This window comes from Xiphias gladius, chromosome 19 (genome assembly GCF_016859285.1).
Source record: "Xiphias gladius isolate SHS-SW01 ecotype Sanya breed wild chromosome 19, ASM1685928v1, whole genome shotgun sequence".
Classification (NCBI taxonomy): domain Eukaryota; kingdom Metazoa; phylum Chordata; class Actinopteri; order Istiophoriformes; family Xiphiidae; genus Xiphias; species Xiphias gladius.
Window position 1 is genome coordinate 2,775,770 of NC_053418.1, and position 144,179 is coordinate 2,919,948.

The 144,179-nt window shown below is 45.0% G+C and overlaps 3 protein-coding genes across 4 annotated transcripts in view; 2 read left to right on the top strand and 1 right to left on the bottom strand.

The window, feature by feature from the left end:
• Positions 1-1,656: 1,656 nt before the first annotated feature.
• On the bottom strand, positions 1,657-80,336 carry antxr2a (ANTXR cell adhesion molecule 2a). Its single transcript, XM_040155567.1, has 17 exons — positions 79,794-80,336; positions 74,438-74,509; positions 71,239-71,310; positions 70,316-70,397; positions 70,095-70,199; positions 69,826-69,894; positions 68,575-68,655; positions 65,683-65,743; positions 64,451-64,546; positions 61,497-61,566; positions 52,615-52,693; positions 51,716-51,811; positions 46,199-46,249; positions 45,423-45,512; positions 43,267-43,437; positions 42,576-42,656; positions 1,657-3,817 (listed from the first exon to the last, which is right to left on the bottom strand). The coding sequence occupies exons 1-17, from the start codon at positions 79,964-79,966 to the stop codon at positions 3,779-3,781; spliced, it is 1,488 nt and encodes a 495-aa protein (XP_040011501.1). The 5' UTR covers positions 79,967-80,336; the 3' UTR covers positions 1,657-3,778.
• Positions 80,337-115,117: 34,781 nt separating this feature from the next.
• Positions 115,118-121,415, top strand: prdm8b (PR domain containing 8b). 2 transcript variants are annotated; one of them, XM_040154516.1, is made up of 4 exons: positions 115,118-115,179; positions 117,958-118,263; positions 118,925-119,156; positions 119,539-121,415. In XM_040154516.1, exons 2-4 carry the CDS (start codon positions 118,045-118,047, stop codon positions 120,798-120,800), a joined length of 1,713 nt encoding a protein of 570 aa, XP_040010450.1. In that variant the 5' UTR covers positions 115,118-115,179; positions 117,958-118,044; the 3' UTR covers positions 120,801-121,415. The 2 variants fall into 2 exon arrangements, with proteins under 2 accessions (XP_040010450.1, XP_040010449.1); XM_040154515.1 differs by lacking the exon at positions 115,118-115,179 and adding an exon at positions 117,601-117,622.
• Positions 121,416-139,726: 18,311 nt separating this feature from the next.
• Positions 139,727-144,179, top strand: part of fgf5 (fibroblast growth factor 5) — an 11,650-nt gene continuing 7,197 nt past the window's right edge. The window contains exons 1-2 of the mRNA XM_040156223.1: positions 139,727-139,934; positions 142,853-142,956. Coding sequence (XP_040012157.1) covers positions 139,727-139,934; positions 142,853-142,956 — 312 coding nt within the window. The remainder of the gene's footprint in view (positions 139,935-142,852; positions 142,957-144,179) is intronic.

Here is a 144,179-nt window from a genome sequence, read left to right on the forward strand (position 1 = left end):
TCTACAGTCCTCACTTTAACTTGTCCTTCAAAAGATTTTAAAATATGATACATTGGTGGAAATTAAACTGCCTTTCTGCATATACAGTAGATGAAGTTCTCTTCAGATCCTAAAGCCACATCGAAATCCTTACATCTTAATGCCTCTAAAACAGTGATCCACTAGTAATATCTATGATACAGAACTCTGAAAAGCAAGGGCCGTCCTGCAGGATGAGTACTTCTGCTCTCGTTACTTCTAAGTACGCTTTGCACCTCCTGTGCTTTTAGCCTCGGCCGACTTCTCAGTAGCCGGAATTTTATTACCGCTCAGTTTATTCAGCTCCACACGAATATATTCTGCGACACAACTGCGTGTCTGGACTACGCGAGGTGCGTGGTTGAGACTTTTAGTGACAGACATTAGATCAAAACCCTGATTCTGCTAAACAACCTCTGATGAGAGGAGAGTTGAAACTGTGAAAAAGTGCGATCTTTAAGACGTCAAACAAAGAGACATCACATTCTGTCTCACTTCCAACATGGAGGAGGGGTTATTGTATATGAAGACACGCACACACACACACACACACACACACACACACACACACACACACACACACACACACACACCTCAGCTGGCATCTTGTCACAGCATGCAAATGTGGATAAAGCAGAAGGTGTATGAGTGCATATTTTTTCTAAATACAAGACCTCATTTTTGGGGCGTTGAAAACCTTGGAGGGATTCTCTATGTGTGTGTGTGTGTGTGTGTGTGTGTGTGTGTGTGTTGCCTCCGGTTACTGACTTCACAGGGGGAGAGGCTGCACACTGTCCGCTCCTCTGTCCACACACACACACACACACACACACACACACACACTGTATAATCACGTTCCCTGTCGGGCCCTATAAATCTGTAAGGGCCCAATTAAAGATCGCCATCAGCATGTCCACCCCTACCAGCACACACACACACACACACACACACACACACACACACACACACACACACACACACACACACACACACGTGTTAAAACGAGAGAAAAAAAACAAAAAACAAAAACACTTCACTTTTCATTGAATGTATATTTGACACAACAGAGTGCAGTGTAAAACAGTAACATGAATCTTTTAAAAACAGTGTAAAAACTCATACAAAAAGCTTGAATACAGATGTTTTTTGTATTTTGGTTGCAACTCACACACATATGTGCAGCTTGTGTGACTTGAACCTGGTGTTAAAGGTGCTACGTGAATATAAAAAGAATTAAAAACTGTACATTCTTAAAGATAATAAAACGATAACTTACAGATTTGCAACGTAAAGGAGCTGATGGTAATGTACTGAGCAGGGAGTAGTGCATGCAAATCAAATTAAAGCTCTGACGGTGAAGCTGTGAAGATATATCAACAATTGTGAAAACAACTTTTTTGAACTAAAGTTGTATTTAAACCGTTTAAAGTTGAAAAAGATAAAATAAAAAATAAGCTCGGCCGAAGCGAATAAATGGCTCAAAATAAAAAATGTCAACATATTTTTTTTCCACTTTTGTAGTTTAAATGACATTCAAACAACTTCGTTTAACAAGTGCAGAAAAATAAAAAGACTTATCTTCATCAAAGGCATGAATTTACAAAAAGCTACCAAGAAATTCAGAAGTGATCTTTTTTATTTTATTTTATCTACGACAATGATTCGTGTTGGAGAACGAATACCAGGGTCTGTGAGGATGTGTGGGGAGGACACAGAGGGGGCATGTGACGTTTTATCAGCGGGGCGACTCGTGTTGTGACTGCTGCGTAAATATCTCATTAGTTCGGGTTAATAACATTCATGTGCTCCTGGTTGTGACCCACAGACGACAAGATCTAAACGCCAAAAATTCCTCCGACCGCCGTGCGTCCAGAAAGAGGCTGATGAGCCTATTAAACATCAGCCTGCAAAATTATGCAAGAGGCTAAAAGTGTTTAAGACGGACATAAATACCGGCGCAACCCCCCGGGGATTCGATCTGGAATTATTTCTGTCCCTCCGATCGGGAGGAAGAGGAAACAAAGGAATAATTAGACCGGCGTGTTGCGTGCCGCCCGCCTCGCCCGCGCTCATGCCCACCGAATGTGAGACGCTCACCCATTCCCCCTCAAACTTGATGGTTGTTGAACTTATTTTTAGTGTCATTTGATAAGCTTCCCTGCTTGCACAGAGACATCCCACTGACCCAGCCACTGGTCATTGTCTATACCGCTTCCCGTCAAAGCCGGCGCGCTTTGTCAGGTTTCGACTCGAATATCCATTTTGCATCTGAAGTACGGTATCCGAAGTGACTGGATCATTCGAGCCTTTTTCTTCAGCTGCTGCCCCCTTTCCTCCCCCACAGTGTTCCCGCTCACACTAACATCATTTGGGATTGGCGTCATGACGGCGCGCTTGAGAAATCCGCAATATATATAAATATATATTCCCTGCTTTTTGGGGTGAGGGAGTCGGGGGTTAAGCGGGGGACGACATAATTTCTGGAAATGAACAATACTTATCCGTCCATCGCATCCGTTGCTTTGGGTTTGCGTTTTGGACGCGGTGCAGCGTCAGCGCGGCGCGGTGTCCTCTTTTTTTCCTGAGAATAACGCGGTAATAGGTCATTCAATGTCAAAAGGCATAAAAAAGAGACAGCCAAGTCTTCACAGGCTGCTGCTTGCTGTTGCCTTTAATTATTTTAATTAAACTTTGATATTCTGGCGCCGAGAGAACTAGTGAGTTGTGACGCAGCTGGGGAGCCCTCAGAGGATTGAGACAGTGGGCAGCGGAGTGTTGGAGGCAGCTGTATCTATATCTTAAAAGTCTTAACCGATAGGCCTGTTTATGGGCAGTGATGCGCTACGCCTTGCTGAGCAGAGAGCAGACTGTGCTGAAAACAGGGGCAAAAAACACCAAGCGCCATGTCAAGGTCTTCAAGGCATCAATCCCTCAAACCTAGCTGGAGACGGTCCTGGTCAGGAGGCTGTCCTGCGGTCGAATAACGCTCTATTAATTTCCTCGTCCCGAGTGCATAATGAAAGGAAGGTGTCTCAAAAAAAAAAAAAAAAATTTACAAAACTAAAGGGCAAAGTCTTGATGCCTTCCAATACCTTGGGGCATCCTGTCTACAATTTGTCATGCGTGTGCACTTCTCAGTGTTAAAATGACAAGATAAGCCAGTCAAAGGGCAGCCGCCAGGCATCCAGCACTGCTGAAGTTGGAGAGGATCCGCGATGAGACATTGCCAAAAGGCAACGGACTTCTGCACTTGTGAGGCCCGATGGGATTATTCCGACTTCCACGCCAAAGGCAAACAGCCCCTTTTCTCTATGGGTTTTTTTTTTTTTTTTTTTTTTTTAGATGGCTTCCGTCTGTGTCCATGAAATTTGTTTTTTCACAGAAGGCACAATATGGTCAGAATATGTTAAGCTTTTGGTGCGCACGAAAAGCTAACCGAGTCCGAGCGCTGAGTTCTGGGGCGCTCTGTGCTTCTGCTTTTACTTTCCTCGTTAAAAAAAAAAGGGATGTGGTATGAAGAAAAAAGCAAATAACTTAATGATTAAGAGTTAATATTAACATTTCAGACTGTGTGCTTCAAAGGTCTGAGAGCAGAGAACCAGAAGGGAAACAATGTGCACGAAGTCATAGTGGTTTTAGCTGCAGGATTACGGATCTTCAAAGAAAAAACAAACCATAAAAAAAAAAACAACCTGAAATTCTTCTCTTGTCCACAGCAATCAGCACATGTTGGTTTTCACCCAGTAGTCCTTCTCCTCTTCTACTGATGCTGCACACGGTTAAAATTAATACACCGACCCTGAAAATGAGGGAGAGGAGAAAGAGAGAGTATTAAAACTTTCACGGTTAAAATCCACCTCACATCTCACTGCAGTTGTTGGGGATTGATTTTTTTGATATTTTCTAATATTTACTAACAGCATTTTAAAGTATTTCCTTTTAATCTAATGGACATCATTTTTTCAGTAACCATTATTTTATATTTGACTCCTCAATCAGATTATTTCTATCAAAATAATAAAAATTAAAAAAAAAAAAAAAAAGGCCATAATAAAGTTAAAATAAAAATAAAAGTAAAAAACTGAAAAAACTGAAGGAGGTAAGATTCACTGAATGTAGCATAAATGTAAAACACACACAAAACCAACTTTTCACAGATAAATTCATGGACACATTTTATCACAAAGTGAACGAATCCTACATTCAGCTGAAAATTTTGTCTCAGCCGAACAAAGCATCAACTGGTGAACCCGCAGCGGCGTTTCTGTTCCCTCCCGACCTTCCTGAGAATACCACCGAAAAAAAAAAAAAATTCCAACAAAAACCAAAACCCCCCATCTCAGTGAAGTCTCCCTGCGCACGGTCTCACCCGGCGTGTATTTGCCTGTGTGTTCGGGTGTGGAGGCGGCTGCCTGAGCCTCTCAGTACAGCAGCAGCCTGTTCGCCAACACTAGGCCGACTGGCACCAAGAGGGAGCTCTCGCACAGCGAATCCCCAGCAGCCAGCCGGGCCTCCAACCCCACAGTCACACACCGCTCTGCCTCTCTCCACCTCCTCATCTCTCTCTCTCTGTCTTTGTCAGCGTGTTTATATGTGCTTACTGTGACCTCTACTTCTTAGAACATCGTAAAAGGTAGTTAGTTCTCAATTTTTCAGGGAGCGGAGAGCGGTTTCAGTGCAGCCACTCCGGATCGGAGGACGGTGCCCTGCACAAGAGCAACGGCAGGAGTATTCCTGCAGGGTGGGTTCGCCCAAATCACAACAGAGAGACAACCACATTTTCTTACTTGCGTATAGTCATATCTATCCATGCAGATGACTAATGCGATGAAGGTCAACAGAATTTAACTGAAAATTGCTCAACAGCTAAATGTATTTACCACAATGCCTCTGCTATTACCAGGACACTTTCTTGGGTAGAAAGTAAGTCGTCAAACCTTTGTAACCACAATTTGGAAAATGACATGGCGTTTGGTTGCGATGTGGGTGAACTGATCCTTTAATGAGCAACACAAACATCCTTTGAGGTCCGAGGAAAAGCCACACGACCGTGGGCAGAAACTCCGAAACAGCAGCCGCCGACCGGCTTTGAACTCAGGACCTTGTGGCCGTGAGCCGACGGTGTGGATTTCGGAGTTTCGGCGCAGGGTGAAAGATTAAAGGCACTAGGTAAAGTTGGCGATGTGGAGGCATAACAGAAGTTCTCACTGGCGTTTTGCACGTGCGCGTGACAAACACCTCAAACAGATTTGCTGTGGCAGCACTCTGCCAGGACACGGGGAAGGATGACGACCCGCAGTGGTGCATCCTTGTGTCCTAAAGTGATTCAATCCAAAGTCCCAGCGAAACTGAAACGCACAACTCTAAATGAGTTGATTTCCACAGCAGAACACGTAGGAAACCATGCGCTGTCGTCACTTAGCCCGTCCTCTCACCGTGTCACCAACGTGATCTGACCAAGAAAAGGTCCCTTCAAGCTGCAGTGTCATATCACACAGGCAGGCTGGAGAGAAATCTGATCACCGACCAGCTGCACGTACAGAAAAATAAGGGTAAACTGCGCAAATCCAGCACGTGCAGATATGTTTTCCGATTTCCTGCCTGAACCTGATTTCTCCCAATAACCCGGCCTTTGTCTCTCCTCTCTGGCTCTCTGGGTTTTCACATTGCTTAGTTCCTGTTGTCCAGGCTTGATCTCTAGAGACCCACCGTCTCTGGACAAGTGTGGACAGTAACGATGCAGACCTTGATGCGATAAAAGGTATGTTTTCTGTCCTGCCTCCCCCGGCACAAAAACGCCGTCACAACATGTATGTTCTGCTGTTGCTTTATCATCACATCCCAGGGTTTGTTTGCAGAAGCCCTAAACCCTCTTACTGTGCATATACACTTACTGTTTTTACAGCAGTATGTACTGTATTTAAAAGCTGTGCCCCGCTCTTGGTCAACTATTCCACTACAGTATTCAGTTGTTGTGGTCTTGGTGCACTGGGAGATTTTTAATTTATTGGTCTTCTTGTGTTTTTTGGCGGGAAGTGAGTTTTCTGACAATAGTTGGAAAGTGCTACTGGAAAATAACAGTCACAGTTCTTGAGTCACAACAATATTCACAAGTACTGCTGCTTTTAAGCTCCTTCTGCATGTCTACATCCATCTGCAGAGGGAAAAGCTGATTTCCTATGATTGTTAGTTGATTAAAAATGTCTTTGATTGATCACAGTCTAAGCTGCATTAGTGTTGTTGGGAAAAACTGAAATTCGGACTTAAATTAAATTTCAGATGCGTGACAAGAAATTAGTGAGTGAAAAGTTTTAAATTAGCACCGAAGTTGATTTGAAAAGATCTGATCCACGTGCTGAACTCAGCGTGCGTTAAAATGCGCACATATTTGAGCTGCACTTGTTCCTGGGAAAACAAAAGCACATCCTTGCACATACAAGCCTCTCGCAACCCGGGCGGCAGCTTCCTGCGGAGGTATCGTGGAGAGAGATGGCCTGGTGAACGCAGAACCCGGCAGCCGGCTCCTCCGGTGCAGAAGCTCTTACAGTATCTGCACCACAGTCTGGCTCGAGAGCTCAAGTGTGCATGGACCGACTGCGACAAGGGCTTTAGACAAGCTGGAGAATCTTCCCTTTCTCATTATTTGGCAGGGCTGGCGGGTGTTTGGTGGAGGGGCGGGGGCCCTCGCTCCGTCTCTGCACGGTAAGCCCCCCGACGTGTACCCTCTGCAACTAATCTCGCACAGTCAACAAATAAGGCACATCAGATGCTGTTTTGGCCACGGCCATCGGAGCGGCTAAGTTCAGTGGATTTTATGGGTTTTACGGCGCGGGGGCTCGGTGAGGGAAGGAGTGCTCTCTGCAGCGGCAGAACGGCAGGCAAAAGCAGGGGGATCTGGTGCGAGGGCGAAGCAGGTGCAGCACAATACGGTCAAACCCATTCCAGCTCCCCCGTTCCCGGACGAGCGAGGCCTGACTTGGCAGGGAGCGCTGCCTTGTAACTGGGCCATGTTGGAGAGACGGAGGCCCACCTGTGCCACCCGGAGCGGCAGAACAATGGTCTGAATATGTCAGCATGGACCGTCAGTGAAATCTCATCAGACAAACGGGAGCATGACTGCAGATAGACGGGTGGATGAGTCAGGTGGTGAGACGGGGAGGTGAAGAGACAAGAGGAGGGGGCGAGGCGGGGGGGGGGTCAGAGGGAGGCATCGACTTGCTGACAAACCTGAGAGATCCGGCACGCAACTCAAACATTTAGGGTTGCAGCTGTATTGGTCTGTTGATTATTTTAATGATTCACAGTTCAGTCTAAACGCCCATTGCAAGTTCCAAGGTCCCAAGTTATTGTCTCCCAATTGCTTATTTTGTCCAAACAACGGAACCCAGAACGTTCCGGTTCTTACTGATGTAGGATGGAAAAAAGTCGCAATTCATCAAAACGAGATGGAACCTACAAATACTTGGCTTTTTTTAAAAAAATTGGATGAGGTCAAGAACAATGAAATCAGTTATTTAAATTGTTGATTAATTTTCCGTTCATCAACTGATCATTTCAGCAGTAAGTACGAAGAAATCACAACGAAACAGAGCTAAAATGGTGCCAAGCAGGATTCCTGCTCTGTTCACTCCAAATCCGGCTTTGCTTTTTGAAAAAGGAAGCACATTCACTGTGAACCGAAGGACTCCTGGTCTGAGATCCTGAAACAGTCCTTCTGTGACCCAGCACTGCATGTCGTTGAACACTTTCGCTCTCTGAGAATCGCGACTTAAGGTCGTGTTTTCGGGGCCTCGCTGTGCGTTGACAGGAGCTACAGACGTCCACATTTGCCCAGTCCTTCAGACAACATGTTTGTCGCTTGGACTGCTGGCTTCTGACTTGAGTCAGAGCTCCAGATGTGAAGTGGAGACTGTCTTGTCTGTGTGTGTGTGTGTGTGTTCGACTTTGATTATCATCTCTCGATCCATTTCGTGTGCTTTTTCTTACTATGACACACTGCAAGGTAAACCAAGACTGTACTAAATAATGACTGCAGTCTTTAAAATACTGTTTGCAGACTGGGAAAACTGCCTTTGTAAAAACTAATTACAATTGGGATTGGGTGGGATTTTAAAGCCTGTAACAAAATAAATTGAACATCTGGTTACACTCTAATACACTCTATTTTTTATATTCTGCATAACATTTTGGGTAGGGGACATTGTCCTCGCTCTTTGTCTAATGTCCAAAAAGTGGGATGTTTAAGTCGTGTAGGTCCACTCTCCTATGTCCTAACTTCAAATTAGGGCTTGGGAAAAGATCGCTTGAGTCAACAAAGCTGGAAAACTTGTGTAAACCTTTCAAAAAGATGTCATACAACCACAGCGTAGGCTGGCTAGCCTAGTTGCTTTCATTCTGTTTGTGCACACTGCAAATCTATTTCAAATTCACCAGTGCTCTTACAGCTGGTCGCACCTGTTTAAAAGTCACATCTGCAAACAGTCGTTCAGTTAACCAAGAAATTACCTAAAGGGCACAATGACCCTGCTATTGACATGGATATGCCTGAACGTGAAACGTGAAGCATTTTAAAATGTCTGCTCTCACATCTTCAGAGTACACGAAAAGCTTGGAAACGCCTCCATCAGATCCAAAGAAACCTCAAGGGAACTTTAGTCATGTTTTGTGTGCAGGTACTGCTCCTTCTCAGGGGTTTTAGTACAGCGGCTCCCTGGTGGATGGTTCCCAAACTGTCACGTCACCTCAACATCATAACATCAACACGTTTATAAAAACCTGTGGGTCATTTTGTTGGCCGACAGGATCTGATCCAGAGTCCGTGAGTCAAGCCCTGGAAGCCACACTCGTGTGTTTTAATGTCCATATATTCTTGACTTTCCTTCACTAATTTATCAAATAATCTAGCAAATGTCTCATGTATAAATGAAACAACACAACAGTTTAAAATTAGGTTGCCATGTGTTTGTCTCTTCACGACACCTGCTCAGAGCAAGTCTGAATCTCCACAACAATTTTTGGGAGACAAATTGCAGAAAACAAACACAGCTGATGATGAGTTAGCTCTCCTCCAAATGTTTGTATTGGCTTATCATATTAATCGATTGTATAGTTTGCCACATTTACAATATCAAAGACATAAAAAAGATGCATGAAAGAAGCATCCATTTAGGTTACAGAACGAATCTCCCATCTGGACTGTAGTGCGAAGACACTTGCGAGCATGAGAGTTGTAATCCAGTTGCAAGATGCTTATTTTGCAGTGATAAGCTACAGGCTTTGAAAGATTTTATCACCAGAACAAAGACTTTTTCCACATTACAGCTTTGCAGCTATTCAGTAGCTTAGTTAATCTAGGCTTTAGTTAATCCAACGGCAACAGGACGACTGCAACATTAATCGCATTTTTCCAAAACTTGTCTGTTGTTCTGACAAAACGTTAAAGAGCTGAACAGCAAATTCACACCGCAAAGTATCCATACACTGGTGTACACGTCCAGTTTTGTACTACAGTAACCACAGGCTGTTCCCTCTCTACTTTAACAGGTTTGAAAAAGTTTTGTTCTTTAACTTTTTTTTTTAAAAATGTTCTGGAATTCTTGTCTCAGTTTCACAACTAGCAGGCACTCAGGGAGCATATGCCTCTGTCAGCCCTCTTGCACACGTTTTTACAATACTGTGAACGTTTAGACTGTGCTTATAATCAGCATCTGGATCTCAAAACTGCACCAAAGTGTACGCGTATAGTGATAGATAATCATGGGATACCTATGCCAGATTTTTTTTTAAATCAAGTAAGTGTAGTTTGCTTATAAAGGGGGTAGAAAAAAATGTTCAAAAATGAGCTGGATCTCACAGTTTTTAGAAACCCTTACAAAAAAAAAAAAAGTTTAGCCCACGGCCAAACTTAACTCCAGTTATCAGCTGAAGCCATAAACCAACCTTTTTAGGCAAAGTTTAGCCAAACTGTTCTGGAAAATTTGTGACACTGGATTTTTACAGTTTTATAAAAAAAGAGTCTGAGTTTTACCCAAGCCGGTTTATCTAATTGGTGCATCACTTGATGGGCTGCTACAGTATTTTCTACTGCATCAACTTCAGAACTGTTCTCGGCACTAAAAGGTAAAAACTGCGGGATGAACACACACAGTCCTTTTGCACTTCTCTCCATTCCCAACAGCAAAGCAGTGAACTCTTTAGTGTTCAACCTTGAAGAACACACAGTCCTCGACACGGATCCCAAATCTCAGGTATGTTTTTGACTCTGGACAAATTAATCATATCATCCCTCACGCTCTCCCCGTATACAAAATCTGTCTGTCTCTCAAATGTATACACTATCGATTAAAGGCAGAAATGCCCAAACGGTGCCATTTATGGCTTTTTGTCAGTGATCATTTCGAGCTGGAACTCATTCTAGACTACATGGTAATTACTGTATGGCGGTTTTAACTTTAAACCCTTAGACAGAGTTTTACTAGTCCAGGGTTTAATCTAAACTGTTACTTCAAAATCTGGTTTAATCATTTAAAAAGAAGGATGTACCCTAATTTCAGTTTAACCTGATCCACGTTGGTGCAATCCACCAAAGTACCGTAAGTACCCTAAGTGTTAGAAATCAGACCCAGACAAAAAAAAAGTGTTAACTGTTCCTTTACACAGTCCTCCTCTCCGGTGGAGGCACCAGACTCTGAGAAGTTAAAAAAAACAAAAACAAAAACAACTCCACACGGCGTCATCCTCCCCTTCGAGCCCCTGCCCGTCGAGCCTCAGCCACCAGACATGTGTTCTGTTTTACTCTGCGTCCTCTGCCACATATTGAACAAATTAAAAGTTCAAGTTGGACGAAGAAGCACAGCTGCACGGGGACAGAGGAGAGAGCCAGAGTGTGAGCAATCCACCCTCCACGAGGCTGCTGGCCCTCTTCTCACAGCCCCTCGTCCACACACAAGCGCACAAAAACACACACACACACACACACACACACACACACACACACACACACACACACACTGCCCACATATCACTGCCATCTGGCCTGCTGGGAAATCAGAGCCACCTGAGACTCGGCCAAATACATGATGCTTGCTGACAACTCGGGCATTTCTTCTCATTGTAAAGAGATGAATAAAGATTATACAGGCACATAAGGAACATGGGAGGACAACATTTAAAAGAACAGTTACTCCTCCCACCGCTGCAGAGTTTAGCAGATATCCTCGAAGATGATGGAAAAGAAGTGACGTCGTCTTTGAGCTGAAATGCGTCTCCTGTTCCAAAATAGAAAAACTCTCTCCATAAATACACTAAATATCTACATTATAAACGCGTCCACATTTATATATGCACAAGGCAACACGGCTAGGTAACATTTCCAACTTTGAACCTCATTACAAGGTCAAAACTATGTGGGCAGCTGAACGTTACAACCATGTAATGATTTCTGACATTCCAATGCTGCTGTCACCGCCTCCGTTCTCCTGGGAAGGCCGTGTTTCTCGGTCTGCGTTCCCCGGTCATCCCGAAGGTGTTGGACGGGGTTGACGTCAGGGTTCTGTGCAGACCAGTCACGTTCTTCCACTCAAAAACTGGGGAAAACCATTTTCTTTACGGAGCTGGCTTTGTGCACGGGGTAATTTTTCATGTGGATGCAGGAAAGGGACGAACAAAAACCTTTGCCACAGAGTTGGGAGAAAACCATCGTCTGGAATGTCGTCGTATACTCAAGCGTCGAGAGCATCTCGCATTAATTGTTTTCCTTCATTGAAACCAAGGCACCTTGTGCAAACGAGGAAAAACAGCCCGGACCAAAAGGACACAAAACTTAGTTTCCACTTACTTCCTGCCTTATCTAACGGGTTGTCTACAGTTGTTAGTGCTGTCCAGACCAAAACTACATAAAACTGTACACATAACATTTGGACATATAATATGTTTTATGATACTTTACTGTGCTTTGTACAATGTCTTCTCTCTCAACGGGACTCTAGATACTGCTGCTGCAATGCCACAATGATGGCGGAATGGGAAATGATACGTCGACATAAATTTACGTAAATAAAACTAACATGGCTTGCGCAAAAGTCTACTTATATAAAAGTAAGAGGTGAAAGGAGTCAAGTCATCAAACTTCCCAAGATTCCTGTATTCCAATTCCCTCGGAAAATGTAAAGTAATAAAATCAATTAAATGATCATTTCAATCAGGTCATATCTGGTCAGTTACAGTAAAAGGTAAACAAGACTAAGGAGGTCAACCCGGGATCCAGTGCCGGGATCCAGTGCCAACTCTCAGTACTTGAGTTTAAACCAGTTCCACAGATATAGTCAGTCAGTTTGATGCTCGGCCCTACGTGTGGTTAAAAGTTTAACTAGACTTTGGTGAACAACTTCGAAGAGGAGCCTTCCATCCAGTTCCAGCATGGTCTTTCTAATAAAGTGGACACTGACTCCTATACCGTCGACTGTGCACTGCAGCTGCCTTTCATCAGTCAGAGTTGTTGTCATGCTGTGCCCAGGTCTGTGTAATACTAATGTATGTTAGCGCTGATTCAGACACAGCAGCGACAAATAGCAATAACGAAGCTTCGCCATCGAGATTTATGATGATAAAAAAATCCAACCTCCGGCACCGTACTTTCATCTGACGCCCTTCAAACCGCAACACTGCCTCCAATGGCGAGCCTCAATGTGAATAAAGCGGCGGATGATGGGCAACCAGACTGTGACGGCTACTTGACTGACCCTGGGAGCAGTGAGGGGGTGAGCGACAGCTTGCGGTAAAAAGTTAAGCTAGCAGGCAGCAGCATATGGTCTGCAGACTGTCAGAGAATCACTGGCTCCTATTTTCTGCAGACAGGAGAGTCTTTTTACCGAGTGGAGAAAAAGAGAAGCCGATGGTGACGATAAAAGGTCAGCGTTTTCGGTCCAAACCACCATGCATGTGTCAGCATTTCTGCTTTTTGGTATTTTTAATTTTCCACTGCCCTTTGGAAACAATGCTGATCACACTTGAGTCCACGTAACATTATGCTCCGGTTTTCAGGCAAGGAAAACTGCAGGACATTAGATGTCGAGATATCAGATCTTCATCTACAGCAAAGGTCATGATTAAGATAGTCGGATACTGCTCTGTTTCCTGTTTACTTATACAGTTTGACAACCAATACCTGTCCACTCACGCAGCCCGTCATTGTGCATAACACTGCCAGCTAAATGTCTCAAATGTAAACCACGAAACAGCTTTTGACACTGTATCAGCTGTCTGTTGTTAAAGGGATAAGTGGTATCTCCTGAAGCTTGAAGATGGACGCCACCGTACTGTAGGTGCAGCTGTTTCCTGCCTGGGCCTCCTGCTTGCTTCCACCCCCCACCCCTCTGTGGTTTTGTCGGGGTAAGTGCACATCATTGGCAGCTAAAAGCTCTGGGCACCGTCCCTCTGGTTGTTCCAGAGAAATGCCAATCGTTTTGGCGTCAACGGGGCCCTCACAGACGGTGCAGGAAGGCACAGATGGCACTAATGGACGCGCAGAATCCAACCGAGGGACCGGGACAGAGCCACGCCGGAGTGCTGTCCAAATAACTGTAGTGTGAATGTACTGTATGGCCAACGCGCCGCTCTGCTCTAGCGGGGCCGATGCCACGGCAATGCGGCATAAAGAATTTAAAATGATAAAATAATCATAAGAGCAGGAGATCGTGGGAGGATCGGCGTGGAGCGGTGCCAGGAGGATCAGACAGAGGAGAGATTGTTCTTGGGCTGATATGCGATGAAGTGATTTAGACAGGCCTCCTCCAAGTCAACCCACTCCAGTCAGACAACTGGGTTTACAGCTAATGAACTAAGATACTCAATCTGCCAAAGGAAGAGCCACTTCATAGACCGCACCTTCTCCCGGTACAATGATACTTCTGTACGACGTGCAAGCCAGCCGATAGCCTGTTCTATGACCTGCGAGGTGATAGACTTACATTGAGAGTTTTTTTTTGTTTTTTTTATCACCTAAATCTTCCCTCCATTTCTCAAGTGATGCCCACATGCTGCGGATTTTAACATTTGTTGTGAAATGCATTCACAAAAACACTCCTGTGTCCACCGGTCTCTTTTTAGTTCGTAGTGCTAAGCAGATGCTTGTAGGAAGAACTAGTCACAGCTTTTGGTGGTGCTAAGAGGCCACTGAAAACCTGTTTGGAGCTCCATGTTCTTTTAATAAAAGTTTAGATACTTCTAAAGGGTCATGACACCTTAAGTCTGAGCCTTTTTCAGCCTTCTGCGTGGTTTCTAAAAACGTAAGCGGCGTTCAGAGCTGAGCGGAAAAAGCAGATAGGTGGGCAGATTGGAATCCAAAAAAAATCATAGCGTGACATTTTAAAATTCTGTAAACAACCAAAACAGCATTATATAGATAAAAGTTTCTCAGGCGCCAGCCGGCAACAGGAAGTATAGGAATCTGCAATGTCTGCAATGTAGCGGCGAAATTCATCATAAAACTGCCTCGAACGCTTAAAGATTACACACGGAAGATACTCAGTTGAAGCGCACTCCGGGTGAAAACATGCAAACAGCGTGCAAGCAGCAGAACCCCCGGTCCACCAAGTCCACCAAGTCCACCAAGTCCACCAAAAAAAAAAAAAAAAAGTTCTGCAGTGGACACACAGATGTTCAGTTTCCCAAAACAACAAGGACAAGGACTCGAAGCAACAACAACAACAACAAAAAAAAAAAAAAATTAAAAAAATTAAAAAGGGGGCCATTTTTGAATTTTTCTGCCGGATGCCACAGTGCATCAGCGTCCACAAAGAGCCAGTGGGCTCATCTGTACTTTTAAATTAGGCGTCATCGCCACAGCCGTCCTCCCAGAGACGAGAGGAGAGACGCCACAAACACTCAGAGCTGCACCAAAACCATAAGCTCACATCGCGTCTCCAGGTCGCGGCCCCATCAACAAGCATCTTACGTTGCTTAAACAAAGTATGTGTGATATCTGCCTGTCAATACGTCACCATGAAATCCGTTTCTCTGTTTTATGCTGAGAGGAATGAAGCTCGCTGTTGCCCACGCCTCAGGGTTTTCAGTTACTCAAAGTACGCAGCACCACTGATGATTAAAATATGGATTAACGGCATCCGCGAAGCTGGGGAGGATTTCAGTGTTCTGCTCAAGGAGACCGCAGCGAACCTAAAATAGTGCAAAATGCGCCCCGTGGCAAACAATTTAATTTCTGACCACAATAAAAGACGTGCAGTGGGAAGGAAGACAAAAGGAAGAAGGAAGAAAGACAACAAAAAAAGAGAAAGAAAAGAAACTTCAGGCCAAAACTGGCACGTGCTCAGAAGTCACCTGTCACACTGGTTTTTTGTTCATTGTGCACATCGTCAACATCTTATTAAACTGTGATGCGGCGAACATGGCTGTCTGTGTCATTATCTGCGTGAATCAACTGGTGCAGCTTGAGAGTTTAGGTGCGAAGAGCAGGTCACGCGCAAGCTCGACCTTGTTACGAGAGCAGGTAACATGGAACTAATAGCTATTCTGAGATCAATCCATGAATCTCACCGCTGCAGGACTGATTCCTTCTGAAATGTGCATTAAGGTAAACGTGCGTTCATTTCTGTTGCATATTGAAACGTCAGCTTTTCACCCCTGGGGGGGTTCTATCAACAGCAACGTAGGTTTAAAAACATACGGAGGGGAGAAAAATTCATCAAGTAGAGAAAAACGAAATTTATAAGCAAGTAGAGTTGGTGACGCGTGTCTCCAGAGAGTTTGACCATTGCAGGGTTTTTATTTGTTTTCTGATCTCACAACGAACTTATGTCTGAGGACTCAACAATCCAGTTCAACTTTCTGCTTTCAAAGCCAATTTCTGATGTGACAAAACCAGTATGATTCTTCAGTAAAATGGAGCCCCCGGTTTGGCTCATCACTGCAACCAGGATGTAATTAGAATTTACATAATTAATACAGTGTTCTGTAACAGGACCTTTTATGTCAGGGGCTTCTGTCTACACCTTCTGACAACCAGTGTGATTTTTGTATTCTTTTCTAGTTTAAGTGTTAAAGGAAAAGCAGTTTCTTTCCAGACATAAATATGCTTAATGTCCATTTGGGCTAAACTTTGTTGCCTTAAATGAATCAGTCGATATTTTAAAAACACGGATGATTCAATCTTCACAAAACCTCTTTGTAAACAAAGGTCTTAAGATGACTCATTACCAGCAATGTGCTTTACTCTGATGCCAGTCGTGTTTCTGTCAGAGTAAGCAGATATATTTTCAAGTGCTGAAGATCTCATTTTGGGAAAAAGCTGGCCTCAATTTTTGGAGGGTGTCCCGTCAATGTGTGTAAATGTGTGTGTGTGTGTGTGTGTGTGGGTGTGTGTTACTACTCCTGTTCCCTGCATGGTTCCCCCTCTGCCCCCCTCCACCAGCGGCATGCCGGACAGGGATCACATGCGATCTGCTCCGAGCGGAGATGCAGGCCATGCGACGGGGAAGGGCCAATAATTGGAGTGAGCTGTCAAGACGGGGCGGTGTGTTTTCATGTGTGTGTGTGTGTTGTGCACGTGCCAGGGCGGTTCCTCTTCTGCAGGGTGGCACACATTAAAGCCCCCGATGAGACTAATGCAGGAGGAGATGGTTTTGGCATCGCGCCCGGCTGAGAGGTGAAAGGAAAGGCCGGTCTGGGTCGACCCTGACCTGAACTGAATGTGGAGGAAATACATGAAAGAAAAAAGAAAGGAGATAAAAAGGCAGATGATAAGGTTGATTTGTATGTGTTTCTCTTTCATGTGTGGAGCTCTGGACTCTTAAGTGTTCAAGTTTGATTTTCAATGAATATTCATATTTTTTCTAGTGATTCTGTAAAAAAAACAAAACAAAACAAACAAACAAAAAAAATTACATACTACCTGTGAAAATATGTCATCTTAAAATTTACACAATTTCTTAAAGATTCTTAAGATATTAAGTGTTTGACCCAAAAATGAGATCTCCATCATCTAAAAAAAAAAAAAAGCACAAAGTTTATAAAAGTTAAAAACTATTAACTCCATGTTGTTGTTGCTGTATATTCCAAAGGTGTTCTGCTTATTTAGCAGAGCTCACAGTTGATTTACGCTACAGGTTCCGGGTTCATAATTCACAACCAAAATCTGTCTTCGCGCTCAAAGTTAAATCTGATTTTACAGCAAAAACCCCAGCTTTAAATCTCGACTGGAGAAAAGTTGTTATTTACGAGGCTGTAAACCAACCGGCTGGAAATACGAGCGAGCGGTGGAGGCCTGCCACGGCGGGTGGAAAAGCGTGGCGATAAAGCATCTTGTTAGCTCTACTGAGGAAAATATGCTTATCAAGCCGCATGTTAATACGGGCAGTAAATAATGTGATCATCGGCCGCCGATGCTGGAAAAGGAGCCTGAAGCTATGCTGACTACAGGGAGGCGTTTATGTTTTGTTTTTGTTTTTTTAAAACATGGGCTACAAGATGTGAGAACTGGGCTAATGTGACCTGAGCATGGTAGACACGAGCTCTCACATACACTGGGTGGACCAACAACAGGCGTTTTACCAAGCACATCTGTGCGCAGACTCATAAAACCTGCAACACAGCTGTGTAAAAGCAGCATACGTGAATTAAAAATCAATGTAACATGATAAATCAACGAGTTTTTACTGGATGTCTGCTGCTGCATTATAATGTACAATTCAGGTTTCATGCTGTTTTCAGGTAAAGTGAACCTTGCGCAGTTGAATTAGCTTAAGTTCAGCTGTGGGACACATTTAGGATATATGCATGTTAGGGAGGGGCAATAATCAAATTAACTGTGTATCATCCTTCAGCAGAATCACATCAAAATGATACGATCTTCCCCTGTTATTGTTCCACAAATATATGTTATCCAAATTAATGATTGGGAAGAAGATGTACTGTAAAACTAGTTAGTTAGTATAATTATTTAGGTTTTTTGTTTTAAACACAGAGACACAGTTTGGTCTCATGTGACGCATGACTCTTTGTAAACACACGTTTCCTTGATTCAACAAGGTTATTTATGCCCCAAGAGAGCATCCTAGTGTGACTACCCACCCATGTTGACATGATGCATGAGATAAAGTAAACCTGCAGGAAACCCGGTGAGAACTATTTTCATTAAAAATTATTTAGTTTGCTTGTTTTTTCAAGTATGAGCACATGTACTGAACTCTGAAACTGTAATCCATGTATTTTTGACCACTGGGAGACAGAAAGACTCCAAAACGAACTCACAGACACACGAACCTGATACGTCACTTCCTTCTTAAGTTGTTATGGCTAACACGTCAGACAATAATTGCCTATTTAGACATCCAGAAGTCCATCATTCACTCTCCTTTTACCCCTGGTTTGTTCTTGTGGGAAACGTATCTGGCTCTTCGGCTGCTGGACGATCCCCTACGTCCACCAGCTAGTCTCTTACTTTTGTCGGTTCGCCGTTTGGTGCTTGGTTAGTGAGCGCCCGAGGAACTCAACCATACAGTCAAGGCGCAGCTGCAGAAACAAAACATCAAGGTGGAAGCAGCTGAATTCTCGCTGAGCTGCTGTCGGTGGCAGTTGGGCACTTCGAGCGGCTGTTACAGACTATCAAAGGAAGTGAATTTGGCCCGATTCCCCGATCTCTTCGACCACGTGTGCCTACTGGCATCGGATCAAATTCTCCCCGAAACATCTCCGTCCCATCGTTTCCATCACTCTACCTTCCCCTGAGCTTTCATAAAGTCACAACACGTAACACAAAGAATGACAGAATGGAAAGAATGGAAAAAAAAACAACACACGAACAGACTGGACTCGCTTCAGTTTTGATTAAAAATAACCCCACTTGTTCTCTTCTATCACCAGTAAGGCTCTTTTACTCATCGTTTCCTGCTCAGCATGTCTGCTACCCTGACACACTAACCCCCCATGTTCTCAGCTTATGGAGCCTTTCTCAATTCAGCTGCTGAGTCACCTTACTGCCTCTGAGCTGAGAGCGGGCCCATGACCTTTTATCATGTCATCAACTCTTAAATTCCGGAGGCACGGGCGCCAACGACGACACGAAGGTGATCAACAGGTCGAATACGGCAAGTAAACACACCGTGGGGAAAAGATCATCTTTCCTTGTTGGCACCTGGAAAAGTGTCTCAGACGTGCATCTGAAGTCACATCACTCGTCCATACCCTGTTCAAATGCATCCAGCATGCAGGAACACCCCGGGTGACAGATATGACCCTGCATGAGTGCAGGGAACTTTTCCTTTATAAGACCTCAGGAGCTGTACCTACAATCTTTCTTTCCATCTCTGCATGTCTCCTTTCCAACCACCATCTAACATCATCTCACAACATTTGTCCAATTATATGAATATTTACAGTTGTTGCAATGGAAAGGTAAACAGATAGAGTGTGTTAGACAGGATTTTGTAGACCCTCTTTCTGGAAACCTCCACAGGAATTCAGGAACATCTGCATTTTGTAGGAACAAACTTCTAGTTTTGGTTCCTGTGCGAAAATTTACATCCAAAATCAAGGGGTCACATTTTCATCTGTAATTGGTCTTATTTCCCTCATCTTTATGGTTACTCTCGCACTCCCCGCTTCCACTGTAGAGATTCTGGGAAACCAGGACTCGCACAAAACAGCGTTGTTCTGGGCCAACCGGCACGAGCGTCCTACAGCTTTCCAAATAAACGTTTCAAACGTTTGAGTCTGACTGAAAGTAAACACAGAATGAAGCCGCTAGGAACAGCTGTTATGGCTAACTTAAATGGATCTACATCCAGGAAAACTTGCCAGCTGACCTAATCACCCCATGGGGAGAGACTTCACATTCTTTTTATTCGTAAATGTTTTTTTTTTTTTTTCCCCTCACACAGCATTTTAAGTTGTAGAGCGGGCCTCTGTCTTCTGTCAATTTTGGGGAGGTGAAATAATAGTCTCCAGGAGGACATTGTTGATAAGTGCTGCAAAATAATTCCTCGTAGCCACAATGCTGGAATGAGTATGATCCGTGGAGGCATCTATTTTGTCAAGACTTGATTCTACAGCAAAAGGTTTTCTGCTCAGAGGGGCTGGTTCCCGAGGTGCGCTGTCTTTTGGGATGGTCCTCTTGCCTTTCTGCCCGTTTGTTTTAGCTCCTCGTCTGTTTACGGTGTTTCGGATAAATACACCACAGTGAAGAGTCGTCTTCATGATAGTCTACGGCAAAATTTGCCGTTGTATTTTTTTTTTTTGGTTTCCTCAGAAGACACCGTAACAGCAGTGAAAGTCGGCCTCACACATGTAAACAAACCTGCGTGTGTGGATGAATATGCAGGATGTTAGGGTCGGCCGGCAAGTTGCCCTGGATGTAGATCAGCATAATGACCATTCCAGGAGGCTAATTTCTCAGTTTATTTTCGGACAGACTCTGAGACAAGTGTTTGAAATGATTCATGCAAAAAAGGTGTCTTAAATGTAAAAAATCCTGCCCCGAACCTCAACACTGGAGGTGGCGAGTGCAGAGTTAGCGCGACCCATAGAGCCACAACAGCCACATTTATGGGGAAAACGGCAAAGTTGAAACAAACCGGAATGATCCTTTAACTTCCCCCAAGCCCGCTGTTCATGCTTTGAGACAAAACTGCGTTGACTTATGCTCCATTCAAAATCTGGGAGCGTATCTTTAACAAAGCCACAGGGCGCCATACTTAGCAGAGGTCTTGCGCTAAACCTGAACTAGTCCAGATAGAAACAACTTGTGTGTGCCTCTGCGGTACATCTGCTTTTTTAAGGGGCCGCCCTAATGGGCCGCACTGCAGTCCTTAGTCAACACTCTGGCTGAGGTTGCGGAAAAAACGACTGAACTTGAGTCAACTCTGGTTGACCTGGAGGTTGGTAGAAGAATGGGGGTGGGGGCCTCCATTTGCAGCGTGATGAATTGTCGCACAGCATGCTCAAACCTTCCCCAAGGCCCAGCAGTGAAATTAGCAAGTTTGGCAGGCCGGCGGTGGCTTCTCGGGCAGTCGCCGAGCGTCGCTTTGCGAGGGGAGGGCGGGCACTGCCTCTTTGTCTCAATGGAGACAAATCTTGGGCGGACTGTTTGTTTGGGGAAGGGGTGTGAAGAGCGCACAAGTCCGTCAAATCAATTAGAGTCTTATGCAGAGACGGCCTGGCTTGGCCTGGGCTGAAGGAGTTTGGCCCAATCTGTTGTGAGCGGCTATGTGAGTCAGAATGTTGCCACAGCCAACAGTCATGACTCGTGTACTCACAACACCAGTGCGAGCGGAGGGAGGAGGGGTGAAAAGCTTGCATATGGCCAGAGCCAGTGTGTCACATTTGGGCTAGAGTTCACATCGGGCTCAGACGCTCACAGCAGCGAACTCATGCGAGGATTGTCGGGCTGCAGCACTGCCGACGTGTTTGAGGGTGAGATTTAACAGCTTAGGACCAGTGGGTAGAAAACTGTACTGCATGTACACTGACGTCCCCCCTGTTTAGGTCCAGCTGCATACATTTATCCTCCATCTCATTCTTAACTAACCCCGCAGATGGTGTTTACGTTCCTCTTACACTGTAAAAGAAATTCAAATGCCTCGGAAGAAAGCGTGGAAAGTCCCCTTTCAAAATAAGTATACTGAGAAAAACTTGGATGAATGTGGGATAAATACATTTCCATTAATTTGCATGGTGAAAAAGGGAGGAGAGGAAGAAATGTAGGTGGTGAACTATCTATCTATCTATCTATATATATATATATATATATATATATATATATATATATATATATATATATATATATATATATACATATATACATATATACATACACATACATATACGGTACATATACACACACACAAGTACTCATAATAATGTAAATACATACATTGTATGCCTGCTACATTATAGGTTATCTAAGGTTGTTTAGGATTTTGCATGCAAAAACCAGCATAAATACAATATGTATTTAGCCTTTTGTACATATCTGCAAAAGGCTAAACATATCTGTACATATCTGCTTTTGAAAAGATTCATACTTTACTCACATTTTTTCACATTCTTTTTCTCTCTGTGGAATCAACAGACTGACAGAATGTCGCACTGCTACGGGGTTAATTACTGCCTTGATTGGGAGGGCGGCTGGCAGTGTGCGGTAAAGCAAAAGGAGGCAACTTTTCAGACGTAGAAATAGTACATGTTACTGTGATTGGCACATGGTGGGGTACGTTCAAAATATTTTCTCTTTCCTACAACCTCCCAGCAGAGCCTGGTAAAAAAAAAAAAAAAAAGATGCACAGGACGCTGTGGAGTTCGTCTCAGTGTGCAGCCAAACTGGGAATGTTTTCTGCTGCTACTAACGCTGGTCGCTACGCATCCCAGTCAGATAAACGTAAACACGGGTCATTTTTGGCACGTCAACAAACCAGCAATGTTGCGGTTTTTCCTTTGTGAGGGCAGTCTTGTTGTGCTTTTCATCAAAACCTATTTCGACAGTCGTTTTAATCACTCGCCGAGCAGAAACGCTAAACACGTGCTGGTTCCAAAATTCAAAAAAAATAGTGATTGATATTTTTTATTACTCTCCCCGATATTTTACAGAGAAAATGATGAATCAATTCATCACAAAAATAAATAAATAAATAGTCAAAGGATTCATTGATAAGGAAAACATGGCTTAGTTGCAGCCTAGGTTTGCTGGCAACGAAAATATTGGGCAAAACTTAAATAAGATGGAACTTTCGTCGGCGTATCTGCCAACATACCAGCTAATGGAGAGGAAAAGGGGAGACCTCCGACGGGGGGGGGGCTGGACAGTGCCAACAATAATGAGACATCTATTTAAAAATATCAGCTAATAACACTGGCCTGCTGATATATCAGTCAGTCTCTAGTTAGCAAGTCAAAATCTCCAAATGTCAGCGTCCACAGGCGAAGAAAGGAGTTTCCGTCACTGCTCTTTTCGAGACTTGAATCCTGCAGAAATACTGATCTCACTGTTTAATTGAGCAGGTTTTTCAGGCTCTGCAGTGGGTCAACACTCGTTTCAACTTCTGCCGCTGCCATCAGCGCAAATCTGAGTGCAATCCGCATTATGTTAATTTATTTGCATATGTTGGAGACTACAGACACTCACAGTTGCCCGAGGCCTCATCTCAAACACTCGGTATTGAGTGTAATTACTCAACAGTGTGGAGCAGCTCCATTCCTCTATTACATGCTATTAAAAAAGGCTATTACCTCTGCTGTTTTCCTAATGGCGAGGTTGGTGGCCACGTAATTTATTACTGCCTGCATACTGCGAGTCTCAAGAGGATGTTTCACCAGGAGGACCCACATATGACGTCACAGTCACCGGCCGAGACCAGGTTTTTCGGGGAGTCCAGCTGTGCTGTCAGGGCGACACGCATGCTAATCGGCGACGCCTCATCCCGTAGTCTTTTATTATGCGCGTCGGGACTGTTTCGATTGAGGGAAAACGCCAGCTATCATGTTTTATGCATTCGCTTTTCAGTTCAATTCCGTCTCTGCCGGAAGATGCAGCCTGACTTGGGCTTCGGCTTTTGTACTTTACAGCGTGAAGGTTTCATGCATTCACTACAGATGCTTGGGCAGTGATCCCGTGCCAGCAGACTAGACTCCGATGACACTGATGTAGCGTCTGGAGGGGATTGCGTTTGGATGCATCTTAATTTCATCTTTATCTAGTTGAAACATTTACGACTAAACGTCCATTTTCTCCTCAATGGGTGAACACAACAGGTGTGTCTCGTGTCCACACGTTTGTCTGTTGTTTTTCGAGTGGAAACAATCACCCCGAAGTCTCTCCGCTCTGTTCCGGCAGAGCACGAACTCACGTGACACCAACAGATCAACGTGCTGACACGGTGAACTTTCCAGAGTCACTGACACCGTAGTAATGCAGCGTCATACCTGGACAGGTTGAGCCGTCCGAGCAGACATTCAACTATTTTTGACGGACGATAAAAAATAATCTCGCAGACAGTTTTTTTGTACTATCTCTCAACATCTTTACCTGTGACTCTTCTAATGTTAAAACAAACCAAACACAGGGATAAATAGGGCAGGGCAACGGATATCAAAATTAATATCACAATTGGGGTTCGGTATCTTTTGAAGTTTGTGAATACAAGTGCCAATACAACACCTGAGTTTCGGTATCATCAGCAAAACACTTTAATACTGATTTCTATTAAATGCTTTGTCAGGTCTGTTTTCCAATTCAAGTCACAACTTTGCCAGTTTTCTATCATTTTATTTCAGTGAAAATAAAAACAAAAATGTGTTTATATTCTTTATATAGAGGTTATATTATGGTATAGGTGTTTTTTTTTCATGTGTTTTGATCTTAGATGTATAACATGTAGCTGCAGGGTTAGTGGAAATCAGCATCAGTAGAAAGAGTACTGCTGAACACTACGACTACGAACCACAAATATACATGTTTAAACAGACAAATGTTTCCATCCCTGTTGGCTCTTCGTCAGGTCGAAACGCGTTTCTTTCCAGAATAAAATGCACAACACTTCTCAATGCATCAGTGTTAAATAAAGAAGCCTGTTTAAATGTATCCTAAAGTGAGAAAAGTTTCCTGATTTAGATCTGGAATTAAAGTTAAACAAGCTTCGGACGAAAAACATTTCCATGCAAAGTGGTTCTTTTGACCAAATACCCAGCTCTAATCACAATATTGGTAAAAATATTTTAAGAATATTAATATAATATTCATAATATGCGCATAATATATGCAGTGATTCAGATTAAACTCTTCCCATGTGAACTTCGATAACTTTTTTTTTTCTCGGGCAAATTTACTTGGAATCGTGGACTTTAATAACTGAACTCAGTAAAATCTGATGACAGAACCGGATATTATTGCTCCGAAAATCAATACATGATAATATTGAATTATCATCCATCCATAGGGATGATCTTACATCATATGAGCAGCAGACAGCAGGACTTTCGGATATACTGTATGAGAAAAAAAAGGACTTATCAGTCTCAGTGCAGGGCAGCAACTCTCACGCACTCGATCTGTCTAATTGACTCAAATATTCTGCCCTGAAATCCCGAAGGCCTGTGGAGCAAACGCTGCGCACACGCACACACACACACACACACACACAAATGCAAATATTAAACCCACACACACACACACACATACACACAGACACACACAGAGGCCCCCTGTCCTCTCCACTTTCTCCTCCCTAGCCCTGGCTTCATTAGCAGTGGTTTGCATCATCCCCGGTGAAAACGTCACATGTCATCAGTGACTCCATTCTTTATCACTTCCTGCGGTATAGACAGTGTAACCTTCAGAAACCTGCTGCCCACAGTTTTACGTCTTAATTAGGAGCACTGTCAGAGGCACCCAGCGCCCCTCGTCCCGATGTGAACGGACAGAGAGCGATGGAGACGGAGAGGGAGTGTGAAAGACGCAGAGGAGGACAAAGTCACACACCGTGGCAGCAGACAAAGGCCGCGAGAGAGAGGGAAGGAAAAGATGTACAGTGGAGGAGAAAGAGAGGCCGGAGCAGGCAGGGAGGGGGGGTGGAGGATTCAGAGGGTGAGGAGACAAGACTGGAAGTTGATGGCCTGCAATAAACCAGATGAGAGAAAGCAGGTGAAGTATTTTGGGAAAAAAGCAAAGTTCGGTCATGATAAAGACACGAAAAAGCTCAGTTGGCTGTGATTTAAAAAAAAAAAAGTACACATCCCATTTCTGCATCTTGTGGTGCAGAAAAAGAAGAACCCACATCTATAGGTAGGACTAGGGATTTTTTGAAACGTTTTCATACTAGGTACTGGCACCAAAAGGACATTTTTTTAAACATTAGTTTGAGTATTTTAGTACAAACCCCTTCTGTTGTCAAATGCTCTAAAAAAAAAAAAAACTTACACATCAGAAAAATCAGTCTAAAACCGCCAGAATTTTGATTTAAATCGGGAACAATCTGATCTGTATTGAAGTTTGCTACCCAGCCACACATGCATATAAAAATATGAGGGGGAAAAATCTTCTGGAACATTTAAAAGCTAAAAACCTCGTCCTGATAAACACACAAAAATGCAGGGGCCAAGTGCTTCAGTTTCCCATGCAGAAGGTCTGGGAACCTCAAGTGGATCCTGAAGTTTGAAAAATTGGTGAAGAAGGCACGGTGAGGTCGAAATCAGTTGGTATTTTAAACCATGATGCCAATCTAGATACAGGCCTTTTTCTGTTTTCCTTACTCCGGTTAACGGCGCCCAGCAGACCTTTTGGCTTCCGTGACCGAAACCAAAATGTTTGAAATAAGGGGCAAAAACATCTGGAGTCCCTTCAAAAAATATTTTCATCTTGGTTTTGTGAAAGACAGCATTCAGTAGGAGCATAGAGAGAGAGAGAGAAAAGGAGGGGGAGGAGGATGACTTTCAGTGAAAGACAGGCAGAAGAGAGTGGAAATTGTGTTGGCTACTTGCTCGGCGAGAAAGAGTGAAAATCCGGCTTAGCGGCGAAAACACTGGAGATGCTTGTGTCCTCAGTTTGGGGACAGCTGACGAGTTAACACTATTAAGACTGCAGAGAACACAGGACTGAATGTGCATCTGTGCTCCCAAACAGTGCGATTGAGCGCCGCTTTCGAGGCATTCACTCTGAGACACAGATACACAGACAGACGGACCGCGGAGAAGCAATGGGACGACGCGGGAACACAGACTCTTTTTGTTTTTTGTTACTACACTTCTATGACAGCTTTATCTTTCTGGGAGTTCATCAGCAAACACAGCTTTAAGATGAATTAAATATGTCGTCTGATGAAAGTTTTCTCATCGCAGTTTGCTCTGGTTTAATTCACCTAATGTAGTGCTGGTTTGTTGATCTCCTATTTCCTCTTTTCCCATGTAATATACGGTATTTTGCCTAAATTTCATCCTAGTTTTGCTCTGTTTCACCTCTGTAACCTATATAAAAAAAAAAATCTCCCCGTTCTCGCGCCCTGCGGTTGTGGCTCCAGCTAACAGTAATATGAATAAAACACCAGAAAACAAACAAACAAAGGAAAATCCCACCGAAGCTGTTCTGGCGAGCTGCTGTACGGCCATGAAAAAGCCCATTACAGCACTTAAGCATTAATTAAATCTGTATCATCATTACTCAGTATAATTGAAGGTGAGACAACCTATCAATTGTAAAAGATCACACTGCCATTAAGGTTAATAAGCTGTTTCATAAACTATTGTCATTAACATCAGATACATCTATTATAATGATAAATGACATATTGATCAAATAGGCGGTAAGATCGTCGTTTTCTTCCGAGGTGGCGTAAAGTGGCGCGGACGAGTCGAGACAAATGAGACGGTGAAACGAGTGACTCACAAAGTCTTGTGAAGATGAATTCTTCATACTGCACTTTACTGTAGGAGAGGCCCAAAAAAAAAATAAGCGTGATGTGGATATTTCATGAGGTGGGACAGAAAAGAGAAACGACAACGACATCTGGAACCCCTTCAAGAATGTTTTCAATTAGCTTCTGTGCCGTTTTGCCAGCTATCGTCACATCTGCATCTTTTCTCTCAATAAATTATGAAACACTGTTATTTATTCATGGGATCCTCAGGCTCCAGTTGTGAGAATGTATGAAGAATTCAACCCCCGGACCGACAGGAGAAAAAAAAAAAAAAAAAAGGCAGCATCCTTAAAGAAGACATCTGTTTGAATCATAAGACAAACAGTGAAGAGTCGCACAGACTGTTTTCAGTAAATAAAACCCCTTCTAACTGATGCATTTCTAACATCTGCACAGGTGTCAGAAATGTCTGATTCCGAGTTCCTTTTCGTCCACAGGACGTCGTAAGAAAAATATTTTGGTACATTTTATTCATTCATTCATACATAGAATCTAGAAATAAAGACGTTCACACCTGCTGCCAGTTTGTGATGAGGAAAAAAAAAAAAAAACAGGTTTGAAGCAAGGTAATCTCGCAGAGGCTCTCTCTTCTCATCTGAGGTCACAAGCAGTAAAAAATTAATTAGTGTCGGACGCAAATTAAAACGTCTTTAAAGACCGGTTGAGCCCACAGTTTGGGATGAAAGAGCTCACGCTTAAGCTAATTAGTGTGATTAAGCTCATGCTAAAAAAATGGCAGAGGCCTGGCACTGAAGGAGTTAACGAGGTGGAGCCGGTAATTGGACGAGGACTGACCCTTTCACAGCCAGTGACGGCGACGCTGCTAATTCACTTAAATGGTGACTGGGGGCTGAAAGTTTAGATCCAGAGAGCTACAATTAGCGTCTCTCCGTCATAGCTTTGCCCGACTTCGCGCGGTATGTTGCTCCATGCGCGTGCATTTTTCAATCATCTTCGCCGTAACTCTTTATTTCTGTTCATAGTTGTCAGTCTGAAAAGACAGAGTCAATATGTAACTGTCACTGTGCTTTCCTCCCTCTAACACACTGCCTCACACAACGATGCGGTAAGAATCCCCACTCGTGAAGGTTATAATGTTCAGTTGCCGCTGAAGCCGTTTTAGAGAGGTGCTGATCCAACTGCACGCGGATTTTGGAGGACGTGGTCTGTGGCCTGGTGTCTGGTCTGCCTTGCGTTAAGACTCTACCGCCTCTCACGATGGCGGAAGGTGTCTCAGGGCTGTTGCCTTAGGCGGCGATAGTTTTCGCCAGGTGTAGCCGACGAACTGGAACTGAATCCAGCGGGGCCGGGAGCAGACCAGAGCTGAGGCGGTTAGCTGATTAACTGATTTGCCGAGTGACAGAAAATCAATCTGCAACATTTTTTAAAATCGGTTTAAAGTAAAAATGCACAAAATTCATCGGCTCCAATGTGAATATTCTCTGGTTTTCTAAGTGTTACATGATAGTAAACTGTATAGCTTTGTTTTCTGGACTGTTGTTTGGATGAAATAATCCAACCAAGGACTCCCCGAGTTCCCATATGGTTGTAATCTACACCTGGGTGACAATTCATGCATCAGACTGTTTTGAGTTGGGTTCTACAGTTTTATCCGACGCAAAGCTTCATGATAATCCTGCATACTTCGTTGCATCAGTTTGATTATTTCGTGCCAGATTCGCATACATCTGCCATACCGGGATATGCCAGTATATCAATATTGGTAAACTGGTCTAATTCATACAGCGATGCTGAAGTCAGCCATATATGCCAGACCATCTGTAATGTGGTTCTTCAAAAGGCAGTATGAAAAGTGAGTGACCTGTTTCTCCATCTTCCAGCTCTAGTGGAGCAACAGGACAACAGCGGCGCGAGGGACAGACGAGAAAGGAGGAGGTTGGTGGTGGAGGTGGTGGTGGTGGGGTGGGTGGGGTTTGTACTGAGCACGAGGCTCAGGCCTGCAAACCAGTGAATAGAGCCACATTAGTGACACTTCACTGATCTAGTCACAATGGCGTCGAGGGGCTCAGAGGGTGACATAATCAGGGGGGTTCCAGGAGGCCAATTAGTTTATTTTCTGACCAAAACAGATCAAAATAAAAAATAATAATGTCCATGGCAAGCCTGCATGAGACTGTTACTGATTCTGCTGGTGTAGAGAAGCAAAGATAATTCCATTTTAGGAGGAGAAAAGATAATTACAGACTTAATGACAAAGGTAACATCAGCCAAAACTAATACAACCTCATCAATGATGGTAAAGCTCGAGGATTAAACAAGTTAAAAAAAACAAACAAAAGACGTCAAAACCGTCATTTTTACATTCTGCATGAAAATGACCATCTGAGGTTAGGTAGCACAAACTTATATGTTTATTCATAACGTACGTCTTTTATCAAACGCAAACATCTCAGAGCAGATCGTATGACATGCAGCTTGATGCGAGGGCCCTTCACTACGCATTAGCCGGCACCGTCACACCGTTACATTTATGTATACAAAATACGAGCACGCTAATTGAATATTCACTGTGAACATATTCCCTGCATAACACGACTCCCCCCTTCCATCATTTTTAAAATTCAAATCAATGGGAGGAGAGGAGGGGAACATTAGAATACATTACTGCATATATGTGTGATCCTCCACCCTCCTCCTCCTCCCTCCTCTATATGTCTGACAGGAGGTGAGCTGAGAAGGAGGAGGAGGAGGAGGAGGAGGAGGAGGGCAGAGTGCACGCGACATAGCCGGCCTCGGCAAAGCTGACGTTAACAATAATGTAATTTAATTAAAGCCAAGATCCCAGCGGTCCTCGCCAAACGACGGGGCTTTGATTTTAATAGGTGATGAAGAAAAGGCTCGGCACACGGCGCCACCGCCACCGCTCCAACCAGTCTGAGGGATTCTGGGAAAAAAGGCACCGGCAGGACATCAGTTTAGATCGTATCAGGGAGGGGAGGGTGTGTGTGTGTGTGTGTGTGTGTGTGTGTGTGTGTATCGGGGGGGGGGGGGCTCAGTGGGTGCAGGTACCAGCCCCGGCCACCCAAATACAACAACACCGATCAGCTAATGGAGAGGAAAAGGGGAGACCTCCGACACAGGGGGGCTGGACAGTCATCGAAACAAGAGCAACAACACCGGAAAATATTTCCCTGAGTGGCGAAACACTTTTGTGAGCAAGCGTATAAAAGCTGCGTCGAGAGTGGATTTCTCCGCAGAATTAGATTTAAAGCGAGGAGAAAAACAAGGGCTAATCCAAAACTGACCGAGGAGAGATCAGACTCAGAATCTTCACATGCTGGTAAATGACATTAAATCTGAAAGGATAAATCACAAATGTCCAACAAGCAGCTTGATTTGTTTTTTTGGGATGGCGTGTTGCTTGAGAAACAGTTTTCCTTTGTTGCTTTTTTTGTTGTTGTTGTTGGAAAATCCATCACTAAAAACAATAATAAATTTGTCTCTACTTAATGACCTCACAAACACTTTAAGCCGGGGCTGGGAAGAGTGTGTGTATTTGTGTATTCGACGCGTACAGATGCAAAAAAGTCTCAAGAATTCTGAACAACATACACGTTAATGCAGGCTCAACAGACATGCATTAAAAAAATCATTTGCAATGCTCTCGGACACAAATAATAAGCTTCAAGAAATATATATATATAAACATATTACTATACATTGTGAAAAGAAATGTTTAAAACTTTCGTTAAAGGAGTTGTATGTTATTGAAAAAAAACCTTCAACAACACAAATCCAGGATTTAGATTCTGAGAAATTTGGGAAGAACTAGAAGGGATTTGGTCCTGATGTCTCACTGATCATCTCCTCATTATTTCTCTCTTTTTCCCACATTAGGCCACTTTTCATTTTACTCCTCCAACCAGCCACCACCAACAACAATTAGCTTTGTTTCTCCTGGTCCAAGAAACGCACACACAGTCTCTCTCACACACACACACACACACACACACACACACACACACACACACACACACGTACACGTGGGGAGGGTTCCCTCATGGTAATCCTGTTACCAGCCAGGTCCCAGGCTGGACTTGCCGTGCGGGGAACGTGGAGAAGGGGGGGGGGATTAACATTGTGGTCATTATCAAATTTACAACCAGTCATACAGACATCTGCCCTACTTTTCCTCTGTTAATGTAAAAAGAACTAATCTGGTTAAGAGAGCACGGGCGCGGCTCGTAAATCGGCGGCGCTCTCCGCCATAGTTAAAGCTGTCACTTCTCTTGTGGGGGAGCAGCGGCTGAATGGAGCTGTCAGCTGGCTACTTGTTAGGGCTAACAAGGCCGTCCACTGATAGGACTAATGAGGCCCAGGGCTCGCTGCTACCCCGCACAGCCCACCGCCGCCGCCGCCGCCACCGCTATTACTGCTGCTGCTGCTGCTGCTGCCGCCACGGTGTTCTCCGCTATGTAATGTCTGAAGAGCTCCGAGGTGCGAGAAAGAACACGGATCAATCTTGATTAATAAAAAAAAAAAATACATTTTTTTTTTACAGAAAAAAAAAGCATGTTTCCTCAGTATTAGGGATTTTCTACCGAAACATTTCAGTCTGTTGAAACAAGACAAGTAGGCACCAGCATCCAGATACTAGCACTTGACTTTTGAGTTTTTATTTTTTTTATTTTTATTTTTTATTAGGAACAGGTGAAATAATCTCACCCTACAGGCTTTTGTGTTTTGTAGACTAAATGACTTAGGACAGTTTTTTTTTTTTTTGCAGCACGTTCTCTCTTGCCAGCACGCAGCAGAAAACGTCCAAACGCATGACACTGAACGGCAGCAAAAAGCCAAAAACAAGAAGCCCAGATTAAAATTATTCAGCAGAGGAGAAAAGCATGAGTCTGATGGTGAGCACTTGAGACATTAGAAATGCATGGAATTTCTTGAGCACTATGCACCTTTATATGCAATGGATCATATTTTGAAAAACATTTTTACCCCGGCTATTTTCCATTCTTATAGCCTAAATGCAGACTCATTTCTGGGATTTTTTTTCTTTTAAACAAATTATCATTCTCATTCTCATTATTATCATTATTATTATTTTCACATCTCTGCAGCCGAGTGATCTGCAAAATGCCTGAAGGTGCAAGGTTTTATGTTTACAGTTCTAACCACAAAGTGCGTGTCCAGTCCTGTAAGAACAAAACTCAGGAATCGATGCATTTCATGTTATCAGCAACAGCACTAGGGATTTGTTTGGACAAACAGAAGAACTGGGCAGTTTTCCATTAGTGGTGACGGCGCACGGGACCAATGAGGCAAAACAGTCTCTACTAAAACTTCCAGAAATTCCATGGGTCAAATTACCACACTATTTAACTGAAATTGGTATTTTCTTGGAGGCCTGAGACAAAGCAATATATTTCTCGGGTTTAAATTATATGAAAGATCTTAAAGACTTCCCCTGCGGCTTCAGAGTGATGAATCCCTGCGCGTTTCCCCCAATTTTTGCATCTTACGGCAACTTTCACCTATTAATCCTGTTGTCCATTTCCTTCCTGGAGTAAAACCCACACAACACATACTCACTGAAACAAAGAACAAAGCACTGCTCCTCTCTCCGCAAGGAAAAAGCCACCGAGTAAATTCCTCCCTCTTCAAATGGAAGGATAAATTTGATGGTGGCTGGGGGTTAAATGTCAAGCGATGTCTGATTGTTACTCGGAGCTTTGTTCTTCAGAGTCAACTCCAGCCTTTTCCAGTGAAGCGTCATCTCTTCTCACAATGCTTCATTATTTGTGACGCTCCAGTTTAATTCCAATTACCCCTGTTAATTAGGAAATCTCATGCTCTCTGATCCAGGGGTTCATTTCAACTTAATGTCATTTGCCAGGTTGTTTACTTTCGATTAAAGCCTTTTATTGTGAAATTAAGTGTTACATTTGTTTCAGTGAGGTGTTTACCCGTGTGATGGTAAACATCCCGACCGATGTCAACACGTAGATCTGTGTTTATCCTGCAATAGTGCTGCTGTCGACTCCCTCTTTAGGCACACATTAGAGCCACATTAGCATAGTGTCTTATCAGATGTTGAGGTAACAAACAACGCTTTCCAACGGCTGTGGAGAGAGCGAGAGCAAAACGTGGGCCTTCTGCACTGCCCGAAAACCTTCGAGGAGGTGCCATCTTTTGTCTCTGCTCAGGCATTTATTCTAACACTGAACAAAACAGCTTGACAGCTTTTATTAGTTTCAAGAAAGATGTTCCCACCATATTCAGTGTGGCATTGTAAAAATAAAAGCAAAAAACGGGACGCGTTAAAGGACGAGTACGTGGGCATCTGTTTACGTTTTGTTTGTTTTCTTGTTCTTTTTTTTTTAACAATGCCAAGCAAATGTTTGCGCTGCTATACATATCAAGATCAAGTGACAAAAAAAAAAAATGCAAAGGAAGAAGCTGCCAAATACAACTTTTATGTTCAGTGTAAGGCCGAATAAACAATCTGTTGAATTAATTTATTGTCAGGCACCGTGTACATTTTTCCATATCGTTTTTTTCCTCACCACAAATAGTCTTTCAAGATTTTAAGCCCTTCGGAGCTTTTTTCACCTCTTGCAGTATCTAAATGGGTCATTGTGCTTCTCTCAGGCTATAATCAGCCGGTCTTATTTCCTGTGAGGCAGCCATTTCCTCTCTTGGATCATTTCCATGTGACTAGCCTGCCCAGTACATACTTATACACCAGTGCAGCCAGTATGGCAGCCGGTATGGCAGCCAGTTTACTGCTGATCCTATGGCATGGCTACTGTCCAATATTTAAATATGATTCAGTGGTGTGGCTGAGTTGGGTTTGTCTAATCTTCTTTTTCTACGTCAGCAGATCAATAAAACTATGGCATTTAAAGGGCACACATGTCATATTCTTGGTGAAATTTGGTGCAGTCCATCTGCTGCTTTCAGCGCCTTCATGTGTTAAACGGCAATACGCACTCAGCTGTCAGTTTATTAGGAACACCCGGCTAAGACTAAGGCAGTCTAATCCAACAGTCCTGCAATAAATCCTCCCTTCGCGAAGGTTAGCATGTTCGGTTGAACTGTACTGCATTGAACAGAGAGACATTTCTGTTATTTAGCGTACCCTCATCGATGTGAACGGTGCCGACAAAAGAACAGAAACACCTTTCAACATAGCGCGATACAATTCAACAGGACCGCAAGTTGCACCCTCCAAAATGATCGCAGAGTTGAATCAACACCTCTTTAACACAGTTTCAACAAAAAAACTGAACACGATAACCTTCATGAAGGGAGGATTAATTGCAGGACTGCTGGCTTAGACTGCATTAGTTTTAGCTGGGTTGTTCCTTACAAACTGAAAACTGAGCGCACATTGCCAAACAAAAATTGGGATATCTGGGTGACATTACCGTGGACTGACGACACCAAGCTCCCTCTCATACAGTATAACTGGTATTATCAGCATTCCTCTGAATTAAATACTCGGCCTGTGCAAAAATTGCTTAAACATCCAACTTGTTAGCGCTGTCAGCAACAAAGAGCAGCTTTCAGAAAATTAACTGCCAAATACCAAAGATGCAGTGACAACAATTACGTTGTCTCAGGCGTCTGAGCTTAATTGAAAACGCTCATGGGGAAGAGTTTCAAAACAGTCTGCTTTTGCAAATGCAGTACTGATAACATAATTTAGACAAAACCTTAAAACGAAACTAGTTGCTCAGTGAGGGATTACAAGTCTAAAGTAAAGTTGAAGAAATAGAAATCAATGGCTGCCTTGAAGGTAGGAAATCTCAAAATATGCCCTGCTTTGCAAAAATGGTAGACAATCATGTAAAAAAAAAAGAAAAAAGAGGGACTCCATTTCCCATAATCCATCTTGTTTCTCATTACAAAGATGATGTTTTGATCATAGCTTCTCTCTGTGGCTCCGTGGAAGATGATAAACATATTGGAAATGATTCCCCCCCCAATTAGTCGTTCACTCCTCTACCATCTGCCAATGAGGGAAAACTCTTGAGAAAAACTTGAGCTCCATTTGCGCCTGAAGAATATTTCCCACAAAATGTGACCCAGTGGCTCACAATGTAAAAATGCAGTGTAGAGGCCAGAGAAAGGCTGCCAATCCTCTCAGCAACGGCCTTGTTTGTTTACAGTAATTATACTCGTGTCTCAAAATGAATGCGGTAATTACTGATGACCTACTGATGTTAAAATGCTGCACGTAGCACCTTCATGCCAGTCAAATACTGAAACTGAAAAGCAAATATCTATGTCCAGTTTCCAGGCTGATGTTTCCTCGCGGCATCCTAGCCGAGCCCTGAGAAACCGGCAGGGCTGCCGAGGAGGGAGAAAAATAAACCCCAGCAAGTATTTCCGTGACCTCCGAGGACAGCTCTGCCAACGCCATGTCAGCCGGGCTACGGCAGGCGAGCAGACTGTCCCCTACACCCTCGGTGGCCTTCCGGCTTATGCCAGCCTTGTCCTCGTTTTTATTTTAATTTATTTATTTTATCTTTTTTCCACCTCCCTCTTACATCCATCCATCTCTCTCTCTCCTCCCTCCCTCCGACGGGACTCCTTCAGAGCAGGTCCGTGGAGTCCCTCTGCTCACAGTCACTTAATTAAAACGCTCCCACAGCACAGCCTACAACGTGACCGACGGCTGTTAAATTAAGACGCTGTCACAGCCAGGGGCACGGAGCCCTGGCGGGGTGGAAGAAAGATAAAACGGCCGAGGGAGGAGAGGGGAAAGAAGGGAGACAGGGAGATAGAAAGCTGCCTCTGCGACGACTGTGGTTTACTGCCTCATACGGTGTTCTTACAGGCGTTTCACGGGGAAAACCTCAGGCGTCTTACTCCGAAACCCAGTCTACCTCTCAGATTTTCTCCCGTTACGTTAAAAAAAAAGGGTCTTCCCATCCTTCATCACCTTGTATTTCCTTTTGTATCCTTTACCTTATAATTTTTTTGGTTACGGGATACTTTGTTGGCTCCAGAATCAAAAAAAAAAAAAAAAAAAAGCTTTAAAGTGGCTTTTTCATGATTGATTCATTTCTATCTAATTTTGTGTTTCGTTTAGTCTATAAAATGTCACAAAATAATGAAAAATCACCATCAATAGCGTCTAGAACCTGAAGTGACGTCTTCAAATTGATTGTCCAAAACCCAGAGGAATTCAAATTCCAATGATATAAGAAAAAAAATAGAAAAGCAGCAAACCCTCACATCTGAGAAGCTGCAAACACTAAATGTTTGGCAGTTTTACTTGAAAATTTACTTTTTTTTTCATAAACACAAGACTTTCCGTTTATCAACTAATCAGTAAATCAACTTATTGTCCTAGCAGTGTGTCAGAGGGCTGCAGATTTAAACCCTGGACTCTCCTCGACCGGTTATTTATAGAGTACAGTCCGGGGATTTACATTCTTTCTACTGATGCACTCACTTGTTACTTTTGTGCAAGAAGATCATGTTAATATGTCCTTGATAGACTTTAATTTTGTTGACACACTTTAATGTAAAGGAACTAATGGTGTGGTGCCACATATGACAGAGACAAGTTAGGACGAGATAAAGTAGAGTCACGCAGAGAGGCGGGAGGATGTTTATTCTGGATGAGGCTGAGTTTTTGCAGAGGCTGTGCTAAAATGACATTTGAGATCTTGAGCAACATTTGAGACGCTCGTAGGAGGTTCTGCTTCTCTTTCGCTCACGAGATAAGCGACTACTGCTTCATTTGTACTTTTAGTCTTAAATTTCAGAGATTCCAGAAGGAACTGTCCCCCCACAAAAACTGACAGAAACGTCTTTCATAAGCTCAACAGCAAATATGCTTCCGCAATAGTCCAGAGGCCGATGAGATAATACCGTTGACCTCCACGCACACCAGCACACTCGGCCCACACGTCCCCCCGGTGAGGAACAGATGAGAGTGAGAGGAACAAATGGAAATCCAACTCGAGATCCAAACGGACTCATACGAACTGGCTCGCCTACTCTTGTGTCTTTTATTGCAGGACTCGGGGGGGGGGGGGTTAAGTCATGGTGATATATCATTCATTGCGCACCTTGTTTGGACACTTTACGCACAGCTGCTTTTAGAAAACAATAACTAGAGTGTGAAGGTGGGGACGGCAAATGAGGAGAGAGAGAGAAAAAAAAAAAAAAAGAAAGAAAAAAAAGCACACATGCACCGCCTCTTCAAAAAGAGCCCGAGTGAGCATCAGAATAAGGCCAACCCCCCCCCGCCTCTCTCTGCCACCTTCCTCTACCTGCTGTCCCCAGTCGATCCCCGGCAAAACTTGGCGGCAGATGTTGCTGTGCTAAGTTGGCTCTGAAGTGCCTCCCCGGCTCCCCGGTCTCACCGACAACACAGTCAAACCACATTAGATCTCTTTATTTGTGCCTGGGGCAAGTTCGCCACTGCAGCTGTGTCCACCCCCGCTCTACCTTTGGTGTTGAAGGCCCTCAGGCGCTAAATGTGAGACCACAAAAAAGAGAAGAAAAAAAGGAAAGGAAAAAAAAAAAAAAAACTGTTTCACTCTCGTTTTCTGTCTCTCTGTCTCTCCTCTGCATCTGCTGACAATCCAGCAGTCTGGCTCCGGGCGGCGGCACTGAGGGGTAGAGGGAGGGGTCAAGGAGGGAGACTGCTGAGAGAGGGAGGAAGCTCGGCGAGGAGAGAGGGACGGCAAAGCACGAAGGGGTGTGGGCACCGAGGTCCCCCTGCTGAACAGATGTCTGTGACAACCTGCTGCCTTACACCTGTACAGGTCCTTGTAACCCCATGGATGCAGCCCGCAGAAAAATTCATGACCCTAGAGGTTTCCTGTCTGCCATCAAAGACCGCTGCCCTAGCTCCCCCCGTCCCCTCTTTCCTGCCTCCCCTCCCTCTGCTGCTCCTCTCCTCTCTCTTCTCAGCGTCGCCGCTGCCCACTCTGCCCACTCTGCCCACTCTGCCAGCTTCACCCAACCCGCAGCCGGCCGGTTCAGACTCTTCGCGTATTGATCTGGTGAAGTTGACTTGTAAAGCCCAAAATCACGCACATGTTGCAAAATAGAAGGCCAACAACGGTGACGGTTACTGACTCCACCTAATCTCTCCAAAAAGACAGGAAACCAAAAAAAGAAAAAACAGAAAGACATGTTAACACAGGAAATCCAAACACAGATTTCCCCCTCCTTGGACAGCTGAGGGTGCAACAGGAGCCGAAAGTGGAAAAATGAAAATTACCTAACAGAATGTTTTAGCAGCTTGAAGAAATCAAAAATAGGCAAGTGAAACAAATGTTGTCAATGTGATATTAAAAGTCGACTAAAACCGGAACCAAGGAAAGGTTCCAGTCTCTGGTTATTGCCAAAAGCCTTTCGTCACTCCACTGAAGAGAGGAAATGTGCTGACACAAATATCAGTCTTACATGTCTGGGTATAGGCGACGGTATGTCATTGGACAGTTCTTATTCATTTTAAGCTTCCACGGTTTAAAAATCCTCAGTTTGGACATGAAACATGAAACCACACGTCTGAATCAGACACGTTGGGGGGGGGGTGTTGCAACCGTAGCCAGGTTTCATACTCCGCTACTTAAACCACATGCCAACTTCACCGTGGAGTTGTGAATGACTGACATGGATTTTTAGTAGGGATGTACAAGTCATTAGTTTATCTGACTGTGCTCTTTTAAAAATGCATAATTGATTTTAATTTGTAAACTAAACTGGGTAGATTGATTTGCATAGACTGTTGCACCAAAGTGTCTTTTTTACTAACAAACACCTACAAACTGGCCGAGACTCAAGGTTCATTCTTCACCATCTTATCAGAAGTTGACAAAACCATTTTAGCTCAGATGGTTAGTGTTGTGCAGTGATATGATCAAAAGCTCCAGAACAACTACCGTTCTAAATGGACCTGGAGGTGAGTTTGTTTACCTGGGAACCAAGAATACCCTTTGAAGGTCAACTTCTAAGCCAACACGGACGAGAGGTCCCTTAAAGTGCTCAAAGAAAATGGAAATTTGAACATCAGCAATTCCACAGTCGTGTGGAAGATCATGCGATATGATCAAAAGCGCCAGAACAGCTGCTAAATCGAGCTTGAGGTGAGACTGTTTTGTCGGCACACAAACTACTTTCCCACGAAGACAGTCGGTGCTGTGAAAGGTCTAGTTTTAACCAGCAGACTTGGGGAAAGCGTGTGGAGTTCTGACCTGCGGAGCTTGAGGAGAATTTGTTGAAATTAACCTAAATATTGCTTTGAAAATAATTTTCATTCTGAAGCGGTGTCTGCAGTTAAAGTTTGCAAGTGTTTAACTACTGTTGACTGAATCAGCGTAGTAGCACTTTATAGTCTATATTTGTTGAGTTGTTACTCTTTTTTGGAAGCAGTGAAATTAACGGTGCGTTGAATCTCTGCTCAAAGAATCCAATGTCGAAACATACTTGGATTAAATTGTAACCCACATGTTTGTCTTTTAATAAAAAGCATTTGTTTTGTTCATTGAGATGCTGGGGCGCTGTGTTGAAATCAGACTGTAAGCCTGTGTGTGTGTGGAGGGGGGGGGCATCATAACACTAAAAACTAAAAATGTTTTCAGTTTCCATTCACTGTCCACCGCTGCTCAGTTAAGATGTCACTTCGAAAAAAATACATAGCATTCGTGGCCTCCTGTCTGATTCTCTCTGGTGTCTGACGTGTACAGTCTTGATCACGGACTTAAAAGTGGAGTCTGGCACAGTGATCGGCATGCGATTGAAGCGAGCCGGCGGTGGCAGGGACGCCACTGGCAGCCTTTCCCTGTTCTAGCCTAAGTGCTTTCACACAGCCGGTTTACTCACCGGTGGGCTTCATTCCCTCTTTTCTACTGCTTTAAACAGTTCGCTCAGAGCGACTGGAGTGACCTCGCGTGTGGGAACGTCTATCATCTTTTACACGGTGGGAGCTGCAGCCACGGTGTTTCCGCATTCTGCCCTTTTTCCGCTCAAAACTCAGACCGTCGGATGAATATCGGGCAGGGGAATTGTTGTCATTTCAAAATGGAAACGGGGCCCTTGACAATAAGCCTACTGCATGAAAATATGCATGCAAACAGCACCAGCCCATTTAACAAACTGTTGATAATCTATTATGGCAGTGAAACAAACTCACATTACACTTGAGTGCTTTTTGCCCTTACAGAGAGTGGTTACGTGCTAAAGGAGGCCGCAGCTGTAACGATCACTGTAACTGTTAAAGCAGGTCACTGGTTTTGAGACAGGCACTGACAACTGTCCAGCACCGGTAGTGGTTGACACCAACCAGCAAAGAGGGCAATGATTTGGTGATGTCTGGCTGACGTCTAGCCACGTTAAAATCTGGCCTAATTTGGTTAAAAGAAAGTCGTGGGTTTCCTTACATCTAGGTTACACGTAGCGGCTGTTGACAGCACTTGGGTCACTACAGTTTGACGAGGAGCTGGTCCTGACCACACGTTTAAACATAATCATTGAGATGTTCTGGCAATGGCTCAAAGCAACCGAGATGTCTGAAAACAGAAATTTAGCTCAGCGTTGGCCATGATATCTGAACAGCTTTCAACCTGCAAACTGCCACATTGAAGAGTTTTGATGATGATGTTCATTTTTAAATGGAGCATCCTCTGGCATTCTGGGTAACAGCACCGTGACACCCTGAGTAGCAACTTTCGCAGCTGGACAGCGGGCTCAGTTTTTTTCCGTGTTCTTCACGGCAGTGGACGTGACATAATTGTCTGAACCATTAAAAACTCTTACGGTTCCAGGTGTCAGACCTCTGTGAAAAGAGGAAGATGACCACAGTGGATAAAAGACACCAGGGACTAAATTTATACAGCAGGGGCATGTGGTGGACAGATGTCACTTTTTCCCATTGGCCTGTACAGTTGTGCAGTATTTTTACTTCAGCGACAAAAGAAAAAGGTTTGGAAAAGACAATTTGTGGTTTTCCCTTAAGCTTTATATTTGATGTTTTCCTTTAGTTGGCTAACGTGGTTCTACTTCGTAACATTCAAAAAAAAAAAAAAAAGAGCCGCATGCAGCATTAACGTGGGATAAAGGGGGGATTTCTACAGTTACTACCACTGTAGAAAGTTTGTAGGGGTGGCATGTGAAGAATAGGACAGGGAAACACCAAAAAGTAGCTGCAAGTGTCTCTGGACCCCAAATGTGGTCTGGAAATCAAATCTGAACGCTGCCTCCCTTTTCACCCGTCTGCAATATGATTCTAATCTACGGCATTCATTTAGAGATTAGGCATACATATAGCCCAGCGCCCACAGCAGATGGTGCGGTCGGCTGTTGGCTCGACTGCCGCCTCGGAAAGCCGAGAATATATCACAACATCTGGTTAACTCTGACTTGGTGGCGGTTGGTGAGCGGCGTGCTCTCCTGACCGCCTGCGGGGTGGTCGGGTTTCAGCGTGTCAGTCTGCAGGGCCGCTACGTTTCCTCTTCCTCGGTGGAGGCTGAGAAAAGCCCAGAGTTTGACCATATTAGGTTGTCCCTGTCATGCTTCCTTCCATGAGCCGTTGCAGCTGCAGCTCACGGTGGCCCGATTAGGTAACAACAACACAATGCAAAAACTTGTGCCTGCAGCTTCCTCTGCTGAGAACACAGGTTATTCTCAACACCACAGCTGTGATACAATACAGATATAAATTAAAAAGGTCTTTACTGTAATTGTGGTGACTCAAGAGCTTTGAAAGTACATAAATACCGGGGATTGAGGTTGTTTTTAGAAGAGTTACAAGAGCATTTAATGGTCATAAAAGGAAGAAGACCCTCCGCACTGCTGACGGATGCAAGATATTTTCTGTTTATATCCTTGAATACAATAAACCACAGCAATGACAACTGATGAGACTTTGACTCACAACCCCAGACAAACACACACACGCACACACACACACACACACACACACACACACACACACACACACACACACACACACCAAGACCGACTCAGACACCCACACAAACTTTGCCGTCTATTTTATCCACCACCAAAATCTTGCATGCCTCTGCATATTTTCTTCATCATTTTCTCAGGCCTTTTCGGTAAAGACATTTTCGACTGGGATCACTGGAGTTTCAAGCGGCAGAAATGTCAGGGGTGAATTTTAAGGTTCTTTTCACCGATTTTTACCTTGTCTGCAGTGGTGGGACGCATGAGGGAGACTCTGTCATACTGGCGCCGCAGCAAAGCCCACAAAGCATCGAGACGACCCTGATAAAACAGAAAAATTGCATCTCATTAAACATGGTAGTCGACCTCATTTGCAGAAACGGTTAGAAAAAAAAATTAGGTGGGGAGGAAAAACCAAATCAAGAAAACAAAAATCACGATATGAAACCGAATACTGAAGTTCACCTTTTTCTAACTAAATATTATAAGCTCAAAGGACCACCTGATGGCGTTTTCCAGGCTTTGAACTCTAATGGTCTTTATCCAGCTGGTCCCCGATGGAGTTGTCTCAGGCTTTATCATGTGACCTTTTGTTACCTCTGTCTCGTTTCAAGAATGACCTTCGAGGTTAAGATCCCCCTTCTTCATATAAGACCGCTTGTTGTCATTGGCGGCATTCTACACTTAAGTTACATGATGACACCTCAGCCCGCTTAATTTTTCTGGCTGACGACCATGAACGGCCGTTAAAAGCTTGGCAAAGCCAGATGCAGTAAGCGGGCCTTTGAGCTTAGATTACTTAGATACGTAAGCTGTCAAAAGCCAAACATCATCAGTTAGGAGGGGAGAGAACCGAAGTAGAGGGAACCAGAGAAGTTCCAGAGTAATTATTAAGTCAGGTTAGTTGCGGGTGGGCAGCGGGAGGACTCACCTTGATGGGAGTGTACCATTTGTTCTCTCTCTGGTGGTGGTTGGGAGCAGGCTTCGGGGTGGGACGTTTGATCATTGGCTCCTCTGCGTCCTCCGGTATGGACACTTTAGCGTTCTTGGCTTTCTCCAGCCTGGCCCCCTCCTCGGTTGAGCCCTTTTCACCCCAGCGCACCTGGACAGATAAACACAACCAAGAGCCCAGAAGAGGTCATTCTCTTCTTTTTACCACCATTAACGACGAACACAAATATTAACTTAGCGCTGAAATGATAGGTACAGTCACTGATTTGTCAATCTCGGGGTGGGGCATCATTTAAAATTTTTTGCTAGTAGTGACTGATACGACACCTGAATTAAATGACAAACTTAAGTATCCAAAACTCTTTTCTTCATGGAACAAAATAAGTTTTTGACTCATGGTTATTGTTATAAATTTGCAGCCTCGAAGCCCAAGATAAGATATGGATTTGGATTTTCTCAGCAACAGAAGACAATTGTACCGCTGTTCTTACAAGCCGAGTAGTCCTCACTCTTGAATTGACTTTTAAGGTGGAGTTTCCCTTTAATCAGTAATGAAAATAAGTGTTAACTGTGGCCCTTGATTAAAGACCAGTCATAACATCCAGTGTTTTCAAACGAACATCCGTAACGGCCATCAGGCAGAGGAGGCCGAAGCCACCCTTTGACCACGGAGGAGCTAACCAGTACAAGAATGATTAAGGATAAACGTGATGATTGTATCAAAGCAGTTGAACTGCTAACACTATATATCCATAAGAAACTGAAATGACCTGAAAACCTGGTTTTTCTTTCATTTATAAGCATATTTACATGCTGTATAATGTGTTATTGTGTGTGTGTGTGTGTGTGTGTGTGTGTGTTTGTGAGCGTTTGAATGAAGGCCTGTGTGTTAGTTAAGCTGTCCTGCCTTTTAATTGAATTCATCACATCTGTTGCAAGGAGGAGATAAAAAAAAAAAAAAAAAGGAGAGGTGATTAATTAGCGACACAGTTTTCAAGCTGTAGGTTAAGCCGTGACAATATAGAACAGCTTTTCAGAATCATCCCTGGGATACATCCCTGGCCCGCCACATCATCAAGGCAGGAGAGGGCTGCGATGAATAAAAGATACGTTGTCACCTCAGCCCGCTCAATACACGTCTGAAATATTGGCAGCGGCGAAGCGGCGGAGGTGGAGGCTGTTTTTCTCAGCGTGACGTCTCAAGCGTGGATGCGGAGGAGAGGACACGTTGATCTTAGCAACCACCTTGTTCTCCACCCGCAAAGGGGGGAAGCTTCAGAAGTGGAGACGGGCCTGTCGGCGGGAATCAACCTGCTACGGGGAGAAGAGAGAGGCGAGTTAGCCGGGCTCGCGTCTCGCCAGCGCTCCTGGGGATAAAGTCGAGGGGCTGGGAGCTCCCCGAGGATGCTGGGAAATCCCTGCAATGCCACCAACTTCCTCGGGGCTGGGAAGCGGTAGGGGGCACAACAAGCAAGGGGGCAGGAGGAGGAGGAGGGGAGCTCGCCTTTAAACCTGGATTCCCCCCCAGAGGAGGCGGATAACAAAGGGGCTGCCAAGGTTTGGGAGTTGAGAAGGGGGAGGTGGAGAGCAGAGGTGGGTGAGGTGGATATGTCAAGTTGACAGCAGCGCTCAATCCTTCATCCCGGCAACGACTTGATCCAATCAGGCCCGGACAGCCAAGGACGAGATGGCAGCGCCTGTCACGTCGGAGGCATCAGTGGACTGACGAGGACGGCGGCACGGCCGGTCAGTCAGTCCCTCCTCCTGCTGCCTGTGTAACTCAACAAACTTCCAGCTCCGGAGAAAAGACTGAACGTCAGCGGGTTTCTCTGACCACGGCGAGGGTTTACTGGATAACAGCTGTCAGGAAGGCGTCACTTCCTGCTGTCTGCAAATCTGATCTGGTCTCTGGTGAGATTCCAAGTCTTCTTTGCTGTTTAGGTTTTGTTCCCCCGTAAACAGAAGGTTTGACTGACCAGATGTTTTAAAATTTGCAGCTCAAATAATGTCACATCTAGACAGTGACGTCAAGGAGATTTCATGTGTCAAACATAATGGAGGAGGCTTGACTTTGCGATGAAAAGTGTTTCATCTGACTGATAACAACATGTTGGGGGATGATGTTTAGGCCCTGACCTCCATGCGTTTGATCCCTCCAGCTCCTCTTCCTCCGTAGTAGGACGCGTCCACAGTCGGCCACTTCTTCTTGGGCAGCTGCTCGGGCTCCTTAGGAAGACACGGAGGGAAATTTAGAGACCCATACTCATGCACAGCATAAATATGCACAGTGCAGTTGGAGCCGTATGCAAACTCTGATCCAATAAATGACTACATTTACGGATTCTACTACCTCGACAAAGGCAGGTAGTGGCAGGACTGTGCTTGCTATTGTTCTCTCTTTCGATCCGGTTAACCATTAACATTTGAATGCATTTCCTTCCTACAGGAAAAGACTGATTTACGTCATTTCGTCAGGAAGGAGGAGACACTTATGTCCTTACTTCTGCCACAGTCTTAGATTCTTGCTCCATGGTTCTAATTTGATCTCATACGGTTATTTCCTTCAAGATTTTTAATCCTATGGAAATGAATCCAGACTTAGGAGCAAAACCTGTTTTGTGCATACTGTGGTGACAGAGAAATGAGTCAGATTTGTTACGATGATACCGTTTTTCAGTCATTCAATTTGTTTTGGAAAGAACGCCAATAAGCATATTAATACAAATGTGGAAATTTTCCTTTAAATTTCAAAGCTCAGTTATTTTCAGTGTGGTTTGATATAATGAAATACAGCATTTCATCTGTGGCCCCGCTGGATTTTTATTTTACACTTTAGTGGTATCATTTTTTAAAAGTTCCCGGGCATCAATATAACTATACAAGTATTGTGACAGGATAATATTAGTACTCACAGGTGGTGGAGGACGGGAGGGTGGAGGAGGTGGCGGCGGGTCTTTGATGACCTGGATAAACAGAGAAAGCAAAAGAGCGTCAGCACAAAGTCCATCTAGGGACGTAGACAGAGACACACACAAACACACGTTCAAACCTTGTCAAGACGAGCACAGACAAGGCTGACGGGGGTGATTCGTGACAGGTGACTGAGACAAACAGAGACATCCCTGAGCTCGGTGCACGGCAGAGACGCCGCCGCTGCCAGGCTGCTTTGTAAATGCGACTGGCGCCCCGTCGCCTCGCTGACTACTGATTACAAGGATTCTGCTTGTAAACCAACATCAGGGGCCCCCCGTGCAAAATAAAGGAAAGCTGAAAATCAACTTGTTGACAGGGGAGTCTTTGGGGCGAGCGCTGCTGCCCGTTTAGCTCTTAATTAATTGGATGGGGTTCAGTGCTCCCAAGCAATCCCCCCAATCATAAAGTCCTAAGGAGTTAATTAGCTCCAATGAGATACAGAGGAGGCGGCTCAGGCTCTGCTCCAAGCCCTGTCTGGGTGGAAGATGACACACACACACACACACACACACACACACACACACACACAGAGAGAAAAAAAAAAGAAAACACACACACACTCATAGCCACGACACACCTCTCCCACAACAGAGTGACCAGCCCAGCGGCACTGTCCATGACAACACCGGATGACATGGCACCTGAGGAGCAGGTTGTCCACAATGTGATTCCACTCAAGGACAAGATGCCTCGACTGGGTTTTTTTTTCAGACGCGCATCGCAAAGCGAGGGGCGGCCCGACACCGGCATTTGTCAGGCGTCAGTCAGACGCCTCACAAACTGATGTCCCACTTTTTAAATGCGCGACTGCTGAAGACACCACTGCCACTCACTGCATCCGTGAGAGGGACCGCGCTGGGACAATGGGGCTTATTCTTCTGTGTCTTCAGGTTTCAGGGGTTGCAAGTCTTCGTCTGGCCACAACAGTCACAACAGAGAGCAGGGCTCCGGCTCCAAAGCACGGAGGTCCCGTCTTATGTTCTCTGAAAGTCGTTTGATTCGTGTCACCATGGATTCAGTTTACAGTCTATACATGGTGTTTTCTTAAAAATGGTGCCTTTTCAAACCTTTTACCAACATGTTTCTAGACTAAAAATCTATTTGAGAATTCCCCCATGAGAAGTTTTTGCAGGGAAACTCTGTAACTCATAACTTCCTTTAAAAAGGTATATTCAATTTCAAGAAAGTGCAAAAATAAATATGCCAAACAATATCTGGTTCAAAAATGTGAGGATTTTGGTCCAGTTTTCTGTTGGACATCATTTCAAACACAACATCTTTAGGTTTTTGACTGTTCGCTGATGAAAGCTGGTGTTTTGAAATCATCACATTGAGCTCTGACATCACGTAATGGTTTTTTTATTCCTTTTTTCGAGATTAAAAATGAAAATGAGGTGCAGTGCTTCACTCAAAGCTGAGCTTGGCACGTGGGGAAAGTGTTTTCACAGAAACTCCTTTTCACGGTCCCCCTCTTACACCACAGCGGACGTTACCACAGCACAGGGAGCAGCTGGCCTATAAACACTGCGCATGTAGTTTCAGGGAGGAAATATCTCAGCTTGAGGTGTGCGACTAAGCGGAAGGCAGACCTCTGTCCGTTGGTTCTCAGAGACGGGTACTGCACTGTCGTCGCCGCTTAGGCACTTGCTAAACTGGTTGCGGAGTAGGGGAAGAAAAGAGCAATGTAATTATGGCATATCATAGATGCTAACAGCTGTTTCATTCACCGCTTAGCGCAGGGATAGCATCACATTCGCCACATACTGTTGTCATTAGAATAATGAAAAATAATCAATTAGCGTTAATTAATTGCTCTCTGACACACAACTGGCTGTAAGCAAATCCAGTAGAGGTCTGCCAGTAGCCTCTCCATACGCTGATTACCATCGTTCCAGCCACACCTTACGTAGACAGGATTATCTCTTTTTATTAAGTGCAGCAGATTTCCTGGACATATTGTGGGGTAAATTAAGCATTATACAAATGACGGGGCTGCGCTGCTCTTTCCCAGCTACCTGATGGACAGATGTGAAGAGGAGCGCTCGGCGATGTTGCGGCGTAATTAAAAACTAAACCGCAGGACACTTAGCCATCTGACATCAGCCCCGGCAGCTCGCCACTGCAGCCGTGACACGGGGGGGGGGGGAAATCGGACCAATCGCAGAAGCCCGGGGCACGGGGCATCGTCCCCATATGGCTCTCTCCGTAACTGTCCAACTGGACCAGATAATCTGTTCCCAACCTTAGGCTCAAACCGTGCTGTGTCAAGCTGTTTCGGGAGGCTTATCGTGATGGATCAGTGGCAGGTAGCATATTTAAAATATGATTTGTGTCTTTAACTGTGGACAAACCTGTTTTCGGAAAATAAAAGTGATTCTGGGGGGAACAGAAACGAAAGAAGATAAAAGTTCTGCATCAGGGAGCAGCGCTGACAACTTCTAAAATGAAATAACATTAAATAGCCAGAGGTTATTTACATATTAAGCACCAACTGAGTTGAAAATGTGTCCAAAAGTGCATCCGATTTAGCAGGGATTCGTTTGTTATTCGGATAAACTGCCGATGTTATTCGAGCTGCGTCTCCAACCCTAAATCCATCGATTTGAACTCAAGGCTACACCATTCTGAGTTTAATTTCCAAACAAATCATAAACAAAGAAATTACCGCTCCACAGCTTGTATGACCTCTCTGCTGGCATCCAGCCATGTGGGAGAGAGACAGAGAGAGAGGGATTGTGGGAAAGAGGTTAGGCGTGTGTGCATGGCCTCATCCTGACTGCTGAAACCTGGCAGACTGGGGGTTTAAATATTAACAAGCCACACATGGCCCTCCTCTTCTGCCGCGTCCCTCGATGGAAGGCAACAGCAGCTCTCTCCACCAAGACAAACACGTCCGCGGCCAGACATGCTGCAGGGGGTTTACATTTTAATGCCTTTGTTGGTTTTCCAAAATATGCTTCCATCTCATCCTGGATGGGCTCCCTTCAGGTCCACAAAGCCAGGTGATGTCTATCATTTAAGGGGCGGCGTGGGTGAGCCGGAACGGAGGTGCGGCGGAGAGGAGGGGGGGTTGGATGTGGAGGGTAAATTTGCCTTTATCAGATCTCAGTAGAAAAAAAGCAGAGACACAGAAAAAGACCGGGGCGCACCATCTGTAGCCCCTCTCTCGTAGCCCCAAACGATAATCTGTTGTGGATTTTTGCAAATGGTTAAGTGGGTGAGACGGTTTTTCCAAAGGGAGGTGAGTTCACAGTAGCAGTTTTCATGAATATCCAGGACTGAACAAAAGTTGAAACCATGGATTAAATGGAAAAAAAAAAAAAAAATCCATCAAGTACAATTGGGTTGTTGAAGGGGAAACAGTAAAGGAGAGATCAGAATTTAATTGCAGATTCACGGCTTGTTAATTAAAAACAGCCTCGAGTTCCACCTTGACAAACACCCTGTTCACACAGGACCAGTAACATGTGGCCATCTGTGGAACTAATGAATAACCCTCCAACCTCCACATTCACAGAAACACATTTGCAATTACTGATCAATTTCTCTTTAATCACCAGAGCCTCTGAACTTGCAACTGCGTGAGTCAAGAATTTATATTCTGTCCTTCCAGGAACCCAACACGCGCCAGCAGTTTGGTCTCAGGCCCCTCATGAGCAGGGATGGGCGCCGTTACTGCTTCATCGACACCGACACTGGTGCCGCTCAATTGTATCGATGCCTACGGCCCGCTCTGCGAGACAGTTCAACGTGTCCACTGGAACTGCGGTTAGCGGGGTGAGAAACCGCGACGCAGTCACGCAACACTAACCAACGCGTCATCAGCAGAAGGCCGAGCGTACGGAAGAAGTTGTTAAAAACCCATCCCTGTTCCTGGGGTAGAATTAGTATAGTCAAAGGGCACTGGCACCACAGATACAGCAACAGCACTACTCTGCATTCATACACGTTTACGTCAGTGAGCTGCACAGTGAAATTTTTTGCCAATACTGGCCGGTTTTCACTATCTTTTTACACCTTAAAAGGCCCTGGAAACATATTTTCTCAATCAGCTTCTTACTCTGACTGATGCGGTCCTACGAGAACGCAGTATTTAGATTATTTTACGTGAGACATTTCTGTCTGTGCTGTTTGTCTCTGTGCTTTTTCCCGCTGGTTTGAAGCGGACGTAGCTTAGTTGGAAAGACAGATGTCATGTACCTCCATGCACCGAGAGGGGCTTCGTAATACTTGAATCAAAATGTGTCCAAGACCTTGCTGAAATCGTTGTATTTTGTCCTCCCCAATTTGCCCAATGCTGATTTAGAAAAGCAAAACAATGTATGGAGGTTAGCAATCACTTGAGAGAAATATAATAAAACCAATAAAGGGAGGTGTAAGAGGAAAAAGAAACCATGGGCCGGAAACAAAAGTGCAGCTGAAATTCTGACATCTGGTTGACAAGACTAGCATTAGTAAAAGAAGAATTCCTTTGTTACCAAAACAGACTTAAGTATTTCAAGCTGGAGTGTGGATCTGACAGATTCAAAGGTGATTAAACCACAAAAAATCTCTGTGATTATTATTAATCACCTCAGTCCCCAGGAAGGCCCAATATTAGTCCAGCATATATGCAGAGATTCTAGTAACTTTCATGCAATCTGTCACTCACATCCTCACATCCTCCTGCTAATCTCTGCCTTGTTTTGTTTTTAACATAGTTTGTTCGCATAAAACTACTTCATCTCCGTGAACTTGTCTGTGACCCCAGCCCGCGGATCTACAGGATGTGGGCTCTTGACTTCCTGTTAGAGGTTCTCCCTCTGCGGTGTTGCTACGCCGACGCGGGGGAACGAGGTAAAGGGGAGGAGACCCGGCTGAACAGATGTTTCGACACCATTTCCCCCTCACCGCCGGCCGATGAACTACGTTGAGCCTGCCGCGTGTGAGCGGCCTCGGACGCAGCCGAAGCTGCCCTGACCTGCAGGTTATCACCGGTTTACGGTTACAGCTATGGGCTTTCTAAGGGGGAATAAACGTCCAATGCATTGAGCCACCTCCCCGACTGCAATTTGACTTAAAAAAAAAAACCAAACAAACCACAGTTTCAGTTGAACTCTGCGCTTTCAGAACGGTTTCTTAAGACAGGCTACAGTTGCAACAACAGGATGTTTGCAAAAGTGTGAATTTAAAAAAAAAAAACATCCAGAGAACATATTTAGTTTTCTCACATCTAACTGCCCTTAACCCAACTGATTTTTTTTAATCAAGATAAGATATTAGGTAGTAGCGAGTGTTATTTTTATTATTTCTGACTGCAGGCAAAACAGGCAACATATAACTTATTTTGCATGTTTTGTCAGCACAGAACTTGCCGTTATCTCGGCGCAAAAACCCAGTGTAAACGAATCGTCAGCTCGGGCTGCCCTAAGTCCATCGCGTCCAGAGGTGGTTATGAGCACTGCGGCAATACTCACCACCGTGCAGCAGAGAGGCCAGAACCACCACATGAGGGCCAGGGCCACGAGGATCAGCAGCACCAGGAAGACTATCGCCACCGCCAAACCGTCCGACTGGAAGAAGACAATGAGGACAGGAATCAATTTAGACACCCTCATTATGAATTTTGGTACTGACTCCTGGGACAAACGGGTGACATCGGACAAATCAAATCGCCGCTATCCGGGACGGTTGAGCCCTTGGAGCCGATCACCTTTCCCTACATGTGGCAATTTCACATGCGGTTCTGTTGTGTGTTCTTGGGGATGGAGAATGGGTCAACCTTGAGACCAAAAAAAACCAACCCATATAGATATAACATGCCTACATGTAGGGGCAACTAGTTAACAAAAACGATTCAGTCATGATTTTCCAAGGGTTTGTTATTATTACATACGAAATATCAATGGTTTAAAAGTGTGTAAATTATTCCTATTCTAGATTTGTTTTTTTCCTTTGTATTAACAATGCGACTAATTTCAACTTCAACAAACGTTTCACTATTACCACCGAATGTTGCTGACATTCTATGTTAGTGCATTAAAATAAAAGACAAACACAGACAGCAGGATACGACGGGAACTGCGAACACTACTGAGGTCGATTCGGGGCAAAGACTGGCGTCGTCAAGGGACAATGACAACAACGGGAAAACTGACCATCACGTACTCGAACCACAATATCAGCAACGCTTACTGAAACTCTAAATGAGGAGGTCGGCCTCATGTCGTGAAAGAGGGGGTGCGCGGGAAAGTTTAAGCCAGAAGTGTGTCGTATAACATGTACGGGTAGAAAAAACGGGAAAGGCGATCAGAGCTCCGTGTCATTTCAGGCGCTTTCAATTTTTGTTGCAAACGCGACGGCGATTCAGACTCACACATGTGGAAGCGGTGATGGTGTAGCTGCTGGAGATGAAGGACTTGCCGCTGTTTAGGCTGATGAAAACATCCATAGTCCTGTAAGGAAAAAGTTGAATTAGTGCCGCGGTAATGTGCTCCATCGACCATCATCAGCAAATACAAGGTGAACTAATTGGACATCAGATAGACAGCCAGCGTTAAAGTCTCTTCTCGGCAGTTTATCCCACAGGCGTCCCGCATCAATCGTTCAAGAAATACTTCATAACACGACTTTCAACTCCAGCGAAGTTTCCTGTGTTAGAATTTACCGTCACATTTTTTTTTCCTGTCAACGTCTGTCGTCTTTGATAACAAAGGTCACTGTTCAACTGTAGATATCATGCCTCAGTCGATACGTTTATCAATCTCCAGGAGGGACATGCGCTCTCTTAATGGCGCACCGCTTTTTTTCTTTTGGATACACACAACATCGCTGTCCGACATCAGCGGACACAGAGCCATGGTCGACTGGTACTGGACAAAGAGCGTTGTCCAACATGTGGCTTTCAGCAGATTTCTTTGTCCCAACTCATTACTACTCAAATAGGGGGGATAATTACTAAAAATGTTTGTGTCTGTGTTCTCAAGTAATAAAAAGGAAACTAGCCACAAATGTTCAAGTGTTAGAGTAAAAAAAAGGAACACCAGCCGATGTATTGGCATTCGATTTACATTTTTTTTCGTTTTCAAGTATCAATATCCCCATGTGCCTCATAGGTCATACATGGGCAGGGTTTTACAAAACAACAGATGACCTTCCAGTGTTAGAATTAAGAGCTAAACTGTACTGTTTCACCAGCAAATCTTGCTTAAGAAGAAGTAACAAGTCCGGCGCTGACATTAGCGCGACGCTCACCAAAGAACACAATGGGTGCCAACTAAATGGTCCAACAGAGAGGGAGGAAATCCTCATTATCTCAGCCATCAGTGTGTGTGTGGATGAAGTAATGTGACTAGCAGTAACAGGGCTCGTGAACTCCTACGACTTATTTAGAGGGAAAAATGCGGAGGCCAAAACGGGTGCAATTAAAAACCCTAATGATGAACGGCACCGCAATTTCCATATGTCTATTATGCCCGATCCAATTACCACAGGTTTAATGAGAATTCAGGAAACGGAACAAGTGAAACGCCTGAAATCCTCCCTCCAACACAAAAACAGAGGAGAGAGAGAGAAGTACGCAGAGTGGTATTGTGTGTGAGGGGGCCAGCTGTGAGTGTGCGGTAGTGTACAGGGGAGGCCTGCATAAAAACTGGTGCTGCGGAATAATAACAGGAGTGCTCTCTTTGCTTTGGATTTGCCCGAGGCAGAGCCTTGGGCCGCCAATTCTCCCGTGGTTCAGAACAGATGAGCAACCAGACCATGTGTCCATTACTATGCAACGTATTCTGAATAGTCTAAACGGACTCCTTTGCACGTTTCCTGAACACAATTCACGCAACTTTAAAACCGGATGCACTTTGACACTTCAACTTGTTGATGCCGCCGATTACCTTTTTTATCCAAGTTTTAATTTTCTGATTTGTTTATTGTTTTATACAATTTTATTTTACTTTTTTTTTTTTAATCCCTTTATTCATTTGATACGTGACGCCGACTTGACTTCTTCAAATCGGGTATTTTCAGTTTTTCGGCGACATCGCAGATTACTCTGCGAGCACTACTCTAACACTCGGCTGCACTAGCAGCAAAAGCCTGACTTAGGTCGCGTATTAGGTCCTGGCCGGCAACCCCGACGCGTTGAAATAAACCCAGGAGCAAGAAACACGGGCGCAGTCTGACAGTAGCGCAACAAGCATACAAACGGACGACACAAATGTTAAGTCAGACGACCAACACCCCAGCGACAAAAAGAGACCTGAAATATATCACATCAAAAACCTTTGAAATCTCCGAGACGGACCAAAGAATCCAACCTGGGGGATATTTGCAGTTTACTCCCTTTAACTGGTGGAATGACTGAATCCAGCCAAGCTAAGATTAAGGCAAACGTGAGGTTAAGTGCTCACTGGAGTGTGTACAGTAGTTGAAGGATTTAAATGAGAGAAGAGAATCACTAAGCCTGCACAACGAGCAATGCATCACTTGAAACGTTTGTGCTCGTTATTCTTCTGCCTGAAAATTCACGAGGGCACCGCAAATGCCAGCTCTAAAAGAAGTTTTAAAAAAAACCCGTTTGCTTCTATCAGTAAAAAAATCATCTCTTTGTGTCTGCTGTAGATTACTGCAGCTCGGCAAAGCCATTCCAGGCCCTTGCATGTTAACTAAGTGCCTGTGCTGGATGGGTGAGGGGAGAGGCTAATTTAGTTGACAACCTCAATCCGTGATAATGGTGGGCAGGTTGTTAATCAAGCTGGAGGTGTGGACCCTGGCCTGTGAAGGAGGAAAGCTCCCAAGCGAGTTACACTGACGAATGCCCCCCCCCCACACACACACACACACACCTGACATCACTGGACATCCTTAACGCACCACAACCCAACCATAGTCAGCGAGGCCTTTTTTCCTTCCTCCCAGAGACACCGGCTGCTAATTTACCGGGTTACTGTTGAGTAGGCAGAATCTGCTCCGGCATAAGAGGCATAAGTCCTGTATCCTCTTCTCTTTTTCACCCTTCTATTTCCAGGAACTTCACCAAAAGAATGACAACATCTATTAATGCGGTCATGCTATGCCACTGTTGATGACCTCAGTCCGGCTATTTGTCGCTCAGCGGAAAATTTTATCTCCCACGATTCTGTCAATCGACAAACTGTTTGAGTCAGCTATTGAGCGAAATGCCAAAAAAAACAAAAAACAAAAAAAGGACTGGTAGTAAGAACTAACAAGACATCCCGGGTGCTGCAACTTTGTGAGGGTAATTTTTCTCTATTTCCTGACATTCTATAGACCTAGATCTGGGGAAAAAAAAAAAACTCAGACAGATTAAATGATAATGAAAAATGTTGCTTGCAGTCAGTTTTTTGTTCTGTGCATATCTGGTGATGGTGCACCAAAACTTTTTTGTGTTAAATTTCCCTGTTTTTTTTTTGTTGTTTTGTTTTGTTTTGTTTTTGTTTTTTGTTTTTGGCAAAGGTGTGGTATTGGCCATTACTGAATGTTACACAGGCTCTACTCTAAAAAGTGAGCAAAGGCAACTGAATGACTTTTAAAACAAAGCGGGGTGAATAATTTAAAACAACACTTCCCGTCATTTAACTTTTACGCAGTCAAAGCCAGTGAGCGACGCTGAGGAGAGAAGCTGCAGCTGCTCGGTGGGTCGACGGTTACTGTTGAGTGAATGGGAGATGAGAGGGCAGATTGTCACGGGGGGCCGCGGGATCGACACAGGCTCCCGGGGACACCAGTTGAATGGCAGAAGGCTTCTTCTCGCCGCAGATCTCTGGCACCCCGTCGGAAAAAAAACTTTGTCCCTGGGCTCGCTTCTAATCTGTCGCAGAGTAAGGCCCGCCGTGACGCTAAGCTTTGGTGATGCGATACAGCTGGAGCGGCTGACAATGGTGACGCTAATGGCTTTCAAACTTCCCTTAAAGACGTGAAAACTGAGAGGGCTGAATAATTCACAGCGGAGCATATGCGAGGCCTGTCGCTCGGCATCCAGGAGCCATCACTCTGCGTGAGTTTGTGTGGCAGAAATTCTGACGGGAGGGAAGGAAACTCGGCCGATTGGAGGGATGACCTCATGAGGCCCGGGACAGGACGAGAAGTTGTGCTCCAGAGTGAGACATCCACCATTTGGCGAGGGTGACATGCACTCTAAAAAACTGACTGGTGGAACACAATCAAACTGATTTTTCTGGCACAGCAGCTGGTAACTCCAAGGAGAATACCTGTGTGTCACATGACACAACTCCTCAACTTCACATCTTTACATTTTGTCTGACTATTTTCAAATACATGGAGTACAGTTTTTGATTCTTAGATCTCTTTCTCTTACCAATCCAAGTAGCCATTTATTTCTATCACGTTCTGTAAGAGCAGACTTTTTTCAGTTTTGATTTACTGGCTACTTCCAGGCCTTTAAAACCCCCTTTAAAAAAAAATGGGCAAACTGCACGCGTTTCACATTCACACTAAATGCACAACCTAGGATGAGGGGCCACGAGTAGACGCTGCATCATTGCGAGGGGTTACGAGCCAAAAATGTCGAGAACACGATTTGTAGTCAACGGGCTAAATCAAGCGAAAATGACTTACACGAGGGTAACCCTTTACAGGATACGGCACGTTTTTAGAAATGTCGCAAAGTGGTTGTCAGACGTATATGTTATGATTATTTTTCAGCTGAAACTGATTCTCAGTCCTGTGAAACTTTAGCTCTTCACTTGATCTACGCAAAAGTGTCGGACTTTTAAGAATGGTTGTCACTTGGATCGAGGGCAAGTTGAGAGTTTTCAGAATTTTCCGTTTCCGTTTAACCGCTTAACCGGGAGCAGCTTGAGTCACCCGATATTGCACATTTAAGATCCGAAGCTGGCGGGGCCGCTCACCGCATCCTTCAGTCAAGGAGAGCCGGTTCCAGCCGCATCATGCGACAACAAGTCAATGCACATCCAACGTGTCTCTGCCACATGGACGACAATCAAACAGCCGTTTCCATCATAAACATCTTCGTACCCCCACCGGAGCAGATGGAGTGATGGCGCTGCTAGCGGCAGCCCTGGGACGGCCTCCTTAATTATTGACGGGCATTAGCGCTAGCTGCTGTACCTGCTTTGTAAAGCAGGTGTTGGATCCGCACTCAGTTATTTTTTGCCCTCCACCATTTTTGTGAAAAACACCAGGTGAGGACATGCCGCTGCAAGAGCACAGCCACTTAACCTCTCGATCGGCGCCCCAGCAGGGTATCCTGGGTCTCCTAATGGGGATACCCACAGGGGAGGAGAGGGGGAGGGGTGGGGTGGGGAGGAAGGGCATCGGCAGATGCCAGTGTTTCAAGCCTGATGCCACAGCTGTCAGCGCAGATGATGCCTCTCCGTGAGTGCTCCTACACAGCTCAATGACCAACTGAGGACACTGTGATTCCTGGACATCGAGCCTGAACGTGGAGCCACCTGCTTCGAGTCCCTGGTGGGACAGGAAGCTGCAGCTTCCTCAACTCGAGTGACTGCTGTATTTCATAGTAAGTTACCCCAGCGATCCACATCTGTGAGGTCGGGAAATTCACGCGGGTAATTCAAGCGGCGTTCGTCGAGGAGAAGACTCCAAGTGTAACAGACATGGTCAAAAAAAGGGGGTAAAAGGAGAAGGAAATGTGCAATGAAAACGCGATTCTTCTTCGGCTGAGTAGAGCTGTGTTGTCGGAGCGCCCTGCGCGCCGGTAGCGGTGATGGAGCGGAGGCAGACAGATGGACGGGAGACGGAGGTTCCCGGGCACCGACATTCCATGCAGGTGGTCCGGGGTGCGGGGACTGTCAGCGCATGGTGAATTATTTAAATGGGGAGCGAGGAAAACGGAACGGCTGCATCTGTCACACATCCTTTTAAAGCCCCCTCGAACAGATGTGTTTACTCACCACCCGTACCAGCTAACTACTTAATGGGTCACGACTGGCAGCCAAGAGTTAATTAAGCAGGCATTTTGCAAATGGCGGGCACGTAGCATCGGCTCAGGTCCTATCAGTGCGTAGCAAGCGCCGTGGGCCCGTGGTTTACAGATGTAGTTGCTCGAGTTAATCTTTTCACTGAATCTTGGGCAAATTGGTGGAGAGAAACGAGATTATGTTTTGCTCCCCTGGTTTCTGTTTAAGAGAGGAAAACCTAGAAAATGGAGACGTCTGCAGTCGCTGCTTCTGTCACGCCAGTTGTAATTAATATTTAGCATTTTCTTGACATCGATAAGTGAGAAAAATCCGGTGACTGGAATCCCACTGCGTTGCCTTCATTTGAAGGAAAGTGACCAACTCTGGTAAAGGAATAAAAGATGGAGGCACTCGCCACAAGACACTAAAATTGTTATTCTAATAACAAAAACAGGTTTAGAAATTTTCAATTTTCTTCTAGATCCAGATCTTCATCATTAAAATACACATGATGATACGAAGACTTGGGACACACGCGAAATTTTTGTATAGAACTTCATTTAAAAAGATACTGTTTCTTTACCTGTGGCCTAATTTTCCATTTAGTTATTTTTATGCTGAAATGATGATCAATACATGGAAAATTCATCGCCAACTATTTTGATAATTGAAAAATGAATCAATTAATACAATTAACCACTCAAAAACATGCTGGTTCCAGCTTCTCAGATGTGAGGATATTTCAGGTTTTCCTTTGTTTTATAATCATTTTAAGCTGATGATCTATTATCTATATATTTGAAGTTAGTCAGACAAAACAAGAAATCTGGAGGTGTCATCCTGAACTTAATAGGAGTAAATGACTGATTCATCAAAAGTAATTTACACATTAGTCCATAATGAAAACTTGTAGCCCTGTTTTTCTGTTTGTTTGTTTTTTAACGGTGACTCCACGGGTAAAATGCGAGGTAAACTGCGCATAAATTCAAAGTAAAACAAATTGAATCGAACAAAACAAACGAATAAAACAGATTTCACTTTCAAAAAAAACAACCGAACAGACAAAACAGCCTGTGCACGAGTTTATATGCAGGTGTGCATACTGTACATGACTGTTTATCCAGTGACATACAGGTACAGAAGCGCACGTGCAGCGTGTGTGTGTTCGCACGTAGATGTACAGCGATCAGCTCGGTGTATGAGTCCCTGTGTGAATTGTGATTCTCTGCAAAATGTATTCAGTGTTCACATTTTCGTTGTTGTTTGAGCCATTGTTTCACTTTCTTCCCATCTTTTTGAGATATCCTGCTAAGCAGCAAACACGAAAACAAAAAACTGAAGGCACGAACACAGGTCTAACTGCACCTGTCACATGCCCGTCCGTCGGCTCTGGGCAGAACAACATGCCGTCTTGAGCAGTCTGGACTTTAAAGCTGAGCGGATTATCTGAGGTGAGGCTCAGGTCGATTTCGGAGTGGCTACAGCGTCAGCGTCATCGTATGATACGTAAGCTGTTTTAGAGGCTGAAAGACCTTCAGGAGCCGGCAGCGCTCGTAATCATACATTTTTGATTGGATTGCAGTCGGCCAGGACATGAAAATCTGTTGTTCCATCTAGAATGCCTTAGCGATCATCTGTTATGGTTTGGGATTAAATGAGATGACGTTAAAGTCAAACAATAGCTATGCAGCAGGGAATAAACGAATATTTACACTGTTTTCACTTAAATCTTTCTGGGATGTACGTACGGGTTGTTTTTCTGTCAAGCTACATCTACAATGTTTACTGCGTCTTTAGGCTCCACCAAACTCTTTATCCCCCCCAGCTACTGTTTTAACATAAAGCCGGTTTATAGGTTTAGGAATTGTTTATCTGCACAAGAAAGATTTTCCAAAAAGGAGCAGAATAAAATAAATACTGCACATGTAAGACGAAGCGAGACACCAAGAGAAGCGAAACATCTCAGCTGAATATAAGAGAGATGCAGGGGATATAAATAATAAGCAGGAACAAAACGACCCTACAACTGAACACAGAGGAGAGCAGCGGAAAAATAAAGAAAAGGGGAAACAGAACTGTTTTGCAAGAGTCCAAATGTTGAGAATATTTGTGTGTGGTTTTACAGAAGATGAAAGACATGAGTCACTCCGCCTATTTCTATTGAAATAAGCTTCTTGATTTCAAGATGCGGCTGAAAGCAGACACCACAACCTGACATTTCCCACACGCAATACTTCCGTCCTTTTCTTCGCCCTCTTAGTTTAGATTTTTTTTATGTAGACGGTCCCGTGTACGGACGCCGGTCTCACACAGCTCACAGCGAGACGCCCGTCGTTAAAATTTCCCACGTCTTCTTGCCGTCCCCGTGCCACGATCGGAACTTAAACGCACCTGCGGAAACACTGCCCTCGCATGAGCAGCGTATTAGTAAACTTACTTCATGGCTATATTACTATGTTCTCCACGCATGCTGTGCGTATTTCCAGCCATTTATTTATTCATTGGTGTCAAACTTGCTTCAGAGAAAGTTCACTACTGGTTAAGCCCACTTACTAACAACGTTTCCCTAATTTAAGACAAAAAAGGAAAGAAAAAAAAATTCAAAAAATTGGGCCTTTCCTGTCATATTTTAGGTTGAAAAACAAAACAAAACAAAAAAACCTTTACTCTTATTTTTACGTGCGATTACATAATTAGCAAAACCTTAACAGTTTTTACTAATGCTCGCCGATCCTGGCAGGATATCTGGTGATCGTTTGGGAAAACAAACGACTACTACACAGAACAATAACTGTAATTTATGATAAACTATCTGTTAATACTTCAATTATGTAAGTTGACGTGTTATTTCTGTATTAAAACTTTGAAATCCGCTTTATTTTGGATGTTTTCCCACCATTTCTTTCCACTGCCATGACAAAAACAAAATTGGGAACTTCAATCATGTCAGGGTCGGAAAACAGGACGCTACCGACATTTTCTCAGGCTCATAAAAACAGTGTGATGCACAGGATTTAACGAATTAATGGGGGAGAAACTTTGCATCACTGCGTTTAAACTAAGAATTGAAATAATGAACGCAACTGAATGTTGAATTTAATTATTTTGAAGAACAAACAAAACCTAAAACGGCATTTTCCTATTTTTAAGTTTTTTTTTTTCCCGTGGCTTGGTAACCGAGAGACTTGCATCATACCACCGGTAGAGACCACGTGATTGGCCAGTGCCTGAGATCCGTGATATACTGACACTCAGTGAAAAGTCAACGTTCGCCCCGTATGCAACGACAACATGCTCCACCCTCACTTCCACCCAACAGAGACCCCACCGTACTTACTGTCCGACTTCATAGAGCTTCGGTGCGGGACACAGCAGATAATCATTAAGCACTGTGCTCGGCTTATGATCTGCAAAGACAATAAAAAAGACAAAACATTAATAAGCTACTCAGATAAAAAAATAGGCATAGGCGTATTTCCAGATTGTATGATATGATAAATAAACATCACAGTTACTCTTGTCTCTCTTTCTATCTGTATATGAGGGTTTTTTTTTTTCTCCTTCGGACAGTTACTGTAATTTGCTTTTACGTAAAATGAGCTCGTGTCACTTCTGCAAAACAGCGAAAAATGATAGATAGAAGATAACACCGCGGTGACTTTCCCCACATCTCCCACGATTCTCAAATCAGAATTTGTTTTCGGATCGGCACTGCATCAGGAACTGGCCTAACTGTAAACTACATCGACATTGAACCTGCTTTCACTGAACAATATTCGAAATAGAACGAAAAATTTATTTTATTTTCATCGGCATTTTGTGTGAAATTTAAAAAAATAATAAATAATTAAAAAATTAAATTAAAAAGCTGCTCTGAGAGACTTGGCCGTCCCAGATCTGTGATCTCAGGAGAAAATTCTCTTTATTTTGAAACACGTAACTTCTGAAATAAAACCACAATTATCATAAAGCCATAGTCATTGTCAAGATCATTATTTACTCAAATGTGTGAAATCTAAGCCGAAAGAACCTTTTAATTTCCAGAGCGCAATGGGCCGGCAGTCCTCCAGTATTTATCATATGAAATTCTTTCTAAACTAACTCTGTTATTTTGTGAACTTAATGTCTTTTCAAAGTATCATATTAATGCATATTCTCTTGCATCCAGGAAGAGAACTATACCCTGACATGTGTTTGATATTTCGTCACTGTTCTGGCGCTGGGCATTTGTCATCAAAAAGACTGATTGGGCTCTGATATGAGTGTGTGTGTGTGTGTGTGTGTGTGTGCGTTTGTGCCCGTGCATCAGCACAGGTTGACAGCGGCCTGGACCGTCTTGGGCCACGGAGGTCATTCAGATTATTGAAAGTTTTTTTTTTTTTTCCCTGCTGGTCCTGCTCGGGGCTCCCACTGGTTTTGTGAGGGAGAAGACCGTAGCATCTGTTCCACATATGCGGTGTGCGGTCTATAGCTGCCACGATGCCTGTCCATAATTATAAAGTGGCGCGCGTGTTAAAAAGGTCTGGCCTGAACACATGCAAAAGCCAATACGGGAATAAATAGCCCCAAGTGGGTGAATGTGAGACAGCCTCAGCTGAGAAAGGACTAACGGGAAGACATCTGCTAGTGGCCACCTCCTAATTCGGATGGAGTTCTTTTTTTAAAAAAGGAAAAAATGTATTTTAGTCAAGTTGAAATGATGAAAAAATCAAAAATAACTTGTCAGAGAGGGAAGTGTCAACGATCCCACAGCCAAATGAGAGTTTGAAAAGACTGGCTTCTGGTGCCAAATCCCGTTTGCTTACTGAAAAAGGACTTTTCAACAGAACAGACTGCAAGCTCAAAATAAGGAGCACAGTGACCTACATAGCCTCCTTTCTTCTGGTGAATTCAGATCAGATAGATAGGGAGCCGCTGTGAGATAACAGACATGGGCAGATCGGGGATTTGTTTTGCCGCGCCCAACCTCTTAACACGCACCCTCAACTCACGTCGCAAGCTCGTTGAGTAAGAAGATTTCCCCAGCTACACGTTTTGTGCATTACATTTATTAAAAGACCATAAATCCTCACGGTCCCTATATATATCATTGAAGACACTAGACACATTCACAGATCAGAGCCCGGGGGGGGGGTGGAGTGTCTGTTTCTGCAAGTTAGCAAAGTTTGTGGCTCTAGGGAAAACTTCGATCAGATGGGGGAGCGATAATCACAGGAAGCAGCAACAGGCAGCGCAGATTCAGCGAGGACACTTCGCTGAGTTTCGGCGGCCCGGTGCCGATGTCCACCCTGCAGCCTCGTTCACGGTATCCTGGAAAAACCGATTCGGCTCGCACCTCCTTCCATTGTGAAATGAATACGATGCGAGTGTGATGTATTTCTGTCCTTGGGAACACCGGTTTAACAAAAGGAATCTCTGCACGGATTCCACTTAACTAGCTTTTTCTTGGCTTTCGACCGTAAGACGTTCTGTCTACACACTAACAAATCATCATCATCATCATCATACAGAAAACAAATGAGAAAAAAAACAAACAAACAAACATCTGGTGGGTGAAACATCAGCGCAGCAGACTGCGGCTGTATAAACTGTGTAATGAAGGGAACGGCACTTTGAGCTGAGAGGGACGTGATCACGCCTTCAGAGAGCGACAGCACAGTCCCTGCTGTTGTGTGCATGTAAACCTGTTTCTGTCAGCCCTTTCCGTCTTTGTTTGTTTTTTCTTTGAATATTTTTATGGACTTTGGACTCCCCCGTTCCATGCCTATTTTTTTTTAACATTAGCACACTGATACTGAACAAATCATAACAACGACATAACAACAGCGACAGCAATAACGCAGGACCCCGCTACAGCTACATGGTGTCGCTGTGTTAAAACGTAAGCATCTCCACAAATACCGATCTAGTTGGTTATTGTGTTTTCTTTCCTTTTTTGGTCTCGCTGGCATCCTCCACAACATTCCTTGCCTAGACTGATGCGAAAAACATTTCTGGGTTATTTATCGGCAACACGACACCCACATGTGCCAGTTTGACCAGTAAATTAATGGTATTGGATGAAGGCTTTTAGATCTTAATGTGAAGCACAAATCATTTCAGGCCAGACAGGAATTATTATGCGACGCCACATTTGGCTTTTGTTTTGCTGCTCGCCCTGACTAGAAAACATCAGAGCTGTGCCGAACCAACATTTGAAGCGGCGGTCCGGATTCAGCAAGAGGAAACCTGACCTCGGGTCTAGCCCTGCGCTCGGGGCCGAATGCAAGGTGTGCCGTTTCCACCACTTACTGAAGGTTTGCTGGTCGACTATGAAGCTGCAGATGACGCCTTCGCTGCTGCGGCCGATGGTGAAGCCGTTCCCTCTGAGGACGATGTCGAAGGACTCTGTGGAATGTAAAACAAACTGGAGGTAAGACTGGGAGGGGGGGACCTACATGTAGCTGGAGTTTCCCCTTGTGTTTATCTGGGCTTTTTCCTCTATTACTACTGTACACCGACAGTATCCAGATATTATTACATTAGCACTACATAGAACATTCACAGACCGTTAGTACTATGAAGAGTTTAATGAGTATGAACGTGTACTGTAGGTACGGACAGACGAGACTCTTTCATTTTCAAGTTTTTACACCATTTCGGTTTGTTTTTCAGATGGCTGGCGCCGGTGTGGCAGCGAAACCGCTGGATCTTCTGTGACTTGCGCTGTGTTTTTCTCAGCTAAATGACGACTACAACCAGAAGAGGCTCAATGTGTCACTTTCCAAATGATAGCACAGCCACGAATGTAGCCCACATTGATGCTGAGTTATAAGCTCACATATTTGAGCACGCCATTTAGGAAAGTGGTTCCCAACCTGCGGGTCCCTACTACCTCATGGAGGGGGATAAATCTGAAGGGTCACAGGAAAGAAAAACTGCAGTTCTGTAAGACAAATTGTGTTGTGTTTATTTTTATGTTCAAATGTGTATTTTTTTCTGGATCTTCTCTAACGTTTGTTTTTTTTCTCGTGAAATAGTGAGTCATCTCTTTAGGCCTCTAAAACCCCTTCAGATGAAAACAGCCTGAGAGGGAGTCTTCAGTACTTGATTGCTCACAACTCGTGTTTTGATTGCGCCATATCCAGTGTTGAAGGGTCACCAGCAGACACTGTTCAATTTCAAGGAAGCACGAGCCAAAAAGCCCGGGTACCACTGATTTAGGTAGACTACCCCTAAAAGGGCTAAAAAGCTACAAATCCTTGAATAATTTACATGTTCTGAGGTTCAGTGGTGAGTTTGAGTGTCCTATTGTGGCCCATTGTGTTGTCAGATGGTTTTTCCACTAACCACACTGATCTACTACTTGTCTTAAAGCAGACTTGCTACATCACCACTGCTTGAAACTGAGACATCTTTCCAATTATTCTTGGAAAGATGTCTTGGGTTCAGTGACCGTGCAGTAAAAAAGGAGGATTACTGCAGGTAGTAAATCCAGCTGTGCAGAGTTCCAGGGGCTGGCTGTAGCAGGAGGATCCACTCACCGTTCACACAGACAGTGGAGGGCTCCACACTCAGAATCTCTGTGCACGACTGCTTTAATATCTGGAGGATGAGAAAAAAAAGAAAAAAAAAGAAAAACACGAAGTGGGTACATTATCGCTTGAGGGCCAAGAATAAATACATCAAGTCCTGGCCGTTGTCAGCTCTGTCAAGTTTAGAAAACAGATTAGGCTGCAACACCTGAGAGACGCCTCGCTCCTGATCGGGGCCTGGCGGCTTAAGGAGAGCACTGAATATCAGGGGCGAGGAGAACAGGCGAGAGGACGGCAGCTGTGTCGGCCTTTATGGGAAAATTATGCAAGACTACTCCATTCCTCAGTTCTATTAAAAACCTCCGGGATCTTGCATTACCATATAAAGAGGCCTGAGTGAGCCCGCTGTGATGGGGCTGCACTATCCGCTATCATTCAATAAATCAACAAAAGGACAAACTATGCAAATCCCGGTACACAGTCAGTAAAAAGAAGCATATTAACGGCAATATAGGACACTTGAACCTTTCATTTGATGTTGGGCGAAACTTCAATCTGAGGAGCGGAAGGGGGGGAAGCGTTTACAGCGGCCTTATTAAATATGATGGTTTGATATGGAATCGTTAAAAGGGGAGAGGGTTGTAGATGACAGCTGGGAGGAAAAGGATCTGCTGCTGATCCTCTGTGCCACTATTTTCCCCGTCTAATTACTTCCTTGGCAATGCCCGAGAAAAACGGGAAAAAAAAGACAACACAAAACAAAACTGACTGTTAGCCCGCCTAAGCTTAAGATGATGGGAGGACCCAAAGAATGACATCGTTTGCCCGTTCAGTGTAGAAATGCAGACGCAGTTCTCCTGCAAAATGAGAAATCTGCCATTTACACAAGTAGCACTTACTCATTAATAGAGCAAAATACAGAACTTTTGAAAGAAATTTGGGGTAAATGAAGTAATTTGTTAGGGTTGGAAGATCTACAAACTAGATCTTAGTCGTTTGGAAATATTAAAATATAAGTGGTAAAGTACCTCTAAATTATTAGAGGCCTCCGTTTGGTTGAACTCGAACGGCAGCTATTAATTCCTCCGGGATCTGCTGAAAAACATTATTTACAGGCTGTGGGGGGGAAAAGGAGGCAGCCGTCCAGATATCCAAAGTCATCCAAATATCTCCGCCAGCGTCGTTACCAGGATGGGGATGGGTTTAGTCAGTCTGTAGCGGTAGTCTGGTGGAGAGGTTCGTGTGGGCATTTCTGTCATACATTATTTACCAGGAATGCGTCACAAGATAACATCCGAACATCTTGAAGTCTAAACTCGGCTGGAAGTGTGCAGAAGCCAAATAAACTTAGCAATAACGATGTGGCCCCATTGCAATTTGGGGTTTTCCCAAAAGGCCGGCAGCTACGACAACAAAGGCCCAGTGTAGTACAGAAAAGAAATAATTGGCCTGACTGGGTGCGGGAAAAACCAAATTTTGCCGAGCTCTCTGTGAGTTTTTGTCATGCCGGTCACACAGGCAGCGTAGATCCTGCAGCAAAAGGCTGCACAGATGATCTCAAATCCTCAAAATCCAACAGAGGACCGAGGAGGCCAACTAGTCAGGAATCCAGTATTACTAATCAGAGAAGAATGCTCCGCGTTTCATTTGGATGATGGAAGCCTCACTGGGCTCGGTGTCTCCGAGGACTGAGGGGAATGAGCTTTCTAGTTGTTGTGCTGGACGCCCTCGTGCAGGCTTTAAAAATGTTTTTGGGGAAGTGTTGTTGTGTCTTGAAAGGAAGCAAAAATACACATGTAACTTTAACGGACAGCGTTGCGAAAGAGACTGTGCAGCATATCTGCTTCTAATTATCAATAATCAAGTCCACCCTTTCAGAGGCTTTGAGCACATTTGTTACTATTACAAGCTGGATTCACATGCTGCTTAGAGGTGGCAGTTACAACTTATCTTTTTCATTTTCCAGGGTGCTAGTCATGGCTTCTCATACTTTAGTAATCCGACAGCTACAGCGCCTGTTTTGTTGTACTTTGCGACACACAACAGAAACAAGTCACGACCTTTGGCTTTGCATCCTTTCAGCTGCGTGTCCGACAGTTCTGTCTAGTTCTGGGCTTTTCCTAAACACTGCTGGCCTTGTCGGCTCCGACACAGATGTACGTCCAGCTCAGGTCAGAGAGCTCCGCTTGGCTCTGGGCTCAGATTCATGAAAAAAAAATAAAAATATTGCCATACAAACCCCCGCCTTGGCTGACAGCGTTCAGACTAAAAGCTGCAGCAAATGGAAAGTATCACTAATTGGCTGGCAGAAGAAAGGGAGGCTGCATGGGAAACTTCGCATAAACACCGTTTGAGGGACTCTTACTCTCAGCTATTCACTGATTAGAGCATTGCGCTTGACAAGATGGATGCGATTTTTTACAATGGCTCTTATTCATAAGTTTTCATCCAAAATAGAAAATAAAAGCCTTCGTTGTACTGGAACGCTGCCGCAGCTCTGAGAGTTCTGACACTCTGACACAAAAATAAAAACACTGTGAAGAGGACAGTGGACAGTGACTAACTGCTCCCACTCCAGTGTCTAATTTGACATAGAGCGGGTAAGACATTTCCTTCTCCATCTACAAACTGAATGACACAACGAGCAGCTTTTTCCAAAGAAACCCCTCCATGCAGCTCAGCAGGAAGTTCACTGAGCTTTACCTGTAATTTGTAGTGAACTTCGATGAAGTCGGGACAGGAAACAATTTCTTCCGCCCGTCTACCCACCTGATTCCCACAATTTATGAACGGTACGCTCTGTGATACCACCTTCAAACATTTCTAGACTCAGGATGGGACCTCTAAATGGATTACCAGTTTTGTGCCAAAGTGTGCCAAACAGAAAGTAGGCGAACTTACGGAATTGACGATGCCTTTGAGCGCATGGAAGCCATCTTTGACCGGAAACACTTGGTCCTTGGTGTCCGCAATATCAGCAAGCTGCTCGTAACAGGAGAGAGTGGAGTAAACAAGAAGGACTAGTGATTGAATGCTGCTTTCTTCTTTTTCTGTTTTCCTCCTTATGACTGAGGACTGTCTTTCCTTTCATATTATGGGCAGGAGGAGACATAGCAGATGGCATGACTGTGGCAAACACTTTGCTCAACCATAAAAAAAAAAAGAAAAAAAGAAAATCATTGCAGCACAAACTGGGAGCAACATTGCCTCTGTTTATGACTTAATACGAGCTCATCACGCGACGGCTACCAACGGTTAACAAGGGACGGGCCACCACGTTGGAAGGGATACAGTGAAACTACAGACATCACTGACGGAAGAAGACAAAATCCTGGCTTTGGTGGAGCTCAGACAGTCCGACGTCGTGTCACGAAATGAGCACAAACTCTGGAGGTGAGATCTTACAGTGTGTCGCGGCGACCGGTCAGAAAAAGCGGCAGGATTTGTCTGCGGCCGATTAAATTTATCGATCTCTAGGCACAGTGAACAGCGGGTCAATAACCGATTTAACAGGCAACGTAAATGACGCTTCTACGCCACAGTTTCCTCTTAAATTAACATTCGATGCTTATGTTCACAGTGAGCTTTAACAGTTATACTCCCCTGCACATCAGTGCGCCACAGATTCTTCTTATGCTGCTACATGGCAGTGCCGGCATGTCCACGTGTAAATAATATCCAACAAAGAAACTAAACTCGTGCGGGGGCGATTAACGTAGATGTGTTGTGACGAACGTTGGCTGCCGTTTCTTTTTTACCTAACTGATGCAATCTTATCTGTCGGTTTAGAGTTTTCTGCCGTGAGCACTTGTCACTATTTAGATCCATTGAAACGGACACGAACTCAAGTTGACCAAAGCCTCTATTATCCTCTGTTATGAAGCAAATTACTACCTTTTTACAGCCACCTTTCAGGAAGTGAGAGTTTGATACCGACAAGATTTTTAGGTGGAATCTTTCTTTAAGACAGGGCTTTGTTTTTTTTTCTCTCCACACAGGTAATAGCAATGATGTTACATGCGTTTACCCTTCCTGTCGCACTTCCAACGTGGCAACGCATCTCATGCTGAAGTCATAATCACTGAGCACTCATTCAGAGGCGGAGCGCTCTGCCGTTCCACCGCTGCAGTTTTAAGACTATAGCTCTCTTACCTGCTGCTCGTCGAAGTCCTTGACACCCACGCAGTAAACACGAGCGCCATATTTCCTCGCTTCCTCAGCCTGCAGCGCAGACAAATGCGTCGATGATGTGCAACAGGTCGAAAGTGAAAAAAAAAAGAGAGAAAAAAGAAACTACAATGACGTAAAGATGAGGTGACAAGTGTCAAGGGACAAGAGAAGCTTTGTGGGAACACACATGGATTCTTTTTTGAAAGCGTAAACAAGATAATCTGAGAACAGTTTGACGGTATGAGTCTAACCTCTTTCACCGTGAGGTGGTGAACGTAAACTTCAAGTTTCCCGTCTGTCAAAGCCAGGATGATGCTCGAGGACCTCTGCCTCTGTTTCTGTATCTGGGCTGAGGCCTTCCAAGTTCAAACGAATGACAAAGGCTTTATCAGATCAGAATTTCACACAGAATCTGATTATTGGTGAAAATCTGCTTGGCTGTGATTGGATTTATCTGAGAAGGTAAACTGACCTCTTTTAATCCCTCGTGCATGTACGTTTCACCTGCCGGTTTCACCTCCCGCAAGCGCTTCAGGCCCTCTTCGATCTGGAATCTTAAGACATACACGAAATAAATGGGATACGATGAAAAATAAAAGACAAAGAGAGAAGTTGTCTGTCCAGAGTCTGAGAGTCTGGGAACCAGTGGGAATTGACTTTCTTACCTCAGCCAAATGTCAACATGCAAACATTTCGAGAAGAGGACAGGTTGTAATTATAAAACCCAAATCAACAGGACACTTTCACACCATGTAACTGCAGCAAGGTAGGACATGCAGGGTTAAAATGTGAATAATCGTCATGAAAATGAACACAAATACCCTAAAGTATTTCACACTCACTGGTAGGACTGAGCAGTAGGTTATGGAATTCTATCTCGCAATATCATTATTTATTGTGATAGACAAAAAGTTTCTTCAAAATTAGTTGATAAGCTGCAAACGTGTCGAGCAACTAGACAGGAATGTCTGTTTTCTAACATGTTAAATACCTGAAAAATTAAGTTATTCCCTCACAATTAGGTAAAAAATAAAATAAAAAAAATTATAGAAAACTGATCTGATCGTTGATTTAAAACCGTGTCCCCACTGAACAAATACTCCACGCTGTTGGAAAATCCGTGACATTTGACAAAATTTGTACAATATCACAACTGTTGTTTGCGTGAGACATGAAATTAAATGTAAATCCTCAACAAAAGCAGACAAAACCGTTACAAAACTAAGACACGGTTAGACCGTGAGACTTGTTAAGGTAAGGTACAGTAAGCACGGAAGCCTTCGCCTAGGAAGCGCTATGCTGTTAAAACCAGTATAACACAAGAAAATAGTAATATAATGAACTAAAGGTGTCATAGTAAATGAATTCCTGTGAGTTGATTTCAGAATTCAGTACCTGTCTCCAGTCAGGGGCAGCAGGACTTCTGCTCTGGCTGAGAAAACGATGAAGGAGACTCTCATGCTGGGGCTGAAGAGGAACAAGAAGAAACAACAACAACAACAACAACAACAAAAAATAAATATCACAATTTAGTAATGAGAAATTCTCAATTAATTCAAAACTCATCTGAGATAGAGGTAGCTTCCTGTTTGCTAGAAATAGAACGGTAGTCAGCGGATACAATCTACAACAATATCCGTTTTCTATTTCCTTACTCAACAAAATCTTCACCACCGTCCTTCATCCTCTTTACCAAATAACATGGAATAGCACGACATGGAATATACTCTGAATGGCCGTAAAGGAGCCAGTGAGAGTCTTATACAAAGCGTTTACGCGAGTTCAGTTCAGTTAAGGAGAATTGTAGAGGCATAAATAATTAGCCAAACACAAGGGGCTCTTTGAATGTCAACTAATATTAGTGTATGACTTAAGCTCCTGTGGGGCTGAAGGAAGTGATTAATCGATTCAGATACACAAGGCATGTTGTGGTGATGAGTCACACACAAACACACACACGCATCCTGTTTCACATGTATATACTTTGTACCTGTGATATATTTTTTTTAAGACACTCTGAAGTGTCTCTGACCACAGATTCTGGCGCCTGACCGGCTCGTCTGTCTAAAACCGGCACCGTTTACATTCACTATCCCTCCGTCGTGTCGCAGAGGACTCGTCACAGCTGGTTTTTCTATGTAAATATCCAGCTGAAAGTTGTGAAAACTGAATCGGGGACAGATTTGAGGAAAATGTGCAACTGAAAATGTGACAATACGGTCCCTGAGTTTATGGCATCAACGCTACAACCATACTTTTTCAATACCTTGTTTTAAAATCAATACAAATATTCTCTTTTTACAAAAGATTTTTGTATTTTTTTTGTATTTTTTTTTTAATGATTCAATAAGGAAATATCATTTCAAAGCACAACAAAACTAAAAATCTGAACTAGCCCAGTTTTCGATACTTGGATCTACAGGCAGCTTTTGGTCGGTACTCAAAAAGGATTGAAGTTTATAACCCAGGGCTACTGGGGTGGAGAAACCTTGTCTCTCTGATTCTGAGCATTTTGTGCTTTTAGCCCAGTTGAAGGACCACATGCTCCTCTACAGATCAATTAAAAATTCTGAAATAAATCAATCAATCAATCAATCAATCCTAACTCACTGTGTCATCAATCTGAAACAAGGCTGTTTCTCGAAGTTCCCGAAAAGTGGATAATTAAGGATCTTCACCCCATCGACACCCATATTTTCTAATCTCATCTCAAAATTTAATAAAACACAAAATTTACCGATGGGTGCAGACTCCGACCTTATTAAAGGGATCCGTACGGAACACAAGTGACAATCCGCATGAAATACTCTCTTAGTCATTGCTATTAAAAGGTAACAATGCAACATGATAAAACCTTGAGCAACAACAGAATTGTGATTAGCACCAAGGTTAACAAGAAGTCTGGTGTATGCAAGTCTCCTCTCAGTACTCGTTGAGAGAAGATGTGTAGTCGGAGCTTCGTGTTACTTGTCACAGAGAAAAATGAATCCCAATCGGCTCTGCACAGTCAAGACACACAAATTTTAAAAATTTGAAAAAGCAAAGAAGACAGAAGACGAGAGCGCTATTAATCAGAACTGGTACATGGAGAGAAAATGTGAGATCACGCCACCTGATCAAAATCTAAAAAAAAAAATGCTCTAAGTAACCAGTGACTCCAGCCGTCAGGCAAGTGCAGTGGAGTGAAAAGTACAAAGTGGGGATCGAGTATATGGTCTTCAAAAACGGAGGCATTGAAGACGGTGAAGTACCGAATAAAGTATTGGACGGGACCTGAGTAAATGTACACAGTTACTTCTCACCTCGGCTCAGAAAACAATTACGCGGATGCCGTCCCGCAGAGCGAGTTGAACCTCAGATAATTAAGTGCACAAGTGTTTCCTTCGGAGCTCTGAAGCCTTCGGAGCATAAGGAGAGGTGCTGATATTTCTCACCCACATGACACACGGCCCAGTCATCCCAGATCCTCCCCCTCAAACCTAGCGCAAACTTTAAGCCACACGGCCAGATTTGGCAGGGAGCGGGTAGCAGACGTATACATCCACATCCTGTCTGCAACTTTCAGTCACATGTGGACTACAAACTAAAACACGCTCGAGTCACGGTTGGGAAATCGTGGGCGGTGACCTGACCTTTCAGCGGAGCTTATGATTCTGTGGGTTCTCTCTCCAGCAGTACTGAGATATTTATCTATTTCTAAGAAAGGCTCGGGATAAAGAGGCAGCCATGCCAAGGACAAATCAGAGGGTGGTGGGATTTCTTTTCTCTTTGAGAGGATCGGGGGGGGGTCGAAGAAGTAGTCCAGTTCGCTCCACATGGTGGAACAGAAGTGCTCTTGGTGAGCGAGCATTGTTTAGCAGATTGTCCTCGTCGCCTTCCAGTGTTCTCCTGCTTTACTGTACATTGTCTGCTTGTCAGCCGTTCTGTGGTGGAAGCAGGGGATAAGTGTGGAGCCGGACCCCCCCCGGTGCAAATGGCCATTCTCACAGCCCAGAAGACTGCTCCTCTCTGCCACCCACTCCCACCTGGTGCCTTTGCTATTTTCTTCAACCAACCACTTCATTCTGGCTGGGTCGCTACCGTCTGTACTGTGCTGGCAGGCGCCGTTTGACTCAAACGTTATGCAAGCTGAGCGTTTCAAGCCGGTTCCTCCGGTTTTGTATTTTAATGAATTATGTACAAAAAGGATGCCATGGATTTTGCAAAAATGATAGTTTGTGAAACAGGTGGGAACGTCCTCTAAATCTGTGCAACAGGCTGCACCCAACGTTGTCGGCCTTCCAATTACAGACAACTGTCCCACAAAACATCCATGCTGATGTCAGCTTGATGTAAAATAAAATAAATTTGGATGCTATCAGTCATGTTGTCTTTGTACGACGACGACTCCATGCTGCTATCAACATTAAAACAGTCCTTGCCCCCCGTTCCGTGCAAAATATCTGCGAGTCAAGTTTACGGAGGGTAATATTCACTTCATGTTTTCTTCTTATTGCAAAACGTGCACGTTGTGAAACACTTCCTGTCCCTAAATGTGACATATAATTTCTTAAATATTTCCAGAGCCTACACGACTTCGACACGAGTGACTCACCTCACAAACCTGTCGGTGAGGTTCTTCACAAATGAGTAAATCTCGACCCAGTCGGTAGCCACGCTTCCAGACCTGAAACAAGAAAACAACAGTCGGTTTCACAGCTCGTCAGTGGCAGCAGATTGAGTGCCGGGGAGTTAAATACTGTACAGTATTTGTGCTTCGTACCACAACCACAGTTGGACGTTAACACCAGCCACATGCTGGATAATTAGTCTGTGTACTATAGCAGCCACTTCGGCTGTTAGAACCCTCAAATGTTCACGGGAGCTTTGAATTTCTACAAATCTAGCTGTCTGGTGCAGTTAGAATTTATGGTGATATGGCAGTAAATACAGTAATGAACTGAATGCTGTCAGACAGAGGTGGAGGTAGGCAGGTAAATGCGCTTGCAGAGGATGAACATAAAATGAGTAACATGAAAGCACACCAATGCAATACAAACAGCAATACACACAATTTAACTCAGTGGACCAAATCCAATATAGATTCATTTCCTTCTTTCTCTCTGTCATAAAACTCCAACAATTGGAAATAGGAGGTTTTCCTTTGAGGTGCTAAGTCTCAATTGGTTTTAAAGACGGCGTCTTTGAAACCAACTGAGACTTAGATATTGAAAAATAAAATTTTCCTCGCTGTAACCAAGGACAAACCAATGTTAGGTGGGCGTCAACCTGTAGCCCTTGGCCCGGCTCACCCCTCGATAAGTCAGCCTGACCACGGCGAATACGGTGCGTAAAATGTGCCCTTGATGTAACGACAAAGAGGTAATTAAACCAATAATTGCAATTCGATGTATGTGCGGAGAACATAAAACAGAAGAGTTTGACCATTAGGAGGCCCATCTTTCATGCCACCTATCTCTCCTCCCTGCTGCCCAAAGACAAGGTCACACATTGGAGGGGAAGAGACGACAGCCGGGGTAAAAGAAAGTGCCACCGTACTTTGACAATATTGGAATGTCGGCAGGTAATTAGCGTTGGTTAATTCTGGTTAAGTGTCGGTTTGGCAGTTAAAGGGGTGACGAATTAAACGTTACTGCTCCAGAGCACGTCTGCACCGCGCTGACGCTCCTATTGATAGGATAAGTTGGAAAGCCAGAATGCCCAGAACGTCTTGTCTGTATCCTGCACTTCAACAAGTTGCCGTCCCGCTAGAATCTCACTCCGTTGTGCAGGGGTGACTATCACTGCTCACGCTAAGTATCCAGATGTTTACCTGTTGATGACAGACACACCAGCAACCAGAGACGGGAGAATAAACCGGTGAAGGTTACATACAGTACACTGATAAAAAGATTCAATATCTCTGAGATTTGGTTCGTAATCATAATTTTAAAATATACATAATTTAAACGCTGCCCCTTTCCGGTTACTTTAAGGCTACATGGCCACATGAGCGCTAACAGTCTCATCCCCGTTACAGCTCTTTCCGGGTTAGGGTCAGTTTTCCCTCTATCTTTACCCTCAACGTTCTACATGGATTTATTTTCAGCCGTTTTCAGACGTGCTAATGAATGACCGGCTCGTCTGTCTACAACCGGCACCGTTTACGTTCACTATCCCTCCGTCGTGTCGCAGAGGACTCGACACAGCTGGTTTTTCTATGTAAATATGCAGCTGAAAGTTGTGAAAACTGAATCGGGGACAGATTTGAGGAACATGTGCGGCTGAAAATGTGACAATACGAACCCTGAGTTTATGGCATCAACGCTACAACCATACTTTTTCAATACCTTGTTTTAAAAATCAATACAAATATTCTCTTTTTACAAAAGCCTTTTTTTTTTTTAAATGATTCAATAGGGAAATATCTGTTCAAAGCACAAGTCAACAAAACTAAAAATCTGAACTAGCCCAGTTTTCGATACTTGGATCTACAGGCAGCTTAAGTGTAATGAATGGATATATACATCTGCTGGTCAACCAGAAATCATAGAGCCATTCTGACATTACGCCTAACTCTCGTTTCAACGTCCGTACCGGCCGGAAACGGCTTGTGTTTAAGTCAATGCCTTGTAATGCGGGGACAGTAGCTGATGCCATAATTACTGGGGAAGGCAAATAGCTTCTTTTGTAATGAACAACACTGAATAGGACCGGGCTCAACTCTTAGTGTAATAATCTGACTGTGCGTATAATTTTGTGCTAAGCTACTCTTTGATAATGATAAGTTGATATAGCTCGTTTGAGCGTGGTAGCTCAATTAAATGGAGAGTGAATCGTAGTGCTTGTTTGTCCATCATCACCACAATACATGTCATCTGAAAACGCAAACTAGATCAGCAATAGCGAGCCCCACATTATATCATTGCGCTCTGCATCGATGCTGAGATCATCGTTTTAAGATACAACAAGAGTCGAGATTGTCAATATCACCGAGTGCGAATCTCCGTCTGATTATCAGACCTGTACCACTTTCTCCTCCCCTGAACCCAGACTGCAGCTCAGCGATCCCCGTGTCTGACCGCGGGTTCGCTAGTCGGCTTCAAGGTGTGAAAGTGTGTAGCCGAGACACTCCCGGAAGAGAGAACCTGAAGGAAGGCTTAGTGACATTAGAAGCTCCACTTCACAGGAGATTTTCTCAGGAAGAGAAAACCAAACAGAAAACCTTTCATGAGCTGCCCTCAGACGCAACCGTGTTCACTTCGAGTCAATTCGAGGAATAACAAAACCTGTACAAAATGTCTTTGCACAGAAGCATCGCAAAACTACCGCTGCAGCAAATCCTGCAGCACAAACTGCCGACGTTATGACCTGAGTCTTATCAGTACAATTAGGACCCAACCCAACAGTCGAGCTATTTTATCTGGCTATAAACTAAAAGCAAAAAGTTGTGCAACTGTGGCAACCTCAAGGTGCACCTATCACCACAGATTAGGCTTTTGCATTTCGCAAATATAAACTTGCATATGTAAACCAAACAGACCCCCAACTTACAAACATATACAAAAACTCAGACCAAATCAAGATATATGTACTTGGTCAAACTTGTCCCAAATAATCTTGGTCATCATCCTGTAATTTCGCAATTTGGATGAGGGTGGGGTGGTTTGGAAATGGGTCAGGCGAGCAGCGTTTCAACCCAGCGGCCCTGAGTCCTGGCACCTTTCCAAGGGGAAGGATAGGAATAAAAAAAACACTCCCTCTCAAGACTGTAAACTCTCCACGATGACTGGAGGTCATTTGGCGTGACGCTACTGCAGCAATGTAACGTTCTGCTGAATTGACTGAATCTGGCTGTGAGGCATCTGTGCGTTTGATGTCTGAAGTAGCGGACGGAGTGTATAATAGACACAGGAAGTGGGTTAGGGCCAAAGACTGCTCCAAAGGGTGAGGCAATTCTTTTCTTGGTCGTTCGCATTGATTAACACACACTGCTCAAGGGCCTCTAAAGGACCTTCCAGGTTCAAAAGGTCATATGTGAAGGTAATACATTACAACGGTAAAGCTCCTGTTAGCTGATCCTATAGAGAAGAGGTGTGTAATATAGGCGTCCAGCATTTACATTATTATACAAAATTTTAAATCCTTGTCTTCACGGTCGAGGCAGACAACGGCCGCTTCCATCTCCATCAATGTCGAAAAGATGTGATGATGTAACCTTCCAAAAAAAACCACAGCTGGTCTCATTTATAAAAAAAGGATTTTTAAGCAGTAAGCCTTTTCTAGGTTACTGTAAAGGAGGAAGCAGTGACTAACCTCCATCCTCCCCTTTCATCACTCCCCAGCACTGGCAGCGCGCCCTACCTAAGGAACACAGTACACGGACAAACCTCCTAACGGCACGTGGCCAACCGCGCTCCTTCAACGGAGCACAGTCGAGGCTCGGTAAACCTTTGGCAGACGAGACTACTCGGTCGGGGTTGTGGAAAAGGTCGCGGCCACGGTTAGACTCGCGTGGTTCTAACAAACGATTACCCTGTTCCCCCGACGGAACCGCTGAGCACCGCACGACTGATGCTCAACGTTAACATCGTGTCTGGTTTTTTTATTTTATTTATGGCCGATGTTGCCGTAGCTGCAGATTCATTTGAGAGTCCTGCGCTCCTCACGAACCCAGTGACGGCATCGCTTTATCACAGTTTATTTTTTGTCTTAAAAGTAAAGGAACTGAAACTAACTGTTACCTTGTTATTCGGAGACCTAAGACACTTCCCTTCATTGTGGAACTAAGTTGACTTTTGGTGTTTTTATTCTTTTTTTCATACTGTGTGTCATTCAATTCGGTTTTTTTGTAATGTTGTTTTGCAGCCCGTCTTTGTACATACGTAACCCTCGCACCTGTCCACTCTGTATCGCGAATTGTGTACATTTCTGCATATATGTCAAGTATACACTGTTGACAGAATGAACCAAACCAAACCAGACGCTGGAAACAGTCAGTAGCGAAGTCTAGAGTAACTTGTAGTGAACGGGCTAAACATTAAGAAATCCAGTGGCATGGACTCTTCAGTGAAACATCCACAGCTGGAGGCCGCACATCAGTACCGCAGTCTGCCGAGCAGCTCCACTGAAACAGGCTATAGCGTATTGGCTGCCTCGCTCGTGGGCGCATCGGCAAATAGTTAAAAAACCCAGTTTAAAACACATTCAACAAGTCAAAGAGGCACGACACTGAAACATGTGACCTGCTCAGATTCTGTGACACTCTGGGTCAACTGTGGAGAAGCGGGCCATGAGCGGACCAGGTGTTGCGAGGTGAGGGGGCCACGGTGCTCCGTACAAGCTGACCCAACGTGGCCGACAACTTCTACTAACACAGGTGCACTGGAAAGTATGTCAACATCCGAACATTGCGCCCGCGTGCCTGCGTGTGACTGTCGAAACACCTCACTACTAAACCGCGGGCATCCCTGGGTCCAAACACTGGTGGTGGGTGACAGGGCCCGGCCCGCGGCCGTCGTTCAAGTTCGGCCCCAAAGGTGTTGGATGGGGGGCTGAGGTCAGAGCTCCGTGCAGGCCGGTCAAGTTCTCCCGCGCCGAAACTGGGAAAACCCATGTCTTTGTGGAGTCGGCTTTTGTGCAGGCTGGACCCGGGAAGGGCCTTTTCCAAGCCGCTGCCAGTCCTGTCACAAACATCATTGCACGCTGCGGCGTTGGGAAATCCCGCTTGCTGAAAAGCCCGTGGACGCCGCCGGCCACGGGACAGGTGTGTCCGAATACTTTTTGCCCAGTGCGTTGCCAATGGTGGCCATTTTTTTTTTTTGGGCGACGGCCATCGAACCGTTTGCGGCCGTGCAGGAAGCGTCTCCTCCGGAGTGCGGCGGTAACGTTGTTGCCATTTTTCTGCTTGAGTGCGAGCGGACGCAGAAGTTCGCCGACTTTTTTGTTTTGTTTCGTTTTGTTTTACTTACTTGTCTAAAACGAAGTAGAGGTCGAACGCTCCGTGGCAGGACGCTTCCTCTGCCCAGCAGGACGAGGCGAACAGACCCAGGAGGACCACAGCCGCCGCCGCCGAGGTCCACCGACTCTTCCCGTGATGAAGTTCGCCCACCGCGGTGAAATAACGTGGTGCCTTTTCCAACATTTTTTTTTGTTCGTTTGTTTGTTTTTCTTTAACTACAAAAGTTCGTTCAGGAGCTAAAAACAACAAGAAGTCGCCTTCTCGGAGCGCAGAGACGCCTTAACACGACGTGCACATCCCGCGGTGTGAGGCGCTACATGTCGAAGTTCCTCCAAAACAACCCAGGCAACTGCTCGACCCGCGAAAGGGGGGAAATCACCGCGGCGACGTCAGCGACCGCCAAGTTTCTCCATCTTCCTGACTCACCGTCCGCTCGCTCACGTCCTCAATAAAACCGAACCAAAACAAACCCAAAAACACGAGACGGGCCCCGACGCCGTCCACAGGGTCGAATCAGTCACCGGCGACGGGGAAACTCCGCCGCGCTGAAGCAACCGCTCCGCAGAAAAGTTTGGCCGCCTTCAGGTGCTCCTCGAAAGCTCGTATGTCAGAGACCTCCAGGCGGGACTTTTGGTCGTTGTTGTTGTTCACAGTTACAGTAAGTTATCATGAAAATAAATAAACAGAGGAGATATTTTTATTAGCATAAGACTTATACTTTATTGAAATTGATGGAAAAAAGGTAAAAAATATCCTTCTTTTTTTTTTATAGTAGCCTTTGTCATAGAGTGGGCGACAAGCAGAAAACCGTCAGAAAACAAGCAGAAGATAAGTCCAACTTCCCCAGTGTGGTGAACACTAGGCCACTGAAATTAAAATCCTTCTGGAGTAAAAGTACAGTATTTTACTGTGACGTGAAGTGGACACATGAAGTTGCACTACATAAAAAATAAAGTGCAAGCGGCTCAAAGTGCCTTGACTTCAGTACAAGTACGTGTGTAAACCCCTGATTTTGAGTAGCCAGAGGATTTGAGGCCGATTTCATGAAGTTCCCTTAACCTCAAATGGACAAATCCTGACTGGTGTCACACGGGACCCAAGGAGGATGGAGGTTTGATGGAGTTCGGCGTCCACTTGGCCATTCTGCCGCCTCCAGACCCAGACACCCCCCCCCCAAATTCCCAACCTGCTTAAACTGGTTCGGTTTGAATCTTTCCGACGGTTCTCAAAGGCTGCACCAGCCTCTGGTCCAGTGCGCATGCAGGAGGTGGAACCAGCTGTTGGAAGCGCCGAAGGTCCCCGTGCACACACACGAGAACATCTGCATTAGCTTTGGCACGACAACGCCGCCGGGGTCGCGTTACGCCGACGTCAGCCTGTGTGAGCCGTGAGTGTGGCGCTCGAGGGCCAGGCCCCTCCGGCCCCCGCTGCGGCGGGTTGGAGGTTCGGTTCCCGTCCGGGCTGTAGCCGCTACACCGAATAATTACGTGAAGAGAAGTTCACTTGTGTTGCACCAAAACATTTTATAAAATATTTACATTTATTAACTAAATATGAACATTTTAAATGGCTGAGGGACGTTTGGTCCAAAAAGCGAATGTATGGGATGAAAATATGCATCTTCTTTTTTTCTTTCTTTTGTTGTATGTTTTTTTTTTTTACATCCGGGTCTAGAGATTCTCCCTGAACTATAGATATCAGCCTGGTTTGCACTGTGCTAGCAGACCACGTTGCAACCGAAGCAGGAATCCGGGACTCCAGTCCACAGTCCCGCTGAGGAGAAGGAAAAAAAGCCTGTTGGCAACGTGTGACTGGGGGGGGGGGGGGCTGCAGATGTGAGCTCTCCCAGTTGTGAAATAAAGCCCGATGTTTCCTAAGGACTAGTTCTGAAGGTTTCGTTGAGGTGTCCCTTGTGCATTATTTTTCTGGGTGAAGGTTTTTTTCCTAAGCCTCCTTGAGTTTCCAGTTTGTGTTTCTTCACTCATTCTTTTTCACACCTGCAACGCGGATAACGACCCTCACATGCACCCAGGAATAACTTTGGCCCGGGCCTCCCTCACTCGCACACACACACACACACACACACACGACAGAAACGGACAGTAAAACTTGGAGCTAACTGGTGACATTGTATTCACCCAATTGTATGGTGGACATGGTTGCCTGCAGTTTACTCTACCTGGCAGTGATTTTGGAGCCACTGAGCAGTCGTGGCTGGATGTGCGGTTGGACAGATCATACTTCAGTTCGCCTTGGTAACACAAAATAACTCCCCGAAAGCACTGAGCATCACGGATACTTGACAGTGCAAGAGCGGGGGGGGGTTCCGTTTAACGTTTAATTAACTTTGCCTTTTTATCCAAGGCGCATTATGGAAACTGCAGGTGTTTCCATCCTCAGCCTGGATGGCTCATTGTGTGATTTCAATCCCCAAACCTGGCAGACTTGGTGCCCGTCTCTACCCGTTGATCTACGGTACACAGGGGGCGAACCCCCTAAACCTGGCACGGCACCACGGAGCTGCATGCACGCAACCGAGGCCCTCCTCGGCTTGCCGCCGCCATGCTCCACCCGCCGAGCTACACGGCGCTACTTAACCCGAGTGCAATATGAACGTGCGGCCGAGTATTATTCCAAAACAAAAAAGGTCTTCAAGGGAATACCGAGCGTGATAATGGAAATGTTCTCACAGTGGTATCTATTGCCTTTAGATGACTAATTGCATTTCATAACGCCCTGTGTACCTGACTACCTTCCCCTCAGGGTACAATAGACACGAGTGACACCTTCCCTCGGGTAGCATCTTCCAGGACATACGGGAAATTACAGGTTTGAGCTTATTTGATCACTCACGCCTCATGTTTGAACAAGGTCTGTGTAGCTGGGAGTGGAATTTGACCTCAGGCCATGCTATTGAGTCAAAACACTCAAATTGTAAATGTTACGGCTGTTGATTCGAGCTCCACCCGGCTCAGCTCTCTCTGTTGCAAACAAACCTTCTCAGTAAAGGCAGGGTTAAGGGGTTCGGCATATGATCCACGTAGGCACATTGGTTTGCCGGTTTTTACATTTCAAGGTATGCCACTGTGTCACCATACGTAGCAAACGGGATGGTGAGACCACAGCAGCAGGGAAATCCATGTAAATCTGAAAGGAAAAATAAAGGTTTGCCGTCCATATTCATTGCAGCTGCTGCCTGTTATTTCTAAGGAAATTAACACCCATTTTTTTTTCTGCGATCAGTTTAACATATTCCCAGCTGTGTCGATTTTAACTGTGCCATGAGATACCGTGAACCTTTTTCTACTTGCTGACGTCGCAGGTAAGTTTCAAGACTTGGCAATGAAGTCCCGAATCCAGTCCCGAACCCCCTAAACTTTGTGTTTTAAGTCCTAAACGGGTGGTTTCCCACCCTTCTGCAAATTAAGTGCCATTTCATTTTTTTTTTAAAAGCAGCTTAACAGTAAAGTAAATTTGCACGAAAAATAATTGCATTTTAAAATTTGCATGCATTACTTCGAAATAAACACCCCTGAAGCTTGAAAGCAGACTGATCGGGCGATTTTGATTTTTCAAAGGTTGCCACTGAGTCTGCACTTGCCAGAGACCTAGTCCCTCCTGCTCACACAACGTGACCGGTTGTAGTCGGGTTGATTCAAGAATACAGTCGGAAAAATGAGGCGTTAATTTTCCTAAACGACATCATTTTGAAGATACCAAGTCAAAAGGCTGACGTCCGAGTTAAGTCCCCAGTCATTGGTGTTAAAGTTAAGTCAGGTTTGCAAGTCTTTTCCAATTCTGTCCAGTCTCAACTCATCGAATTCATCTGACTCGAGTCCGCACTTCAGTCTGCTTGCCCTCTTGGGCAGGGAACCCGGCCTCCTCCGGCACATCGCTTGTCCTTAAAATACTGTGCACAGATATGAGCCAGGGGTGGCCTCGAGAGGATTTGGGGAATGTGACATTCAAATATACAGTTTTTAAAGTTTATGATCAAATTTCTAGTCAGATGAGTTTCCAGTTCACTTCTACACTGTGAAAACTGCCTATAGACGGTGTTAATAGGCAAACACTGTCCACGCTCTGCTTTGGTCCTATTGTGCTCTCAGAAGGTGCTCTCACCTTATAAAGTGGGAGAGCCAGTTATTCATACGGCCGCTTCCACAAACAATGGATTACACTGAGCAACTGAATCTATTTTCTTCTGTTTTGCCTCGGTGTGGAAACTGCGCCGTCACACAACTCCACATCAGCGAGGTAATTGCCACTAACACACCTCATCAAATCTGAATAGTCCAGAGAACAGCAAACATGAGTATAATTATCTGGCAAATCAAAGTCTAATTAGATTTTAATTGCAATGTTAATTCTTTTGCACGGCATTTGGTTTCAGTATATGCTGCCTAACTTGGTGTATCCTGATCAGGGCTCCATAAAACAAAGAGAACAAAAAAAAAACAACAACAACAACAAGCATGTATTTCCCATTATTTGGGAAATGTATGTGTATATGAGAATCCAGTGGCCTGAGAAAATAGTTGTACATCAATTTGTCATGGGGCTTTTTAAGCTGGAGGTGAAATCAAAAGTGACAGTTAAAACAACAACACTAATTTATGGAGGCAGTGATGTGTTGAAGCTAATCAAGAGATAAACCCGTGACAAAATGCAGAAGTGCAAGAACAAACAAATATTTCTAACGGTTAGGAAAGACTCACAGCGCCATTGCTGTCTACGCCCGGACATAGCGGCTCATGGGGATTTTAAAGAGATCCATACAATGCCGATAAACCTTCGAGCCCCTTCTTCAAAACGAGACCTTCCTCATTGAACTCAGTGCCCCGTCACTCTCAGTCGTGTTACTCCGGTGAGAGGAGGGACCAATTCATTGGAATTGTAGCCTCAACGTTTTGGTAGTAGCCCAAATTATTACAAAAAAACCCAGAACAATTTTTACCCATCCAGTTATGTACATTTCACTAGATAAATAAGTGGCCAAACTGGGCAGAAAACCAGCCCATCTGGCAACGCTGATTAGAATGAGTCAGTTTAGGTTCCTTTTATGGGGGCCTTCCTGAAGGAATGTGCCCAGTGTGGGAAAGATGGTGGGGATTCAGCCTTTTTGGGAAGAAAATGCAATTCTAAAGCTAATTCAACACCATCCATTTTTTTATTTTTCAAATGGTTGGTGACATTTGTTGACTGATACTTAACTGTTAAGACACAGGTCATTTCTGAAGGAGCAGCTGTTTTTGTTGTCGCTGGGTTTTTTATGTTTTTTTTTATCTTCTCCAAATTACCTCCATCTCTCTCTCCTTGTCGGGTTGGCTTTCTTTCCCAGTCGGGCCAAGCCAGTCTGCGCTCTGAATACGCTGCACCAGCTCAACTCTTGTCATGCATGAAAACACTTGAGCTGCTTCAGAGACCCTTTTGGGCCCGAACGGCATCGCCCACTGTACGGTCAGACTGTTTTTCTTGCTTGCATTTTAACGAGGATTTAATACAACATTTTATCACCAGGGTGGATGGTTGTTCCGTCTGTTGTTGATGGAAAATTCGTGATACAGCTGTGAGGCCATTGTGTCCACCCTGACTCTAAGAGGGTAAAAAACTCGTCCAGGATCGTCGAACTCCTGGCAAACAATTCAGTGACGACACGGCAGCTGATGAAAAACCCTTACTGTGACATCGGCCTTTGTGTGGTTGTGCAAAAACGATCAACGGCTCCAAAACACTTGGAGCGGTGCTGAATCGGTTTTCCCTGCTCTCCGGGACTCAGTGGACCCGACTTTAGTCCACAGTAAACGTCTCCCGACCGGCCCTGCGGGGGGGAGGAGATTGTACAACTCCGTCCTCTGAAGGCCCTTGAAGTTCAGAACCCGCTGCATGTTTGTGGTGCTCCATCAGGAGAGGGAAAAAAAAAAAACTCGTTATTGATAATTGGAGAGGCGTCAGGAAATCAAGCCACCTCAAGAAAAACCAGCCAAAGAAGTATTAGTCACAATAAGGACGATCCATCGAGCCTTAATAGCATCTATAACTCATAATTACCATAATAACTGTTATTTTAGCTTGTTTTTCCTCCTTTGAGAAAGCATTGTTTGTCACTAATGGCATCTTAAGTTGAAATTGAGTGCCTTGCCCAGAAGTAAACAGCATCTATCAATCATGACTTGAGGCCAAGTGTCAAACTACACAAAAGCCAAAAGTGTGTGTGTGTGTGTGTGTGTGTAATGAGTGTAGTGTGTGTGTGAGACTTACAAAGCTCCTACGCCACTCTGGGATGCGTAAATGGTAATTATGCACGCAGCCAGCACCCTGCGTTGTTTTGAAGATCCCGTTTTTCTTCTCGCAGCAACACGCGCGCTCTTCGGCTGCTCCACGTCAATTTCGTCAGCTACTGGCGCTACAGAAGACAAACCGTCATGTTGGAAGATCTCAGCTATGTGGATGGTTGCAATGGGTTCAAATCGCGCTGCTATGTACGGGTTTCAATTAGTTATCCTTTCGGCATAGTGGTTTGTCCATTGCAGCTACTTGTGCCAGTGATCTAGTGTTCTATAACTGAAAATGGATGAACCCCGAGATCATGATAAAGTAAAAAAAAAGCCAATTATGAACAAATATCCCGTCGGAAAAAAACATTCAAGTTGCGCAGGGTAGCTCTGGATGTCGGCCGTGCCAAATGGCAGCGAGACTTGACAAAAACTTTAACTTTATAACCCCGATGACCTTTAACAAGACATCAGAAAAACAAGGTCAGCGGCTGTCTGACTCTGGTCGGACAGATGATTGTAGACCTGCGGCTAGATGATCTAGATTCCGTTTTCAAGTCCTCTGGGGTGAGCCCGAGTCAAGACACAAGTCTCCATAGGCAGTTTTCAAGCCGAGCCGCGAGACTTTCAGGGTCTTTGGATGCTGACCGGTAAAGGACAGGTTTGGATGTTCTCTGGCCAGTCTGAACACAATGCTCACAGGCTACGCGCGTACGTTGAAAGAGCTGAGCGCTGTCGTCCTTCCCCCTGTTTTTACTGCCCAGGAAGCAACCTCCTCATAGCCTGATTAGAATGTAAACGATGGGGGACAGAATCCGCAGTCCAGTCGCAGTTTAGATGAGGCTGGTGTGATGATGGAGCAGTCCAAGTCCGGAGCGTATGTTCCAGAGTTAGTCCTTCTAGTTCACAATTCTCGCTGTGTCCCCCCCCCGACTTTTAGAAGCTGCACTATGAGGGGACGGCTTAATGGCCACTGTGTACAGGAGGAATGATTACAGCCATCAGTAACTCTCTCAGTGGGGGTGGGTACTACATTAAGATAGACTGGGAAAAAAAAAAATCATAGCCCATCCTGTAAAAAAGATTTTTTTTTTTTTTTTTGAAAGCTGTGAGAAAACGTCCTTTCAGTGGATAGACCTAAGATTTAAATATCCAACATGTAGGGCCATGCGAGGCCTGTTGCTGTCTTTCTTATTTTAAATCGTTCTGGGATTTTAAACGAGTCAAAACTTGAGACTTACTTTTTTTTTTTGCTATCAAATCTCACAGCAGTTGCAATTCCAGTCCTAATTTTTTTTTTTTTTTACCTCACAAATCTTATAATAAGACAGTACGTACAAGGCAAGTGCAAAAACAGGAGGAAAGGTGAAGCCTGAACTGTGACTTCACGGGTACATGTTGAGATGCCAAACATGTTCAGTTTTACATGAAAATACTTCCCAACGCAGCTCTGAATAACACCATGCCCTTTGGAAGACCCCGTCGTCGCACACTTACCAACAGTTTGAGAACTAACTACGCGTCAAGCTGTAAATTCACGTTATGAAGATGCGTGTTTGAACTGACTTCTTGTGGGTTCACCCTCCGCCACATCCCTGCACGACGAGCCTTGGCTTAGAGCGCACATCTGCAGCGAGTCCGTGGTCCTCGGAGGCAGACGTTAGCATTTAGGGAAGGACGGGCAGTGATGCATCGTCCAGATAATGAAATGAATCCATGTTTGATCCTCTTGTCTTCTCCATTGTAATTGTTCTTGATTCCCCCTCTGTGTTTCACGCTTGACTCCCCCGCTCATATCAGCTCGCGCGTATGAAGACATGCTCGTTCCCCCTATCAGTGACAGCAGAGTTCAGTGATTAACAAATTAAGGATCTTCTTTGCCTTAATCTGTCTGGAGGCTTTTTTTTTTTTTCACTTGGCTCCTGCAGAAACATGTTTGGCAGTGACAGCACCTCTGCTCCCATTTTTAATTGGATTAGAGGGAGGTCGGGATTAATACAGTCTCAGACGGGGCGTCGGGGATGGCTGGATGAGGGGAAAACAGGTGATGAAGTCATTTCAGAATTACCTTTTCAACTTCTTCGGCTGCGTTGTTGAGACATCAAGGAATCTCTTTGACGAGGAGTATCATGGGAGCGAGTCAAAGCCTGTGCGAGGGCGTATGGATTAATTTAGGGAAACATTAGGCCGAACTGATGAATGTCAAAGTGGGAACATTCAGCGGTTTCCTGATGTTCAGCAGTGCGGATGGGGCAGTGCAAAGTTCTTTTAAATTCTCTAGTTTAGTTTGTCCAAGTCTGAAAATGATGGGATATTTAGCCCTGTTGTTTAATATCTTTCTATCTTCTCTACCATTTTCATCTTTTTATGGGATGAGCGGTCAACGTTTTTAGCCACACTAGCCGTCGGTCCATCCCTTCAGTCCAGACTAAAAATATCTCAGATGTTGGTGGTCCCCAAGCAATGAATCCTAGGGACTTTGGTGATCTCCTGACTTTTCATCTAGTGCCATTGTACAGTTTACACTGGTGGTTTTGGGTAAAATAAGACAACAGACAAGTATTGTATGAACAAAACTGTGGCGAACTAACTTTGGTTTATGACCAAACCTGCAGAAGTAATGACATTCCCATCGGCCTCAGCTTTAGTTCGCGTTAAGTGCCACTACGGAAATGTTTTATCCTGCTAAACAGGCTAAGCACTGCCTGCTAAAACACCAGCACATTAACGAACATACTGACAATAGCATGTAGCTCCAACTAAGGCGTCACAGAGCAGCTAGCGTGGCTGCAGTCTTGTTTCCATAAATGTATTATTTTTATTGTAGAACAGCTTCTGAAACAGAATTAAAGTCACTGTCAGACACTGAAAATTTTAACTGAGACTTCTCGTGAAGTTGTACAGTATGACAGCTCTAAAGCTGATCGGACCTTAACTCTACTGTATCTAAAAGAAAAAATAGCCCACAAAACTAGGATTTAACAGGCGGCATCTATTGCACATCTGTCCGTCCTGGGAGGGGGAGCCCTCCTCTGCTGAGGTTTTCTTCCATTTTGTACCTCATTAAAGGAGGGGGGGGCGGTTTTCCTCATCAGATTCGCGGGTCTAACAGCAGAGGGTGTTGAGTGCTGTGCAGATTGTAAAGCCCCTGGGGGCAAATCTGTGATTTGTGACACTGGGCTGCATAAATGAAATCTGAACTGTCCCTCAAAAGCTATAAATTACTTTTGAAAACTTCACTTCCTCACTGTTCTTTTTCATGCCTCAGGATCTCAAAATACAATGCAAACGTAATTATGTCATCTCAAATGCTCACATTTAACAGACAGCCAAATGTAAGAATAATCATGTAACAAGAGAAAAGAAAAACTAGTATCTTGTGGCAGCTCTAGCACTTTACGCAGCAAATTTCATATTTTTGTCTGTGTTAAATAAACTAGTAAAATAGATGAATGCAAATGGCAGGTTGCATATTCATGCTAATAAACATTTTATTTTATTTATTTTATCACATCCGAGACACTGTTAATGAAGCCTGTGGCTTTTATTTCCAAGTCTTTCAGGCGGTGAAGGATGAAATCAAGGCTTCGTCGAGGACTTTACGGAGCAGCAGTCAAATCTCTAGTCTCTTGTCTGCTTATCACCCCGTTTAAAAGGTGAAAGAAAGGAGGGGAGTAAAGGAAGGAAGGAAGGGAGGAAGGAAAACCATCCATCACAGTTGCTTTTTGCTGCTCTTTGCTCTCACTGCCTGGGTTCATGTGGATGTTACCACAATCATGTCATCTCACTCACATTTGGATTCATACATACATAAACAGCCTCTCTGTTTTTACCGGGCTCTGAAAACTCTGTCTACGTGGGGCATTGGAATAATTTTCAGAGTTGTGGAAGGAAAAAGTAAAGGACAAATTCACAATATTCACCGTAGACTGATTGTCGTGGTGGCAGCAAAAGGGGTTTATATACAGTACTTGACACGAGTTGTTTCCCCGGTGGACTCCTAAAACACAAGAGCTGGGCAGCAGATTTCCACAAAGTGTTTCCAAAGTCCACAACTGGAAACTCTGTGAAAGTCATGGTCAGGTCCAGGCCAAAAACGTCACACAGATTTCATAGTCATATAAATGATATTCCTGGTCCCTGACATAGTGTAAGAAGGTTCACTGCATCCTGGAATAATCATTGTGGGGGACGAAGTCATCAGGTTTTTTGAGTTCATGCTGGATTGATGCAAAATTAATCTCAGACAAAGGCAAAATGTTATCTGGCAAAATCTGAAGGATTTCTAGTTAAAATAATCTATTGAGGTAAAAGAAATTCAGTGTATTCGGTATATTTTCTATCATGAAATCTTTTCATCTCACAGATAAACTGTTAAAAATAAACTAACTAACCTTTTTATGATGTGACCAGGCTATAGTAATGGTTTGGTTAGGTTTAGGCCAAAAAAAACCAACTGGGTTAGGTTTAGGAGAAGATCATTCTTTGGTTTAAAATAAGTACTTTTTTTAGGTTACATTACGAGCTTTGTCATCATGGTTGCAATAATAAAGACGTGGTTGGGGTTATGGATCAGTCATGGTTAAAAAAGAAACAGCGATGACTGCCAGTGGAAGACGGGAAACGAACAGGGACCTCCTTTCCGAAAGTCCAGTGTTTTTACCCCTCCGTCAGCCCTGACCTCCTCCCTGCGCGGTACTTGCTGTTGCCCACATAACAATGCCACCTTGCGTCCTCCGTTGCTCCGGCCATAATTACTACCACCAAAGGGGCGCTGCATGTGGCTTTAGGGCAGTCTGATGAAAAGACGGATGCCGTCTCACGCCACCGGTACATGTCCCTTAACCATAAAACGGATCCGTTGGCCGTAATAAGCTGTTGGCACAAATGACCCACGGGGTTGATTGTTGCAGGTGGACAGTCTCAAACGCTTACTTTTTCTATGGAAAACATGTCCTTGTAGACCAAGCGACATGGTGACCCAGAGCCATGGCAAACAAGTCAATTGCTCCTGCAACATATTCCACTTGTCTGTTGTCCATCCATTATGTTGGAAATATACCAAGAAATGACAAAATATGGCCAAACGCACCGGCTAACGGAAAAAAGCCAACAGCTAGACGTTACCAGCCCACCATACCAGCGACCAACGGAAGCTGTGCATTTGAATGAAATGGAGCGTACTGTTAACACGAGATAACTACAGCTACACTCTGAAGGATTATTTCCCTAATGACAGAAAACGGTGACTTCTGCCAGTTAACGCTGCTCTGCTCTGCTAGCCCCAGCGCATGCCAAACGACCGACCAGACTGACCTGGCAGGGGCAAAATGAATGGCTCCTTGACTCAGAAGTCATGTATATCTGACAAGAAGAAAACGATTTTGCTTAACCCGAACACGTTCAGTTGTAACTGTTTTTATTCGGATTGATTGATGATATTACCCAGAACTGGTTTCAAGCACGCTTTCCTCAAAACTGACAAACAGTGAGGCTGCTTCCTCTCTGATCAGGCGCCGCCGCTGGTCTGTAAAAACACAACCATCAGTTTGCATCCATCTCATTCCTCTGCCTCACACTCCCACTTGCCCCCCCCCTTCCTCTCTCCTCCCTCCTCTCTGACTTTTATTTACTTGGCTGACAGGCAGGCTTCGCGCCGGCAGCTTTGTCCATCAAAAGGCACCTGCTCCCGGTGATTGTTTGCTCACCTTCCTGTCCAGAGCACTGCAGATGAGTGTCAGCAGTGTTTCTCTCTCACGACTCTTTTGTTTTTTTCCGCGCTCGTGAAAGGCTGCAGTTTTCAGGTTGGCGCGGCGTCCCTGAGGCTCGTTCATATCTGGAAAAGTCACTGAATTTCATCATCGCATCACATTTACCACATTTGTGGGCGAGTATTTTGTTGAGACTCTTTGCGTGAGTGTGTAACTTGGGAGTTCAGAGTCTTGCTCAAGGACATTTCATAATGTATGACAGTTGATTGACACACTGCTTATTATTGCAAGGACTGATCCTGTGAACTTCCAGGTACAAGTCACTGTCTGATATCGAACCTCTCTGCTCAGTATGGAGGAATAAATCCTGATAACGTTTTATTGCATCTTTTCATCCCAAGCCTATAAAAGTCAGTGTTGTGTTTGGCACTTCACCGACATTCAGTGGATCAGAATAAGGTGCGCAGCGTTTCTTCAGACACGGCACTCGTGCACAGCACACTGGCTGATTGGTATCAGCTGCTTCATGCATGCGTCACCAGCGTAGAGTCCAATCACATTCATGCAAGGTGTACGGCGAGGCTATTGCAGCTGCACACTTCTCACTACTACGCTACTGATAGACTCACGCCGATGCCATTAGCCGCCGCAGCTCCCTGCACCTATGTGCTAGATTTAAGTTCACATATGTGTTTATTAAGGGGGATCAGTTGTCCCGGCAGAGGCCACGTTGCTGCTCAGGTTCTTTTAAGGGGGCTCTAGAAACAGAGCCTTTTCTGCCAGATCTAAACATATAACCATTGGCAATAAATGGCCATACTTGACATGTGTCTCCGATTCAGTTAGCTGGTTTTTCGGGATATTAGGCATTTAGTTTAAAACTGTCATACATGATAGTCATCACATCCAACCAATATTCCATGGAAGGGGGGTTTCTCCTCTACAAAGATGTCAAGTTAGTATCCCAGCGGCTCAGTAATAGATTTAAGAAAACACTCCCGTAAATGTAGACTGATATATGTAGTAAAGTGCCAAAGTAAACTGCTTTTACAAGGGATGAGGATATGGCTCAGAAACTCATGTACTGCATGTGGTGACAAATGCTCTCCTTACATCTTTCATCCGTCATCCGTGCCCTGCCACATACAAGCTTATGCAGAAAAAAAAAAAAAGAGTTCATTTTCGAGAACTCAGGAGTTTCCCTCCATTCATGCTGCAAAAGAAGTCTCAATATGGAATGGAAAATGTTGGCACTGGACGCACAGATGGCAAGGTCTATGCACAAAGACACAAGCCTGAGAAAGAGTCTGCGTCCGCAACATTTCTTTCTTACTTCAGATAATTTCTTCACATTTAACAATCAGCAGAGCTGGGCTGTCATAAGAAATTCCCCAGAACGGATGGGATCATTAACATTAATAAAGACCATGATGAATACGCTCAAGGAGTATCTGTAGTTCCTCAACTTTGTGGTTCCTGAGCTTTCGAGTTCCTCTTCCCAGGATATTTTGGTAAGAAATGGCCCATGCTGGTCCCAGCTACGTACTAGATGATGACTGCGACTTCACCTGTTTATTAGTAATAGTTTGCAGGCTCTGCTTCACATTTTCAAATGATGAGAAAGAACGTATCATACAAATCAAAAGAATGAGGTCAATGGAAAAACTTTAAAAACGACCTTTATCAGCCTCTATTGGTAAACGGTTGCAATTGCAACAGTCTTGTTAAACCCGGTCTCCTCTGATACAACTTTTCTCATTCCTCCTCTGGCCGGTTCTTCAAATTTGTAATTTTGTTCCAACTGAGAGCACAGGCTGGAAAATCAATACTGAATTCCTGAAAATCTGACCGACTGGTATCGATTTGTCAATGGTGTCTTGTTGCTGGAGGGCAGCGAAGGTCCTGCTACTGCCTCTTTAGTTTTAGATTCAAAAATATCATTGAATTGAAGGTTCGTGTTAAGAACGCAGGACCGAGAGTTTAAATTTTGCCGTGTGGGTTCAGGAAAGGCAGTCGATGGAAAACTGGGCTCGGGGGTTACTTTACAAATATCAAAGTGTGTGTTCGACCGAATGAGTACATAAGAGGCAGAGAAACAGTGAGTGGAACAAATAAGGACAAAGAGAATGAACAGCAAGAGCGCAGCCGCTGATGTGAAACCAAAGTGGACGAGGCTTTCGAGTGGCTGTTGCTTCACGTGTCAGGCTGCGGCGCTGCTGAACGCTGACGGGGGCTGATTGGTGAGGGCCATCCCTTTACAGCTAAATGATTGTCCCGCAGTGCCCTGTCCCTCCGGGGTAAAAACACTTTGAAGAAGAAGAAGGAAGTCCACGAGCCTTGCTGTCGCTTAAGTTGGCAGCAAATAATCCGTCCAACATCGTCACCTCCAGTGCAACCCACAATCCTCTTCCCCCCCCTCGTTCCACCAGCCCCTGTTCAAACTGCCCTGGGCGCTCGGAGCAAGATAGCAAAGAAGAATTGCCGTGTTCACAGTTCATCTTGCCGATGTTTTTTCCAGCCTGTCATGGGAGTCTTTGCACTTTTTCAGCGTTAGAAGAAAAACTTGCTGGCACACTGTTGTTCTCTCGCGGCTCAGGAGAGGGTTTGACCTCACATGACCTCTCAGGAGGACAGGTGCTCCGATGAAAGTAACACAGCACAGCAGGTTTGCACGGATGGTTCCATTAAACTTTTACATTAGTTAAGTGTATGAACAGTAAGGAACACATGCATGGATGAATTATGGACATACTGTAGGCCTTTAGAGCCTGTGTAACCTTTCAGTTTCCGTACACTTCTGTTTTGACATCTGTGGGCAGAAAATTCTCTTTAGCAATCTGGTTCTCCTTCTGGTTTTTCTGACTAATCCTCTTTCTTTGGTTATTTTGCACAGTTATAAGCAAGAAATAAAAGAATTTCATCCATTTTGACCACTTACAAAGAGATTATATTGTCAGTTCCATTCATTTGCGTGGAGAAAATGATCAGATTTTGCTGCTGATCCAGGAGTTTCCTTCAGATTTCTTAATGTTGTTCCCATGACCTACTCTATTTGTTACTTACTACACTTTGTTTTGCTTGCATTATTCTTGATCTAGAAGAAAAAGCTCATCCATTCTTACATTTATCGAGAACATTTTGTTTTCGGTCTGATTTCAAAACACATAAAATGATCTACATGTCTAGAATTTTTTTTAAATTCCACACATTATTTTCCATTACTGTGTGTATTTAATGCAGACCCAGTTTCAAATGACATATTCCAAATCATTATTAAATTTGTGTAGTCAATATGCAGTCTCTTTTTTCTCATGAGTGCACATTGTACACATTGCATGTCCTTCTAGTTGTGTGATTTTGAGTTGCTTGAATTGTTTTTGAGCTACAAATGTATGATTACCCCCCCCCCCCGAGCTTCCTCAAAAAACTCCTTTCAAACAGGAAGGTGTCTGAGAAGTGCAAGTCTTGCAAAGTCTGCTATCTCAAAGTGGAGGTTACTGATACACATTTATTTGTATTACGGGCACGTCTCCAGAAATCTTTGTATCATCAGCTCCCCCAGTTTTGGCTGAATCAATGTATACAATCCCCCCTGTTCTCAGCGCTTTAATGGATTTACCTAAGCAGTCACACTTGAGTTCACGCACAGACATACCTTCTCACTCAACTTGACAAGCTTGCCGGTCCGCATTTACTTTGACGACCAGAAGTATCTAACACATGTGACAAAGTCCTCAGACAGACCAGGGTGGCGGTGGAGGTGGGGTGGGGGGGTGATCTTGCCTGCTCCCCCTCAGCGTCACATCTCTTGACAGCTGCCATTTTCAGTACCGTGCTTCACCCTCGTCGCCAGCCGACCGCCAAGTCCCCATCAACTCTGCTCTCTCGCCGCCTTTTCCTGCTCAAGTTTCCAGAGCGCAACAGCACTGTGTCGCCAGAGATTAGCAACACAGGCATGAGGGCTAAAAGGCCTCCAACCCGAGTCTGAATAATAGCTGGAGAAGACAAAAAAAAAAAACGAGAAAAAAAAAAAACATCCTGAACTTAATGCAGAGTTGGAGATGAGGCTGTGACGGAGAGGATGGTTTCCCTGATGCCGAGTAGATGTTGTTACGCGATTGGCACCAACGTTAAAAAAAAATTGTTTGACTACAGGATTGAAAAGCAACAGACAGTGGTCGAGGATGAACTTTCAGTATCATCTGTGGGCCTGTTTTCTTTTTTTTTTTTTTTTTTTTAAAGTACTTCCATATTCAGATTTTAAAATGTATATATTCTGTGGTATTCAAACGTCACGAAGCGATGCAGCTGATTTTTTCTAATTGATAAATGTCGTGGAAACATACAGCTTTGAAAGAAAATATCCATTCGTGCCTCTGTTTTCAATGACAACCAGGCCAAGAATTTAGTGTAAAATGGGCCAAAATTTCACAGAAAAATTCCCCTGCTGTGTATGTTGATTGGGAGAGTCACTACTCATATGAGGTAAGATACACTGACTGAGACATAAGCGAATATCTGCACCCTGCAGTTCTCAGAACTGAAATCAATAACCTCAGCACATTTCCTCCTCGCCAAGCCTGGGTCAGCGAAAACACGTATTCAGTAATGTTGAAGTATCACAGTGTTCATGAATAATCACGCCTGGCCAGGCAGCTTAAGTGAATTCAGCCGTTGTTTAGGGAACTCATTGTCTGGGGGATAGAGAGCACCAAGATTCATCCAATGTCAGCTCTTGTAACCTAGAAAACAGCAAAACAAACACGAAACACAATTACACACAGTACCTTCCCTCACCCAGAATCTTTAGCTTAGGAGGAGGCAGCTTGACGGGAATCATCTTGTTTGTTTCTTTGGGGAGCTTTTTGTTTTCATTTAGCTACAATGTCATGACAATGTTTATACTCTCTGGAATTCACCTCGGGTTCACTTTATCTTCAGGAAACAACTCCACTCTGAAACAGACTTCACAATTTATTGGCTTCCCCTTGCACATATTTTTCTAGTTGTTATAGAAGTTCTTTTTCATGTGTTTATCTTGAATCTATGCTATGTTCAGTGTTAAAAAGAGAAAGGTATTTCATTGATGACACTAGAACATTTGGGGTCCACGAATCAACATTTCATGGAACTATGGCCAAAATTTTGAATCCTTTCCTTCGACCAAACTGATGATCGAGTGTAAATTTTGACCACACAGTGCTATACAGAAGGCTACAGGGTGTTAATGACAACACAAGAGGTTAAATGCCTGGGACTCCCCACCAGTCCCTCAGAACTGAAGAGGCCTTTCGGAGGAGAGGTGAAACATCTTCAAGAACCTCAAGCAAGTCCAGCTGCGTTCTCATAGCACTCAGCAAAACCATCACCTACCACCAATACCATGGATGACTCTTCACAGACTTCCCAAAGGGTTGCCTTTTCTGAACAGGTTGTCAAATGAAATTACAGTTAGGCCAGAGCTGGTTAGATTTCTTGCAGCGGACAAAAGTGTTAAATGGGCCAAATGCCAGACTGACCAACTTTGGCCTCCTTGTTCCTGTCTTGCAGCAAAGTGGAGTAAAGTTGAGTCTGGTTGGTTCAAAGTTAAGGGACACTTTGGACGCTTTGGAAAATATGGTAATTGGCTTTCTTTCTAAGAGTTAAGTTGAGAAGATTGACACCACTCTCATGACTTTGAGTTAAGTGCTAGGCCCAGGAGAGGATTATCTTAGCTTATAATAGAGACTGAAAGCCAGGGGAAACGGCTAGCCTGGTTCTCAGTACTATGAAAACAACAAATTTTGGACTTAGTCACGTGTTGTACTTACTTCTTGACATACAAGACTTTAGCCGCCTACTATATCTTTGCAGTGTCTCTGCTGCATTCCACTGTGATGACAAGATGCCCTGGCTGTTGTATGCTAAGAAATAGTTATGGCACATAACTCCCTGTAAAACTAGACTTTGTCATTTTTACATTTCTGTTTGCATACCAATTTAAAAAAACGGGAGAAAATGTGTGCATTAGTGAATTTCAGAGGTGTTGGTAGGTGTAATGTTGAACTTTGGACAGAGCCAGGCGAGCTCCTTCCAGTCCCTGTTAAGCTAGGCTATTCGCTTCCTTGCTCTAGCTCCCGACATAAGGTGAAAGAAAGAAAGTGGATAGCCTAAGCATATTTCCCCAATTGTCAAACCACCAATTTCCATTCAGAAGAAACTTGCATTGTATTAACCAACTATCAGCAGAATTTTACTTTTAGTTTTCTGATACTGGTCCTTTACATCAGCTATTGCAAGCAGTTGTTAGTCGCTACTGTATGCTAACCAGTTAGCCAAGGTACGCAATTACTGCTCCTGACATAGAGGCAGGTAAAGTGTGGCTAAAATTGTCAGTCTAATAATGAATTTGAGAATTAAAGTTGTATATTAGGATATAGAGATAAATATAACATTCATTTAAGCATAAATCTCATTTGAAAGTCTCACCCTGGACTAGCTAATACTCTGGATTAGCTTCAGTTATAAAAAATCAACTGAAAATGAGTAAACGTCCTTATGTTCAGTACAGTTAGAAAAACCTCAGATTGGTGAATGGAATATATATTTGATCAGTGAAAGTGGAGTATATCCAGAGATGTAGATGTACTTAGTAGTAGTTGACTTCTGGAGGTCTGAAGCTTGGAGGCAAATTTTGGTTTATCAGCATTCTGGAAATCGAGTTTGAAAACTATTTGCGAGAAAGTGAAACCCATTTTCAAAGTTTGACACCGTCATAAAGTTTCATCTCAGCAGGCAGCTGTACGTTCTGTTAAAGTTCCCTCAGTGTCTTTACATCACTCTGCAAGCATCTATAGGACCATCAGCTAACAAGCTCCATCCCAGCCTGGAGCCATTTCCCTGTAATATACACCAGAGAGCTGCATCATCTCCCTTCACATGGGATCTCTTTGAGGACAGCCACAGCACAGCACAGTTTTTTCATCCAGGACTACTGTGTGAACTTTTAATGCGATTACCGGCCACATAGGATGACATGAGTCCAGGCCACGGCGTCCGTTTTCCCAAAGCAAACATAAGAGGTTTGGATGGATGGTGGGCAAATACCCCTGCACATCCCTCCTGGCAGTCACTCCAGCCTCCTTCTCTGGTCATCCTCTAATTTCCAAAGGGTCAGTAATCTAATATTAAAGGGCTATGACAGTAATGAGTGCTGCGGATGTGTGGTCCAAGGCTGCAGGATTAAATGGGCGCACTTACAATACCAGTAAACTCAGGCCAATCTCAGCAATATTTAGCCGGACGTTGAGCTGCAGTGCCTGAGCCTCAAGTCATGTTAACTTAACACCAAACGCCACTCAAGTAGGCTACTAGGGAGTGGGGAGGTGTGTGTGCTGAGAGACGCTCCGTTGGGTCACATAGTCCGCTTAGCAGTAAAACATTTACAGCTTCCCGAAGTCTTTCGCTCCAGCTTCCTTGGCCATTTTGAGTGGATGCACCTGAGTGCTGCCTCAGTGCTCTAAACTTTGGAGTTAAATAACCAGGGACTCACCCACCCTTGCTGCAGTTACAACAGATTACTTAATTTACACAGACAGCGTTTTGTGTCTGCAGGTTGATACCTATTTTGCCCTGTGTAGAGCATTCCTTTCCACACTCTGATGTCTTTCTTCCTTTTGAATGTTCTCTTTCAATCTCTGCGCGCTTGAAGCCGAGAATATGAGACTAATTAAAACTCGGAGCAGGATCCCACAGCCGTCCTGTCTCCTGGCAGGTGTCCTGGTAACACGTTGCACATTCTTTGCTCCAGAAAGCCTCGCGCTCTCCGCCGCATTTCCCAAAACCGCATAAGACAAACAGGGACTGGTGGCTCGGGGTGCGTGCCAGGCTCAGATGCGCAACAACAAAGACAAAGGAGTGGGAATTAGGGGATTCCCCAGAGAGCTGAGGGGAAGATGGTGGTGGTTATCAGGCAAATCTGCTGCGATTGCCCCCCCACGTACAAAGTGCACAGGACAACCCTGTCTGCTTGGCCTTGACGTGACAAGAATGAGGTCGATGTTCCCTGGGTGCATGACCCCTGACTAAGTCCAGGGAATAAGGTGCCGGGGGCGATGGCAGTGCTTCGTTAAAACCAGGGGTCACTTATTAAGACCAGGATCCTTCCCTCGGCTTAAATGTCTTGAAGAAGAGGGGGGCTTCAAAGCGATTATAGTCAGACATGGTTATCCATGTCGACCAGGGTCAGAAGTTAAAAGATCCCTGGTGACTGCCGACATGCCCCGGGATGGTGCCCCCCCCCAAGCTCCCTGTGAGGCATCACTGGAAGTCCTGAGGGATTTATTTTCTTTTTCATTAATGCCATCACTCAAATCCTTGCAAACCATATGGTACTTAAACAATTTGTAAGGAAGGAGTGAGTGTGGTTTTTATTCGGGCTCCCACCCTGGGGCTTTGGGACGCCTCAAATACTCCAGAGTCATGAAGTGAAATATAAAACATGAGAAAATAGTTATTTAAAACATTCTCCTCAAATAAAGCTGTAAAAAGCCTTTTCACAGTATGTGATAGCATATTTGCATATTTGCATAGGCATCAAGTAAAATGGCCCAGAAAAGAAAACTAACTAACTAAGAAAACATAATTACTCCATGTCAGAGTTTTGCTTACGGCGGCAGCAGGAAATGCAAAGCAGCATCATCTAATGTAAGGATTAGTGGGCTATAATGTCGACCTTTAAAACTATCAATTTGTTATAATTAATATTTAAATGTTTAATGTTATAAAAAAAAATGAGAACATGATTTTAGTGTTTGCTAATGCAGTGTAATTAGTTTCATTTTATCCTGGATTCATACAAGTAATAGACAAGTAAGTCTTGAAAACATATGGACTGAAATAACTGCACAAATTCTTGGAATTTGTTAGCAACCAGAGTCTGGTAACTTCCTGCAGCTGAAAAATAAGCAAAACTTTTTTTTTCAAATCAGAGCCATTCTTCGCAGAAGTTCCTGTTTGGACTGGAGCCAAAGCTTCAATGTGGTGAACTTGTGTCACTTCCACCACTGCAGCATCTGTGCCGCACGTCTCCGCGGCCACGTGCCTCTCCACTGGGGATTTTGCACTCGCCGCTCGTGAACGTCCATGATGGAGGTCCTCCTCACTGAGGCCTCTTTCATGTCGCTGTGAAAACAACTTGTTAGCTCTTGGAAACAGGCTCTATTTGATTTCAGCTTATGAATATTTCTCACTGGACAGGTTCCGAAAAACCTTCCCACCCCGGATGATTGTCTTTAGAGTGTGCATGGGGGTTTTTTTTTGTTTGTTTGTTTGTTTGTTTGTTTTTATTCAGTTTTTCGAGTCTGTCAGCCAACCCTCGACTGCCTTGAATTCTTTTTTCTGTCTCTGTGCATTTTTGTCTCTTTGAGATGAAACTTCGATGCATTTATGAAATGCAGAGCTCTCCCTGTGCAGGGAGTCGGGGAGGGGCCACAAACGCACACACAGATCACAGATCGAATGCCCTCTACTCAGCAGCTGTGTCCCATTGCCCCCCAGCCCACACACACACACACACACACACACACACACACACACACACAAACACACACACACCTGCCACTACCTGTGGGGACCCTGCTGTGTGTTTGCTGCTGCTGGCTTTGATTTGCTGTTTGGAGCGGCGCTCCTGCAGCCGTCCTGGGCCACCATAGGTTCAGAGGGTCGGAGATGGGGCTGTGTGGGGTCGAGTGTTGGTCTTGGTGGCGCTGACAGTCCCCTCCTCGAGGCATTCCACATCAGTTGTCAGCTTCACCCTGCACGTTTTTCTTTTTCTTGCTATTTGCTGCATCCAAACAGCCCTCACCGCTCCCCTGCCAAAATGCTCTCAAAAAAGAGTCTTAACATTAAAACCGGTGACGTGAACTTTAGTCACACGGGACTGGTATGGTGTGTAGACAGCAGAGAGCACAAAATGATTCACTGAAGTGCAGAATGTGGAGTGAATACAATACCGTACAGTACAAAGATTTTAGTTTGTCACTAAATGTTTTCTAGTTTGGATTTTTGGGGTTTCCCCTCTTCTGCCTCCACTTATCACTATAGGAGGGAGACAGAAATCCCATCCTTTGAAGAAGCACAAAATAATGTACACGATTGTCAACTAACATCTGTACCACATATGGAATAGTGCTCGGGCAAATGCGTCAAATATTTGAGTATAGAGGTTCATTTCTATTAATCCAGAGCATAAAGTCGGATGAATGAAACTGAAATCCAAATCTGAAACTTTAAATTAAATAGCCATGTATAATTTTCCATTGTTGGTAGACCACAATAGTTCAGTAGAATTCAGTCTGCTATTTCATGGAAAAATGATACTCTTAAAACATCATAGTATGTGCAATACCAAAGGATCAAATTAGTATTTTATTAACAAACTTTTTAAATTGGGGAATTCATTCCCAGTTATGTGAGACAAGGAGAGCAAAGCCAGATGGAGCATCAGAGGTAGGGGCAGGATGTTGTTTTGCCCTGACAGAGGTAGACGTGCAGCTCTCTCCCCAAAGTGTGTACTTTGTGAGTTGGGTTCTGTATGGGAGAACGCCCTGAGGGCAGAGGAACCTGGAACATTAAGCCTTGCCATGGCAGGTCAGCTCAACTCTGAGCCTTGAGCTGTCCTGGCAGCCTGCCTGGGGTGGAGGTGGTGGGGGCACAGGTTTGGAAAAGGCCCCTCAGCTTGCTCTTCTTCACTCTTCTGGGACACACGAACCCGCTCCCTCTTTCGAGCTGATGGTAATGTTTTTGACACATTATTTTTGGAATCATGTACTCCACAGAAGGGAAAGGTGGCCCACATGGCCTTCATTTGACCGTGTTCATCCAGAACAGGGAGCAGCAAGAATCAAAACATTTTGGAAATGGAGGCAAATTATAAAGATTTATTGGGGAGCCGGACAGTCTTGATGATGCAGACTGAAAATGTGTCACTTTCCCTTCGAAAACATCCCAAAATGATCACCTTTGGATGAGACGCCAGGTTATTTCTCAGCTCTTGGGACTTGAGCTGAAAAGCAACGAACGAAAAACAGGATTTACACGACAGAAAGTCTTCAAAAAGAAGCGAAGTCAGCGCTGTGTTTAGGAGCTTCGTTGTCCATACAAACAGGAGATGTTCGATTACCGAAGCGCCAGAGATAACGAGAAAGGTGACGAGGGAGAAGCTTCTGTGAATTTCTGTGATCAACCTCACATCAGCCACTGTGAAAGAGTCATCACTTATCTCACACAGGAGAAGCAGATCCGGCGACGCTGATTACTGGAATTTTATTGTTTCATCTCAGCTAAGTGGCCAACAGGCCTTCGTGTCTCAGCCTCATTTAAGGTGTTCTGGTGGTTGTCCATTAAGCCTAGGCCCAAGATTTGTTTTTTAAGTCATTTGGAGGGATGGTCCTGGGAGCAACCCACTGTAGTCCCTAATTTACTTGAAGCTAACCTCAGGCCCCCTGTTTCGACTGCTTTTTCACACTTCGGCCAGTTGGAGAGGTTTTCAAGATCCAAATCCATTTCCCCCAAGAGTCCGGTATGTTTGTTGAAGTGTGAAAGAACTCAAACTCGGTTGTTGTCCAAAGAAATATTCTGGGTCCCCCAGAAAACAGTGAGCCTTGTCCCAGCCCCACAGAGTCTGCACCAACCGTTCCATACGGTGGCAGCCAGGACGGGGGATGTGGTATGCTTGAAAACACAAATATTTCAGAACTCTACAATTCTGAAATATTTGTTTATCAGTGAGCAACTGAAATGAAAATGTCCAATATTCTTTATGCCCTCAGAACCTTGACAATGCGGCAATCCCGCTCCTGAACTACGGAAGAGGCAGACCTTAGTATCTGGTGCAAAAACACCCTGCGACGGACCCAGAACCATTCTCCTGGCCCTCACCCAGGTGTGACAGCAGCTTTCACACTTAAACAATTGTACCAAATTCTCAGGGCGACCAGCCTCAGGTTCAGTCGGCCCGGGTGTGAAAGCACCCTTAGAGAGCCATCACACATTTCATTTTCTTGGAAGCGACGACATTGTTGCATGTGTGTTTCCCGTTTAAGTCCAGAGCTCAAGAACAAAGTCATATAGAGACCAAATAAGAGTTTTGGTGACCTGTTGTTCCACAAGGTTAGATGGTCACAACCAAAACACAACACAAAAAGAGTCTCGGGCTTTGAAGTGCAACCCTCATTAGCTTTCCAGCTAATGTCTCATTCTTATCTACGAGCTGGTTTTCTGAATCAGTCACCAAACAAGCGTCCACTGGGGGAAAAATGTGCAGCGAACGTCAGTTCGCCGGCTACGCGGCTGATTACCTGGTGCGCTGTGGCACACTGAACAGCATAAAACCTCACCGGCCAGTGTTGACACCAGTCAGTTTAGATGCTAAGTGGCGCGCTCGCAAGCTAAGTTTTGGGCTCCTGTTGCCGGGGTGCCGCTTGCGGCACAGTGGAGAACTATGCGACATATGGGGCAACAGGTGTGATTCCGAATCTCATTCACCCACCTGATCAAATCAAAGAGCAGCAGGCTGCGAAGATGTTGAGGAAACTTTCATTTTAAGTGTTGGCAGAGGCAGCTTGGTGCCTTTTTCATTTGGATTGCTGGGAAATATTTGTGGTCACTATTTAGAGTGGTATAGGTACGCATGATACTTTGTTTACTTACGCTATTTACTGTATTTTGTCTTTTGATATTGCATTGTGTTACTTCTATATCTTGTCCTAATGCCTTTCTGTCTTACCTAAAGCACTTTAAATTGCATTATTATCGTTGAGAAGTGCTCAATAAACTTGCTTCGCCTTTCCTTACTCACAGCACAAAGTGCGTGTGCATGTGCTGCTCTGCGTGTAAGACGGAAACGTCCGGGGAGGAGAGGACACCGTGTCCGTTCAGCTCAAAACCAGCACCGCACTGGTCAGGGTTTTGGGCCGCACCAGATGCCAAGGTGCCACTAGTATCAATGACAGGACTGAGGGAGGACATTTTTTTGTAATATGACAAAAACACTCGTGCACATTCGGTCTCCTTTTCCACCCGCGTATGTCTGCTCCATCCATTCACGTCCTTTCCATGCAACTGTTCAAACATTTGAGTTGAACAAAATACGCTGTTACTGCTTCCTGGCGTGTGAAAGCTGCACTTCAGACATTGCCCTTTGATTTACGTTCCATTATCAGACTAATGTGCCTAATATTCATAGTTCTTCAGACGCGGCGGAAACGCAAACGGGAATGTGCGTGAGCATCTTTTCGTTCCCATTTTTAGTTCCTGTGGCTCCAAGTAGTACCTGGAACTGTTATGTGGAAAAGTGACAACCGTGGCTCGCGGCCCCCGCCGGCTCAAGCACGCACACGGGCCGGCCCACTCAGAGCCCCGGGGGCTAAAGGAGCATTTATATATATGTTATAAAAATAAACGATGACCTTGAAAGTCCCTCTGACCTGAATTTTGAATGTGAAAAGGGACAACAGGAGACGTTTTGAGGCACCCGGGGGACATTTTGAAGCATCTGTGTTTTCGTGCCACCTGAGTATGAGCATTAAAGTGACAAAGCATGGGCATTGTTCACACTTAGAGGATTGAAATGTTCCTCGATCTGAGCGCGGCCTTAGTTTCTCTTTGTCTCTCTCCCTCCCTCTTTCTTCCCTTCTTCTGTCTTCCTCTCTCCGTCTCTTTCTCTTTGTAGTTAGAGCACCAGAAGCTGCGGAGGGAAGAATCCAAGCCGGCCAACAAAGCTATTGAAGCGTTACCCCCCCCTCCCTCCCTCCCTCCATCTCTCTCTTTCTGTCTCTCTCTGTCCTTCTCTCTCTCTCTCCCTCTGTTCAGGCCTTGCTGTGTTTTTGGCAGTTACTACTGACCATCATGACCGTCATTGCCAATTTTTGTGAAAACTGGCACATATGGCAGCTGAAGTGCCATATGCCATACAGAATATTTTTTGGCCGTTTCCCCCATTTGTATAATCACTGGATCCGGTATAAAAGTGGCTCATTATTAATTCATTCCTTCCCAGTTTTTTTTTTTTTTTTCCTTTTCAGTTACCCTCTGCGTTTTTTCTCTTCTTCTTTTTTTTTTTTCTTTCTAATTTTCCTTCATTTTTTCCCCAGGTCCCTTTGATGTCTGCTAGGACAGGAACAACTTAATTTAACGTGCTGTATGGGGATTAAAGCGTTTGGTTGATTCAAAGCTAAATGTGGGGATTATTGCCAGTGCGGAAGTCCATCTTCATGCATTAATCTTGTTTGTATTCTGCACTACTATAGCACAAATTAGGTTTGAAGAAAGAAAGTAATTATGTATTTCTTTTTTTTTCTTGACATAATTTACTCTGTGGGTTGAGCCAACATGCAGCGTTCACTAAAGGAAAGGCCTAGTGTTCTTCTATATTTTTATCGTGTCTGTTGATAAACACCAAAACCATCAATGTGTTAGTCCATCGCTTAATGTTCTCGGATTTCTCTATCAAGTCTGTATCAGCCCCAAACCCACATGGTTCCTACTGAAGATGTAAATGTTAAAAAAAAAAAAAAAAAAAAGGATAATAAATATACGATTTCATTTTGTTATTTTAAAAAAGGCTCAGTAATTTTCCTAAAACAGACGGGCACTGTAGTTTTTAGCAAATATTACTTAAACAGGACGAAATAGTGCATTTGTCAGGGACTGTTTACAGCAACGGATTAACGGACAGTTGGTTCTCTGGTGAATATTTCAGGCCAGGGCCGGGTCGTGGCTTTGGCAACATAGGCAGTTGACTAGGGCACAGAATGACGAGGGCGGGGGGCAGTGCAAGAGCGGAATGTGCGTAACATAATTTTACTAATCACAAAAGCAGCCTCTTAATAACAGTAATAAACATACTCCGCACTGAAGGTGGTGGATGACGGGTACTGTTCGATGCGCAACTGTGCATCACTCGGCCCGAGTGCGGTACGTGACCCCGACGGACTGATGGCACGCGCTAAATTGGATCCGCCGGAGGGACAAGTCAGTTATTATCAGCCCAAATAATGTCATAATAAAAAGGTCCCGGCCTTCAGGTGCACTAGGGCACAAATGGAGAGAGGAGGAGGAGGAAGAGAAAGCCCCCTTCAGAGGTGCGTCGTCGTCTTTAGACGTTTCGTTTGTTGCAGCTAGCTAGCTAGCTAAGTAGCAATAAAAGCTAATGCTAGATAATGGGGCTACGGTAGCTGCTAGACTCAGATACACCAAATCCTAATCTCACTCAGCCCTGGTTCTGGCAGCTGGGCGGAGTGTGTGGGATTGAGATGAAAGAAATGGCAGTGTAATGGAGGGCTGTGTCGTCCGCTGTAACACTGTGGCTCATTGATGGGTTTTTTTTTATGTTTTTGGTCGACAATGGACCTCTATGACACGGAGGAATGAGATATATCCTAAGATATACAGCTGTGCATACTCACAGAAGACCTATTAGCAGGATCATTTGAGTGTTGGTTTTGGTCTTTTCGTGGGATTGTTGATAAAAAAGAAAAGTCCAGGCTCCTTTGTCAGAGTCTTGCATTTTATTTTGTGCCTATCCATTTTTGTGTCTTTCCACCTGCCAGTCCAACAGCATGGACAGTACTCTAACAAACGTTTTGCTCTCTTTCTGAACACTGGAAATTCTGTTTGTCTGGCTCTCGCCGAATCGACCAGTTCCTCTTGTTAGGGTCAGGGTTAAAGCCTCGAAACCAAAACCACAGCGCTTCCTGTGTGACGGAGGCGGACTCAAACTGCACATTTTCGGAGCGACGCTGGACCGGCTGCATTTTGAGTCACTGTTGTGTTGTTTGGTTGAGAGTGAGCAGCAGGCATTTATTTGTATAAAGGTTTGGTTGAATGAGCCAAAAGCTCTTGGACACAGAGATGTGTTTTACCGCTGCCTGTTCTTCCTCCCCTGTCTCACATGAACAACTTTCACATTCCTCTTCCACTATCCCAGGAATTGTCTCCTCGCGTGTGTGTGTGTCTTTCTTTCCCACACACGCAGCCGTCCCACACTTCCTCTGTGCTTTGCCTCGGAGTCGCCGCCTGTCTCTTCCCTCTCCTCTTCTGCCCTCCATTGGAAAGAGACTGGAAGGTCCACGCTGACTCCTGCATGGACAGTCCTGATCTTCCTCGCTTACAACAACTCGGAGCTCGGAGTCTCGCTGACTCACTCTGGACAACCGTGACGTCCCTAACGGACAGTCGGGAGATACAGAGGCTGAGTCCAAAATCCCTCCCGTGTTCACTCAGTCATCACATTGTAAACACTCAACAGTTTCTTCCAGCGGGTTCATTCCCAAACATTTTTGGTTTGTGGCCCCCTCACAGTGAAGGGACCCCCCGCATCATGTCGTGAGCTGTGGGCAGATTTTCTGCTTTTCAGTCTGTTTTCATTTGACCTCAAGAGGTAAAAAAAAAAAAAAAATGGTAGACAACGCACAGATTAGGGGGGAAAAATGAGTTTCACGTAGCAGGAACGTGTATGTTTCTGAAATCTTTGTGCCATCACTGACGGGTGACGGGTCACATAATGGAAATGGTTTCGATTTTATTCTGACGCATTCAGGGATGAACAAAATACACCGACCAGTACGTTTCTTCCTCTGTCCAACATGGCCCCGAGATGCTTCAAGGCAGGTGTTAAACATGCAACGTAGAATTAGGCATTCGAATATTGAAAACTAAAAATTACATCGGTACAAAAAAATAAAACCCACCGTCAACGGTCACATCGCCTAAATAAACAAAACAAAAATCTGAGAGAGAATTTGTTAGCAGCGTGTCACCTTACTCTCCCCTTAGTCCTTGTTAAACTCTTATAACTTTATTTGTAATGATAAGCTGCTCCACAGTAAGGCACCAGTACAAACAGGGAGCACTTTACACGGACTCAAAAACTGGTCCCGGTACCACGGCCGTGCTACGTACGGACCACCGTTATCCATGAGCGCATGTCTTCCGGAGGCAGCCCAGTGGTGATATACAGTGCGCTGAGCTACACACGCAGGAGTCTCACACGTGCACTTGTGGGTTTTTTAGCAAAAAGAAGAGTAGATATTATGGACACAACGGTTTTTTTTTTCTCTCCTTGGAGAGAAGATCTGTGAGGTTATTACAATGCCCACATTTCACAATAAAATGGCATAAGAAAATAAATATGGTTCGCTAGGTGGCAAAGAGGAAATGAGTTTCGAACACAAGCTGGGATTAAAATTACGCCCCGATGGTGTTTTTCCTTCCACGACGTCACGGCGGCGAGCAGAGATAAGTGAATGAGATAACCAGGCGGAGATGATGTGAACTACAAGAGTCCGAGCTGCAACACCAGCCTGTTCCCAGCGACGATGGAGAAATGTTTTGAGCTGAAATATAAAAGACTTCTTCTGAAAAAAGATGTAACACGCAAAAAAATGCAGTTGCTTTAGCCAGATTTTTATTTTCTTGCAAGACATTATGATTTTTTTTTTTTTTATATACAGTATATATATATTTTTCCTTCTCTACATCTTCCACCTGCCTCTGAATGTTGCTTTATTTCCAACACATCAGAGAAATTTGTCGATATTGAAGTTCATCCCAGTTTTTGTGTCACGAACAGACAAACCCCTCATGCTCGGCGCCCTCCTCCACGCCTGCAGGGGCTAAATGTCAACCGTCAACGACAGAACTTTAACCTGGACCACACGTTCATGGCCGAATGAGAGGAGCGTCCCTCTATCATATTCGTTTCATTTTCATACACTTTCTCGGCAACGTTCTGCTCTACGTTCACGCAGGTACGTGCGTTCACAGTGGGGGCGGCCTGGTCACGACTACAGGCCTTTTTTTTTTAAACTGAATGGACTGGGGTTAAATGCTTTGCTCAAAGGCACCTCAGTAATAGCGGGTCAGGACAGGCAACTGTCCCAGGTGGGAAAGAATGGGTGATATAACTTCCTGCTCAGCTTAGATGTGAAGCACTTACGCAGTTTTATGAAGGAACAAACCTTCCCTTTGTTTTGTTCGTGTGTGTGTGTGTGTGTGTGTGTGTGTGTGTGTGTGTGTGTGTGTGTGTGTGTGTGTGTGTGTGTGTGTATTAAAAAAAAAAGGCATATTATACTCCATGTATCAAAGTGGAGGGAGGTTTATTAAACAGCTTTGTTGGAAACAATAACTGTCAACGTGTCCACAGCTGAGGACTTAGACGTCCGGATGAATCACTGTGTTTCTGCTGTGATGTGTTTACCCATCGAAGATCAATGCATTAGTCTCCCGAGCTGATTTTTTTTTTTTTTAACCTCTCAAGCACAAAACATGCCCAATATTTGATGAGAAGTGTTGACAGGAGGACAATACGGCCGGGATGCAGCGCTGCCACTGTCTGTCTTCAGAAATCCATTTGCAAAAGCTAGCGGTTGTCATTCTCGTGATACACTGAATGAAAAGGGAGGCGAAGGAACTTATCATTACTGGAGAGTTTTGGATCGCAAGGAGAAGATTAAACATAAAGTTTAGCTCAGAAGTTGCTCCGGTTTTTGTGAGGAAATATTCAAGAACGCCCGCCGTTCCGTGATTAAAAACACGTGCTACCTTTTGTGCTACCTCTCCCGGTTCGACCTCTTCTCTCCATCGTTCCTGCCGGTTTCTGCACACAGCCAGTCATTTTCATTGACACGGATGCACGCGTATCAGTAGCTAAGAGTAGTCGATGTGTTTTTTTGTAATATTAATTGATAAATTACGTCAATTTAAGAGTTGTTCATTCTCTAACTAAACTTACGACAGCCTGTATAGCTTTGTTGAGCTCATCTACAGTTGTCCCCATTTTTGTGACCGTTGTTCTGTCGCTTTTTTTTTTTTGTTTTTTTTGTTTTGGCTCTGGCACGTTCTTAATCCCTTTGACAAAGCTCTGACTGACCTGGTTTTTTTTCGACTGGGGAATCGGCCTTCAATAACACAACCAGACCGACTTGAGTCGCTGAAGAAACTGGAACTGGAACGAGGCTACATGGTTGTAGGTGTCCATTTCTATTGCCAGACGAGAAAGTCGATATTGGACGATTTATTCAACCAACATTTTTTTTTTACATTCGATTTCAATGTTTTTTAAATTTGCACTTTAACTAATGGGCCTATGAGGTTTATTTACTTTGGTTATAGCACATAAACCACTGTACAGTTACGGTATAGTTAGGGCTGCGCATCTAAAACACTTGGTTAAGGTTAGGAAAAGGCGAACGTTAATCACAAGACTGTAACAGGATGCATGAAAGTCGGACAGCCTGCATAACCATCCACCACCCGACATCCACGAGCGTTTTACCTTGCTACCTAAAGGGAACACGACTTCCTGCAGTGGCTGTAAACGTTAGCGCTGGAAGTAAACTGCTGTCTAATATGAACGTGGGCTCATTCTTTAGGATTACTGGACCGGTGTTGATCTCAGCCACACTTGTCGCCATTTTCTCGGCAAATTTCTTCGTTGTTGTTTCGTGGCTCTGATGCAGAACAGTGACCCTCGTGTTCTTAATCCTGCCAACAAAGCTCTGACCGGCTCTGCGGTTTTTCTAACCAGACCTGTTTGAGGTCTTGGGGCTCTCTCTCTGAGATGAGAGGGCTCAGTTGTTTCAGTTGTCCATGTTTCAGATTAATTACTGGCATGCTAATATAACATGCATATAACATGCTAACATTCCTATGCTATTCAGAGGGCAATGCTAACGTTAGCATGCTAGATTTTGGTATCGCTCACAAGTATTATAAAATTTTAATAAGTTGAGATGGTAATGTGTTTTACTAAATGTTAGCCCGCTAAAATGCTAGTAAATAGCCACTTACGTGCACATTAGCGTGCTAACACTCAAATGGTGGAGTGCTACCATTAGCACCAAGCTAATGTTATGTAGTAGCCACCGTTAGGACATACACACTTTGACTGAGGTTACTGTCAGTTATTCTGTAACTGCAGGTTTTTTTTTCTCAATAACGGTGCCACTTTCTTTGCGATGATCTCTTTTTAAAAAAAACTCCTCGTTGGCTAATCCTCCATTTGCTGTAGAACCATTTCAGCTTCTTTTGTTTCACAACTAGAAATCAGATTCGTTCAAATATGCAAAATTAATCCTACTTTTTTTTTACTATTATTATTTCTGAACAGCTCTCAGCTCTGCTCTCTTCTGTTTCCCGTCTTTATCTTAACAAGTTCAGTTTCTCAGCAATGAAATATGAGATGAATGACCACAGAGTCTTTCCATGGTATCCGCCTAGCATGTGAATGCGGACTGTGGGGAGTTGGCGTTCAGGGAGCAATACAGCTGTCAGATTATTCAGATGATACACAGACACACCGTCTTTCTGTCTTTAAATACACAAAACACACACACAAACCCTCCCAGCAACACCACACACTCCCTCTCTCTCTGTGAACACACACACACAAACTCACACACACACACGTCTTTCCTCTCATTCTCACTCTCATTTCTTGCATCAGAAATATTCTAATTTGTTTTGGTGAAACAGCACAGCTTGTATTTTCTTCTCTTCTTTCCCCAGGATTTCAGTGTTGAAACTGAACTTCAACATAAAATCCGAGGAGATCAGAGAATCACAAATCGCTAATTTGATCAGAATTAAAAACAAACTGGTCACACAATAGGGCTGTGGTAAAAAAAAGGGATAACAAAACAACAAAAAGCTGATTTTATTGTAATAGATAATTGTAATAATACTGGTCAAATGCTTGAATAACAAATTTCCCTGAACCAAAAGTGCATTTTTTTTTACACTTTTTCGTATTTCACATTGCACATGAATACTTTTTTTCTGGTAAAATTAAAATCATCGAATTGTCTCTGTACTGAATTGAGAAAAATGCCTCGAAATTTGGGAAACAAAAATCTCAAGTTTCTATATGTTTCTTCATTTTATCCTTTTTCTCAGGGACCAGTGCTACCTTTATTTTGTAATAATGTATAGCATCAAAACACTTTGTTGATTTTGCATTAATTGTGCACACATATACATATATATTTGTATATATATATTTTTTTAAGGATGAATATTTCACGGTGTGAGGCAAGAAACCAGCAGTTCTCTGCAAGCTTTGGCAACTGTGTTTTACCCTTCGTGGGTCTGCCTTGTGAGTGTATCCGAAGGGAATTTAATTCTCCACCAACGATTTTCCTCTGAGCATCCAGTCCATGTCGGGATGCTTCAAGTGATGCTGCACTTCGGCTCCGATTTACCTGCTTCATCTCTGAAAGCAAGAGGTTTCTAGGACGACAAAAACCGATGGCTGTGACATGCTAAAGAACAAAAAAGAACAAAAGTGATGACTAGTGTCATTGAAAGGGCAGCGGTTTGGCCCACAACACTTCCCTTTCCTCCATTCCTCCCCTGCGGAGGGGCCCATGAGCAGGTCACTGTCGCCCTGCTTATGGTTCCTGGTCCTGCGGATGACCATGACCTTTGACCTTCCTGTACATTTGTTAGGCTAGAAATCTTACGTCAGTAATGTTTTGAAACAGGGGTCTTCTGTGCCTCCAAATGGACGGATCTGACTCCACAAATGGTGGTGAAATAATATTTGTATCACAGATGTTTCTGTTTTTCAGTTGAGCAGGGTTCAACAAGTTCATCCAGATGAACTCTCGTATTGATACGTGGCGTTTGGTTGAATGCAATAACTGATGAATATTATCTGGACACCGTTCATTTTGGCTTTCCTGGCGGTTCATTTGTCCGCACAGATTTTTACACTTTGTAGAAATAAACAGCTCAGTCTGCACAAGCGCAGGGAGGTGAACGCCACGTTCGCTGTTCCGCATTTTTAAACAATTTGGGATTGGGGATGAGATGGCAGCATGGATTTTTGTTTTTATAAAAATTGTATCAGTTTGCCCATGGCTTCATGTATTATTAAAAAATTCATGTAGGCTATACACAGACACACACACACACAAAGTTATAAGTCTTAGGATCTTAAAAGTCTTCTTATTGTTACTTGACTTAAAAAACCTTTGTAGTCAGTTACTAAGTCCATGAGTGACCTTTAAAAAAAGAAAAAGAATCTCTTATTTCAGTTTAACATCGTCATTTTTTGTGCAAACTTGCCAACGTTTTCTTTAAACTCGTTATCTTTAGTCTATGTAAGCAACAAATTGGACAATGACAGCCTTAAAATACATATCTTCAATCATACAGCAGGGTTAGGTATTAAGAATTAGGTATAAACTGTAAATGCCTGCTTGTAAAGAGAAAAGTGATCTTTTTTTTTTTTTTAAAAAGGAAAGAAAGAAAAAAGAAAAGCTCCCAACATCAGTGCTGGGCTGCACCTGACCTGCAGCTTTCGTTTCCTCTCCATCAAAACATCCTCCATTCATTCGATGCAAATTATACACTGGCGCCCCCTAAATGAGCCCGAACACAGTACACGAAGCGGCGGCGGCGGCGGAGGTGAGAGGGAGCTCGCAGGGGCGAGTCCGAGTCCGAGAAGTACGTGGGACGTGGCTTGAAACCGCGAAGGAGAGCCGGGCAGTCGGCATAGAGCCTCGCCGTGCGCGAAGAGCCAGCGTTCGCTTTCTGGCCTGATAGTGAGGCTTTGTGACAGCTAAATAACAATAGGACCGATACTGCAACTAAATAATGATAATGATAACGATTCTAATACTAAGAAGAAGAACGTTGAGGCTCTCGTTCAGTTGAAGTTGCACTTTAATCCCCTTCTTTTTTTTTTTTTTCCAACATCCGACTCCTTAAATGCCACTTTACTCCAATACAACCACCAACTATTGTGATTAGAATTACAATAATAATGGTGGGTCTGTGTGTGTGTCAGTGTGTGTGTGTGTGTGTGTGTGTGGGGGGTCTTTATCCCTCTGCACGTCCATAAATCGCGTCAAATGACAGTCGGCCAGTGAAGAGTTAAAGGGAGGAGACGGAGAGTGACACGCCTCATTGGGTAGATTATGTGCCGCAAACAAAAAGTGTGTGTCGGTGTGCCAGTCAGCCAGAGCACCGGGCCCCATCTGCACGCCTCTCTCTCTCTCTCTCTCTCTCTCTCTCTCTCTCTCTCTCTCTCTCGCTGTCTCCCTTTATCTGTCCAGCTCTCTCTACCCCGCTCGGTCACTGCCAGTGTCTTGCGAGTGTCTGCAGCGGCGGCGGCGGCGGCGGCACTGTCACTTTCACCGCGCCGAGGGGGGGGGGAGATGTACTGACGCTACGGACCAGACCGGGAGCGCACCGCCATCTCCATCACCGTCACCTCATCCCCCTGCTTCTTTTCTGGGCTTTCTCTTTTTTCTTCTTCTTCTTCTTTTTTTTTTTTTTTTTTTGCCGGCGGTGCCAACGGGTTTTTGATTCGCAGCATCGCTCGCGAGCCGCTTGTGGATTATTGTTCCTCCCCGTCGACGGAAAGGTAGGTTTGTGAGACGCAAAGCCGACGTGTGCTTTTTTTTTTTTTTTTTTTGGAGAGTTTTAGAGAAGGACTGGGGACGGTTACTCGGTGGGTTTTGCGCGGCACATGCAGCCACACATCCTGCGGGCGCAGAAAAAAATAAATAAAGAAAAACCTGAAAAAATCCAAAAAAAAAAAAAAAAAAGCCAAACGCAGATGTTTCAGCGCCGCGGACGAAAACACGCAATTCGGTGTCAGCGCCGATTTAGGACAGTTTTCAGCCTGGCGCGGCTTTAGCAGATGGGTTAAACGGCCCCCGATCTCCGCTCACCCCCCACCCCACCCGCAGTGGGTTTGACTGGGAGGGCGGCCGCTTTCCTGCAGTTTGTGGATGTGCAAACATTCCGCTCTTTATCTCTCTCTCTCTTTCCTCTCACCTGAGCCCGAGCGCGACGCGTACCATCCATCGGATGTTTTCGGTGGTGGCCTTCCTCCTCGTGAACCGACTCCTCCCGCGCCTCAGAACATAAAGGGGGGCTCTGCGTGGTACCGGAGACAAATCGTTCGGGCTCGCCTCTCCGGGAAGCCTCTCCGTTGCGCCGTGCGCAAAATGCTCCGCGGAGAAAAACCGTCCTGCCGCCGCGGAGCCTCTTAGGGAGGTTTAAAACGCTCCAAGTCAGCGGGATGATTCGGAGCATTTGGAGCAAAAAAAAAAAAAAGGAACTATTCTATGTGATTCGATCAGATTCGTCCTCGTTTTAACAAGCAAACCAGAGAGAGAACCGGTGCTGGAGGCGGAAACTGAGGAGAGCGTCGCTTTTCTCTGCGCGCGCAGGCACCGAACTGACGACCGGTACCGGGGACGAACAGACGACGGTTCGGCTGCTCCGCCGGTCGCCGTCACGATGGGTGTAGCTGTCAATGTCCGCGCCGGTTCGCCTGGATGCGCAAAAAGCCCGAGTGTGCGCGGAGGCGAAGAAACTTCTGGTCCGACCGGGTTTTTTGTTTTTGTTTATTTTTTTATTATTCTATTTTTTTTTTTATCTTTCTGAGGAATGGGCGACTTTTTCGTGCACAATCAGTGTCTTTTTCGTGGTTGCTGGTGATTTGTGACACGTTACAAACTGTCAGTAGGAGAATTAAACATCAGAACGAGGGGGGGGGGGCGTGGACTCTCTCGTGCTGTGGGCCCAGAAAGCAACAGTTAAGAGTTAGGATTCATTATTTTTCAAATGTTCAGTCTTCAAAATATCCCGTGCAACAATAACGCACCCTACGATATGAACATTTCGACAATTTGGGGATGAATTTTTTTAAGAAATATTTTTCAGTTCCAGTTCCAAAATAATTTTTTTCCCTTATTAGAGCAGAGCTTTCTGACGGCGTTGACTTTTTAATTCTGTTATTATTATTATTATTATTATTATTTTTATGTTTTCCCACTGGCCCGTGAGGCTAATTTACGGCCGAGCGTGCGTGCGTTTGCGTCCGTGTGTGTGTGTGTGTGTGTGTGTGTGTGTGTGTGTGTATCAGGTGCTGGGCCTCCGCGCACAGTTTCGGCCGAATTTAACGCCGGAGAAAGAGGGAGGAGAGGAGGGAGTGAAAGAGCCGCAGCCGCCTAAACACACACACACACACACACACACACACACACACTCAGAGGTTAGAAAAGGGAGAAAAGAAATAATTAACTGGTCGTGCTGCTTTAATTACAGTCTCCGAGGGGAAAGCGGTGGATTATGGTAATGAGGCGACATACGCTGCCGCCTGTAGAAAGGAGAGGAAGGTTGGCTGACATGAAATCACTGACTCTGACAGTCCACTCGAAACCCATTGGACATGCACAGACCTCAGCGGCTCCTGCTGAGGGGGCTACTCCGGTCCTGTCTCTCTCTGCCGAGGAGACCCGGGTCCGGTAGCGAGTCTCACAAACGTGCAGGGCCAAAACCTATAAACTCCCACGCGCACGCCGGTATTTCCTCCAATATAGTAACGATAACAACAACAACAACGCCAATAAACTATAAGGAACGGGACTGTCACTTTTGGGGGGACATTACGGAAACGTTGGAGGATTTTCTCCGTCTCGGATGCCGCCGGTCGTGACACGGCCGAGCCACGGGGAGCCCGTAGAGGCCTACCGGTGATAACATGATAACGTTATATATTACCGATGGTAATGTTCGTGCTCATAATAATGATAATTCCGTCGTAATCAACGGTTTATCGAGAATAACTGATAAATAAGTTCTTCACGTTCTTTAAAAAAATATATATATGATAATAAACCTGGAGGATGATGATGATGATGATGATAATAATAATAATAATAATAATAATAACATTAATAAAAATAACTACGATTTTTTATTATTGTAATTAGACAGTGTTTGTTGGATCCTCTTCATTTTTATCTGCCGCAAAATTGACAACATTGTGAAACCGTGTCATCAATATGCCGAAGGTGAATCCGTGAACTTATTACGGGTTCTGAATTAATAAGAAAGCCTGGCTGAAAAGAAAAAAGAGAAGCAAAAGCGGGCTCCCGAACGACGCCCTCGACAGCTGGTTTCTCCGGTCTGTCTAGGAGGAGATTTATTTCCCATCAGCAGGGACAGAGGAGGGTAAAACCACCAAACAACCCGTTTACACGCGTTTAGCTCCAGATTCTGCGGCTCATTGTGGCCTGATGATAAAAATCTCCGAGGCAGAAATGAAGCTCTGGGATAAAATCTCTAAAAGTCTACAAGTAGCTTTTAATGGAACATAACAGATTTTTTTCTTTCTTTCCCGCAGCAGCTGTTTCCCTGCGGGATCCCGTCCGGCGTTTACGCTCCTGGTCTCCGCCTCTCGCCTGTCGCCTCCGTCCCGTCTCCGCAGCGTGAAATGGAGGAGTCCGGCTCTCAGAAGTTGGCGTGGGACGGGGACGCCAAAGCGGTCCATCAGTGCCTGACGGACATTTTCACGAGCGTCTACACGACGTGCGACATCCCCGAAAACGCCATCTTCGGGCCCTGCGTGCTGAGCCACACGTCGCTGTACGACAGCATCGCCTTCGTGGCTCTGAAGTCCACGGACAAGCGCACGGCACCGTACATCTTCAGGGTAAGCGGCTCCGGTCCGGCCGGTTTTTTTTTTTTTCCTTTTCAGGCACAGTCAGCGTCCTAACACGGGCCCATCGAAATACACCTCTGCGCCTTTTCTTGCTCTGCAGCTCCAGTGTGTATTTTATGCGTCACTTCAAACTAAGACCGGTGTCCTATCCGGGACACTGCAGAAAGAAGCTGAAGTTAAAAAAAAAAAAAAAACAAGACACAAAAGAGAAAGAAAAAAGGAAAAGGAAGCGCATGAGCCATGCATGAGCTGCAACGGCACCACAACGTCACGTCGGCGGGTTTATCCAGTCTGTTTGGATTAATAGGAAAAAGGGCCGGTCACTCCGGCCTGCAACAGTGTCCTGCCCCAACAAGTCACTTCCTGAAAATCATGTTATAAAAAAGGTCGTTACTTCTACAACTAGGGAAGGATCTGCTAATGCACTGGCCCCCATTGTATTTCTGGTGAAAGAGGAATTTGTTTTGGTTTTTTTTGTTATTTTTTAAAAAGAAGGGGGTGGGTGAGGTTATATTTAGCTGCTTATTCTCTGTGTTTTCACTTATTTCAATCTAAAATAAAAAAAAATGAATAAACACGAATTTCCAGCAGGAAATGTGAGCTGTGGCTCTGAAGTAATAACTCTAAATGTGCTCGTGCTCGTGTCTTGCAGGTGGACACCTCGGCGGCCAACAGCACCTCAGAGGGCCTGATGTGGCTGCGGCTGGTGCAGTCCGCCCGGGACAAAGAGGAACAGAACCTGGAGGCCTACGTGAAGAACGGCCAGCTCTTCTACCGCTCGCTCCGCCGGATCGAGAAGGACGAGGAGCTGCTGGTCTGGTACGGCAAAGACCTCATCGACCTGCTGCTGCTCTGCTCCAGCAGAGCGCCTGCCAAGAGCAAAGGTGAGTCAGCGGAAACCGTGTCCTCGCCGGGCAGTAAACTGTCGTAGCCCGTGATGGATCCCTGGTTCAACCACCGGAACGATCACAGTATCATTTATTCTTCACAGTCACGTACATTTTTTAGCTCTGAAGCCTCTTCGGAAATTGTGTATTTGCTCTGGAATTGGTTTCATCGTTGGTAAATTTGGGATGTAATCTCTTGCATTGTTGCACATTTAAGTATGATGGTGCTCCAAAGACACATTTTCATACTCTGGGATGATCTGTGACAACGTCTGAATTAAAATTCAGTACAAAGTACAGTAGAACCCTAACAATTATTAGCATTATTATAGGATAGTCTCTTCTCGTCAGATCTAATTTCCATCTCTCTTCTTCCCAGGTTCGTCCCACCACTCATGCCCAGACTGCAGCCAGCGGTTCCAGTTTGAGTTTCCATTCTTGGCCCATCTCCGGTTCCGCTGCACTAAGAGACTGCAGAGCATCGCAGGGGCCGACGAGGAGCCCAGCAAAGAAAGCAGCGCAGAGCGACTGAACACGACCCAAACCAGGACCAGCCCAAAGCTGGGCCGCTCCGAGGGCTTCAGCGGCCCTCAGGACAGCAGCAAACCCTCCACAGACTTTCACAACCTGGCCAGGGACCTAGAGAACAACCGGACCAGCCCCCCGAGCGACAAGGAGGCCGAGATCTGCAGCGAGAGTTCGGGGAAGAGGAAGTTCTCGGAAATAGAGGACAGGGATTGCCGAGGGCCCAGCCTTCCACAGACCAAGTCTAAAGACGAGCTTGCAACATCTGCACAGAATTACAGAGGAGTGTACGGCCTGGAGGAGAACCACAGGTCCCTTTCCCCACCAGGCTCCACAGAGAGTGGGGAGGGCAAGCGCAGCGCCTTCACCGAGGTCAAGAAGTTGCCCCAGAACCTCAAACACCACAGCGGCAACAAGAACCTCCAGAGCTCCAACTCTGAAAACAAAGATGGAGGTCGCCCTAGCAGCAATCCATCAGAGAAGCACCTCAACATCAGGCAGGTGCTGTCGGAGACCCAGCCGCCCCAAACCTCGCCCATGGGCAGTGCTTTCACCTCGGTCAGCCAGCAAGGCGGCGGCAGCGGCGGCGAGAGGAAGAGCGCCTTCAGTCAGCCGTCTCGCTCCTCCTTCTCCCAGATTTCCCCGCTGGTGATGCCGCCCAAGCTGTTGGACTGCCACCCGGCGGTAGGCGACACCATCTCTTCCAGCAGACTCTACCAGGCCGACCACCTTGCTGCCAAGCTGCAGGGTGCAGAGCTCGGTGCCAACTGCCCCGTGCCGAGTGGCATGGCCAAGCAGAACCCCTTTGTCTACGCCACCGCCTTCTGGCCCAAGAACTCCGGACCTATCCAGCTTCAAATGCCCTCGGCGCTCACCCTCCTGCCGCCCTCCTTCACCTCCCTCTGCCTGCCGGCGCAGAACTGGTGCGCCAAGTGCAACGCCTCTTTCCGCATGACCTCGGACTTAGTTTACCACATGCGATCCCACCACAAAAAGGAGTACTCCATGGAGCCCCTGGTCAAACGGCGGCGCGAGGAGAAACTCAAGTGCCCGATTTGCAACGAGTCCTTCCGGGAGCGGCATCACCTGTCACGTCACATGACCTCGCACAACTGACTCTTAAAGCACGACGAGGGAGGAACTTTTGTTTAACAAAGAGGGACCGTGACCCTGCCTGGATGTAAGCACTCGGACTGGAGATAGGCCACAGAAAAATACAAAAACACCCCTTGCACTTGTTTTCACTTTGGACTTTAATCTTCCGATTCCTTTCCAGTCTGTTTACTTTTGCTCCCCTGTACAAAATGTCACGTTTTGGGTGTATGCAAATGCGTTTCGACTTCAAAAACGAATCTATTTATGAAGCACTTGAAAGTTTGAGAATAAGGGAAGATTTAAATATGTGTAAATATACAGTAAGTCGTATTTTATATCATATAAGTGCAAACATAGAGAAGAAATACAAATGTAGTCACATGTCATGGTTTACAACGCAGCAAGTTTTTTCATGTCTACGATAAATATGGACACAAATTGGGGATATTATGTCAGACTATATTTCAGAGTGCATGTAATATTAAATAATATTGATTTGAGATGCAGTCTATACATTACAATGTAAATAATTTGTTTTATTTGAAATACAAAGTGTAATATTTTGTGTCAGTGGGGAATAGTTTCAGTGTTTCTTCCTTTTGCGGAAATTTACTACTTGATAGTTTATCTAATCATGTTGAATGCATTGACAATAAATAGCTTTATTTTCAACTCTGGCCTTCCTGGATTTTTTTGTTTTGTTTTTTTAACTGGAACTGAAATACATCATTCCTTGATTATGGATTATGGATTGATTTATTAGGGCTGATATAAAATAAATCCCAACTATCGACGATTTTTTTTTTTTTTAACCTAATTTTAATGTAAAACGTACATTTCAAATAGTTCCAACGGTCAGTCTGAATAAAATACAATTGTATACAAGAAATATAATAAAAATTGATATAGTACAAAATGTATGGTTATATTGGATAATAATTTCCGTTGAATTTTCATGCATTATTATCATCATTAATATTATTGTTGCCGTGCGGATTTATTAAACGCCGGCCACCTCGATCCCTGCGCTAATGAAATCTTCCCCTGAGAGAAATTCGTGTTTCAAGCAGTGTAACCGGTAAAATGCGTAACACGAGCCTGCATTTTTTGTTTTTTTTCGGAATAAAGGTTAAAAAAAAAAAAAAACAACAACGAGATTTCCAAGCCGTTCAGATTTTCGTGGTAAAAGTAGAAAAACACGGAAACGACTGTGGGTTAATAAAGGCAGGATTAAAATTAAAAAAAAAAAAAGGCTAGTCCTGCATTTAGGATTCATTTTCTAATGAACATATTTGATTTTTTTTTTCATTTGTAGAATAAATACAGCAGACATAAAAATAATAATAATAATAAAAAAAAAAACACACAAAATGCAGACAAACGGCGTGAAGTATAATTCGCGCACACACACACACACACACACAAAGCACTTGAAATGACTGATCTGACAGAGAAAGTCTCGCGTTTCCGCTTTTCATAAAACGCTCCCCAAGCTCCGCTGCCCTGTCGCGAGGACGCCGAGGCGCCTGACCTGCGCGGCCGCCGTAACGAACGCGAGCACCCGGCGACCGGGCGCCCGGTCTCAGCGACCTCGACGCACAGAGGCCCCGCGGAGGAGGTCGCGGACCCGCGGACCGGTGTCCCATCGAAGCCTCTTCCATAAAACAACGACCGCCGGAAGAAGTGTCTCTGCGGCGCGGCGATGGTCACCATTTACCGCTCGAAAAATAAATAGATACAATAATAATAAAATAAAAAACAATTAGTACAACCGGGCGGAGAATATGTCAGGACAGAGAGTCCGAGGGGAGGCGTGGAAAGTGGTTGGACGGCGCCATCAAGCGGTCGACTGGCAGAACACACGACAGGGGAGCTCGGGCGAGGCGGAAGTGTTCCCTTCTCGAGCCCGTCCGAGTGAACCGTGACGCCCCCGTTTCGGTCTCCCAGCTGAAAAACGATATCGTGTAACGGAGAAAAAAAAAAGGAAAAAACATTTCCAGGGCGGCCTGTGTTTTCTTACCTGCTACTGATTCATCACAATCCTCATTCGGCTCATGCTGTGGTGAGAAGAGTCAGATTGAACTCATCTTCTAACTCTGTTGAAATATTCAGACGCGTGTATACCAGGGGATAAATGTGGGATTTGTTCCGGGAGGCCATGAGAAATAAACTGCAATGTGTGGATCAAAAGCTAATGTCAAAACCAGGCCAGAGTAAGGTCAAAGGTCACAGCCGTAGTTTCGTTTGGTGATTTCAGCTGTCGAGGCTTTGAAAAACACTCATTTGAAACTGTGATCGCTGATTCTCATTCTCCCGAATGTGACGCACCTCGACATCAGTCCGACGACGCGATCCCCAGCTTGGGTTCCGCCTGCAAAGCTCTCCGCGGGGCTTTCGGGCCTACCACGCGGTACTCACCGGTGGGAGGAGTTCGCTCCGTTTTAAACCCACGCGCGCGAGAGGAAATCCCAAAAAGGGCCACGGGTGAAACGGGACAGCACGTAGTCGCTACTCAGCTGGCTCGTCAGCAGATCCGTCCCCGGGACAACGGAGCAAACTCCGTCGGCCAGCTGAAGGCTGAGATTCATCGGCGGTACCATTACTGGGTCAAGTAGTACGATCCGCGCTGGAACCTCCAGAACAAGGATGGTAAGTGGAGCCTCGGCTGGGATTGTTTGTTTTTTTTTAAACGGTATTTTCAAGCTGAGGAATGAACTTTTACGTTTCCCCTCGATATCATCCCTTGCCCCGGGTGGAATCACGTCATGCAGATGTTTAAGTTGTATGATACCTAAAACTACCCGAAGCACCTGCTGCTACTCAAATACAGCGGACGTGAGCTAAATTTTGTTTTTGTCGGACTCGCGGTACTGAAACTGCATATTTGAAAAATTCCCCACTGTAAACAACATCCTGGTTACTCAAGATAATTCACAACAGTTGTCAACAGTTTTAAACCATTTTCTACCAAATGCGGAAGAGACAAACAAAACGAGATATTGCTAATATCAAAATTACGATAGGTCGCTAACAGTTGGAGCACTTCCACTGTTTGCGTGGACGTGACCCTCACCTGTTTGACTCATCAATAGAGGAGATATAAAAACCGCATCAGAAAATATGTGTGTGTTCTTTAATTTAAAAAAAAAAGCCAAAAACAAACTTTTGGATTCCGGGACAAACGGATGAATCCAGCGGCCAACGTGCACCGATTTGACCTCCGGTTGCCGTCGGGAGATTTTCGGAATATGCCGCAGCTCTCGTTTGCCTCTCGGCCTGGCTTCCTCTCCCCCGGCGTGGGAGCTGAGGCTCTTGGGTATTGTAGTATTTTACGCTCGACCGCCGCACCAAGCCGACAGAAAGAAAAAAAAAAAAAAAAGATTTCTTAAAAACAAAAGTCGAAATAATTAAGACTGATGGCCACGACATAAAACTACTGGAGGCTCTCGTGTTACCACGTTGTGGAAAATCGAGGATATTATTAAAAGGAAACTCGGAAATAGGAATTTGCGGTGGAGAAAAATAGCTCCTGGCTTTTTCTTGGCAGCCGACATCTCAAAACTTCTATACAGCTCGACATCACCACTGATAAGGGGGTAAACACATGTGCTTTTTCGATTTTGGGTGAACAGATCCCTCTATTCCGAGCTGTGGCACACAGGACGGGAAGAAAAAAGGAAAATCACAATTGAAGTTGGGTCGCAGTGAGAAGATAGCGACACATGCTAGCTGAAGGTGAAGAAAAAAAAAAACCACATAAAGAGGTCGGGCAGGAGGGGAGTGGAAACAGCGCGGCGCCGTGATGCTCGCGCGATGATTAATTACGGCACCGGTGCACATGTCCGCACGTTGCATCTCATCTCACATCAACACACACCTCCAATGTCAGCAATCCAGACAGGTCAATCTCACCACCAAGGCATGTGATCGAGGAGAGAGGAAGGCATTGCTAACCATCACCCTCCTCTCCCCCTACACACACACACACACACACACTCCTGTGATATTTAGTGCCCTCATGCTTTGCTGGTTGTGTCATCGTCCCTTTTGTGCCCCAACTTCCCCCCCCGACACATTTGTCACTGCATCACTCAGCGCGGAGCAGCATGGGACGGTTTATATCTCTGCTAAGCTGGCACTTCCATTTGGCCCCCCGCCCCGGTCGCACCGCATTTTTACATTTCGGGCGTTCGGCCGACGCGGCGAACGGGAGCAGCGAAGTGAGCAAGCGGGGTGAAGAGACCTCAGACGGATTCAGCGTCCGTCTTTCGGAGGAAACGTGGCCGGCACCCGATTCAGACCGGGGAGCTTCCTTCGTACCTTACACCAACCCAACACCTTAACCTGCGTTCGGTTCCTCCATGTCCGGTTCGCATCGTGAGAAACCGCTGCCCGATCGTGTCGTGGCGCCTGTTTTTTGAGATTATCAGCTGCATCTGAGCAAAGGCCCGACGACACGGGAGCTTCGGACTGCTCCTTCTGCACAGCGATCTCCTCCTCCACACAGAATTCAGGTGGTTTTTCCAGGGATAGGATCCTGAGGCGCTTTTTATTTCCCTGCTGGGCGAAATCAAGGCTTCCTTGAAATACCCTGTTGTACCCAGGTGTAGCTGAGACGCTGAATCACTAGAACCCACGGCTACAGGGTGAAGATAAGCAAGCATATGTGATCAAATCAGCGCCGTTTAATCCCTCAAAAAAAGAAGAAAAAAGATTGGTCATTTTAAGATCAGCAGGTGAAAAAAGAAAGATTTCAGCCCCGCCGTGGTAAAGATATTGGGAAGCCATTCAGGGGCCGCTGATGTTTTAGATGTTCGCAAGTATTGAGACCTCCTGTCCGAGCTCGGGCAGAAGACTGCGGACGGATTCAGTGACTACGAGAAAGCCTGCGTGTCATTCATTGCCAACCCCTGCACGGAGGTAGACGTAAAGTGAGGTTTCAGGGCGGGCGGCTGAACTGTTCAGTGTCCGTCCTGTGGAGACAGAGATGGAAGTCATGCCGGAGACCCTCCAAAACAATGTGCCGCTAAAATCTCAACAGAATTCACCTGGTGGACTTAAAGAAACTGTAAGAGGGTTCACCAAGCAGCCCTGGAGGCGTCTGCCTTGTTTGGGGTCAACACACCTTTTGAACGTTGTGAAATCTAAATCCAGAACAAGATTGATGGAGGAGCATTTAAATGACTGAGTGTGAACTCATGTGAACTCCATGCAGTGCCAGTCATCTCATGAACTGTGAATGAAAGACTGAACGAACGATCCCCATACCTGTGAGCTATTAAACGATAAGGTTTTGACTTGTGATGGGAGACTGTGGTGTGGCCTGAATGGCATTGTAATTTAAAGGTAGAGTAAGCGATCCTAACCTAATATATATATATTTCCTCATGGTCCGCTACCCGTCCGTTCCATGTTTGTGCTGAAAAAAAAATCTGGTGTTCCTACGGAGCCCTGGCTCCGTAAGTGAATATATAAAGAAAAGTGGCTCGGACCGACAATTCCAGCCAATCGTCACCTGGAGGCGATCCTGCCCGTGCACAGGAGGGGCAAGGGGATGAAGGGGGGCAGCGGGGGGGCGAGAGAGACGGTAATTCCGTGCTAACGTGCCGGACAACAGAGGAGGAGAGATGGCCGAGAAACAGCGGAGAGGCGAGAGGAGAAGGCACAAGTTGAAAAAGAAGGGCCGCGATCAGGCGAGGGGGAAGACCTGCCATGACAGCGGTGAGGAGACGGCGCGGTCAGACTGGGAAAGAAATTCGGCCCTGGACTTGTCGGTTGGGACCGGCCCGCACCCCGAATGACAGGAACACAGAGACTGACGGGGCCGGTAAAACCTTTAAAACCTACGCGGTTCTTGTAACGGTCCACCGGCCCACTTGACGGCCCACCGGGATTTGTCCCGGTAGTCCCGATGTAGAGACAGTTTGCTGTCCCGCTCTGTATCATGGTATTTGCATGTACAACAGTCGAAAGGGTTTTATGGCCACAAAGACCTAAACAAAATTAGTTTAGTTTCTAGCACAGTGGGATTATTTGGCTTGACGCATGATTCGAAACGCTACGCCAGGTAACGTTACCCCACTCGTTAGCCTAGCTACAAACCAACGGTCCTCTCGTCCGTCACTGTGGTTTTGTAAAAACCATCTAAACACCTAACCCTCGCCAGTTTTTACTCCGTTGTGTTTTAGATGCTGTGCCTGCGTGCGTGTCGTTTGTTTTGATGAGGTTTTACATTGTAAGGTTTATTTTGTTTTAGAGAGCCCACCTCCGCGCCATTGTGTCGTTGCCTTGGCGATGCGGGACCCCGGGACCCTACCTGTCCATGAATTCGGGGGTTGGGGCTTCTGACGGAGCACCAGAGAGGGGTGTGTTTTTTTTGCTGTTGAGTTCAAAAAATCAATGGTCTCTCCCCAGCATCGCTAACTCCTCCTCCAAGAGGAGGTACGTTTTGTGAGCTTGACACGTTGAAATTGAAAAATAAGGTGGATACAGAAAACACACTTGACCGGACACTGACATGAATTTAGGATGTTTTTGGTACAAAACTTGGGTTTGGGATATTGATAGCTGATAGCTGAAAAAAAATAAGGAGCCCATTTGGTTTGTAGATCAGTGTGAGTGTTACGATACAACACATGAATGCGTGATTGATTTTTTTTTTACTTTCAGTGACTCCAGCGAAACCATTACCACAGCCTGGAGGTAACTCTAGCTCCAGAATGTATATAGCCCACTATTGCTCTAAATCACAAAGTAAATGAAAGAATGTAAACACGGTTGCTGGGGGGGGAGGTTATATGTCTTGACTGTGTGTGATCCATCGGTCTAATGTTTTTGTTTTGGTACTATGAGTCGGTGAAATACAATGCTAAACCATAAATCAAAAGTCATGGCATGGGTATCTACAGCGGGACTGCTGGTAATCCTTTGTGCCAAGTATAAATCCAGCTTTGCCGTCGGTGGAAATGCTATTGAAAGTTTGGGATGTTTTCCACACGGTGTCGGGTTCTAGTGGCACAAAAAAGTCGACTTTAAGTCAAATGTAGCTTCGAAAAAGGGGGTTTTTCAAAAGTCCCAGCGGAAGAGGAGCCACTCGCCCTTGTCCCTTTAGCGTCTGCTTAGTTGCGGCAAGCTCCCGAGAGAGGTGCGCCGCGCACCCAGCGGGCTCAGACAGCGAGCTAACGAGGCTGTAACAGAAAAGGTTCAGATCAAAGGTATCGATTTCACACAGCCAGAGAATCCTGGCCCGCAGCCCGGCTCCCAATCTGTTTTAAAGTCCTAATCCAGGGTTTACACAAGGCCAGCTCTTTCTGCTGCTGTCTGATTAGGATATCGCTGTCAGATCATTATTTTCTGAGGGCCCCTAAATATATACAAACAGCATAGTCCCCTGTGCATTTGCACTATTTCTGGCCTACAATGCACTCAATCTACAGGTTCGCTGACAGGGACAAATTTACACATCACGTCCACTATGAAATGATCTCTGTGTCCACATGCCTGTGACAGAGTGTCTCTCCCCGGGACCCTACCTGTATTCGGGGCGCGACCGAGTCTCGGATTCTTCACATTGTGGCGAAGGCGAAGACTCCGGAGGTTAGATATTTAGGTTACACCTGTTTCCCGGCCTCAAACGCCTTTTTCTGCCTTGTACGGGACCGGCACAGTTCACTGAAAAGGGTGAAGGTGTTGCTGTTCCGTTAAAAAAACAAAAAACGCAGTCACGCTGCTGTCGGGTGATCCTGAACTCGCTCAGTCATTTCTCTCAGCTGGCCATTTGACCCGCGGCTGTTTCTCATCTACTTTTCTTGTTTCAGTTTCGGTTTCAGTCTTTAAGATTTAGTGTCGTTCAACTTGTTTGTCGTCAGAGTTTCCCGCTGCCTCTGTTGTTTTTCTTTCGGGTTGTGACATTTTAGTAAGTTATACGTGCACTCAGTTTTCAGGTTATCAGGTGCAGCCAGCCTCAGCTATGCAATTCAACAGCACCACAGACCACAGACTCCAAAATTACTACAACAAGGAATCAACACCTATAATCAATCAATACCTTCTGTAACGGTTTCCACAAATAATGAGCATAAATCACACTTGCACAGATTTTATTAATATTTTCCCCCCTTTTTTTGTAATTTGTGCAACTTTATAGTATCACAAAGCTATTTCTTTTATAAAATTATCAATGATCCATTAATACTCCGTATATTATATGGTATTATTCCATTTTATTAATGTTATACCTTATTTCCAAATTCATTTATAGCACATATGTAAAAAAACACAAGAACTTATTTTAAGTTACAGGTTACAAATGGGATAATTTGCCTTAAACATTTTTGCGTAAGACAAAATAATAACGGCGGCAACAAATTTAATCAAAATGACTCAATAATGTCCAACTCTGAAGCATTTAATTAGTGTTTTGTAATAAACAACAACAAAAAAATGTATATCCCGTTTTTTAAAAATCAACACACATCTGACTGAAGATACACAGTAACCGCACGTGTCTTAAGCTCAGTCACTGAGCAGAAATTGTGCATTAACAAAAGTGATGCGTCAGTCTTGATGTAAAATTTAAACAAACCACAACCAACCATGTCACGTTTCAGCCACAAAAAAACTGGATTATTCCGTAAAGTGACAGGATAGATACTGCAATTAAGTTGCATTATTTTTTAAATTTTTGCCTACGTCAAATATGAACTGTTTTTTAAAAAAAGAGAAAATCTCTGAATTTCATCATTCAGCTCAGTTGTTTGTACGGTGCAAAACCTGGAAATCTGTGATTCTGTTAACAACATCGCTACAAGTCATAGTCCAGTAAAATCCATGACAATTCTAGCACAGAATACACACTTTATAATTCTGTTCTTAAACTTCCATTTTGTGCTTTTTAAGGAAACATTTCTCCACCTGGTGACTTTCTCAGTGTTGAACAGCACTTTGTCTGGATTTACAGCAGGTTGGCCGCTGCTTGACATCCGTGATGTAGTGAATTTGTTTCACGCAGCAGGAGCTGATGACTCTAAATGCGGTCGTATTACTTTGTTACACATTCCAGTGCTGAACCCCCCCACCACCCCTACTTTTGAAGTACATCTCCATAACAGCCATAGCATAAAGTTTTCTTGGAGGCTTCGTGTCACGAAAGTCGGCCCGACTTTATCAGTCACGGTGACGGCCGGAGCGCCGGCCGGCTCTCTGCAAGGCAGGGCTCAGGTTGAGAGTTGGCCCGTCATGTAGCCGTCTTTCCGGACTGACAGCTAAAACAGCAGAGGACATTCTTACTTATTTACAACCAACAGCCGTCCACTTTAAGCTCACAACGCCACCACACACACACACACACACACACACATGTGCACAGACACAACCATCTCCTCAGAGACCGCAGAGGAAATGCGTGGTAAAACTAGACGGATCTGATCTTTTTGACACTGCCGGGAGCCTTGCATTTCAAATCTGATTTAATTACACTCCTGTTCTTAGAAAGACAGAGGCAGGCGGTCGTGGAAGAAGTATTTGGCCCGTTCGCTCAAGTGAAAGCTGCACCGTGACTAGAGAAGTATCATCAGCAGAACATATTTTAAAGGTGCTATGTGTAAGTTTTCTCCTAGTTTCTTGCTGGGAGCAGCTGGTGGTGGTGGTGGTGGTGGAGGTGGTGGCTCAGCCATCGTCGCTTTCACAATGCAAGAGGTTAGAAAAACGACGTCCGAGCAGAGCTGCTCACGCGGGGCAGACTTGACGCTACAGCGACTCGCTATCGGAAAAGTGACGGGCCGGGGCCAGCTGGTTAGCATGCTAACTTCAGTGGAAGAAAAGAAGTGATAGAAGTAGAGGCAAAAAAAAAAACAAGAGCCAACATTGGCGCCGCTTTCCACCTCCCTTACTTGCCAATTCCTTTACGGTCCTCGGCAGGTCAAGGAATGAAGTTTGATGCTGAACTCGCAACGTTTCTTCTAGACGGGTGAGTAAACAGCTGCTAACGTTGGCTACGTAGCGATAGCAAAAACGCACATATAGCACCTTTAATGGATAGAAAAAGAAATAACCACACATATGGTAGTGAATGGACACACACACATAAAAGTGCGTGATCAAAGATGTTTTTTTAACAACATTGGCATGAGCACCCGTTTTTTTAATTTAGCGCCTCATGGGGCATCACTACTGTGTAGTTTAAAGTGCTATTCTGTATAGGATGGAGTAAAACGGCAAAGTTTTACATGTAAAATCTGTCTGGAGTCAAGGATACAATATTTCTTTGGAAATGCAGTGAAACCGGAGCAAGCGAAGGGCGTTCCTAAAACATACCGACAGCCTGTTCGCTGACTCCGTCACCTCCCTGTTGAGAGACCGTCATTTCGCTCAGTGTGTTCGAAAATTCAAACAAGCTCGGGCTACGTTTCAAACCCCCACTGCTCCCGTTTCCGATGTGGCGTTAACATGAAGCAGCGACATGCTGAAAAGTAATATTTCTAAATATGTACTCGACAATCAAGGAGTATTTTCTTCCCGTGAAAATTAAGAATGAATCAAGATAAGAGGAAAATAAAAGGCTGCGTGAAGACATATGTTAATCTCACATTGTCCAGCCTTTGTTTTGTGTACGTGCACGCGTGTGCGTGCAAGTGTGTGCGTGCAGTATGCTGGGAATTCAAGTGTGTGTTCAGGCCCAGTGAAAGGTCCAAATGAAGACATATTGTGGCCCAGGGGTGGGCCAGATGCAGAGGTGGATAATGGATTAGTGAAGATCAGTGTTGCTCAGTCCGGCTGTTTCCTGTGAGAAGAAACAGACCAGATTTATCTTCTGTCCTCCGTCCCATGGCCACCCAGGGACCACTTAAAGGAAAAAGATCTAAGTCTGATGTGTAAATATCTTCAGAGGGGATTTTCTGAGAGGAAAAATGGACGTACCATCATGAGTCGAACAGGACACAGAGAAGGGAGGGTCTTTGTAGACCCGTTACCAGCTATTAATGTTTCTGGAGAAGTGAAAAAAGATCAACTCTACATGAAGTTTGTGTGGTGTTTCTTTTTTTTTTTCTTTTTTTTTCTTGCGTCCTCGTAGAGCTTCTGTTGCACTCTGGTTCCAGCTTGGAAACGTAATTCTTCTCATAATAAATCTCTAGGTGTGGAGACACTGGAAACTGGAAACTCGTTGGCTCGGACACACCGCAGTCATGTGTTATACTAATTTCTCTCTAGCTGCGTGTTCAGTCGCTGTAACAGCAGATTTAGATTTGGTTGTATTTGTGAAGCAATCCCAGGAGGTGCTGGGAAAAAAAAAAAAGGATCCATGCAGATCAAGTCTTCACTAAATACATCATTTTTTTGGGGGGGTTGTCTGCATCCACATCTCAGGGCCTTAAAACGGCCACTGAGAGAGTAGGACCAGTCCGGTGCATGGCTCTGACACGGAAGAACCGTGTGTATTCTCATGTCTGCAGTAAGTTTACCTCATTAAAATGAAGAACGTTGTTCCTCGGTTTCTAACCGATGACCGTACATCTTGAATTCGACTCATTGACATTTTAAAAAAGCCAAAGGTGATACTTGAGAGGTTGGTGGAAAAAAGCTGGAGGGAAAAAAAAACCACGCATGCAGCATAATGCACTTGTTGTTGATCCGTGAGCTAACGTTGAATCCAAGGGGAGCACAGTGTGTGTGTGTGTGTGCCAGTCAGACTTGGTTCTCCATGCAGGGAACTTTTACAAGCACAGTTCATACTCAGAGAACCGACTTAAGATTTTTCTATTGCATTTAAAAAAACAAAACAAAACGAAGTGTCTGACGGCACCCGGGTGAAAATAGTCACACGGCAGCTATTTCGGCTATTCACGCCCGTGTTTACGCCCCCAAACGTTCTAAGCGCCCGCTGCCATCGGGCACTCACGAAACGCCGCGTTCTAGCAGAAAGGCTTCAGGACGTCAGGTGAGGTAGCGTAAAGAGTGTCAGGGTCGAGCACAGGACCCACCCAGGGGACTGGGGTTCACCTCCTGTGTGAAATCAAAAGCTGATACTGACTTATTTTTAGACGTAGTTGACCTATTAGCTTCAGTTTAAAAAAGTGTATGTAGTTATTTAGGTTTCAGTCAGAGTTTGGTGAAGTGATCCAGGACAGCCCAGAACCCGGGTGTAAATAGCCACATGGTCTATCAACCCCGGGTGCGACTAGAGTTGTTGGCTACAGACTCCGGGGTGCAAATAGCATCTGCCTAAAAAAACAAAAGAAAGTGAAATTTACAGGTAAAAGTAATTCACCTTAATGTCTCATTACATCAAACTGTCTGAAAGAGAAAAGACAAAAAGAGCAAAATGTTACATATTTTAGGCCTGTATTTTGAAGGCAATAAGATCCAATCGGTGATTATTCTGCAGTGCACGACTCCGGTTGGTGTTGCCAGAGACACCAGAGACGAAAAGCCCCATCTGGCCGCAGCAGATGAAAGGGTTTGGGTCGAGACGTAATGCAGGGAAAGGTCCGCGTCTTTTTGAAGACTTCTAACACGATGCCAGATTTTCAGATTCCTTCACATTCAGGTCGCACGGACACATAACTGTCAAAAGTCTTATAACATTAGTGGCTTGAATTTTACTCTTCTAGTGTCAATTTTGAATACGATCAACGTTTGACTCAAAAATTCACAAACATTTCGTAAGTGCTTCATATTTATATCTGAGACCAGCAAAGAATGGTATTCCAAGCATTTCGGATATTCTCCAGCGCTAATGTCACAAAGTCAAATTCCAGCAGGACCACACAAACATACGATCGGGACAAGCTCTGGCTCCATTCCTTTCTGCTGGATGAGCTCCAAGTTTAGGACTGCGATCAGCTGCTCTCAGCTGTTTTCACCGGGAGTCGAAGACCTACAGTAAAGCCTCCGCAGGAGACATTTCATCACCTGAAATCCAGCCAGCACACTTCTCCACCTCGGCCTCAGGAACTGGGCCCAAGCTGTAGCAGGAACCAGAACCTGGCCCGGGACGAATACCGCCGGTGTGTTCCCCCGTGCGCCTTAACTCTTCTCTCCTCTGTGAGTGCACGGGATGCTGTTTCGTCCATGTGTGGCGTAATGCAGTGTTGTCAGTTCTCGGTCTGCACTGAGGTCGTAGGGCCGGTCTCGACAAGACGGGTCTGATAAGATGTCTGTGTTTCACGAAGCTTATGTTACACAGGGCTAATGTGCTCTGGGTAAATTAACACAGGCTTTAAAAAAAAAAGAAAAAAGAAATCGGCAGATCAAACTAAAGCCTCATGCCGGCCTTGGTTTATTTCCACAGAAAAGTTAACTCTTTTCCTATTTGAACCATGATTTAATCGTTGGTTCTGAGCCATAGTCAAAGAAAAAGCAAAACTCAAAGCGCTAGTGCGCTCGAGGGTGTTGTGTGTTGGAGTGCTCGTCCGAAGCCCCCCCTGGCCACTGACCGTGAAACCCGTGGGGGCGTCATCTGACAAACCCGAAAGCCCGACAAGCGCTCCCGCTTCACGCGGTAACCGGCCAGGTGGCGGGTTTTGAACTTCGCTGCCCCGGTCGCCTTTCTCCCCCTTCGCACGGCTACCTCTCTCATTTTTACGTGCGTAACCACGTGGATGCCTTCGAGGAGAGACTGTCCCAAAGCGTTCCCAGTTACCCCTGTTTGTGTAACTCATCTCAGCCTTTTAACTATAAACACTTATGCATGCAGACACGTTGGGACAAACCTTCATACGAGCTGCTTTGCTTGAAGAAGACAGATTCCTTACGACCGGTCTAGTTCCGCTGACCAGTTTCCCGTATCTTAGTGGAAACAATGTGATATTGTTTTTACGTCTGGTGAAGAATTCGCCTACTGCACCTCATGGAATGTTTCTTAATGTAATTTTTAAAACCCACTGGGTTATCTAAAGGCTCAAAATGAGTCTGGTATCCTTCGTTCTTGAAGATTTGGAGGTAGGGTTCTCCTCTGACAGCAGCAGCTCCTGCCGCTGTGTCATCAGGACAAGTTCCCGCGATTCCGGCCTCGTTGCCGTTTTGTTTGCAACATTTCACTTGCTGAATGTCTTCTTTTTCTAGGTTTCACCTTTATGTAAACTCCTTACTTAAAGCCACGTGTCAACTCAAGAGTGAACTCACACTGACTTGGCAAAAGAAACAGTTTTTTTTACTTTCGGCCCCTAAAAGGCCAGGGACATTTTCTGTCAGCGCCCTCCATGCACTGCAAAGCTTATTAACAGTGAATCAGGCCCCCCCCACACACACACACACACACCCTCCCTTACTCTTCATGCTAACAGGTGGTGTGTCTGTTACAAGTGAACAGGTGTTGCTTTGTTGCTCCGCCAAGAGACAGAAAGCTGAAAAAAAAACCAACGCTAACCAAGCAGCAGTGTCCCCGTCCTGTGACTGTTTTGCTTATTCTCTTTGTCTGACGTTTAGTTGAAATTCCCAGCTTCTGAACCATGCGAATGCATTTCTCATTTCCCCCGTGACTCTCCTTTCTCCAAAATTTTGTCCTCTCATTACTCGGAGCTGTCATTCAGAGCGGGCCCGGAGCTTTGAAGAAAAGCACGCTTTCGGGGGAGAACGGGGATCTGCTGTAGCTCAGGGTCCGTCGGCGGGGTTGGGAACAACGTGGCCGGCAGCAAATGTCAGACGGTGCGGTGGACACGTCGGCGGGGCCCCGAAAGGGGGCTGCTGCTGGTGGGAAGCGCCGATGGGGACGGCCCACGACGTGTTTGTGGATTTAGTGCCACTTTTGACGTAACATTCCTTAACGTCAATATTATCAGCTGGAAGTCATTTGTTTGTGCGTGTCGATGAAAACGGCCTCTTCACACTGCGGGGCACGTCTTCATTCTTGTACAAAGCATTAGCATAAACACTGTAAATCACATACGAGCAGGGTTGATGAACGCGACAGGCACTTGGCTGACCTCTCGAGCCGCAGCAGAAGCCCTGGCCGGGCCACCGCATAAGAATCTGACGAACCATCGTAAAGTATTAAGTGGCCAAAGAATATGTACACACTAGCTGAGCATGCTCGAGTTGTTCGACTCCCACGAGAAGGCTCGGAGAGCAAAATAATATACAACAATCTGAGGCACAGCTCATTAATTCTGACCCATACATGCAGGACAAGCAAATGCTGATACTACTGATTCATTTGTCAACAGCAGTGCAAGTATGAAACCCGGGAACCTGCTCACTGTCACAGAGGGGCTCGGGTGACTGCAGCGAGAAGGGCCAGAGTGTGTTTGCACTAAATCTGTTGACTTTTGATGTTTTGTTCCCGTATCCTGTACGCGATGAGCACGGCTGTCGTCGCAGCTATAGTAATAACCCCGTTAACCACGTGGTTCACAAGGTTCGGGAACCATGGTGGTCACGGTTGAAAGAACCCGACATGGACTGTGGGGCTGAAGGAGGGCTTTGTCACAGCACGTTGTTCTGGGGTCCTTCTGGCTTGGGAGGACAGGTTTACGCCGCAGGTTCCGCCGCAGGTTCCGCTGGATGTTTGGGCCCCTCAGCCTTTCAGTAGGCGCGAGCCGCCCTACCAAGGAAGCGGATTTCGTCCATTTGTATGCACGATCTCGTTCTCGTGGTCATTACCCAAAGCTCATGACCATGGGTGGGGGTTGGACATGTAGATCATCCGATAACTAGTCGTCAATAGAGCCTTTGACCATCTATCGATCTCATGTTCCATCTTACCCTCATGAGCACGACCCGAATTCTCTTGGACTCCTTCACTCGGCGCAGTGGCATTACTTCCTCTTTTTAAATGGACAATTGTAGTTCGTTGAAATTTGTTTCTAGACGTTTCATGTTTCGATCTTCTCTTCTGACCAATGTTTCCTTTCGCTCTTTTTTTCCTGATAAATCTAGAACTTTTTTCACAATTGCATGAAGTCTTCAGACGTCTCTCAAAGTCACGCAGAGTTGCATCTGTACTACAGATGTTATTTCTGTGTCAAGTGTGACTCTCTTGTCAGAACTTCGATCCAGGGCATATTCTCCAAAGCCGAAACCAGACCTGCACTTGAAAATAGTTTTACAACCGTGGTTTTTACTCTTTAACATTCAAGAAAGGTGTCCTGGTATTAAACGCCCAGTACAAATGATTTTTCGTGCAATGCTGACAACGCGGACCATTTAAGCACCACAGGACACCGGAGGAGTTTTGTCATTACGCTGATGATTGAGACCTTGGCCTGTCAGATGCTCCTAAAGAGTGCCCCCGACCCTCAGATTGATCACCGTCTCCGGGCTCAGACGTTTCAGGGCCGCAGCAGAACCTGCTGTCTGCTGTTTGCTTAGACTAAAAAGCTGCTAAAAGCTGGGATCAATCGGGCGGGAGAATCAATCAGGATCATCCGTGTTTATACAACTCGGGAGGATTACCTCACTGTTACTGGAATGGCCTCACAGGAATGACTGGCCATTAGAACAGTGGGACTAAACACTGCCCTGCTGTTTACATAAAAGGTAATGTGGGCTCGGCCTCGGCTCCGTGCGCCAGAGACAATTAGGCCCCTATACAGGCCGTAATCCACCGCCGGGCGCGAGGTAATCAAATTCAAACATAGCTGGGGCCCCCGAAAACAATGAGGGCCGGGATTACAGTGAATGCGTGTGAAGATAGAAAATTAATAAGCTTAACGCTGAACATGTGCTTCAGTGGGCGAGATTCAAAGTAGACAGCGTCGGATGCAGTGTGTTTGTTAAAACGCCCCTGTATTTTAGCATTTTTGGTCGGTCAAGAAGCATATCTACGACTTGGAACATTGAAGGCAGGGAATGGGAAGGCGTGAATTAATTTATGTTTTCTTTAGGCAGGTTCACTCGGGAATTCATTGTTTGAAGAATGAAGAAAAAGGGAGCTTGAGAGAGGAGTTCAAATTCTCCCTCCTGTCTCAGCCGCGCACACCTGGCCAGTGGCTGTGCAAAGCGGGTGTGGTTCTGTTTTCGGAAAGTTTCAAAAAATCGCTGGACACAGCCCCCCCCCCGCCCCTCAAATTCTGATGTGGGAAAAGTGTGCAGGGAGAGCGAGGATCCAGCTGGTATTCTTATTTGAACCGTACTGAGGGTCTCACTATCCCTCAACCGCAGTTCAGCAAGAAAAAAACCCCGTCCAGAGAAGCACAAAGAGGGAAGTTCACACTAAAGATACTGATTTTGGAAGATGTCCGACGCAGGCTGAACTTTAGAATGCATTTTGTTTTTCACGTTCCCCGTCTCTCATATTGTTGCACCAGGGCAGGAGGAGTGATGACAACAATCAGGGGCATGTGGGTACTGTATTAGGGTAGACTGGAAAACAACTGAATTTATCCCTTTAAATGGCGAGAAGGCATCTAGAAGCTGGAAAGAACTCTGATGGGAAATCAGATCAATTATAGCCAATTACAAATGATTATCACTGTAACTCATCTATCAGAGCTTTACTTCTATTTACAGCTTCTTTTTTTTTTTTGAAAGCTGGTTTTAATTTTGAAGCTGGTTTTAATTTTGAAGGCGGATATTTCGACTCGTTAGGAAAAGCACAGGCTGTAATGCCACTCACGGCATTAACCACTGTCCTGCTCTGTTCAAGTGTCCCGGAAGGGGTCACGGCAGGGTGACGGTGAGCCAGCCTCCGCGAAACCAGGACCCCGGGGCCCAAGCAACCACGTGGAATCAAGCCTTTATCAATGTGAACATTGACACCTTTGCTTCTGCGCTTTTCCTTTCACAAAATCAGAGGAGAACAAAACACACTTCCTCGGATAAAACGTTGATATGTCTCATCATTTTTCGCCTCGCTGGGCTAAACGTGTTTAGTTTTTTCCTGCCGGCTACGGTAGGATGCACGGGGGGGTAACTGCCAGAACTACAACCACCATGGAAAAAAAAACCCCACAAACAACGGGCTCAGAGCAACAGGCAGTGAACGAGCGGCTCGGGTGTCCGCGTCTTGCTCGGAGGCGCGCGGCTGGGAATCGAGCCTGTGGCCTCCTGTCACCTCCCGCCTTTTCTCTCACTTGGAGCCAGGAAAGTCCCGTTCGATGGAAAAAAGATTTACTGGACTTTTGTTGTTGTTGTTGTTGTCGTTGCTGCTGCACGAGGACACGTTCACAGCCACCGTACAAGCTGCCGTCCTGCCCTCAGACTCCACCAGGAGGGGGGGGGGGTAGGCTCTTATGGCAGGAGGGAAAATAAGGCAAATGTGGCAGAAGAGTGTGAAGAACAGTATGCTGGATTTAGTGCGTGGCCCCCATCAATCCCCGCACTAATCGACGACCTGATCAATAAGACGTGCGCTCAGCGACTGCACGCAGCTCGGAATACACCGGGCCGCTTGACAGATGCCGCTCTTGTAAGCATTCGGACGCATCAGATGATAAGGTGGACTAAAGCCCATAAATACGGCTGCCCGAGTCTCCCGCGAGCCACTGTTGAGGCTCGGCTGCAGCACCTGAGGACGGCCGCCGTCGGATCGCCTCGTCGTTTGGGCTCAACTCTGGCTCTAAGGAGAGAAGTGTCTCCTTTTTTACGTGTGTTTTTTTTTTTAATTGTCATTATTCTCATGAATTAATTACCCGCGTCCTCGACCTACGAAAAACGATGCCTCCTTGCGCGTAAAATGCCGCGCTCAGCGCGTCCTGGCGCGGGCGATTCCTCGGAAAATGCGCGGCGTTTCCTTCACGCCCCGCTGCTGTGGGTCGGTTGCTGAGCAGGAGTGGCATCTCGGCGACAAAATCTGGATGAAAGAGCGTCCTTTAGAGCTCAGGCATGCATCGAGTAATGAGATCATTGGCGTTATAAATATCCCCGTGCCAGCAGAACAGCTCCAGCTACTGCGGCCGGGGTAATGCCCGCGAGCGCTGCACGCGTGTGTGCGCACGGTTTCTGGTGCCCGGGACTCGGGAGCGACGCCAAAATGCGAGAAGTGGCCTAGCGGGTGTCTCCTTTCTGGAAGAATGAATGTTCCCCTTTACCTTCTGACCTTCGCTCACTTGATTTGCGCCGCCGCCGCCGCCGCCGCCGCGGGAGGGCACGTCTCTTTGGAGGAGGGGATCCGTTCGGGACGCAGGACCTGCAGGCTCTACTGTCGGGTTGGCATCGGCTTCCACCTCCAGATTCATCCCGACGGCAGAGTCAACGGCAGCCATGAGCCCAACCAGCTGAGTAAGTCGTTCACTCCGGTCTCGCGGCGCACTGAGCGCGCTTAGCTGCTGAATTATACACGTCGGGCGCGCAGATGAGCCCAGCGCGTCCCGCTGAGAACGCGCACTTGGATCCACATTCCCGCATTTGCCCTAATTGATCCCCCTTCTGTTTGCGGCTATATCTGTTTTAAATGTCATCCCCGGGAGTTACGACGGCGGCGATTTACGCAGGAAGAGCGTAAGGACCGCGCGCCTAAACTTAGGCCGCCCGACCCCGTGAGATATCTGAGCGGCGGCCGTCTGGTTGACGGGCCTTGTTTGTGTCCCTCCGGGATGTTTGGCAGGTAGACTATTTGTGGAAGTGACAGGTGCAGCGGTGGGACGCAAGGATGTGTTGGATTGCCCATCAGCGCGACTGTCATCGCGGCCGCGCTGCTCCGAACGCTGCTGCTGCTGCTGCTGCAAAAAAAAAAAACCCGGCATAGAAATTAGACATCTTCGTCGTTAGTATGTCTGTTACTGAATCTTTAAGTGTTTCCTTTGCTTGCAAAAATTCAGTGATTTGACTCTAAAAAAACAAAAAAAAAACAAAAAGGTCACAAATAAAGAAATAGAGCAATAATAAGTTGATGTGAAAGTTCATGATTGAGCTCTGTGGAAGCTTTTCACTTGGTTTAAGAGAAATGCGATTTTCGGACTGGAGACGTGCAGATGGCCGACACGAGCAAGGTTACGCTGCTCGGATTAATTTGGTGCGTTTCTCCGGGGTCCAGTCGTTCAAGGAGCATAGCCCCATGGAATGGCGGATTTTTTTGAGGCTTGCACCAATGTCAGTATTTTCTACCCTCCCGCTCTGGGTAAAAAGTTGTGGAAACTCAAGCCTAACTCGTGAATGAGAAAGGGGCTCTGACACCAAGTCACATAAGGCAGAGGCAGAAGATTTTTACAGGATGTTTAAATCGAATATTATTTTCTCTCCATTAGAAAACCTTATCTCTTAACTCAAGTAAAAAAAGAAAATATAAATATCACCAAAACTGGACCAAACTGCAGCAGAAAACTCAGGTTTTATTATTCCTCACATACCAGTTTTCAGCTGCATCCAGAACAGGGGCAAATTAGTATTAATGGCATGATGAGTTTTGACTGGGAACATTTATGAAAAACAAACGCTGAAAAACAGAGTTCAATACGTCGGTATCGCTCCAGATGCCAAAGTTACAACTGTCCCGTGGCGTCTAGGGCCGAGAGACCACGGTCGTAAATCAGATTTTCAGCCTCCACCACCACCGTCAGATCCCCCGTCGCTCATCCGCTGACGAAACAGCCGAAGCTCACCGTGAAAGTGCACTTGTGCCTCCATTTCACGGTCCCCTTTAGAAGAGTTGTCGGGTTACAGGGGGGGCTTCGTCGCAACAGCCCCCTGCGGCTTTGGATCCCGCATGACCAACACTGGAGACGAGCGGGAGGCTGGGTGTCTTTCATTTGTAATGTGGAGATTGTTTTACCATCACACCGCATCAGATGCGAGTCTCAGATTAAACACACTTCACTGACAGTGGAGACAATAGAAATCTGGGAGAACACTTCTATTGAAGTTGCATTTTGTCTTGTTTTCAAACCTTTATTAATTACGGCAAACCGGACAGACCTTAGCCGTCTGTACAGCCGTGCTGAGGCATCTTTCCGTCATGTGGCCATGACAGTGGTGCCCCCCTGTTTACATCTACATAAATACAGCCTGTTAAACCTGTGGTGTTTTTATGGCCCTTTTTTTCTTGGTTTCACCTGCTAGTCAACGACAGAGTAACCATGACACCTGGTTCAACACAATGTCTGGCTGGAGTTTTTCCTTCTATGTATGTTTCTTTTGTTAGGATTTTAGTTACTTTAACTCTGTTTAGTGGCCTAAAGTAAGTCTGGGTTTCTCCTCTGACCCCGCGTGTGTCATCCCGCGTGGAAGAACAAGTAGATGCCAACGAGTAGCCGTCAGTCTGGGTTTCAGTGGAGCAGCTTCTGTGTCCCCGCCATGTTGTTTCAGATGTTGTTTTCAACTGAATCCACTCCGGCAGAATCCCTAATCCTTCATAACCGAGTTAGGGTTGGGGCTCACTCCAACCTGGGGGACAGCGATTGGGGGGGCTACCGCACAGATTATGTTTTTATCGGAACAGAAGACAGAATGTTTATACTGGGCATACCAACAACATATGCGCACTGAATGCATCAGCTGGTGTTACTCCCCTACAGCATCTGCTTTGGGCGGCTAAAGAGTAATTAAGCGGGTATTCCAGTTGGGCAAGTGGGTTGAGGTTGTGGAAGATGGTGGTTTTGGATAAAAGTTAAAAAAAACAACGACGACGACACTGATTCCTCATACGATACATGAGCCTCATTCACGTCCCTCACTGACAGCCCGCAAATGCATGTAGAACTCTGACTATCCAGGTATCTGTTGTGGTTTCAGCAACAGCTACGCAAAGTGTCCCCGAGCTCTCCCGTTGCTGCTGCAGTGCTCCATTGCACGAGTTCGGCCAGTGAAGTTTTTATTCATCGAAACCGTGGAGGATGTTGCCACGAGCGTGCAGCCGGGAGGGGAGCCCAGATGAAATGTGATTCAGCATGGAGACGTGCTAACTTGTTACTCTGCGTTTTTCTTCTGCATCGCTGCGAATTAGCTCGCCTTTTTTTTTTGTTAATGAAATTCACTCTCGTTGCCAAAGGAGGGTTTTTAAAGCCATTCACAAACACTAGTGATCCGAATGAACGTACTTGTAAGATCAGGATGACTGAACTGTCACGACAGCAGAGCGGGACACGTCCACCCTGTTATCCAGGCGGCGGGGGAAGCGACGAGCTACAGAAAAAAATGACGAGGGACGCAAAAGCACACTCTGTAACCCGTCAGTCACCGCAGCGTGTTGTCTGTCCTCCCAGGTGTTCTGGAGCTCTTTGCGGTTTCTCAGGGGGTCATCGGCATCAAAGGGGTCTACAGTAACAGATTCCTGGCCATGAACAAGAGAGGACGGCTCCACGCCACCGTAAGTATCCCACCCACTTCACAAACTGCCTCCGTTTGTCACCCTGTGCTCGTTAGTTCACTCTCAGCACATACATACTGCCGACCGTGCGGGGTTTTCTCCGTGTTATTTCGAAGTGACACTCAGTTGTAGCTAACAGGTGTTAATCGGGGTTTTATTGTCAAATCATGCAGCTGTAATGGCTCCTATGGCATTTTGCTCATGTTTACAATCTCGGAGTTAAGTTGAGGCTGAAGGTCTATGTAATGCTGCACTCCACAAATATCTATCAGGCACGAGCTAACAAGCAAACAGCTCCCTATTCCCACATCCGGCAGACACAGAGCAACATTATCGTGCCATCGGTGTCCTGTTTGTGTCCTTTGCGATGAATGTAAGTTCAGTATTTACTGTCCCGTGTGATCTCCACAAAGAAAAATATCCGGCTCTTTAGCTATGCTCACCTGTGAGTCGCTAACTGTGTCTGGCGTTTGGTGCCGAGCAGGTAACGTACATCGGGTTTATCAGAGCTTGTTGGCTGAAAACAGCTTCCTGCTCCTGCTGGAAACAGAGCGATGAGATTACTGAGACTAAAACCGAGCAAAACCAAAAACAATGAGCTGAAAGAGGCTAAAAAGCCCACAAAGCTGCTGACTTGGTTGATGTTATTCATGCACAGGTATGTCCATGGTTAATATAAAAAATGACTGGTACTTTGAGAACTCGCATCTCTGAACTGTGTTTTTCTTATTGTGTGGTGGAATGAATGCACAGATGGGGAGGATGGCAGACTACTCTCTTGGACAGTCTCTCCACAAAGGCATTCGTGGTGTTGCACCATCGTTACAAATATTGCTGGATGCGGCCCTCCAATTCTGACACCAGAAAGGTGTGGGGGGAGGACACTATCTGGGAGAGCCCGCATCCGGGGCGCACTGACGCCCTTGGCTTGCTTTTTGGAGCTTTCAACTGCCGCTTAGGGTTGGATTATTTTGTTACACTTGCTGCCCCCAAAAACCAAGAGAGAACTTCCTTTCTCAAAGTTTCTTAATGTTTACCTCTGACTTGTAATTGACCGTCTCTTGTGTGCCGGACTTGGGCGGACTGCCTGCCGACGTCCTCACCCAGCGGCGCAATTTATTGTGGCCAAATACTGTGAATCTGCGTCTCATTTAGTGCGTGTTTGATGCTCCTCTCTGCTGCAGTCCAGCTTCATTTGGACCCATGGAACTGGTGTATTCCTC

Excerpts from the sequence above, each read along its gene's own strand:
- prdm8b (XM_040154515.1), top strand. Across the intron at positions 118,264-118,924 it reads CGGCACCGTACATCTTCAGG|GTGGACACCTCGGCGGCCAA; the intron begins GTAAGCGGCTCC and ends CGTGTCTTGCAG. Across the intron at positions 119,157-119,538 it reads AGCGCCTGCCAAGAGCAAAG|GTTCGTCCCACCACTCATGC; the intron begins GTGAGTCAGCGG and ends TCTTCTTCCCAG.
- antxr2a (XM_040155567.1), bottom strand. The coding sequence starts at position 79,966 with ATGTTGGAAAAGGCACCACGTTATTTCACCGCGGTGGGCGAACTTCAT. Across the intron at positions 69,895-70,094 it reads ACCACCTCACGGTGAAAGAG|GCTGAGGAAGCGAGGAAATA; the intron begins GTTAGACTCATA and ends TCTGCGCTGCAG. Across the intron at positions 43,438-45,422 it reads GAGGGATCAAACGCATGGAG|GTGCGCTGGGGTGAAAAGGG; the intron begins GTCAGGGCCTAA and ends TTATCTGTCCAG.